The 125,373-nt window shown below is 35.8% G+C and overlaps 7 protein-coding genes across 13 annotated transcripts; 4 read left to right on the forward strand and 3 right to left on the reverse strand.

Annotated features, from left to right (window-relative positions):
* The first annotated feature begins 11,906 nt into the window (after positions 1–11,906).
* LOC122605326 (stomatin-like protein 2, mitochondrial) lies at positions 11,907–16,074 on the forward strand. The gene is made up of 8 exons (XM_043778253.1): positions 11,907–12,387; positions 12,514–12,907; positions 13,398–13,455; positions 13,555–13,647; positions 14,390–14,455; positions 14,830–14,921; positions 15,468–15,527; positions 15,610–16,074. Exons 1-8 carry the CDS (start codon positions 12,221–12,223, stop codon positions 15,835–15,837), a joined length of 1,158 nt encoding a protein of 385 aa, XP_043634188.1. The 5' UTR covers positions 11,907–12,220; the 3' UTR covers positions 15,838–16,074.
* Positions 16,075–17,711: 1,637 nt separating this feature from the next.
* On the forward strand, positions 17,712–46,581 carry LOC122602758 (endonuclease MutS2). 2 transcript variants are annotated; one of them, XM_043775353.1, is made up of 19 exons: positions 17,712–18,202; positions 18,292–18,459; positions 18,523–18,606; positions 18,798–18,848; positions 22,516–22,572; positions 22,644–22,726; positions 24,494–24,617; positions 24,688–24,747; positions 41,624–41,821; positions 41,930–42,016; positions 42,109–42,256; positions 42,706–42,833; positions 43,076–43,123; positions 44,634–44,764; positions 44,851–44,933; positions 45,014–45,117; positions 45,618–45,688; positions 45,795–46,066; positions 46,144–46,581. In XM_043775353.1, exons 1-19 carry the CDS (start codon positions 17,783–17,785, stop codon positions 46,299–46,301), a joined length of 2,475 nt encoding a protein of 824 aa, XP_043631288.1. In that variant the 5' UTR covers positions 17,712–17,782; the 3' UTR covers positions 46,302–46,581. The 2 variants fall into 2 exon arrangements, with proteins under 2 accessions (XP_043631288.1, XP_043631287.1); XM_043775352.1 differs by having other exon boundaries at positions 18,292–18,606.
* A 7,805-nt stretch (positions 46,582–54,386) lies between these two features.
* LOC122605829 (autophagy-related protein 13a) lies at positions 54,387–59,038 on the forward strand. The gene is made up of 3 exons (XM_043778786.1): positions 54,387–55,746; positions 55,827–56,008; positions 58,677–59,038. Exons 1-3 carry the CDS (start codon positions 54,433–54,435, stop codon positions 58,945–58,947), a joined length of 1,767 nt encoding a protein of 588 aa, XP_043634721.1. The 5' UTR covers positions 54,387–54,432; the 3' UTR covers positions 58,948–59,038.
* Positions 59,039–74,822: 15,784 nt separating this feature from the next.
* Positions 74,823–79,461, forward strand: LOC122603854 (zinc finger-containing ubiquitin peptidase 1). Of its 5 annotated transcripts, XM_043776684.1 has the most exons (7): positions 74,823–75,111; positions 75,236–75,275; positions 77,374–77,469; positions 77,590–78,137; positions 78,255–78,366; positions 79,021–79,116; positions 79,186–79,461. In XM_043776684.1, exons 1-7 carry the CDS (start codon positions 75,038–75,040, stop codon positions 79,267–79,269), a joined length of 1,050 nt encoding a protein of 349 aa, XP_043632619.1. In that variant the 5' UTR covers positions 74,823–75,037; the 3' UTR covers positions 79,270–79,461. The 5 variants fall into 5 exon arrangements, 3 of the variants coding, with proteins under 3 accessions (XP_043632619.1, XP_043632617.1, XP_043632618.1); XR_006324504.1 differs by having other exon boundaries at positions 77,374–78,137; positions 78,989–79,116; positions 79,186–79,196; XR_006324505.1 differs by having other exon boundaries at positions 77,374–78,137; positions 79,028–79,116; positions 79,186–79,196.
* Positions 79,462–80,035: 574 nt separating this feature from the next.
* Positions 80,036–83,152, reverse strand: LOC122603109 (aluminum-activated malate transporter 4-like). 2 transcript variants are annotated; one of them, XM_043775726.1, is made up of 6 exons: positions 82,673–83,152; positions 82,202–82,339; positions 81,776–82,039; positions 81,539–81,675; positions 81,284–81,430; positions 80,036–80,693 (listed from the first exon to the last, which is right to left on the reverse strand). In XM_043775726.1, exons 1-6 carry the CDS (start codon positions 83,025–83,027, stop codon positions 80,139–80,141), a joined length of 1,596 nt encoding a protein of 531 aa, XP_043631661.1. In that variant the 5' UTR covers positions 83,028–83,152; the 3' UTR covers positions 80,036–80,138. The 2 variants fall into 2 exon arrangements, with proteins under 2 accessions (XP_043631661.1, XP_043631660.1); XM_043775725.1 differs by having other exon boundaries at positions 80,036–80,735.
* Positions 83,153–86,018: 2,866 nt separating this feature from the next.
* On the reverse strand, positions 86,019–90,824 carry LOC122603108 (uncharacterized protein At1g51745-like). The gene is made up of 3 exons (XM_043775724.1): positions 90,347–90,824; positions 89,314–90,191; positions 86,019–87,235 (listed from the first exon to the last, which is right to left on the reverse strand). Exons 1-3 carry the CDS (start codon positions 90,544–90,546, stop codon positions 86,256–86,258), a joined length of 2,058 nt encoding a protein of 685 aa, XP_043631659.1. The 5' UTR covers positions 90,547–90,824; the 3' UTR covers positions 86,019–86,255.
* Positions 90,825–93,448: 2,624 nt separating this feature from the next.
* Positions 93,449–120,840, reverse strand: LOC122603286. Its single transcript, XM_043775954.1, has 18 exons — positions 120,479–120,840; positions 119,970–120,028; positions 119,753–119,884; positions 118,263–118,403; positions 118,057–118,113; positions 117,270–117,364; positions 107,791–107,923; positions 107,520–107,693; positions 106,835–107,025; positions 106,691–106,757; positions 102,677–102,810; positions 102,377–102,443; positions 101,120–101,182; positions 100,810–101,054; positions 100,621–100,747; positions 100,116–100,208; positions 94,159–94,362; positions 93,449–93,900 (listed from the first exon to the last, which is right to left on the reverse strand). The coding sequence occupies exons 1-18, from the start codon at positions 120,825–120,827 to the stop codon at positions 93,625–93,627; spliced, it is 2,607 nt and encodes an 868-aa protein (XP_043631889.1). The 5' UTR covers positions 120,828–120,840; the 3' UTR covers positions 93,449–93,624.
* Between the last annotated feature and the right edge of the window lie 4,533 nt (positions 120,841–125,373).

A 125,373-nucleotide genomic window follows, 5' to 3' on the forward strand; every position in this document is an offset into this window, starting at 1 on the left:
GATGTCCAACTGTTCAATAATCCAGTTTTGATGAACACTGACAGCCAAAAGAGTTCTTATTGTGACCATTTTGGCCACTGGGGCAAAAGTCTCAGTATAGTCAATACCAGCCTGTTGATGGTAACCTTTTGCCACAAGTCTGGCTTTAAATCTCTCAACTGAACCGTCAGACTTGTACTTGATCCTATAGACCCACTTACTGCCTATAGGGATTTTGCTATGTGGCAGTGACACAAGAATCCAAGTGTTGTTCTGTTCAAGAGCTTGGATCTCTTTTTCCATGGCCTCTATCCATTTTGGATCTTTTGAGGCTTGAACAAAAGAATGTGGTTCAACTGATTTATTTATATTACTCACAAGATGAAGTGAATTTGGTGACAGAGTAGAGTAGGTGACAGATTGTGCATGATGAGATTTGGGAAGTGTGCAAATAAAGTCTTTGAGTTTGACTGATGGTGTTTTCATTCTTGTGGAAGCTCTGGGAGGAGGTGGAGGTAGTGGATTTGGTGTAGGTGAAGAGTTAATTGTGGATGGTATGGAGGAGGTGGATTCAAAGTGTGTTGTGGTGGTATTGTCAGAGGTGGGTCTTGACAAAGGTGTGTGATTATCAGACTGGTTAGGATTAGGAGGGATGTATGTGGGTATAATGGAAGGTGTGAAAGTTATAGAGGTTGGAGTGGTAATGGTTGATGAGGTGGAAATTTTAAGTGGTGTTTTGAAAGGGAATAATGATTCATCAAAGGTGACATTCCTACTAGTGAAGGGTTTGTGAGTTTGTAAGTCATATAGAAGATATCCTTTTTGATTTTGAGGGTAGCCAAACAATACACAAGGTTTTGCCCTTGGGGCAAATTTATCATCAGTGTGTGTATATGCATAGGCCTGACATCTAAGAATACTGAGGTGGTCAAGTGAAGGTGATTTGTTGAATAAGAGTTCTTAAGGACTTTTGTTGTTTAAGACATATGAAGGCAAACGATTTATTAGATATGTGGATGCCAATATGCAGTAACCCTACAAGTGTTTTGGAAAATTGGCTTGAAATTGTATTGCCCTTGCCATTTCCAGGAGTTGTCTATGTTTCCTTTCAACCCTAGCATTTTGCTGTGGGGCATATGGACATGATGTTTGGTGGACAATACCAACAGAATCAAAGAATGTGGACAGAGATGAATTGAGGAATTCAAGACCATTATCACTTCTCACAGTCTTGATTGACTTATGGAAGTGATTTTGAATGTAAGTATGAAAGGTCTTAAATGTGGATGTTACATGAGTTTTAGATGGTAAAAGAAAAGTCCACATGGCTCTTGTGTGGTCATCAACAATTGTGAGAAAATAGGTGCATTTGTTGATAGTTGGGTGTCTGTATGGACCCCATACATCCATGTGAATAAGCTCAAATGAACATTTTGCACAAGATTTGCTTAAAGTGAAAGGAAGTACATGTTGTTTTGCTAATGGACAAACTGTACATTTATTCAATGAATTACAAGGAAAAGAAATAGAAATATTTTTGATAACAGGAAATGAAGAATGGCCCAATCTTTCATGCCATGTATGAGCATCACTGGTGGCAACTAGAATGGTGGAGCTAGTGAGTGGGAGAGAGGAAGTTGATTGGAGAGGCTTTGTGGGAAGGATATAGAGTCCACCACAGAGCTTCCCTTGAGTGGTTGATCCTTTATGGTCCTGAAATGTGCAGCTATTAGCAGTAAATATGACTGCAGAGTGAGTGGTGCTTAGAATCTTGCTAACAGAGATGAGATTATATGCAAAAGAGGGAATGAAGAACACATCATGTAAAGTGAGGTCTTCATTGATGAAGACAAAGCCAGTAGTGTAGACAGGGACATTGGTTCCATTTGGTAAGGTAACAAAGATAGGTTTTGGCAATTTTGTTAGATTGTGCATGAGTGTGAGTGTAATACAAATATGATCAGTTGCTCCACTATCAGTTATCCATACCCCAATAGTTCCAGAAATGAAAGTAGCAAAGATGAATCTCATACCTGCCATGTGAACTTGATGGATATCAGTGTTTGTCATAGCTCCATCCTTGTTCTGCAGCATCAATAAGACTTGGTTGAGCTGATTCTGAAGTTGATCCATTCTTGCACTTGTGTATGAGTCTGCTGTCTGAAGTGGTGTATCTTCTTCTGTCATTACTAGGTTCACTGCCTTGCCTCTGTTATAGCTTGATTGTTGTTGCTTGTATTGAGGGGATTTCTGCTGAAATTTGTTGTGTAAAGGATGACCAACAGGATATCCAACAATCCTGTAGCATTCACTCTTGTAATGTCCTTCCCTGTTGCAACTTGTGCATATAATTCCTGTTCTGAAAATGCCCTTTCTTTCATATCCTTGACTAGCTGATCTCAATTGAGTATTGTTGATCCTTTGCTGGTTGTGCAGAGGCTTATTTGTGACCATAGTGTTAAGTGCAGTTGGCATTGCAAGGTGTGGTGGTTTGTGTGCCAACCTTTGTTTCTCTTCTTGCCTTAACATAGAATATGCTTTTGCAGTTTGTGGCAGGGGTTGCATGAGTAATATTTGTCCCCTCACATTAGTGTAGCTCTCATCCAAACCCATTAAGAACTGTATGAGCCTTTTCCTTTGATCTCTTTCAATATTATTCTTGCCATTTTCACATATACATTTACAAGTACAAGCATGTGGTGTCTCTAATGCATCCAATTCATCCCACAATCCTTTTAATTTGTGATAATAGACCTCAATTGTTGAATTTCCTTGTTTCATTTCAACAATTTCATTACACAATTGATAAATTCTGTGTCCATCAAGTTGTTCATAGTGTTCTCTTAATTCCTTCCACAACTCAGTGACATTGTTCACAAAACTCACATTGTTTGCAATTTCTTCAGAGACAGTGTTTAGAATCCATGAAATGAGCATATCATTAGCCCTCTCCCAATGTGATTTTAGCACAGAATTCATTTCAGGTATTTTGTACTCTCCATTAACAAGTTTCAGTTTATTTTTAGCACTAAGAGCAATTGATAATGATCTTTTCCAAGAACTAAAGTTTTCAGATCCTAAAAGTTTCTTAGAAATCAATACCAGGCCTGGATGATCATTTGGATGGAAGTAGAGTGGATGAGTTGTTGAGCTGACGTCATCTTCATTGTTGTTGATCTGTCTTGCTCCATTGTTGTTGACCTCTTATGTAATCACTTCAGGCATCATGTTATTTCTTTGAATTGTTGATGAAATCGATTGTTTATTTGATTAATTTCTTAAATTCTTCTTGATTTTACAGAAATTGAATTGAAATAGTGATGAATTAGGGTTTTAATATGTTGAATTTGATTATGAGATGAAACTTGATCTGAATCGGTGGTGGATTAGGGTTTCAGTTGATTGATTTTGATCGGAAATCAGTGTTTCTTCTGATTTAATGGTGGAATTGGTGGTTGGTGGTGGTGGATTTGTGGCGGTTACTGTGAGATTTGACGGTGTGCTTTGATACCATAAAGATAATTGAGAGGGATTTGGGAGATAATTTCTTTATTAATTTTTGTGTATGAAAAAAGCTAATTACAAAATGAAGACTATTGTACTTAAATAGGCCTTTGACCTTTACATACAGAAATTGTATCTATCTCTAGTCTAACTAACTATCTAACAACTCTATAACTGAATCTGTTATATACTTCTGCACACATGTAAGGCCCTTAGATGTAGCATCCTTGTACTGCTCAATTTCGTTATCACTGAATTGGCAGAATGGGTTTGTTTTGTATTATTTGAATAATTTGAATTATGTATCTCATTAGACCCATTTGTTACCCAACCAACCAGACTCGTGTTAACAACTATAGTACATATATAGAGGGATCTACAACTAAAGCAGTAGTATACAAATTAAGGTGGTGTAAATACTTACTATACTAGGAAGGCAGTGGAAGGCCAACTATAGTACATAGAGTGATCACAACTGATGAACTAATTAAAGCAACAGTATATAAAAGGGCTAATTGTCTGGAAAGTGCTCCAACTTTAACACTTTTGTTTTTGCGAGACTCTAACAAAAAAAAATTCTATTGTGAGGATTAAAACCGGTAAATCCATCTATTATGAGTTCATGTTCAGGTTTCCGGTCATTTTTTAATTTTCATTTCATTTAATTTTTTTTGTTTTGAGAAAAATAATGATATATGTATGCCAAATAAGCACTTCACTTTTTTCCCCACCACATTCAACATCCCTATCCCTACATTGTTCCAGATTATGCAGATGATTACATCTCCAAATCACACCACCATACAAATTTATATTCATGTATATTTCATCATCAATAGTCATAATCATCTTATGGAAATATAACTTTTTTTTGTTGCTCATATATTTTTATTGCATCAATATTCGATTACAAATATCTACAAACAACACATGTGTGTAACTATTCTAATTGATTTTCTACCTTTACATATTCTCCACCCGTCCCCAAAATCCATACACATTTTTTTTTACTGTCGGCATTGTCGCCGTTATCACCCTTATTGCTATCTTCGCCATCATCGCCCCATTGCCATCATTTATGTGGAAGCCAAAATTAGATCTGGAATCACGGGGTATCGAAGCAACCGGTGGTGGCTGTAGGAGAGGCGGAACAAGGATAGTTTGGATGGCAAAGAAATTGAAGGTGCGTGGTGGTGGTTCTTGATAGTTGGTGTGTTTGAGAAATTGGTTGATGGGTTTTGCAGATCCAGTGATTTCGAATGAAGCTATTGATTAGATTTTGGTAGCTTCATTTCCGGTGAAGTTTCCGATGCCGGTAGCGGTGGTGGTGAAATGGAAGTGGCTAGATGATATGGTACAAAAAGTGGCTAAATTGAATCAATCATATATCTAATTGTAACATATTAATTGTATATTTATAATTTTAGCAGACTTGTATTTGACCTTTGTAATAGAATACATATTTGCAGACATTTTGCGACAAGGAGGTGCTATTTCAGAAAAATAAGAGATGGTAATTCTGGTGGCTGGGTGTTACATAAAAATTGATTTTGTTATATGAGAAAGGGAGGTGGGCAGATGAAGTACACATGAAAAGGGCGGTGGCTGATTATATATTAAAATAAGGATAAAACCGGCTACATACTTAACATGTCAACAAAAAGTGGTTGCGGTCCTACTATAGTGATTTTTAGCCGGTTTCAATCCTCACAGTAAAACTTTTTTTTTGTTGGAGCCTCACAAAAACAAAAGTGTCAAAGTTGAAGCATTTTCCAAGCAATTAGTGTAAATACCAGGAAGGAAGTGGAAGACTACTCATTCATGTTAGAATATGATCACGTAAAATGAACGTATGTCCGAAAAATATTTAAGCCTACGGGGTCACACCTCAACGTGAATGTAACTATAAATTAATTAATATATTAAATGTAATTTATTAATTAATTTGATCACGAAGAACTAACGGAGGTCCGTTAAAAGAGTTAAAAGTTAACGGTACTTAACTAACGGACTTAACGAAGAAGAGTTGGAATTAAGATACAATTAGGAAACCCCTCTAGAATGTTCTAGGGGGGGGGGGGACGGTCGAACTAGGGTTCCAAAACCCTTAACTTGGTCATTAAGTTTCTTAAGCCTATAAATATAAACCTATGTTTAGTTGTTTGATATACAATTCATTAGGTTTTCTAAAACCTTAAAAATCTCTTCTTCTCTCCTCTTCTCTCTTGGTTCGATCGACTACAACATCACAAAAGGGTTTCGGGGTTTTGTTTGGGTCGAATTAAGAAGCTAGTAACAAAGGGTTGTTCGTGATCAAGTACTAACATACATACGTTCCAACGTTGTGTGTGCAATCGTAGAGAGGTTTAATTCAAACCTTCTTATAAAGGTTTATTGATTTATTCTCTCTAATTTAAGGTACACGTTTTCTCTCTTGATTAGTTAATTAACTACATAGAATTAATATTCCGCTGCGTACTTTGTGATTTGATTTGATAATAGTTATATAACCCAACAATTTAGTCATTCCCATAAATCAACTTTTAGTGCAACGCAAACTGAAATTAAGGCTATAATAAGGATACTGAATGGAGGCCTCTTTTACATTTAAAGGTTCAGCCATAATTTTTTCTTTATGAACCTCTGATGATTGAAAGTCGATTGAAAAGGGTTTACATAGAATTGGTATTTTGTGTTTTGTTTATGGAAGTTATATTGTTATATATCTCCCATGATTATCATAACGATATTTTAAAAATTAAAAAAATTAAATTAAAAACAAAATATGTGCAAAATATAGATATGAAAAGATAAGCATCTCTATCCCAAATATTAAGTGGGTTAATGTTTAAAATCATTATATAAAATCATTTGCATAAGCGAAAGATTTGCCTAATTAATGGAAACTATAATACGATAAGAAACAAATAATTACCATTGAAATACCAAAGGATCAACCATAGATTGTGAATAGGCGGTGGTAGATGGTGGCTCAATTGGCAGTGACAACAACAACATCGAAACCAAAAATAAATAAATAAATAATAAATTAATCAAACCTTGAAATCGATATCAAAGAAGAATTAAACAATAATATAAATTATCCAAACCTTGAATGACAATTAAAGAACATGTTTCGATTTGTTAATGATTATCGGCGGTAAATAGCGGCGGTGACAACGGCATCAGAACAAAAAAAAAAGAAATAAAAATATATTAATCAAACCTTTAAATCGAAATCAAGGAACAATTAAAGAAGAATTTAAATTATCCAAAACGGCGATGGTGGTTAAGATAACTGGATCCGATTCAAAGTACCTATAATCGGGTAGCGGTATGACATGATGCAATTTCGATTTCGGGATTCAAAGTTCCTATAATCAGGCGGTGGTTGGGGGTACGACAAGATGCGATTTCAGTGGCGTTGGATGGTGGTTTTGGCGGTGGTGGATGGTGGATGGTGGTTTTTGGGGCGGTGGCGGTGTGTGTGGTTATGGGGGGATGATACCTATAATTAGGCGGTGGTTGCGGGTATGACATGATGCGATTTCGGCGGTGGTGGGTGGTTGTTTTGGCGGCGGTGGATGGTGGTTTGTGGGGCGGTGGCGATGTGTGTGGTTGGGGGGGGGGGGTTAATGGATGTGTGTGTTTTTTGGTAATGAGCGTCTTCAGGGATAACGTATATTGGGTAAGGAGACAAAATCGGGTATAAGGTATTTTTAAGGGTATTTTCGTTATTTCAGGGATAAAATGTTTGGTGGTAGTATAAATTAAAAGGGTATAATAGACAATTTAAAGGTAGAGTTTTAAATGGGAGAGGGGTAGTTTGTTTATATAGAGAGTATAGATATATATTAAGCTTAAAAAAAATGAGTTATTCAATTTATCAGTTTCCAATAATGGGTCGAATTGAATAAGTATATATGATGATTAGGCTTAAAAAAATGAGTTGGTATTATAATAAATAAATAATAAATAATATTAAAATAAAAGATAGTATAGAGAATTTTTGACAAATAAGCAAATATTTTATATGATTAATAGATAATGATGTTAACTAAGAGAAAAACTATCATCTTTTAGTTATATAAACGAGATTTTTAATTTAGTTTTATTGGATAAAGTAATTTTTATTACTTAAATGATACTTATTAAATTAACCTAGCAAGAGATTGTGGCACTGGCAAGTCATGTCAATTTACGTCTATTACATAATACATACACCGATACACGTCTAAATCTAATGGTATCTATCTTTTATAAAAATGATTAATTAATAGGCCTTAAGCATACGTTTAAAGATAGACTTAAAAGTTTGATTGAGTTATGTATTAAAATTAATTAAGCTCGATACGATGAAACAGAGAGTATGGATTTTATTTGTCAAAGTAAGGTTTTGCTAGTTAAAATGAATAAAATAATTTTACATTTAATATAAATTTAAGCGGTGATTTTTAATTCGATATCTCTAACGTTGGAAAGCAATGAGTGATTTATCTATGTATTTTCTCACACTCTTTATGCTATTTTACATTGAAATATAATTTCAATACTTTAAATTATATTAGTTCACATCTTGACAGCATGTGGAAATAAGGCTAAACACCATATATACAACAACTTAACAAGACTCCATAGAGCTTAAAGAGATCAAAAATGGAGAATAGCAAGCAGAAAATGCAGAAAAGAATGCCAAAACGTGAAGCCGATGTCTTAGTACTTAGGCATAACTTCTTTATACGAAGTCTATCTATGACCAGTGAGGTGGCCACGAAACAACGAAAGAAAGATTTACAACTTTCATGTTTGAAGTCGAGATGGAGTGCCACTCCCATTTACTTGGAGCATCACTTTTTCGTGGTTAGTAGCTCAAAACGACACTCCAGCTTTTGGGAGTGCCGCTTCGATAGGTGGTGGCAGACTAGGCTTTGTGTAAACCTATAGATACTTAGTCTAAACCCTCCTAAGTGAAAATGAAGACAAAAATTCACCTCCAAGTCAAAATTAGGACTCTTTTGGGGTGTTTCCAGTAGATCTAAAGGGTTCCATCATCCGCAAATCATCCATGTGATCAGAGGCGGTACCAGAAAAAAATTTCAAAGGGGGCAAACTTAGAAAACTTATGAAAAATAAATCTAAAAGGGGGCAAAATATTAAAAACCTATAGAAAATTTTAAAAATTTTATGAAAAATTTAAAAATACATGACAAAATTTAAATTTGGAGGGGGGCATTGGACCCCCTTGCCCCCCCCCCCCCCCTTTTAGTATCGCCCCTGCATGTGATCCAACATCATTAAGTTTAGGAAAATGATAAATCCTCCTAAAGATTAGCTTAAAAATCCTCCTAAAAGTATAAGAATGTGACATGTGTTATCTACTAATTATTTTTCCTAATCTTGCCCCCTAATTTTGTCACATGTCTTCATCCAATAGTTAAGAGGATTTTTAGGTCATTCTTTTAGGAAGATTAATCATTTCTCTTAAGTTTATCCTATCCTATCTTGTCTTTCTACTTCATTTACATATATACATTGAAGTATGAATTCTGTTTGAGCATAAAGTGACGGTACGGGTTTGACCTCGACAACCTTCGCATCTCCTAAATATACAGTGCAAACCTAACAAGCTCTTAGCGAGCCTAAGGTGGCAATGGTCGTTCTAGAGCGAGATAGATACGTTTCTCACGAGCTCTAGAAGGATGAAGATTGAGTGAGCCTGGCTCACTTGTTTTGTACGCATGCTTAAAGTGTAATGTTTATCATTTACTTGTATATGAAGTGAACGTGAATGTAGTTTACATTCATGTTTCTGATGTGTCGCATGTATGTATTATGTAGTATGAAGTGAATTATATTCACTTTTTTCGTTATCTCTGTTATATGAAAGAAGAGAGATTCTTTTAGTAATAAAACACGCTTTGTTGTGTTGGTAGGTGATAGGAATTCACCTTTGTAATCTATATTATTAGAGAGAGATATAGTCAGAGTAATTCTCTATTGTCGTTATCATGTCAAGTGAGAGTGATTCATTTATGAGGGGAATATTTATAGGCAAAAAGAGAAAGTAGACAATTAATTTATAACAACCGTCACCCACTCATTTGTAACAATATAATGTATACGTAAATAAGATGGGTCAAAGGGACTCTTGCTATGCCTTTAGGCCTTAATAACATGTATGTAATCATATACGTGATCAAATTCTCTTTACATTATCTGTACGTGTTCACTTGAACTATATGGAAAAAAAACGGTAGATTGATAGGAATCGTTTGATCCCATGTACCGAATTGGTACCCACATAACCCCCAGCAGGGATAGTGTCAAGATAATTCAACCACTTAAGGTTGCTTCTTGTAAGTGGCAACTGGTGGCCAACTCTTCTTGGTCAACTATTCCACTTGAATTATATGGGTAGCTAAACTATGCATCCATTTGGATGATGTGAGCATGTCGTGATATCTTTTGTTTGTAGTTGTTGAACCGTTTTTATATTTAATCATAGATCCGTAAATGTTTATAAAGTTGATCTTATATATTATTACTAGATTATTATCCCGTGTAATATGCGGGTGAACATATATAACTAATGACATTTTTATATTTAAATACTATACGTGCATAACTACAAATAAAGGATAATGATGAATCAATTCAAACTTTTTCAAAATCAACTATATATACAATAAGATAGATTGCATTTTAAAGACTAAGTAACATTGAGTTAATTCAAACCTACATCAATTTAATTTATAATTAAATATGAACCTAACAACAATAAGTCGTTTTTTCTAAGTATTTATAAATCAAAAACAAAAATAATACAATAAAAAAAATTCACAAAAATAAAATTATACAGGTGGCTTATATACATTGTTGTCACTGTTGAAAATTTTTTGTTCTTTCCTATATTTCATGATTTTTCTTCAAATTTTATTGTTTTAACTGTGCATAATCAAATCATAATAAGTTTATTTCCACATTATGAGTTTATTACTTGAAACACACATCCAAAATCCCTATATAACTCGCATGAATATATAAGCCAAAAGTCATTTTATCCAATTTTTCTTTTTTTACTATTCTGTGTTCTAACAAATGGAACAATAGGTTAAAGTTTAAAAATTATTTGCAGACTTTCTCAAAGTTTCAACATGTCGATCACAATAAGATCATATATGAGCGAGTGAATGAAATGGCTACAAGGAAAAGGTGTACCGCAACTCAACTAATAAATTCATATACATAAGATAAAAGATATTATTAATTAAGTCAATGTTAATGATCTATAAAGTATGTAAGTGTAAATGTAAACCTTGTTGAAAGGGCATGTGATTTAATATTTACTATTTTAGTTTTTAGTGTGATTTAGGAAATAAATATAAAAAAGTAAACAATGTAAGCAAGGTAATCTAAGGGATAAAATTTAAAAAAATAAAATTTATCCAATGATTGTGACTTTTTTAAAAATGAATTTAAAAGGTTGTTTTTTTTTTTTTTTTTAATTTTATTATTGGGAGATTGCTTGTATATAAACTTGATTAGTGTTCTACTCTAGCGAGCAAGTGTGAGAGATTCGGTCGTGCATGCATCTCTTATTTACTTATTGATTTATGAAACAATTTATTAGTCTCTAATTAATATAAATATCACACCATTCTAGTGAGCGAGTGTGAGAGAAACAATAGTTAAATTTAAATGAATATGTGCTTTAACAAATTGTTCTAGATGATTTTGATGAACTAGCGATAATCCTTATATCTAGGATAATTATAATTAGGTGAATCTAGCAAGAATCTTTGTTTACAAAAAAATATGGAAAATGATAATGATAGCCCTAAGGGTTGTCATTAACAGCTTATTACATGTATAAAAAGTAGTACTTTATATATCAATAACTGCCCCCTGAATTTTCGTAAGCCAAAGTACAAATTTTAATGCATCAAATTAAATAATACTGACAGCCCTAAGGGTTGTCATTAACAAAACATATTTACATGTTGTTTGATCAAATTGGCGAAGTAGGTTCAGTCGAGAGGATTTTGTCTATTGAGTATATTGGTCGGCGATTCCCTTGCTGGTTAGATGACTTTTCTCTACGGAGGATATTGGTCGGCCTTGTTGGTTAGATGATGGAGGCCGTTTTACACCTTTTAGGTTGGATTGTTGTTTGAGTGGAATCGTGGAAAAGTAGGTATGAGGATGATCGTTTTACACCTTTTAGGTTGGATTGTTGTTCATTATACACTTTTTAGTATAAAATTTCTAACATACTAATTTTTAATATTTATTATTTAATGAATAAATGATTAGGTGAATGGTTTTTATCAATTAAAATTTTCTTCCTGTTAATTAATTTAATTATAAATATAAAAAAAATAAATTACAATGAATCAGTTAGGGGGTTGGGTTGAGAATGCAAAAAGAATGAAGTGGAATGAGTAGATAGAAATATATATCAGTGAGGATTGAGGAAGGGGTTTCCGGATAAGAGCAAAAAAGCGACTGTTTATTACGAGTATTTACTTTACTCACTATTATTATTATTATTATTATAATATAATATATTATATTATTAGGGGTTATTATTAAGATTAGGGTTTAAGGGATTTTGTCTTGGAGAGCAAGATACAATTGAAATCGTGTGTGTGTGTGTGTGTTTATATTTGGTTGGTTGGGGGGTTTAGGGTTCCCCATTTTTCTTCAGTTGAATCCCAAATCCAAATTCAAGATAACAATGAGTAGCAAGATATTGATGATGAGATCTGCAATCAGATCCTTCAACAACAATACCAATAATATCATCAGACATTCATCGTCGCCGCCACTTATCAGGGCTGCTGCTGCTGCATCATCCCCTTTTACCGTTCGCCACTACCGTGCCTCTCACGATCCCTCCAACAAGTAACTCTTTTTTTTTTCTTTCTTTCTTTTTATATATAATAATGAATCTGTTATAGAGATTATAATGGAGTATTATACTTATGAATCTGATGATGACTTTAATTCGAAAAAAACTTGTTGTACTAGTTATGATACGGTACCCCCTGTGAATTGGGGTGTCCGTATCGTTCCGGAGAAGAAGGCTTTCGTGATAGAGAGATTTGGCAAGTACGCGAAAACATTGGAGCCCGGGATTCACATGTTGATCCCTGTTGTTGACAAGATTGCTTACGTCCACTCCCTTAAGGAAGAGGCCATTCCTGTCCCCAATCAATCTGCCATTACCAAAGACAATGTCTCTATTTTGATTGATGGCGTCCTCTATGTTAAGATCGTCGACCCTAAGCTCGCTTCTTATGGTGTTGAAAACCCGCTTTATGCCGTCATTCAGCTTGCTCAAACCACCATGCGTAGTGAGCTTGGCAAGATCACTCTTGACAAAACCTTTGAAGAAAGAGACACCCTCAATGAAAAGATTGTCGTAAGCACTCCCCCTCTTCCTTTTCACACTCATGCTTTACTATTGATTGATGTGATGGCACTTAATTACTGTTGGTGTTCAAGTAGTTAAAAGAAAGCTACTTTCTTTGTTTTGGTTATATATATAACAATACATTGATGCATCCATGAGTATATATATATATATGAACAATTTTCATAAGATAAAAACGTTGTGGTTTAGATGGCTTAAGGCGATTGGACATCCTTTAAAGTTCTGTAGGACAATGTTAACTGAGCAGATTTCTGAGCCAACAAAAGAGACCACATATACTAGGCGCATTCAGTGGCGATTCACTTTCAGTCTTATTTAATATGTTTGTGAATTGGTTAACAAAGGGACTCTGGTTTTCAACATTTCAAAGGACTGTTGCTGGTGTAATATATTTTTCTTTGCTATGGTAAAAGTATTGCGAGTTCAGACATTAATGTGGGTAGAGTTAATAACTGTAACGTCGATTGGTTTGTTGCAGATAGCAATCAATGAAGCTGCAAGAGATTGGGGATTGCAATGTCTTCGTTATGAAATAAGTAAATGAGTCAAAATAATTTAAGCTGATACTTAATGTTAAAACTTTGTTAATACATACTTTTGGCATTCAAGTAATTTAAGATGTCTTTTGTATATAGGGGATATATCTCCTCCCCGTGGTGTGAAAGCAGCTATGGAGATGCAGGCTGAAGCAGAACGTAAAAAGAGAGCCCAGATTTTGGAGTCGGAAGGTAATAGAACCCTCACATAATTCATTTTGTATGTTAAATGTTAAATTTTTCAATAATATGTCAATTAATAGTTAGGCCATCTCCGACCATATCCCTGTATCTATTTCTAAATATAGAGGAAAAAGAATATCTTTATAGTGTGTAATCCTCTAAAATAATTACATCTCCGACTATCACTCTAAAAACTTACTCGATGTTTACTTTATGCTTTACCACTTCATCTTTTTGCATTAAACAAATACTCTGTATATCATGACAAAGTGGTTTAGAGGATGGATAAATAGTGATCCTTTATATATAGAGGAAAGTTGGCTTCCTCTAAAAATTTCTCTAAGTATCTGCATTAAAATTTCTCGTTGGAGTGAGTTTTTTGTCCTCTATTTCTATATCTGGAGATAGAGGATGGTATAGAGTACCCCACTGGAGCTGGCCTTAGTCTGTTTCACACTTTCACTAGAGTAGCAAACTGTGCCATAACATGCATGTTCTGTACACTCACACCATATGTTCAAGATTTCATTTTCTGTAAATTCACTGGGTGTTGGAATGTCACAAAGCATTCCAGGAATCCAGGAACCATTGTTTTACCATAATAACCAATGTTCTTGCATGTCTTGTCACTAATATAGAGAGCTTAATGATTTACTTGTCAATCTGTATTAATGGAATATGGGATAAAAATTGGTTACATTTGCAAATGTGTAATGCTTCACTAAACTTGTGATTTTTTCTTAATTTGCAGGAGAAAGACAAGCACACATTAACCGTGCTGATGGAAAGAAGAGCTCAATGATGTTGGAAGCTCAGGGTAAGTAGGCATATAAATGAAGAAGCCTCTTATAGTTTCATTTGACAGATATCATCAACCGCATGCAAATTGTTCATCATACTGTCTTTTATATAGTATGGGATCTTATGCCTTATTGCCTTCATAGTTTCATACTCATTGTCATGCAACCTGCAATATATTATGGGTTATCAGGAACCCAGTGAATTTTAAAAGATGAACTTCATCATTCAATGCCTAATAAACCATACCAAGATATTTAATATGATCATCACATCATAGCAGTCTGTTACTGGGTTGATACCATCCTGCTTTTCTTGTGCATATTTGTGCTACGTATATTTTAGTTTCTGCAGTTTCTGGTTTGCAACCTTGTACTTTTCATGTTAATACAGGAGAAGCAGAGGCTATTTTGGCTAGAGCTCAAGCAACAAATAAAGGAATTGCTTTGGTTTCTCAAGCTCTTAAAGAAAATGGAGGAGTGGAGGTAAACACAAATGGTCTTATTATATCATGTACATATATGTGGGAAACTGTGTTCTGCAAATCAGTCTTCAGTGTATCTTCGCACCGCTTAAATTTCATATATGGTTTCTTTGGCCCTGCTAGTTGTATTTGGTATGTGCAAAGATAGCAAGTGGGGGATTGTTATACAGTGCCAGTCTGGCATTTCAATCTAAATTTGGGTAGTGGCTAAACTTACCATCAACTTCTTTCTTCACGTGAACCCGATAAATCAGTCTTTTGCATTCCTGTCCCCGAAGACCTGTATATTAAACTGATTTATATTAATTAGCTTGGGGTTTAGTCCCGCATGATTCTTGCACTCTAGTCTTGCAACCCCCATCTCTTTTATTTGGTTTTGGTTTAGTATATGGAGTTTTGATGATCCATCTAATTAAGGATCCACTTTTTCACTGATAACAGCACTAACCACAATTTCGAGTTTCTTGCTTGCTTGTTTTTGTCATCTGTGAAATGTAAAATTAACTCGGAATTTCTATACTGCACATGATTTGTGTTGGGTTTGCAGGCAGCAAGCTTGCGTATTGCAGAACAATACATCAATGCTTTTGGAAATGTAGCGAAGCAGGTGAGTGAGTGAGTGGGTTTAAGCTCTTGATTCAATCTATACTCATCAAACTGTCATTGCTTACTCTCTATCTTTCTTGTAGAGCACAACTCTGTTGCTCCCAATGGGTGCTTCAAATCCTGCCAGCATGATGGCACAGGCTCTCAACATATACAAAAGCTTAATCGGTCAGGATTCTGGAAATGCTGCCCTACCTGAGTCTACTGCAGATACCAAGACTGAATCACATGCTAGTGGAGTTGCTGGACATGAGAGCTATTCTAGCCTAGGATCACCAGTGTTTTCACTTCAAGACAAGAGTAAGAAATGAAGATGCATCTGCTGAGCAACATATTCACTGAGGAATTTTTTAGCTATTACTCATCTTCGATTAGGTTACATGTGTTGGTTAAAACGTGTCAAATCCTGTTTTTTGCATATAGTATGATTATTCGTGTTAGATAAATGAATGCAATTGTGATTTCGTTGGGTCTGAGAGAGTTTACAGTAGAAAGTGGACTACTACAGGCTGGAATTGGAAGATGAATGAACAAGTTTATTTGGGAAACGAGTTTTAGACCGACACTCACCGTGACTATACCCTGATGGCCTATTTTGATAAGATATAGTGATGACTGGATACATAGAACCCAACAATCTCAAAAAAAAAAAAAAAAAAAAAAAGAAAAATCAGTTAAATCTAAATGATTCGGGATGAAATTAATTTTGAACGAAAAAAATTATGTTTGATACCTATTTTTGAATAGATGATATAAATGATGAAAATTACCATATTAACCTTTAGTTATTAACCTAACACTGTATTGTTTAGTTTAATTAAGCGTGGAGAGGAGAGGAGAGGAGAGGGAAGGAAGGAAAAACTATAAAATTCATTCTTAAGATTTTTTTAAGTGTGGAAAGGAGAGGAGTGGAGAAGATAAAATCCATTCTTAAGATATTTATGTGTGGAAAGGAAAGGATTGGAGAGGAGAAGAGAGGAAAGTGTAGTTGTTTTTGCTTTCAAGACTTTTCCTCTCATTTTTGAGGTGATTAGGAAGGAAAACTTCCTCTCTCCTTTCCTCTCCACTCTTAAGTCAACTAAACAATACAGTGTAAGTGTCAGAAACGGAATTTCCATTACTTACTAATTATTCAAAATTAAAACGAAAAAAAAATCTTAAAGCAAATGGGTTTGCTTTACATGTGCACCAACATCGAGGTGAGCAAGTTTTTTTCCAAACATTCATTTGGAATACGACAATAGAAAAATCTCACTGTATAATAATGTTGACCATAAGCCGCTATAAGTATTCAGAGGGAAATGTCATCCCTAACGCTGCATTTTTGAGTTATTTTTTCAAAAGAAAAGAAAGAGAAGGATAAGAAATCTAACCTTTATGCATTCTTGAGTTTTTCATCCAAAAGAAAAGAAAGTGTAGGGAAGGAAAAGTTTGGGTTTTTTCATCAAAAAACTTTCTGGCCAAAAATGGCCTGATTTGGATGGAAAAGTGTGTGTATATGATTGTCTCCTCACTCTCTACTCATTCTTCGATCTAATCATCAAGTATTAGGTCTTGTTTCTTATCACCAGTTTTTTTCATCCAAAAAGTTAGGGTTTGTGTAAAAAAAAAAGAAATTGAAAGGGGTTTTATGATACTAGTGACTGTGTGTGTCGTGAGCATTGCTATATGAATATATATATATATATATATATATTGATTATGATCGACGGCAGGTGGTTGGAAGTGGTGGTTCATCAGCGGAGGTGGTGGAAGAGGTGCTGGACATGACAGGTTCATCATGTTTAACTAAATCTTTCTTTTAATTTCCTTTCAACTTGAGAATGACCTTTGTTAATCTAATTTTCTATCCTTTATTCCCCTATCCAATCTTCCTCTTTTTTTTCTTTAAAAAAAATCTCAAGAATGCAGTGTAAGGGTTTTTCGGGATCTACAACAAGAAGAAAAAAAAAAGAGTGACTTCGAAGCTTTATTCTTTTTAATAGAAGGAAAGAAAATGAAATAAATAAATTTTTTAGTTTAATTTTGTTTCCAAATTTTCATCCCAAAGATGATTTAAAATGTTATTTTCACCTGCATTTCTTTTATTATTTTCATTTATTTTAAAACAAAATTAAAGAACACAGCATAAGGGAGTATATATGAGATAATTAGAAAATCATTATTTATTTTATGAAAGGAAAAGAAAAAGGGTTATGTATGTATGAGATAATAAACTGATAAACCCTTCCCATCCATTCATCCATCCATCCATCCATGGCTATGTTTTCAACTCCAAGTGCAAATATGATTCTGGTTAGTAGTAGTAGTAGTAATAATAATAAGGGAACAATAAGACTAAAGAACATCATCTTCATCAAATTGAAAACGAAAAACAAGGCGACTAGTAGTAGGAAATCATCATCATTAAAAGCAGCAGCAGCAGCATCAGCATCGGGAGGAGGGGGAGTGTTTGAAAGTAGTAGGAGGGTGCTGGAGTGGGATAAGGTATGTGATGGCGTTGCTTCATTTGCGGGCACCTCTTTGGGAACCCAACAAACCAAGGCGCAGTTATTAGAATCGTCGTCGTCATTCCAAGAGAGTGTCAGGCTGTTGACGGAGACCGATGCGGCTGTTGCGATGCACACTCATCATTCTTCTCTCATCATGGATTTCACCTCTCTCCGTATCACTCTGGTTCCTCTTCCTTCCTTTTCTCACCTGTTTCTTTCTTTACTGTTCAATTCCTAGTAGGAGTAATATATATATATTATATATATATATAGGTCCAGTCTTGTATTCAAAATGCTCACAGGGGCTTTCCCCTCCTTGGATCCGAAGCTGTCGCCCTTGCTTCCATCATATCCTTGGCTGACTCCTTGCAGACCAATCTCATTTCTGCCATTAAACAAGATTCCGATTGCCTATCCCGTTTCATGCCCGTTTCACAAATGGTATCCCCTGTCCCTATTCATCTCTCTCTCCCCTGCATCTCACACACGATCACTCCTTTGCAGATCATGGACATCTCCGTCAATCGTCCCTTGGTCAAGTTCATACACAAGCTCGTTGATCAAGATGGTTCTGTTAAAGATTCCGCCGTGCGTTCTTTCTTTCTATCTGTCTATCTATCTATCTATCTATCTATCTATCTATCTATCTATCTATCTATCTATCTATCTATCTATCTATCTATCTATCTATCTATCTATCTATATAAGCTTACTTATTGATATACCCAGGAATACCCTTTGCCCAATTTATTTATCTATTTATTTTTATTTGTTTTCAGAGTCCTAGCTTGAAACGGTTTCGTGAACAAGTACGCCTACTTGAAAGAAAGGTTCTATCTATATCCTCCATTCTAATTGTTATACGGTATATAATCACTAGTATTTACATGAAACAATGATTCAACACTTTTTTTTTTTTTTTTAATTTATAAATTTCATCAATTAACAACACAAATGTAATGATAATCCTTGGTAACTCAAAATACTTTTTGCCAGCATCTGCATTCGTTCAGTCTACCCCTTGTTATTTGATTGCACTAGGAGTTCATCATACGGACCTTTTTGTGTGCTTTGGATGAGGTTTTAATGAGCTGTCATGTGTTTGTCACTGTTTCTTTGCTATATGTGAAATTTGCTTTTTGTAGAAACGCCTGTATCCCCAACACAAGAAGATACTTGTCACTAACTAGCTGTATTAGTTAGGTCAACCTGAAATAACAAGGAAGTGAATGATTAATAAAAGGATTATAGTTAAAAGGATTATAGTGCACACGAACAGCAACAAGGTATGCTGTGTTGGGCGTGAAGGCCTTCTTGGGCCTGTTTTATTAAATACGACTCTTTTAGGTTTCCTTGGGGACCAAGTTTAATACCCTAGCTGTTCTCTTATATATATATATCCCTCTCTATTGTAATTCTATTGTCATACGGAGTATTAATAAATTCCCTAAGTTGCAGCCGTGGATTAGTTCACACATATTGTGTGAGATACCACTTTAATTCTCGTGTTCTTTATTTATTTTTCTGTTTTGCTTCCGCTGTGCAACCTGTTCCTAACAAGTGGTATCAGAGCTAGGCTAGGGTTTCAGTGATCAGTTTTTCTTCAAAATCGATTGTGGCTGCTGCTGTTCGAATTATCTTAATTCGTTTGCTGCTGCTGCTGTTCGGTTTTGATCTGTTCTGATTCTGTTTCTTGCTGCTGCTGTTCACAACTGCTGCTGCTGCTGTTCTGTTGCGATTAGGGTTTTGCTCACCCTTGTTCGCCGCTGTGATCTTCTGTTTACTGCTGCTGTTAGCTACTGTATTGCTGTTTTTCTTCTTGTTCGATCTGAAACTGCTGTTGCAGCTACTGAAACATCTTGGCAGCCTCTACTAACCTCTTGTTCGCCGATTAGGTCTCAGAAATCTGTTCAAGATCCGATTGAGGTAATTCTGTTCGGTTGATTTGTTTGATTTTAGACCAGTTTTGGCGATTAGGGTTTCTGAATTTTGAGGGTTTTGGTGGTGATTGATTGATTGGAAGATATAAGGTTGCTGTTTGATTGGTTTTTTGTTTTGTTTGATTCTCATTGACGGGTGTTAATCAACTAAGTTGAAGCCGGGTAACTTTGGTTATTTATTATCGTTTGTCATTATGGCTGAACGGGAAGTTTGTGATTGAAAAATTTGACGGTTTGGATTATAGTTGGTGGAAAATGCAGATTGAAGCATTACTTGGTCAAAAGGATCTGGACATGGTTCTTGGTAAAAAACCGGAGAAGATGAATGAAGAACAGACAACTCTTTGGGATACGAAAGATAAGAAAGTGAGAGGGGTTATTACACTGAGTTTGACGAGAAACGTGGCTTACAACATCATGTCTGAAACTACTGCCAGTGGTATGATGTCGGCGTTGTCAAACATGTATGAGAAACCTTCTGCTGCTAATAAGGTATTCCTGATGAGAGAGTTGTTTAATATGAGAATGAAGGAGGGGAGCTCAGTTGCCGTGCACATAAACGATCTAAATTCTATTCCGACCAGATTGTTATCTGTGGGAACGAATTTCGATGAAGAGACCAAGGCTGTACTATTGCCATCTTCACTGCCTAATAGTTGGTCCGGGACTGTAACTGCTGTTACAAGCTCAGTGGGAGCTGACGGGATGACTTTTGAAAAGATTCACGACTTGGTACTGGGTGAAGACATTCGCCGAAGAAGTGCAAAGGGTGGGTCTTCTTCTGATTTGTTACATGTTGGCAGGGGAAGAAATAATCGCAGAGATAGTGGGAGCAGCAGGGGTCAGGGCAGGAGCTCGTCTAGGGCTCGTCCGAGTGTGCGATGTTGGGACTGCAACGAGACTGGACATTACAGTAGTCAATGTCCGAATAAGAATTCTCCGAAAAAGAATTCTGTTGGATTGAACACTGCAACAGTAAGCGACTCGATGTCTTGATGATATGTGTTGAAAGCAGTGTGGATTCATGGGTCATGGATTCCGGTGCATCATTCCATGCTACCCATAGCAATGATTGCATGCAGAATGTTAAAAACGGCGATTTTGGCAAGGTTAGGCTGGGAAACGGTGAAATTCTTGATGTGACTGGCATGGGGGATTTGGATCTTGTTACTACTTTGGGCACTACTTGGACTTTGTGTGACGTCAGGGTTATTCTGAGGCTTGAAACGAAGTTGATCTTCATTGGGCAGTTGGATAAACAAGGTTTAGACGTTAAGTTTGGTGGTGGAAAGTGGAAGGTCGTTAAGGGAAATCTTGTGGTTGCTAGGGGTTTCAAGAAGGGGTCGTTGTATATGGTGCCTGTTTCGTCCGGGGAAATGACCACCCCTGTTAAGACGAACGCCAAAGTCGGGCTCGTTGATTCGGTAGTTAAACGAGTTCAGTCGACGGTAAAGAACTCTGGGACTCCAGGTAATCCGCTTGCCGCTTGAGCGTATTCGGAAGTCTGAACGTGTACGGGAGTTTCGTGACAGTGGGAGTAGCTCGACACAGTCTGGAAATCTACGTTGGGTTCGGAAGACTACGGATCCGAATGAAGTCTCTCCTGAGATGTTACCATTAGCGGAGAGTGTTCCTCTGAGAGTCCCTGCATCTGATGGTTTGAGTCTATGGGAATCAGTTGGGATTGAGGATGAAAAGTCGGGGTCTGTTAAGACCGTGTTGGAGTCATTTGAGGCTCCAACGGGGCCCTCGGTTTGCTAACGAGTTGGGGGTCTGCTGCAACCAGGTGTGCTATGGTTTGAAGTTTGGTTTGTTCGTTGAGCTGGACCTGTTCTTCTATTCCATGTGTTTTGGGATTACTTGTTCTGACCGGCATATTGTTTGAAAGACGGGCTGAAGTTTTTTCGCAAGGCCTTCAAGTGGGAGATTGTTGTGCGTTTAGTCCTTCTTGGGCCTGTTTTATTAAATACGGCTCTTTTAGGTTTCCTTGGGGACCAAGTTTAATACCCTAGCTGTCTGCTTATATATATCCCTCTCTATTGTAATTCTATTATCATACTGAGTATTAATAAAATCCCTAAGTTCCAGCCATGGATTAGTTCACACATATTGTGTGAGATACCACGTTAATTCTCGTGTTGTTCTTTATTTATTTTTCTGTTTTGTTTCCGCTGTGCAACCTGTTCCTAACATGCTGTCCTGTCTAATAAGACTAAACCCTAGCTCTCTTCTAGTGCCTTTTTTTTTTACCACAAGTCTCCCTATAGCGAAATGTCTATGTCCGGCACATATTCTTGGTGGAGTATCTTTAACTTTTATATAAGTTATCTTCGAGGCTGTTATTGTCTCTTTACAAAGATTAGATCCGGGACCAATTGAGAATTCACAAAAAATTCATTTTCATCAAAAATTGAATAGCCTTGGGTATATCAACCAATAAATTTTAACAGAGAAAATAAATTTTTTTGTTTGTATACATTAGTTCCTGTTAGCTTTCAGATAAATCTTACGGTAGGAATCTGAATCTTACTTGTGTGGATTCATCTTTTTTATCCAGCTATACCGGTTGATGGAGAGTCTAATCAGTAGTGAGATGACACAAACATCATCATTGGTAAGATGTGCTATAATAACTGTATCGTTATCTTATGGTTTTACCTTGACCATTTCTCTCAACTGATATAGGAACTAAGCAACGTTGATGGAAGATGGTGTATAAAATCAGGAACTGATTTAAAAAGAGGCTTTGATGGTCTATTGCTATCAAGGTGAATCCCATGCCAGACTTCATTGTGCATTTCATATTTTTGTTTCCTTGTTTTTTTTACCACATCATTTATGACACCCGATAAGTCACATTTTAAGGTGATGTTGAGACTATATGTGGGAGTGGTTCGTGGTCAGCAATAATCTTCAATATCCGAACCATTATATATAGATTTGGGAATAAGTGAGAACATCTCGTTCATGGATTTTTTGAGTTTTATTTTTCTGCAATCGTTATAATTTTGAGTTAATTGCAAGAATCATCCCTATGGTTTGTTCCTTTTCGTGGTTTACATCCCTCTTTAAGAATTTTAGTGAAATTGGTCCAAAGTTCATAGTTTTGTTGCATGTTACCTCCTTTAAACTGATTCCGTTTGCTAACCTCCGTTAAATCAATCATGTGCCCCTCACATGAGGGCATTTTGGTCTTTTAACTCCACATATATCCTCTTTTCTTTTTCAAACATATCCCTTTCATACTTAATATGCTCATCAGAAAATATCCATTCAAATACCTTCATCAATTACTCCAAAAAAAAAAAAACCATTCGATTCCCATTCATTATTAATGAAACAAAAACAATAAAATTGATGAATTCAATTCTTTTAGGAACAATAGCAGCAAACCAATATGACCAAAGTTACATATCTATATAATAATAATAATAATAATAATAATAACAACAGCAGCAGCAATCCAACAACAGCAAACCCAGATGAGCCACCGTCTCTATCGTTGAATACGGCGGCGTAAGACGTCGGAAGAGCAGTACTATGGTGGTGGGGTTGGTCGGAGCAAGAAATAAACATGGATTCATGCTTAAAAGGTAAGAATTTGTAGATTCAAAAACTAGGGTTCTTTAGAAAAACTCCCAAATGTCACTCTAAGTGTTTTAAGAAAGAGAAGCAAACTTTTATGACAAAGAGCTGGGTATTGGTGTGTGTACTTTCACAAGGAAAGCTGTTTAGAAAGAAAGGAAAAGTTCAAAAAAGATACATAGAAAATGAAATAAACGCAGCAAAGAAAGGCAAAGTCCCAAATGCGCTCATGTGAGGGGCGCATGATTGATTTTAACGGAGGTTAGCAAACGGAATCGGTGTAAGGGATGCAACATGCAACAGAACTATGAACTTTGGACCAATTTCACTAAAATTTTTGAGGAGGGATGTAAACCACGAGAAGGGAGAAACCATAGGGATGATTCTTGCAGTTAACTCTATATTTTTTTAGAATATTGTATGTGGATTTAACGATAAAGTAAAATGCAGGGTCTATCACGTTTATATGAGAAAGTTGAGGGTTAAAGGTTATCTTTTTTCTAAAAAACTCTTTTGCTCGTGCTGCACTCCTCTTGCATGAATGATGTCCCCATATTTTCAATCTTTAAAATTTGTTTTTGAATACGTCTAATTTTTATCCGCAAAAAAAAAACTCACTAACTTACACAATGAAGATGTCCTTCTATACATGAGCTTAAACTCTCTGGTAACCAGTGATTTTTTCTGAGGTGGCAGCCATATAAGTTTGATACATACAATAGCAACATGTGACAAGTTTAATACATTTTGGTGCACTTATATTGTGTGTTTGAATTTGTATATTAAGTGAAACTATTCAACATTAATGTTCGCCTTGAGATGATCTAACTTTTTGATGTTACTTTCTGTCCAACCTGTGAAGTGTTTTATCTTTTTTGTTACTACCACACTCTTATACTCCACGCTAGTCTTGAAATCTGATGCTCAAGAGTTAAAGTGCCGTATTCTAGCGGTTCAGGTACTGGTAGCATTGTGGAGCCACTTTCTGCTGTTCCATTAAATGATGAGTTGCAACAAGCAAGAGCTTCAGTAGCCAAGGCTGAGGCAGATGTGCTGTTAGAAATCACACACAAGGTAACTAACTAAATCTATTTTTGCGCTTTTCTGTCACTTGTTGTGTCTTTATAATATTACCCCTATACAGATGCAGACGGATCTTGATGACATAGAAAATCTGTTCAGTGCGATAATACAATTAGACGTGGTGAGTATCCATACCCTTTTCTCTACAATTTGAATGTTTTTATACACATCCATAGAGCCTACGGCTTTTCCCGCCATAAGCAACTAACCGACTTAATATTTACACAAACACCCCCTGAGCTTATTAAGTTTATTCAGTAGTTGCCTAAACTATATTACTTTTATCAACTACCCCTCTCTTAACAATGTTTTTGTCGAAAACAAAAAATATGAAATCTGCACTACATGGAATTCCCAAGATGCCTCAGTAATGGGCAATCCTTCCCAATAAACCAGGAGGTTGATAACAGTCTTAGAATCCTTTTTGACCACTTGAGTATCCAACACAGCTTTGGGTTGTAGCACAAATCTTGAACCTTTGGGAATAGGCCCGAGCAATTCAGTAGAGTCCTTTGCTTGCTTCAACAGAGAGACATGGAATGTTGGGAGTTGTTGTCATCGGCCAAAATAGACTACCAAGTTCTAGCAACTTCTAAAGGCAGCAGGGCTTAGCAGGCCTTAATTAATTAGGCACACAGCAACCCAGTTCTGGTCGAGTCCAACTTGGGAGCAAGTTTGCTAAACCCTAATTCTGTAGCCTATATAATCTCTTATCTCTTGTACATGTAATTTCGGTTGAGGGAAAATCAATAAAGAAAAACCAGTTGCCACCCCCGTGGATTAGTTCACACAGTTTAGTGTGAGATACCACGTTAAATCATTGTGTTCTTTTGCTTCTTTCTGTTAATTTTGTATTGTGTAACCTAGTTCCTAACAAGTGGTATCAGAGCTGGTTGCATATAGATCATACAGCACCCCGATAATCACCACCACAACCATGCATACAGATCACACAGTACCCCCATAATCACCACCACAACCGTCACCCAGATTAGAGTTCTTGTTCAGACCAGCTGCCACAACAGCCGCCATTAGCCAGAACAACCTGATCAGTGACCACAGCCGCCGATTAGGGCTTGGGCTAAGCGGATTTAGGCAGATTTAGGTCTGAATTGGGCAGTTTAGGGTTCCGGAAAATTTGTTTTGGGAAGATTCGGGTCTGATTTTGGCAGATCAAAGTTCAGTTGGGCTGATTAGGGCTTAATTTGGCAGATTAGGGTTTTTTGGGGGTTCGTTATAGCATTAAAAGAACTATGTTCTGGACAACGGGGCTGTTTCACGGCTGTTTGGGACAACAATCCTTGCATGAAAAACAACAGTAGGTTGTTTGCGGGACTGCATGTGAAAGAAAGTGTCGATCACGTACTTTCAACTAAGTTTTTTCTTTGTTTTGTGCAAAGTATAACAACGGGGAAGCAAGACGGCTTGTTCTTGAGGCATAAGTTATTCCAACTAGAGGGCAGAAGAAGCAAACGGGAGCAGGAGGCTTTGGACCAGGTCATGCTTAGCTAAAAAAAAAGGATGTTAGAAGCAGGAGGCTCAGTTTTTGTTATTTTTTATTTGGTTGGTGGAGAAGGAATTATTGGATAATAAGATCAGATCAAAATTTTTGTTAGCAGGGTGCTGTTGATGTTGAGTTCTCTGCGGGCCTTATTGGCTTGTTCGTGATAAGAGGAGACCAGTGTGTTGCATCAAAAATGGGCAGTAAGGATCCGTCTCGTTTAGCAAGGTGAAAGAAAACACGTTAGAAATAGGTGGCTTGTTTCCACGTCGATGGAGATACTGGAAAATGTTTCGGGCGCTAATTGCAGAGTAGAGAGTAGTGTGGATTCCCGGGTCATAGATTTCGGTGCTTCATTTAACGCTACCCACCGCAATGCACTGCGGAGTCTGAAAGTTGGGGTTTTTGAAAAGGTAAGAATGGCGAACGATGAAGTTCTTGATATTAGGATCATAAATGGTTCGGTTAGCTAGAAATTAGCTAGAAATTTTGAACCGTTTTTTGGGTTCGGTTCGGCTAGCTAAAAATTTTGAACTGTTTTTTTCGGTTATCCGAAAAAATCGGTTAATCTCGGTTCGATTTCCGTTTAACCATTTATTAAAGTCATGCTAACATAAAGTTGAAGTTTTCAATTATAATAGTCAATTTACATTATAATTAATTAATTTTTCTATATATAATAGTAATTTAACTACATTAGTATTTTGTTTTATAAATAAAATATACATTTCATCTAATTTTGAAATACTTTCTTCTAATGTTTCTATCTAAGAGTATCATTACTTAAAATTTCCTCAATATGATATTACTAATATTTTTCATAAATATTTTAAACAAAGTTAACAACGTTTATTAAAAAGATGTATGTATAAGAAATTTACTTAGAATACCTAAAGCTAATCATAGATTGCGAAAGAAAGTTAGTAAAATTGTTAAAATTTTAGGTACCAAATATGAAAAGTTAGCTAAATAGTATGTGAATGATGTATCCATGTAATACTTGTTAAAAATACAACATCAAGTTATGTAGCAGTCCACATCAGAATTTGCATTTGAGTAGGGAACAAGTGGGTGAATTAGTGGTCCTATTCTTCATGTAGTCAGTAAGTGACTAAGTGGGGATGCCCACGTTTATTTAGTTTTCCTACTTAGTAGTTTTGCCTATATAAGGCACTTATGTATTTGAGTTTTATTTAAGCAGAATATTAGAGGAAAATACTTTGTGTGAGTGTGTGTTTGTAAATTCGGATTCATCAATACATATATATGTAAATATACATATATATTTTTATATATGGGCATATATCAAAATTCGGTTTGGTTCGGTTAAATGCGGGTAATTAATATTAAAAACAGTAACCAAATCGTTTTACATCGGGTTTATGGTCTTTTCGGGTTTCGGTTTTTTTCGGTTTCGGATCACGCGGTTCGAACCGGTTTTCCGGTTCATTTTTTACACCCCTACTTGATATGACGAGCACAGTGACATAGTTTAAAGACTCCAAACGGTTCATGAAGGATGTCCTGGTTATTCCATGTCTGAAAAAGCAGTTCGTTTTGTCGGGCAGTTGGATGAGCAGGGGCATGAGGTTAAGTTTGGGAACGGGCAGTGGAAGGTTGTCAAGACTCAAGGGAATTCTAGTCATGGCTCAAGGTAAGAAATGAGGTTTGCTTTATATGGTTAGTTTACTTTCAGAAGAAAAATAAAATCCGGTTCACAGAATCTCATGGGTAGGAGAAGGTTTGCAGATTGCAAACCCAGAGCTAGAGGTCAAATTCAGGTTGAACGTGCTAGATAAGGTTTAGAGAAACCGGTGATAGTGGGAGTATAGTGGGAGTATGGGATGTTCTCCTTCGGTCAGAGTTTCTAGACAGTGGATTAAGAGAACAAGTATTCCAATTGTTAAAGTTTCTCTAGTTTATTATCTGCTTTAAAGGAGTGTTTGTTCTCAGGATTAGTCGGGGCCGATATAGACAAAGGATAAGTCAGGGGTAGAGATTGCCGTGACGGATAGTTGAAACTCAATGGAGTTTCAACAGGCTTCAGGTGAACTAATGAGAAGGCTCTAGGGGCAACTAGGCGCATTGAATTAAAGATGTATAGAAGAGATCGAAGATCGTACAGTTTAAGGTCCGAAGACACCAAGTGAGAGATTGTTGGGAGTTAGCTGTCATTGGCCCATCTAGACTACTTCTAAAGGCACCATGCCTTAATTAATTAGAGTTCTCGTTAAGTCTAACTTGGGGAGCAAGTTTGCTAAACCCTAATTCTGTAGCCTATATAATCTCTTATTTCTTGTACATGTAATTTCGGTTGAGGGTAAATCAATTAAAAAAAAACAATTGCCACCCCTGTGGATTAGTTCACAGAGTTTAGTGTGAGATACCATGTTAAATCATTGTGTTCTTTTACTTCTTTCTACTAATTCTGTTTGTGTGTATTTAATATGCTTTGGGCATCACTAGGCAAGTCTAGCCACTGCCCCAATTTTTGTACACAATTAAAAATGGTCCAAAATACTTTGGATACAACTTCCTATTGTGATGTTTCTTTAATGATTACTGAGCAAATGGATGTTGGCGATCTGTTGTCTTCATCCCATGGTGGCCCATACAATTATAGACAACAAAGAATTAGAGAAATCCGAAAAGAGAGGAAAGAGTCTGGGCAACCCTAACCCTTATGAGCCCAGTTTGTTAGAGACTTGTCCATCATGTTTAGCAAACAGATTAACCCTAATTCTGGTCTATAAATTAATCTGTTGTACTAGTAAATTTTATCACTTATTAATACAAAACCTAGTTACCCCCGTGGATTAGTTCACACGCATAGTGTGAGATACCACGTAAACTCATTGTGTTCTTTGATTGTTGTTTTACGGTTTTGTGTTTGTATCCTGAATACTAAGAGTTGGTATGAGAGCTAGGTTCTGGATTGCAAAGAACACACCAACACAGCCGCCGCAAACCTTACGACCACTGTAGCCAGCTTCTCATCACAGCCACCACTGCCGCCTTGCAGAATTAAACTGAATTGCTATTGAGAATCCGTCTTGAATATTGTTGCTACAATTTTATGGTTTCTGCAATTCTTTTCTTTACGTAGAGATGAGGTCTGGGGAAGGAAAGATTAGGATCGAGAAGTGTTATAGGCAGGATTTTGGATGTTGAAAGAGGTGAATGCTGCCACAGCCTCAGATTCAGATGATGCCTTGATATGTTGTGTTGAAGACATAGTTGAGTCCTCGATTATGGACTGAGGAGCATCGCTTCATGCTATCTCAGACTCGAGAAAGTTGAAGAATCTAAGAAAAAGCAACTTCGGTACTGTAAGTCTTGCTAATAATAAAACTTTGGATATTACAGGGGTTGATGCCATTGATTTGAAAACCAACTTGGGAACAATTTGGACATTGAAAGATGTTATGTTGATTCTCAAGTTGAGGAAAAAGTTTTCCATTGGGCAATTAAATGACCACGGTTATGATGTTACGTTCGGGAGAGGACAATGGAAGGTCGTCAAGGGTAGCATGGTAATTGCCAGGGGAAGAAAAAAGGGTACTTTGTATATTGTTGAGGTTTCTGCAGGAGGTGCATATGCAGTAACTAAAGGACCAGGTCTATCAAAGTTGTGGCATCAACCGATCAACGGCTCGGTCACATGAGTGAAAAAGAAATGAAGATGGTTGCAAAAGAAAAACGTCCTGATCTTAAATAGGTTAAAACTGAATTCTAATTCTGTGAACCTTGTGTTTATTGTAAAGAAAAAACGGGTATCCTTGTGAAGACATGGAAAGCACCAAAAGACGACAAGCTAGAGCTTATTCATTCGGATGTGTTTGGTCCATCACGTGTTGAATCCTTAAGGGGTTCAACACGTGTTGGACCGAACACATCTATTTTCTTAAAAGCAAACTTGAAGTATTTGACGTTTTTAAGAAATGGAAAGTTGCTGCCGAACTTGAAACTAATTTGAAGGTGAAGTGTTTGAAGTTAGATAATGGAGGGGGATACGTTAGCTAAGAGTTCACTAGCTATTGTTCTAAACGCGGTATTTAGATATTAAAGACGGCAAAATGGAGTCACAGAAAGGATGAACAAGACCTTAAATGAGATAGCCAGAAGTATGAGAATAAATGCAGGGCTTTGAAAGATGTTCTGGGAAGATGCAATCAAAACCATTGCCTATCTTATTAAACGAGGTCTCTCATCTCCGTTGGGTTACAAGGTACCGCAAGAAGAATGGAAGGGTAAAGCTGAGGATTATAAGCACCTTTGGTTACGGATTAGACAAAATGGGCTTGAAGCGTTGGGATTTTGGAAGTAAAAAAATAGTTAAAAGTAAACATGCTACATTTAATGAGACTAAGTTGTAAAAAGATAGATGAGATCTAAACTCTCAGGTTTAGAAAAAGGTGGTTGAATTTGAGGTTGATCACGAGGAACCTAAATCGGTTGGTGAACCAGTTATGAACCTGTCCACACAGGTCTCGAGTTTGAAGAAGGTGAGTTTGAAGAGGGTGAAGGTAACGAGTTAGTGGGAGCTTATGACAGTGGGAGCAAGGTTGTAAATAACGCTCGGCGGTCACTCAACGGTCGACCACCTTTAAGGTTAGATTTCATTTCGCGGAATTATAATAGCGTTATAACGAAAACTATAAAATATAAAGGAATTTATATAAAAAATATATATAAGAAATATCCTAACAAAGTTAGTAAAAAAGGATGTTATTTGACCGTTAAGATCGGTTAAACTCTGTTAAATCCGTTATTTGACCGTTAAATCCCGTTATTTGACCGTTAAATCCCATTATAACATCCATCAAATCCGTGATTTGACATTTATTGTCCTAAAACCTTCAAATTTACCTTCCAACCCCCTTAATGTAACGTTGGACCTCCGTTACTGTTATAAGGCCGTTATTTACAACACTGAGTGGGAGTTCAGAATCTAGTTTGAGAATTTGTAGATAAGCATCATACCCCACAAGTGCAACCTGACAAGAATGCGCGTTGGGTCAGGAGATCCACCAGATCTACAAAACAGCCAAATTGGTACAGTCCTTCAGTAATTCAGTTGATTTAGCTACGTTTTGATGAAAGAAATTGGAGAACCACAATCAAAGACGGTTAAGATGAAAGATTTGCTCATGTGGGAGCATGCAATGAAGGATGAGATGAACTCCCTAAAAAAAAACTTGGGTTTCCAAACATTAACAGAGCATTGCAAAACAAGTGGGTCTTCAGGGTTAAGCAAGAAAGTGATGGATCTAAACGGTAAAAAGCCCGTTTAGTGGTCAAGGGCTTTCAACAGAAAAAAAAAAAAGGATAGACTATGATGAGATCCTCTCCCGTGGTGAAAATGACCACCATCATGTTAGTTATCTGTTTGGTTTTGGTTGTTGCAGAAAGCTTACATCTTGAGGAGCTTGATGTAAAAACCGTGTTTCTTCATGGTGATCTAAAGGAAGATATTTTTATGCAACCTTGTAGATAAAGATGATCGGGTTTGCGCGCCTAGACAATGGTATTTAAAGTTTGATAACTTTATGGGGAGGTCGGGGTTTAAGAGATGCCAGATGGATCATTGTTGCTATACGAAGAAATTCAGCGGCTCTTATATCATCTTATTGCTATATGTTGATGATATGTTAATTGCAGGACCTCATATGAAAGAAATTAGCTAGTTGAAGAAACAAATGTCCCGAGAATTTGAGAGGAAAGACTTGGGTCCAGTCAGACAGCTATTAGGGATGAGCATTGTCAGAAATAAAGATGGTTCTTTAACATTGTCCCAGGTGAAATACACAAGTGTTGAAGAGATTCAAGATAAAGGGAAGATTTCATATATGTCACTACTAAGTTTCTAAATATCATATTTATCCAATTAAATTTTGAAATATCAAAATTGCCATTATTAAGATATAAAAATATCATATTTACCCAAATAATTAAATTTAATCAATATATAACATTAAAATCATTAAAATCACTTAAATTATTCAAAATACATCCCCATTTTACACTTATAGCCTCTTTTATTAAATTTCTAGTTACATTATACAAAAGAGTTTACAGCAACACCATTATCAACAATTTTCATGGTGTAATATATCAAGTAGACGTTTAAAATAGATTAGATATCAAACTTATAACTGTAACTTAGTAAATTATACACTATACATACTAGAAAGACCAGGTTCCTTAAATCTTAGCTACAAGCAAAAAAAAAACAAATTCAAAATAAAATGAAATTAAAACAAGGAAGATCTATAAATACAAAACAAAACAAAAAAAAATAAAAATTTAATTGCCTAGAAAGGAAGAATGATCAAAAATAAACTAAATGAATATTATCTATTGTAGTATGATCTGAATTTGGGAATCATTTTAAATAACCATTTAAGAAAAAATATATAGAATTTATCTGATAAAAATGACTTTTTAGAGAATAAGAAAAGTAGTGATTATGATCAAGAGTGCATAAAATATAAATGTTCATCCAACTATGCGATTAATATTGCGGAAAGAAAAACACTAAAAAATTGAGACGTAAAGTAAAGATCTATGTTATGTAATTAGGGATTTTAGTTTCATGGACACTAAATAAAAGAAGGTATAATTGTAAATTAGAAATGTATTTTTAATAACTTAAATGATTTTAATGTTATATATTGATAAATTTTAGTTATTTGGGTAAATATGATATTTTTATATCTTAATAATGACATTTTTGATATTTCAAAAATTAATTGGATAATTATGATATTTAGAAGTTTATTAGTGGCATATATGAAATTTTCCCCAAGATAAATAATGAAAAGATGAAGCCTAGAAATACTCCATTGGGGAGTCATTTAATGCTTACCAAAGATCAGTCTAGTCTCCTAAATCTGAAGAAGAAAGATCAAAGATGACTAAAGTTCCATAGTCCATACACATCAGCGGTTCAGAGTCTCATGTATGTTGAGAGTCTCATGTATGCCATGGTTTGTACTCGACGAGATATTGCTCATGCTGGCCGTTGGAGTTGTTAGTCGATTTATGTAACATTAGGAAACTGTCTGTTGAATCGGAATTTATAAAGCGTTTACACTTAACAAAGTAATCTTACTAAATACTTTTGATTCAACAATTGGTATCAGAGCGGGTTAACAAATTGGGCCGTTTTGAGAGTTGTTTCAAGAAAAAGGGTGTAGCCCTTGGCTGTGGGGAGAAGGCAACAATAAGAAGAACCCGATTTTGGTTCGTGGGGCTGTGATAAATTGATCACATATTAAAAACAATAGGAGATGGTGACCCGAAGGTGCGTGTCAATCGTTGTAGCAACTAGAGTACCGATTGAGATGACAGGGAGACGGGTGAACATCAGTGTAAGTCTGACTTGTGAGTCTGACTCGTGGCTGTTAGTCGCAATGAAAGTAGAAGAGGAGAAAGTGCTAGCGGGTGTTGAAGATCAATCTAGATTACCAAAATTCCATCGCAGATGTGGGAGAATTCCGATCGAAGAATAAAAAAAAAGAAACATGGTTGGTTCCTGGTGGTGTCATGTGTTATGTTTCATACACAAGTGTGGTGTCAAAGAATGAGTTACAACCGAGACTAGCAAAAGTGGTAGACAGATCTTTCTCGTTAACCGTCAGATCGTCATGAAATTTGAGTTGTGGGTTCACGAAACTTGGTGCTAAGATCCGACCGTTGGGATTTCCGGTCTGAAGCATTTGTAGGAAGTTCTTGGCAGTTGAAGTGAGCTGCAGAAAACATTTTGCACATGTGTGCAAATGTAGAAAAACGAACATCTTGGGTTTGTTTACCGGTGGATCATTGTGTCTTTTGAATAGGGGGTTTGAGACACGTATATTAAGATTATCACCGTTAGGTTTTTTGATTTGGGCTTCCTACAAAAAGATAGAGATCTTCAAAGTTGCTCTTGTGGCAGCGTTGGTAACGAGAGAAGAACCATAGTACGGGTTGGTTACGGTTGCTAAAGGTGGGAAAGAAGATGAAAACTGTTAATGGTGGTTGTTTCACCGGAAATGATAAAGCATCACAACAACGGCTGGTAGTGTTGTGGAAGACATTAGGTTAAAGGGTTTAATTCTTTATGAAGAAAAGAAGAATGATGGAAACATGTTTGAAGATACGGAAACAGAATATTGTAAAAATTTCACGTGGAGCCATGGAGGTGTATGATATGAACTAGAAGTCCAAGGGGGTTAAGCGTCGGTTTATAATAATTGTTTTGTTATTTTTGGAAGTTACTTGTTCTCCGAGATTAGATCAAGTGTGTCTACAAATAGGGTTAGGGTGAAGTCTTTTAATTAATTGCTCTTAGGAACTTAGGGCCACTGGGGCATTAATCTAGACAACAGGCTACTGGAGCCTATCCAGACACTATCATTTGATTGTTACAGCCCTCTTCCGTTGGCTTTATTCGTGTTTTTCAATCGTGTTTTACTGTTTAGCTTGTTTGTTCGTATCAATTGGTATGAGAGAATGGATTCTGGCATTCTGCAACTTGTGGTTTGGTTTGAAGATGGGAATTGATCAGGATATGCAGGACCTCAAAGAGGAGATACGACTGGATCAGAGTCATGCTGAAATCTTGGAGATTTTGAGGAACCGGGTGAAGCCATTTTTGGATTCTATCCAACAGATGACATAGGTAGGTGTTACACCAACTGTTCTCACCACGAGTCCACCAAAAGCAACCCCTGTGACAGTGAAGGATAAGATGGGATCACAGCTCGTCGCTTTTGTGTATAGTCATTTGAGGCTTCAAAGGCTAGGATGGATCACATTCATGCTGAGATCATGGCGTTGAGGAATCGGTTTCCATTCTAAGGCACCAGGAGACACATCTAAACCTGAGAAGATATACAACAGCATGTGGTGGAAGAAAAGCATGTTGAATGCGAGTCCCATGGTGAGGAAATTAAACCCAATACCCTTGGACAACCAGAACTTAGTGGCCAAGGGATGAGGGATTGTGAGATGGAGTATAGAACTGAGAAGGTGTTGCAATCTGAGTCGCCTCCGAACAAGAAGATTGAAGCAGAAGGGTGTCTTATAGATATTCCTGTACAACCTGCCACAAGACTGGTTGAGTGACACAAAAACAAAAATCAGGGACTTGGATCAGAAACATGTTGTCATGGATATTGCTTTTGAGAGTCAAAAACATGCTGCCATGGATGTTGCTTTTCAAAAACAACAGACATCGGAGAAGAAATTTGGTTGCCAAGGTACTTGGTTGCCAAGGTACTGGACGGGGAGGTTTAAAACGGGTGGTGGAGGGGAATCGAGGAGAGAACACGAATAATGACGATCTGGTCATATAATTCACATGGTGGCCGAAGACTAACGATTGAAGATGACTAACCATGGGATCCTGGAATTACTCGAGGCAACGTTTCAAAGCAACACCTTGAGGACAAGGTGTTTTTAGGGGGCGAGAGTAATGATATGAACTAGAAGTCCAAGGGTGTTAAGTGTCGGTTTATAATAATTGTTTTGTTATTTTTGGAAGTTACTTGTTCTCCAAGATTAGGTCAAGTTTGTCTACAAATAAGGCTGCCAGCCATTAGGGTTAGGGCGGAGTCTTTTAATTAATTGTTCTTAGGAACTTAGGGCCACTGGGGCATTAATCCAGACAACAGGCTACTGGATTAATGCTACAACCGACTTCCGTTGGCTTTGTTCGTGTTATTCAATCGTGTTTTGCTGTTTAGCTTGTTTGTTCGTCAGTGTAACACAACATGTGAAAACTATTGGTAAAAGAAGCCATGGCCATGCGGTTGACCTCACATCCAATACTATTCGTCAGTGTAACACCACATGTGAAAACACGACACGACCTGTTTTTAACAGGTTTCGTGTTTAGCCTTAACAGGTTTCGTGTCTTAACAGGTCCAGACCTGTTAAGGCACGTTTATTATTAATAATAATAATATATGATATAGTGTATGCTAATTGTTAACAGGTTACCTTAACAGGTCTAACAGGTCCAGGGACCTGTTAGACCTGTTAACAATTAGCATACACTATATCATATATTATTATTATTATTATTATTAAAATATTAAAATACTAGGACTTAATATGGATATGCATCTAAGTATATGACCAAATTTCCTTTCCTTTATCCCAATTCCCACCCACTCTTTATCTCTCTCTCTTATCTTTTGACCATATCTCCTTTTCCTTACACAACCACCACAATAACAGATCACATATTCCTTAAGATCTCTAATCTCTCAATATCAATTTATATCTATATAACTAGGATAAACAAGACATTCTTGTGTTTGAAATTTGAACCAAACCATCATCCCCATCAATCATCAGCATTCAGAAGAGTAACTATCTCAGGTTCCGGTGGAAACGCTAGATGACGGAGAAATCGCCACTTATCAGCGTGGTGGTTCCGATTGGAAACGGCAACGGCCATCGCCGCCTTCTACACCACCAGATCGCTCTTCTTTCATTTTTTTTTCTCTATGGATCTAGTGCTTATTTCTTCTTCATGTTTATATATCTATAGATCTAGGGTTTATTACTTTAACTTGTATGAATCTGGAAATGTTTTGAACAGATGCGTTTGTATAGAATTTGGTTTTGGTATATATTATGTTTGTATATGAATCGGTTTTGGATATATGTGCCTATGTATACATTTCTAGATATAGCAATTTAATATAGATATAGAGAGATATGTGTACAATATGAATGTGTGTTTAAATCTCCAGAAAGAGAGAAAAAAGTTTAACAGGTTTTTTAACGGGTTTTTTAACGGGTCTTAATAGGTGCACCTTTTAATTTTCGTGTCGTGTTCGTGTTTGAGCTTAACAGGTTCGTGTCTTAACAAGTCGTGTCAAACCTGTTATGCCAGCCTTAGGGAGAACCTCATACTTAGATCTCTGACAAATTTGGCATTTGCTAACAAATATTTGCACATCTTTTGCGCAGGCTTTCCAATAGAACAATTCCTTAACCCTAAGTAAAGTTGGTATGACACGAGAAGGCCCTCCAATGACCGTTGAATGAAGGATTTCTATAATAGTCTTTCTTAACTCAATAACTTATGCAATAATAATCTTCCTTTTCTTTTTAATAAGTGTCCATCTCATGATCTATTCGGTACCATTTCCTCTTTCTATAACTGAGAAATGAGTTCCTTAGACACTGGATCATGTTGGCTAACCCTCTTGAATTTTTTTCAAAAGTCCATCTTGAATAGTGCTTACCCTAGAGAAGTGATGAGCCTGGTACCCTTGACAAAGCATTTGCTACAATGTTTTTTCAGTTCCATTCTTATAACATAATTTAATTCATAGTCATACGCTCTCAATTTGGCTAAAAATTCTTGTTGTAGAGGCGTCACAATTTTTTTGTTCCAATAGATGCTTTAAGCTCTGATCAACCGTCTTAATAATGATTTGTTTGGCAATTAGACAATGATGCCATTGTTTTATTGCCATGAGGATAGCCAACATTTCCTTCATAAACTGACGAACTCTGATGTCCGACTGAAATGGATTCTAATAAAAACTAATGAATGGTTATCTTGTATTAAGACTGCCTAACCCTTTAGATGATGCATCGATTTCAAGGCAAAAGGGTTTGGTGAAATCAGGTAGCTCATCATGTGGGATTTCAATTCAAATGCTTGTTGAGCTTCTTCTAACCAATGAAATCCTTCCTTCTTAAGCAAGTCAGTCAAAGGTTTGGAAATGATCCCACAACTTCTGACAATACTTCTGTAATATCCAGTGAGACCTAGAGTTCCCCTTAGCCACTTTTTAGTGACTGGAGTTGGCCATCATAAATAGCCTAAATCTGAGTAGGGTCAATAGAAACCGCAACTTCTGTGATGATATGCACCAAGTACTCAACCTTTTCTCCCTAAATAAACATCTTGATTTTTAAGCTTTACGAGAATGTAGTCTCATTATATCCAAAACTCTGAGTAGGTCCACCAAACGTTCCTACCAATTCCCACTATATATTAAGATATCATCAAAGGAAACCAAAGCACTCTTCTTCAATATGTCCTTGAATGTGGCATTTATTAGTGACTGGAATGTTGCAGGAGCATTGATCAATCCAAATGGTAAAACCAGAAACTCATAATGACCTTGATGAGTCTTAAAAGCAGTTTTGTAAATATCAGGCTCATGCGTACTCGCTTGGTAGTATCCAGACCTGAGATCTAACTTAGATTAAATAGTAGCACCATGTAATTCATCTAGAAGGTCTTCCACCAATGGAATAGGGAAGGGAACACATCCTTGGTTGTTGCCTCATTTTGCCTTTGTAATCAATGCACATTCTTCAACTACCTTCCTTCTTTTCTTTTTGACTAGGATGTCCCTTTCCATTAATTTATTAGTCATCTGCTGAATCACATCTTTTTAGGCTTTAGTAGCAACTGTTTCATCTTTTAAAGAAACTCTATGATCGCAAGGTCCTTTTGTAGGCAAACCCTTTGGTACTTCAAATACATGGCCTGCTTATCTTGTAAAGCAAATAACTAAGCTTAGGCCACATCCCCTGAATGCTTGACTAATGTGTTCATTTTCTCTGCTGAACATAAACCAACACCATGCCGTGTCACCCTTTTTAACTGAAACTCTTGATTGCCAATGTGGAATGTCATTGTTAATGTCTCCAACCACTGAACCCCTAACACAATATCAAAGTTGGTCAATTCTATGATAAGCATGTCAGCAAGAAATTCATTGTCCTGCATAAACCATGTAAATTGCCTACGCAGGGTCACATATTCTATTTTATTTCCATATGCCGTAGTAACCTTTACATGTGGAATTTGTGTTAATTGACCTTTCATCTTATCAACAACTAAAGTGCCTTAAAATTATGAGTAAAACCACTGTCAATTAGAATGTGTTGACTCTGAGTCGCAATTGCGCCAACCACTTGCATAGTAGAATAGGAAGGAATTCCTAATATTGCATTCAAAGAAATAATGAGGTTCTTCCTGCACCAAGTTCCCCGAAGGAGCTACTTTTCCTATGCTTAAGTCAATTCCATCATTCTCTCCAATTCATCATCCACACAATTATCCACTCCCCCCCAATAGTTGTCAAAAGCGATCGCCTGTTGCGCCTAGGCGCAAGGCGCAGGCGAGGCGTAGCTCCGGTGCCTGAAAATCCAGGCCCGGTCGTTCAAGAAAGACGGAGGTCAACGGCAGTCAGCGGCGGCCACAAAAGGTCTAATCGGTCAAGATTTAGCTAGATCCATCAAGATCCGGCCAAATCATTTCTGAATCTGATTATTCCGGTCATGATTTTAAGAAAACAAATCTGAAAAATTGATGAAGATAAAGAGAAGAGAAAGAGAATAAAAGAGAGGGAGAAACAGTGGATATGACAAAAAACTAAAAAAGTAGGGTAGATGTAAGGAGAAAGTAAAGGACAAAAATACAAAAGCATCTTTTATCCTTTTTCCTGTTCTCTTCATTCCCTTTTTTTATTTTAAAATTTATATTAATATTATTTTTATTCACTAATAAGATAAAAATAATTTATTAAAAAATGTTTTTATTGGTATGTTTTATATTTTATAGTTTATTTTAGTCATACAATTTCAAAAATATTAATATTACAAAATCCTAATTCGGTTTGAACAATTTGGTTATGAACAACTTGGTAAAAAGTTTTTGGTTGAATGATTTATGGTTTTTTTTTAATGATATTTGGTTTTATAATTGATATCTGATTTCTTTTACTATTATTTTTTACTATATATAAATATTTTATATTTATTTACTTGAATGCTCTTTTTTTTTCTGGGCGATCGCGCCTCTTGCCTCTCGCCTCTCGCCTTCGCCTCATTAGGGGTCTTTGCGCTTTGAGATCGCCTTCGCTTTTAACAACTATGCTACCACCAATCATCCACTCCCACCAGAAACAATTGTTTGTGTCTCTTGCATACTTTACTGTGACCAAAGAAAAACTTCTCAGTACAATAAAAGCACTCTCCTTTGGCTCCCTTGTCAGCTAAGAACTTAGTGGTCACAGTTTTTGGCACTAATGCATTTGATGGAACAGAATTGATTGGGGTAGCTAATAGTGGTTGTTTGGCGACATTGGTCAAGGCATTAGTTTTTGAGTAATTAGATGCCACTGCTTGTCCCGATCCAAGTCTTTCCACCTAAGGTCTTATTTGCTTCATTTTGCAGCCCTAGTTAATGAATGAGCCTCTTTCAAATTCTTAGGTTCGAACATCCTTATAGGACACTTAAATTCTGGTTTCAAGCCTTCCAAAAACAAACTTAAAGTATAGTCTTCTACTATAGTCACCTTAGTCAAAAGAAGATAAAACTCACCAGTCATCACAATAAGTATCCAATTCTCCAGTTTGAATTAGGGCCTTTAGTGCTCCCATAACATCTTCAACTAAATTCTGACAAATCTAGCTGATAAAGCACGCATATACTCATCCCACTGAAATACTGAATGTCTTTAATGTCTTTTCCACTGGACATACGCCAGATGTCAGGACATAGCCCTACCATCCAAGTGTAAAGCAGCATATCTGACCTTGTAATTGGCAGGTGTTCCATCCAATGCGAGCGATATCTTCTGCAAGATTTTCAACATCTTTATTCCTTGACGACATTTTTGTTTGTGGAGATTTGATCGGCGATGGAATTAATGGAAGAAAGTGATTGGAATAGTGATTGGAATTACGAGCGAAGATCGGCAGATCAATGGCCCTGATACCAATTTGATAGTTGAGAATCTGAGAGAGAGAAATGAGAAAGTACCACACAAATCATATCCTTCTCATTACAATTCAAATGTATTTATACACATCCAGAGCCTAACGGCTTTTCCCGCCATAAGCAACTAACTTTACAGAAACACTCCCTGAGCTTATTATGTTTATTCAATACTTGCCTAAACTATATTACACGTATCAGATTCAATGTCTATCTAGCGTTTTTCTTTATTTAATGCTTAAACACTGTAGGTGAAATATTGAAGGCAATAGCCTGAAACATGACACCTTCAAACCTGTTATATCTATCAATCCAAATAGATTTTTTTAGGGATTCTGTAGATATTGTGCAGAATAACTTTATATGCGTGTGAATAATTATAGGGTTTAGTATCTGGAGGTGTAAGTAACTTTTACATTTTTTCTATTGTGTGAATGTAATTTTCATTTGGTTCATGTAACTAACTCGCTAAATTGAACGATTAATGTAAAAGTGTATACGTGGCACACCATATGAGCTGCCACGTAGAAGTTTTTGATTGGTCAACATAAAAATTTTACATTAATTGTTCAAATTTAGCGGGTTAGTTACATACAATGAACCAAATGAAAGTTACATTCACACAATAGAAAAAAAGTAAAAGTTAATTACACTTAGTTACATACTTAACCTTGGTTAGTTACATACTTAACCCATAATTATACTTAGCCCTACTTTAACCTTGGTTTACTTCTACTGCAACAATTGCAGATCAATGCTAGGGCAACATATAGCATTTCTTTTGGTGGAACTTCTCCAGAATTATTTTCTTTTGAGGACCCGGTTGCATCACAACCTACACATGAGAAATGGAAATTGTATCTGCCTAGAGCTTATCATCCTCTTTTACTTCAGCAACATCGAAAAAATATGTACAAGGCTATGAAAGATGTCAGTGATGCTACTGCTGTAAGTTACACTGCTAAAAGGTTTTTATTTGCTGTTTCCTATGCGGCAACATTAAACCCACTTAATTTTAAATTCAGCGCAGTCATGCTTATTGTTGTATTCCACTAGGTAATTAGAAGGAGAAGACAGCAGGCTGGGATTGCCAGTCAGAAAGAAGAAGGAACATATACAAGGCTTTCATATTTAGAAGCTAAGGTTACTGACACAGACTAGTGATTGTACTAAACATACTTTACAGTTTCTGATCTCTTTGTAGTGAACGTTATCTCTATGTTATAAGTTTTCAGGTTGCAAAGTTAAAACAGTCGTCCCCTGTTCCTGTTGATATATTTGTTGCACAGAAAACTAGAGTTCTAGTTGTAACAGGCCCAAACACTGGGGGCAAGACCATTTTCTTGAAGACAGTAGGTTTGGCCGCCTTGATGGCAAAATCAGGCATGTTCTAAATAACTGCATACACACACACACACATGCTCATACTATTATTACTGAATTATCACTATGAGAATCAATATCTTCTCTACTGTCAAATTTGTTTTGCTGTTTCTTATCGTAATTCGTCATTATATTTAGGAAATTGCCAAGTATTATGTTTTCACAGCTTGATAAGAGCATGCACTGACATGCCTGAGGTCCTTGTCATTACTAGAACATGAACTGATAAAAAATTGTGGATGACTTTATATTAGTGTGTTAATTTGTTAAAAAACTTGTTATTTATCAGACCTGCCTACACTGGTCTACTCCATAAGGACACTCGCATTTTTGCTTATTTGTAGGATTAGGGTGACAGGAGTGGAGATCCCTTACTGTTTTTAGTAGTTGTTAATTCACACAATTGGTGCTTCTATCACTTGATTTGCATAGTGCTATTGGTTTTCCAGGTCTTTATGTGTTGTCATCTGAACCTGTAAAGATGCCATGGTTTGATTCTGTATTTGCTGATATTGGTGACGAGCAATCCTTGTCACAGTCGTTGTCTACCTTCTCCGGCCATTTGAAACAAACTAGTGTAAGTTATAGAAATTAAAACAACATAGTATGACATGTCAGAATGAAACTTATTCTATGTCTCTTGTTTTACTGTTTAATACATTAAACTTGCTTTTCATTGTTGCTATGATCGTGTCCAAGTGTGCATTTACTTGCCTTCTCTAATTAACATATTGCGGCTATTGCTGTTGATTGATCTTGAATAACTTGCCAACTTCTTGGGTAGAAGTAATTTATAAGTTCTTTCTGTGTATATTTCAGGACATACGAGCACATTCAACAAGTCAGTCATTAGTCCTCTTAGATGAGGTATGTCTCTATCAGTTGAAATCTTTATCACTTTAGCTATGCTAATACGTACCGTGTGTACCAGATTCAGTTGAGATGTTGACAATGCACTCATATTTTATGAAATCAATTTGCAAATTGGAATCTGTAAAGCGTACTCCTCAATCACTAGATGGAGAGGAAACAATAATATCTGTGATCTGATACTGGGCTTTCATCTTATTGATTTATTTTCATAGTACCTTTCATTAACTAGAACTTTTCTTAGTACCTTTCATTAACTAGAACGTGAACCTTCGTTGGCAATAAGATTCTAAGTCTACATCTTAAAGATGAAGATGATTGGTAGTCCAATGGTGTTAAAGCACGATTGCGCAACGGAAGTAATAAACAAGCAAAATAAAGAACACTAGAATTTACGCGGTATCTCACACAATGTGTGTGAACTAATCTACGACTACAACTATGGATTTTTATTAAGCTCAGTACAAAAAGTACAATGCATAGGCTTTGATATATCTACATAAGTCTAGGATTTCTTTGCTTGTTGAACTAGTAAACCGAATGGGCTTCCTATTCAGCATCCACAAGAAAAACCAATAACAACAACCTTATATCTTCCAATCAACACCAAAACCCCAAAAAACAGAAACCCTTATGGCAATAAATTGATCAAAAACCAATCAAAATAACTGAACAAAAATACCTTAAACAGTTAAGCGGATATTTGAACAAATTTTTCACGACAGAAAATTTCAGCACAACGGCGGCTGACAGCAGTAGCACCACTGGTGGCAGCAAGAACAGGTGGAACATCCGTGTTAGCGAACACAGCTGCAAACCAAACCTAAACCACTTATCGAGCAAGTAGAAATAAAATAGCAACAACTCCAGCAGCTAACAGCAGTGAACAAGGGTAGGCAGAACCCTAATCGTGGCGGCCAGTGGTGGTTTTGATCTGCTGTGGTAAACCTCGGTGAAAAGGGAAGCAATACTGGGACCCCTAATCACGAAAACAACAGCCACAAAACAAGAACAAAACCAGATCACACGAGCCTTACCTTTGATACCACTTGTTAAGAACAATTGCACAACGAAATAATAAACAAGAAAAATAAAGAACACGAGAATTTACGTGTTATCTCACACAATGTGTGTGAAGTAATCCACTTTTGCAACTAAGGTTTTTTTATTAAGCTGAGTACAAAAGTTAGAATGCATAGACTTTGATATATATAGATAAGAGTCTGGCCCTTGGGGTTTATTTGCTTGTTGAACAAGTAAACCGAATGGGCTTCCTAATCAGACACAAAAAACGGCTCTAAGCTAATTAGGCCCAAGGCCTTCACAAAACCCATGATGAGCCTAATCCATAAGTACACTAAAGTCAATGGTGACATATGATGGCTGTAAAGATATTATGATCCCTCTTGTTTGACATATAAAATGGCTGCACATAGTTAATTGAGGCTTTATGTATAGTCTTTCTAAGACATGTGCTTAAATAAGAGCCACTGGCTACATGTTTTAGGTTGGTGCTGGTACGAATCCTCTAGAAGGAGCTGCTCTGGGGATGTCACTACTAGAATGCTTTGCTGAAGCTGGAGCTTTGTTGACAATGGCTACCACCCATCACGGTGAATTAAAAACCCTCAAGTACAGGTTGTTGCATATGAACTCTAAATAGGCAACAAAGACTCTCCTTTTCTGCACTCAAACGTTCACAGTTTCATATGTTTGCCTCACAGCAACGATGCTTTTGAAAATGCATGCATGGAGTTTGATGAAGTGAACTTGAAACCGACATATAGGATTCTTTGGGGAATTCCAGGTGGTGTCCATTGCTAGCTTTTCATTTTGACCTAATATGTGATGTGAGTGTCCATCTGATAGTTTAACATATGAATGCAGGACGCTCAAATGCAATAAGCATAGCTGAAAGGCTAGGACTTCCTAACGTGGTCGTAGAAAATGCTCGTGAACTCCATGGAACAGCTAGTGCAGAGATTAATGAGGTGACTTGCATAATCTGCTACTTTTAAGAATATGTTGCATTTGTAAGTATCAAGCCTAAGAACCACTTATATGTTCCATACATTGCAGGTTGAGTAGCAAACTCATTCCAACTAGTTATTTGCTTATTAGATGTCCAGGATTATACTATGTCAATTACTTGCAAGTGCGGTACTTTTCTGCATATATGAAACAAAATAGATACTAATCGTGGACTCCATTGCTACGAAATTCTTGATTTTGTGCCAAAATCACGAACATAAGCTCCTTAAATTATCCCAAAGTGATATTTGTGATACCCAAGCATATAAGGGTCGAATAATTATATTTTGAAATTGACTACATGACTCACAAGAGAACAAGTCAATCATTTCTATATCCGAATAATTTTTCTATCTTGTTCTTTGATAGGTGGAATCCGTCAATGTTAATGTTGTTGCATCAATGATATGTGGTTATAGTATATCCCCACTCGTTGGCGTACTTACCTCTTTATATGTAGGTAATAGAAGATATGGAGAAGTTGAAGCAGAAACTTCATGAGGATATTCATGAAGCACGGCGTCATCTTAAGTAAGGATACTTTATGTGATTATATGGGTAGTCGAGTAACTTTGAACACACTTATAACAAGTGTGGTATTTTTTTTTCTAAAGTTATAATTACTACTGCTTTTCAGGCTTGCTAGGGAGCTGAATAGGAATCTAATGGTGAGTGAGCATAAGATTAGGGACCACATCACCACCAAAAGATACAGGAAAATCCAAGAAATATCAGATGCTGGAGGAGTAGCGCGCTCTATACTTAACAAGAAAGTGCGACAGCATCGCGTATCTCCAAATTTAGCTTCCAAGGTAGATTCTATGGTTGCCTCTTCTAGCAGTCAGTCTACGCATAAAGAAGATACAATAATGTTAAGCACCAGCGATGTCGAGCAACAGCCACAGGGAGGTACTCACATATCCATCACAATTTAATAACCCAAATATGACTTTGATATATAATCGCCAAAAGCATTCAAATTGCAGAAAAGAAGAGCAAAGTTGTCAAAGCAGGTGATGTGGTGCATGTTTCTAAATTTAACAAAAAAGCCTCTGTGTTAAAAGTAGATCCTTCTAAAGGGGAGATACTGGTTCAAATTGGCAACATGAAATTGAAGTTAAGAGTAGCGGATGTTGTGATTTGACAGGATTGTATGCCTGTTTAAACCTGAAAGATGATAATACCGGAGCAGTGGAAGCAGCTGTACATATCCATATTTGTACATATTTTTTTTCGAAATTCCGAGAGCATACACCAAAATATCACACTTACGTACCTTAAGCCCATAATGTAATGCAGTTTTAGTTTTACCAAGCCTGTTAATCAGATACTTCATGTATGTTTTAGTTGACTTTTGGGATCTTCTATGAAAAATTAACTCAGGTGGTCCGAGCCGCCAAATGGGCGTACCGGTTTTTGAAACATGTGTATTTGTTGCGGTTAGCCGTTTCTTTTTTTAAAGGCAATATCATTACCGTACCATCATATTTATGGTTACCCAAAAATCGATGTAGGAAATAAAATTTAACAAAGAAATCTCAAAGTCAAAAGAAAAAGTACAATCAACAAAAAGTAAAAAGAAACAAATTTACAAAGTGTTAAAAAAATAACTGAAAATAAAATTTTATCAGAAGTTAAAGAAAATATAAATATATCTAACTATATTATTAAAAAAAATAGCACTTTATTTTCGAAAGTGTTATAAAGTATATAATATTTTCGCTTAGCACCTTTTAAAATATTTTTACTTACATTACCCCTTAACCTTAAATGATTAAATTATAACATCAATCATTTATCTTTTAAAATGTCTCCATTAACCTTTACATCAATTAATTTTACATCAATTATCTACACTACTTGAAACCTCATCTACCACTAACAGTTGCCCCCACCACCACATCGCCGCTACCACGACCACCGCTGTTTTACGCGGGTAATGTGCTAGTTATATAAAAAAAAGATGCCAAAAAATCAATAATTACAAAAAAAATGTATGTCTCTCTATAACTAAGAGAAGATGCGTTTTTTCCTGACATTTTTAGTTTTTTGCCACATTAAATTTTTCAATGAGTTGTTATTTTTTCCATTTAGTTACAAAAAAAATGTATGTCATTTTTTTAATGAGTTGTTATCAAATCTAATCCTAATCATCAATCATAATCCTAATTATTAATATTTTTTTTTTTATTCTTATATGAGTATAAAAATGAATATATACATTATACTAGCTAATCACCCGAGTTCAACCCATTTTAAAACCAAAAACAATAGTAAAGAATGTATGTAACTTTTGAAGTTAATATATTATAACTTGATAGTGAATCAACTAACACAATGATATATAAACTAAGAGTACCCATTACGTTAATAAAGTATAAAAAGAAAATTCATAATATTATATAGAAAACTTTAAAAACTTCTTTATTTCAAATAAAAGTTTAGGAATTTTAAATAAGCATTAAATGAGTTTTTTTTAATATGACATCATAAATGAAATAAAGCCTTTTTTAAAAAAATATATAATCTTGACACATCATGTTTCTAAAAGTACTTTAAGAAAAACAATCATTCTTTATTATTTATAAAGATTATGTTTTTTTTATTAGTTCAATGATAATTATTTTTTCAAATGAGATTGTTTATTATATTATGTTTATATATTGTTTTTTGAACCAATGGTAAGTTGGTGTAGTGGTTTGGAGTTCTCCTGATAACCTATAGGTCTTATGTTCGAATCTCCATTCTACCAACTTTGAGATATAAGGTAGTCCTTCTATGAGGGCTTAGCTTGGGTATACCCAGGTTCAAGTCCAAGGGGGCAGAGTTTACCCATATTAATCGTCGTGCTTTCGGGCGGATTAGTAAGGGGTTTTCCCCCCATTGGCTATTTGAAATAGGCCTTTGAGATATAAGGTAGTCATTCTATGAGGGCTTAACTTGGGTATACCCAGGTTCAAGTCCGAGGGGGCAGAGTTTACCCATATTAATCGTCGTGCTTTCGGCGGATTAGTAGGGGGTTTTCTACTTCGAGAGAGCCTCTAGCGCGGACCCGGTTAAGACAATATGCTAAATCTCTCGCTGTCGAATCGCGACACGAAGTTTGAAGCGAAATCCACCTTTCAAAAAAAAGTATTAACAATATTATCTTTAATTATTAAACATATATCATAAAAAAGATTTTTATAATTTATAAATATTTATGTTTCATTAGTCATGCTTTAACAGATTTGACATATATCATATATTCACAAAATATAATTTGATTGTTTCCATCTGCCGTAACCTAGCAGTTTTCTATATTATCAAAAATTATGAATAATCATAAACATCATTTTTTTTTCCATTTAATTTGCTATATTCATATTGCCATGTATGATTTTAATCATCAATTTTAATCTTAATCATCAATCATAATCCTAATCATTAATATTTATTTTTTTATTTTATGTATGAGTATAAAGATGTTTATATACATTATATTATGTCTTTTTATTATTTCAATGATAATTTTCTTTTTTTTTTCCAAATGAGATTGTTTATTATATTATATTTAATTTTTTGAAAAGTATTTATTATATTCTATTTATCAAATATTTATCATGAAAAAGATATATATGATTTATAAATATTTATGTTTTTTTAGTCATGTTTTAACATATTTGACGTATATCATATATTTACAAACTATAATTTTATTGTTTGCATTAGTCATACAATAGTTTTTTTTATTATCATAAATTATGAAGAACTAATTGCATTTTTGGTCCATGTGATATCACAATTTTAGCAGGTTTGGTCTAAACTTTTCAAAGCTCGCATTTTTGGTCCCATAAGTGTGATTTCTTCTCAAAAATGCTCCATTCTTTAACGGCCATCCAATTTAATCCGTTAACATACCCATGTGCGTGTTACGTGAGGGGTAGTTTTGGCATTTAATTCCTACCCAACCCTTTATTAGCAGCTTTTAGCCCCCCTTTTCACATCCAAACACATTTTCATTTGCATTTCAGATCCCTATGGTATCCAATCAACAAAATAACTAAAAAAACTGAATATTACTTCCATAATATACTGAATATATGTAATCGTGATCGAAGGTTTATATTCTAGAATCGTAATCTAAGTATAATATATACTTATAATGGTTCAGTCATCGTGGTTTTTCGGAAAACACAAGGATCGGGAAGACTACATTGATGCATTATATGGTGAGTTCATATTTTTTAAAAAATTTTATATGGTTTTTTTAGTTGATTGATACTTGTTTATGTTGTAACATATGTAAATCAGTTTGTTTAGGTTTGCTATATGAAACTTTTTTTTTTCCAAAAAAAAACCCTAGTTTGTTTTCATTGGAATTACATCATGGGGGTGTGTTTATCGATACTCCAAAATGGCAGTACGTGGATGATAAGGTAAATTATGTTGATTGTGTAGATGGGGATCAATTATCTATTATTGAAATCAATGTCATTCTTCAAGCATTAGGGTACACAAAAGGGATTTCAAAGTGGTACAATTTCAAAAAGACTGATAGTGATTTACTGGACTACATGCTTTACATAGCGAAGATGATGTTAGGTTTTTACTGACGTATGTAAGTATAAAGTTTTAGAAGTCTATGTAGAAACAAACCAATCAAAGGTTTATACTTTTAAGAAAAAAAAAAGTTTCCCTAGTATACCAATACCCCCTCCAAGAAAGAAATTTAAAAGAAAAGCACCAACAAAGAACTTGTTTACACCAAACCCAATTGAAACCCCATCTGGGCAGGGTATTGGGCAAGATGATGTACCAATGGTTGTGGAGACAAAAGTTGGACAGGAAAGTAGGCAAAATAATGTATATGTGCCAATTTTTCTTGATACAGAAGGTGGATAGGGAAGTAGGCAAGATAATGTACCAAAGAATTTTCAAACAGAAGGTGTAGAGCCACATGTTTTTAATGATGAATTTTTCAATGAAGTTTTTTTCAATGATATTAGCATACCATCTAGAGTTCAAACAGAGGTTGGGAAAGAACAAGTGAATGTGAATGAACAAGTGGATGTGAATAAACAAATGAATGTGCAGGAACAAGTCAATGTGCAAGAAGAAGTGAATGTGAATGAATCTGGTGCAGAGGAAAATGCAGAGGTAGAGGATGGAGAGGATAGTCATGAGAGTGGGTAGGTCGGTGATTTCATTATGGATGATGAACACATGATTACTGATGTTGAGGTGGATATGACAGATTTCAGAGACAATATAGATGATAATGTAGAATGGTTACCAAATTGGGATAAAGTTCATTAAGAAAGGGACAAAGAAGCATGGGTCAAAGGAATCTGGTCAGACAACTTGCCTATGGCAATTACATATGTCTAAAGTTAGAGACACTGAAACATGGATGGTAAAAATATATAAAGAAAGACATAATTGTCTCCAATCTAGAGATATAAAAAGGTGTACTTCAGAATTTTTGGCTAAACTGTAACGCTCCTCAAATTAAGGTATTTTAAATATTATATAATAACATGATTTTATAAATCAACAGCTAAAGTCATCTAAATAAGTATAAGTAGGAATATTTATATATAGTTGTTTAAAGCAGAAACCAAGAATGCTTTCATTAAAGTTGTAAATACCTCATAATAATATATGTAATATTATCCTAATTATTAAAAATTAACCCATATAATATAAATATATATATATACACATATATTTACTACTAGAAAAAGAAAGAAAAATAGAGAGAGATCGAGAGAGAGAGAGATCAGGAGGGAAAGAATGAAAAGAGAGGGAGAGAAGATCTAGAGGATAAAGAAAAAAGCAGCCAAAAGAAGATTAACCTAGCTAATTAATGTGATCATACAAATTAAGGTAAGAATTCTTATGAAGAATTCTTGCTAACAAATCTAAAATCTAATTGGTAATCATACAAAGAATCAAAGTGAAGGGTTGGGTGATAGAAATTAGATGATGGAGATATGGGTTTTGTTCTTATGATGATAATATATCCATGGAAACCATTAATTCCACTTTTCAAAGAATTATTATAAAAGATTGAACTTATATGATGATTATAATTAGGGCCTATATGAATATTGTTAACTCATAAATATAGTAGGTTAAATATGTCCAATTAAATGTAGTAAAGTAGATTAAAGTTTGAGTTTGAAAGAAATTAACTACTTTAGATTATGGTGATGATTATTGTTTAAATAAGAAGTTTGACTTTTAAAAGTCCAACAGATTTTGTAGAAGTTGGGAATAAATGGGATGATTAAGAATAGTTCTTATGTTGATATTAATAATTTCATGTTAATTATATAGGTGCTAAAGAGGAATGCTTTATTGTGATCGAAATTGCTAATAAGTGGCTAAGGTGAGTAATACGGGGATTAAATGGGTTAGATGATTATGTGGTACCGGATTACATCTGTGTAAGAGGTGTCATATAATTAAGTGATGGGTTATGTTAACATGTGTTGTTACTAGCCATTAGTTGATATGCATCATGGGGTCATTCTAGCATTATGCTAGACTTGAGTTGTTATGTGTAAGTTGTTAATTGTTGTATGTATGCGGATCTCTTGCATCAAAAGTTGTATTACCCCTATGATTGCTAGTTGTTGTGTTGCTTGTTTAATCAATCGTATTGCTCACTAAGCTTTGTGCTTAATCCCTTAGTTGTTCATGTTGATAGGTGCAAGTGGGTCAAGTGATATCAAAGGTTAAAGGGGAAGAAAGAACATTGTTGAAGCGTAGCGTGGATTACATGTGCTAATAGGTATATGAAAGTCTCTTTTGAATTGCCGAGTTGATGCTCAACTTGAAGTAAATCGCCCATATTTTGAAAGTTATGTAAAAGAATGGGTAGTTTATGTGTTGATGAACTTAGTTGGTCAAGTAACAAGTATTTGAGTCATAATCTTGTGTATGATATTAATTACATCAACTAGGCAAGTTGTTTGTGTAATGCTAGAATATATGTTTGATATGGTTATGTATGTAGTAGTCCTTATTACCCATTTTGTCAAAATTGGCCCGTTTGACCCGTTGGAGTCAAAAGTCTTGAAAGAAAGGTTTCAATGTGTCCTAGATGATGTTGTATAATATTTGATATGAGTTAGTTGTCTAAATTGGAGTTTTGGACTAAATTTATAGTTTGGTCTTGTTTTTGACAAAATTGTCAAAATGTGTTTTTCATGCCTACTTTGAGGGCCCGTAAGTTTCATATGGCCGAGTTTCATTACAAGTGAGTTATGGAATTGGAAAGTGGACTTCTAGAGCTTCAAAATGGTATAAGATATATCTATATAAAGTGGTTTAACGTCATTGGCAAAACTGCATATGGAGTAATGTGTTGTTGTGCAGATCAGACCTGCAGGTACGCCGCACAAGTGTAAAGGTGCGCCGCACCACCTGCACTCCAGCATCCTGACTTCATTTTGAGGTCCAGGTGCGTCGCACCATCCACTAGGTGTGCCGCACTTGCTGTGTATTTTTAGTTGAGTCCTTTAATGACGTTTTGAACTATGTTTTGGTTACTGTTGTATATATCATAACAGAAAAGATAAAAGGGGTTTGTAAGACATGATTTTGAGTGTCTCATTATTATATATCTAAGTGTCGGGTGAAGGTAAGTTTATACTTTGTGCGTTAGTCGTTTTTTTTAGTACAAGTAATTGATTTCTCTAATGCTTACATGTATTAAAAAAAGAGGGTGTTTCATAAACGGATCCAAGAAAAGTTAAAACCAAATTCAAAATAAATGTCGGCCAACTTAGAAATGACCTGCAACAGAAATTTGAAATAGGAGTGTCAAAGCACAAGATTTACATGGCCAAGGAAAAGGCAAAGGAAAGACTCATGGGTGATATTAATCACCGGTATGCCATTAAGAGATTACCTTCTAGAGTTGCAAGAAGCCAACCCAGATACAACTATCAGGCTGGTTTTTGAACCTGAAAGGAACCCTGACATTGACTTTAGGGTGTTTAGAAGGATATATATATGTGTGTGTGTGTGTGTGTGTGTGTGTGTGTTTGGGTTCACTGAAACAAGGTTTTAAAGCTTCTGGCAGAGATCTATTGGGATTAAAAGGATGTTTTATGAAAGGTATGGCTACTGGTAAGTGCTTCATTGCTGTTGGGATAGATCCAAACAATGGTATTGTAAGTGCACGTCTATGTCAATAGCAGTCTAGATTGTTCGGTCTTATATTGTAATAGAGTTAACTTCAAAAATCGTCCTTGTGGTTTTACCAAAAAATCACGTTTCATTCTTTAAATATCAAAATGACACGGGTAGTCCTTTATACGCGGATAATGGTCACATTTCATCCTTTAGTCGACCGTATAACGGACGAAACGTGACTATCATCTGTCAGATTAAAGGACGAAACGTGACCATCATCCGTTAGATTAAAGGACAAAATGTGACCATTATCCGCGTATAAAGAACTACCAGTGTCATTTTGAAGTTTAAAGAATGAAACGTGATTTTTTGGTAAAACCACAAGGACGATTTGTGAAATTATGTATTTGTGATGTGATTGTCATTAATGAAATTTGTATTATGCATAAAATACTAGATTAAGTTAAAGTATTGAATGTGTAATAACTTATATATGGATCTGGTGTGATGGTGCAAGTCACATGACCTAATTTTTAACGTTCGTTAGTGGTGCGGATCAAAAGCGTTGACAAAGTTGTGAACATGGGGATGGAAAACGTCATTTCGTGAACCTAACGATAGTACGTTAAATTTGGTGCAAACCACAGGGACGGAAATTGTAATTTTGTAATTGAAAAGTAAGAAAAGGTAAAGTCAGAAAATACTAAGGTAGGCCAGTCTGCCTTGTACGCAATCTGTTGAATCTCCCTTCCTTTCTTCTCCTTCCTGACTGACTGCTGCTGGTACATGAATAAGCAATCTCCTCCATAACTTTTTTTTTTTTTAATCTTCAATCAATCTCGTCCTTCCTTAAATTTTTTAACTGTAATTTCCCTTCACCTTTTATTAGTTTTTATTTGTATCCTTTAAATATTTATCTACTTAGGTTGACCGCCCAATTGTTTATATGATTCATTCGTTATTTTCTACTTCTCATTTTCAGGTTGTTAATATTGCTTAATCTTATTAATGGTTTTACTTCTATTATTATTATTATTATTATTATTATTATTATTATTATTATTATTATTATTATTATTATTATTATTATTATTATGATTATGATAAGTGTAAATAAAATAAAAGTAAATATTTGATTGTCTTTAAAAATGGACTTTCTGCAGTATAATAGTAATAATAATAATGGTAATGAACATGGACGAAATGAGCAAATAGTTTGTCAGTTTCTGTTGAAAACTTTGCATATTGTATTGGAGTCTAGGGTTCCTTCCATTGTTATTCCTAATAGTCAACTCAAGAAGAAGACCGACAAATGGTTTAATCTAGCATTAGGCTGTGACCGTCCCCCTCCCGCTGCTTTAGATTCTTTTAACTTTTGGAATAGGAACTTAATGGAACCAATGGTTATCGACATTATGCTAGTACTCCCCCCGCAATCATCATCTGCATCGCTCGAGACTGTTATCGAGAGGTGGGTTGTTCAATATCAACCTTCCTCCTCCTCCTCCCCCGTCTCTAATTATAAGAAAACATATAAAAAGTCTATCATCCTTTTACGCTCTCTATATGCTATGATGAGACTCCTTCCAGCTTCCAGGGCTTATCGAAAGCTGTCCCTATCCACCAACACTTGTGATTTTCATATCGATTACAAGCTCTCTTCCTTTTGTGCTCCCTTTACAAGGCTAGAGGAACACCTCATGAAACAATATACTTTCTTTCCCGTTGAAGCCCAACATGGACGTCTTTCTATATCTGTCAAATATCGTGATTCCCTCTCTGATTTTAACCTACATACTTCACCATCATTTCCACCCGAGATCATTACAGATTATGTTGGTAGCCCTGCCACTGATCCTTTTAGGGCCTTCCCCACCAGAACCAATACGAGGCCTACTGTGTGGCAATCCCCTACGCCCCCCCACCGCCCTCATAGCTGGACTAGTGGCCTAACCAAGGGACCTCCGTTCACACATAACCAATCCTCTTATGGATCCCCACCACCTGCACATCGCTCTTCCAGTGGCCGTTATGATTTTTCTTCTTCCCCTACTGATGTTTATGGACAAAGGACTCCTAGTTATAGACCGCCAACTCACCATAGACGGACCAGCTTTGATGATTATCACCTGTCACCGCCATTCTCTCCTTCTCCTTCACCATCTCCGCCAACATACCTTTCAGCTGGGAATTACATGCAATCTCGGCTGCGCTCAGAGACTGCCCCCGTCAGTATTCCTAACCCCCTGATGACCAGAAGTCCTAGATACCTTTCTCCTAATCTGTCTGATCCAAATCGACACTCTCTTCCACCTCCATCACCTAGAAGCACACGCTATGAACACTCATCACACGAGTCTCCTTCTGGGATCAGGTCCCTTAGAAAGTCAGAGATGTCAAGGGTTGGGGACCTCAGTTCTGGTTCTGGCTCTGGATCAGCAAATCAGTATTCTAGCCACAAGGTAACTAAATCTTACCCCGTGTTTGTTTTTGTAATACCTAACCAATTACATCTGAGGTTCCATTCTGGTTTTTTCTCTAGGTATCAAGGGATAATAAAGATGATTCAGGGAGGTTTTCTGGTTTGCTCTCCTCTAGTGGTTCTCCTCGTATTGGATTCTCTAGAAGCTCCAGTAGATTGTCTCTCCAGGATGAGTTGGATGATATCGACTTCTCATGCCCATTTATCGTTGATGATGTTGATTCGTGTGATTCCCCTATCAGGTAATGATGCACAAATGATTTATAAATGCAATAGCGATCTTTGCATATAATTAGTGATGTCATCCATCAGTTTCATAGAATTGTCTACACCTTTTATTCTCCCACTTTGTTTCAGATTTCTTAACATCAATTGAACGCAATTGTGACATTATCACATTAACAAAATGTAGAAAATAGCCATTCTCATGTTTCAAACTCTTATAAATCTTTCAACTTGAAGCATCATTCATCAGGCTTTTTACTTCATAAGACACACACCCCTAAACCTCTTGGTCACGATGGGTGTCCTGCTGTAACGATTATTTCGTTGGGGATGCAAGCTCATTGTATTTGGTATTTTGAACTTGAACTCAAAGTTTCTGAGGCGTACTATGATTTTCTCTATGCATGCGTTAGACATTAGTGAATATTCTCAACTGTTTTATCCCTAATACTGTACTTTTTAAAGCCATAATCGAGTTGAAATTAAAATAGTAAAACATATGTTAGAGAATGAGAATCTGACTTGTACTGACTTGGCTTATCTTGACTTCCGATCAGACTTGGTTAGAGAATGTAATACGCAGTGTTTGTAATTTGATGTCTAGAAGATATAACAAGTATTACACATAGTTGTCAAAAGCGAAGGCGATGTCAAAGTGCAAAGACCTCAAATAGGGCGAAGGCGAGAGGCGCAAAAAAAGCGTACACCCGGGAAAAAAAAAAGCGCACTAAGTAAATAATTATAAAATATTTATATATAGTGAAAACTAATAGTAAAAGAAAAATCAAATGTCATTTATAAAACCAAATATCATTCAAAAAATACAAACTTTTCAACCAAAAACTTCAAATTATTAGACTATGGTCACTACTCTGTGTCTTCTTCCCCCATTTTATATTTTCTATCTCTTCTTTATCTTCTTGAACAACTATGGTGACTCATGATCTAGCCACGATTTGGCCGGATATTGAATGATTTAGTCGAATGTTGACCCATTTAACCAATTTGATCGCCCTTGACTACCAGAGTTGACCGTTGTTGATCGCCTTTTTCATGGTCGACTTGGGCCTAGGGTTTCAGGGCGCTGGAGGTGCGCCTCGCCCGCCTTTTGCGCCTAGGCGCAAGAGGCGCTCGCCTTTGACAACACTGGTATTACATTTTGTATTCTTCACTTTGTGATTGAAAAGTTTTTAAACTAAACCAGTGAACTGACTTAAACTAGTAGGCCTCTTCCAAGGGGGAATGCCCATGAGTGTTCCTTTTTGTGCTCAAAATTATAACTGCTAATCCAAGAGACAGCTAATTAGGAGAACTTAGAAATTGCATGCTGCACTTTGTGTGGAGACTGGAGAAGAAAAAAACTAATTAGGAGATGGGTAGTTTTCAGCTGCGGCATTTTTTGGAACGAATGTTGTTTCCGTTTATATTTGTTTTAGAAAGACAAAGATTAACAAATACCACATAATACTTCAGACATTTGTCTCTTATGGGACTGGAACACCCTTGGTTGATGCCTTGGTGAGCCAACTCACATGCCAATCATGACTGTTGGCGCTGTGTTGTCATCAGCCCACTAAGGCTACAGAAAGCAGAAATTTAAAGGGAGCAGGCCTTATTTGTTTAGGCTGGTGGCAGGCCCTTTTGAATCAATTAGGCCCGGTTTGTTAGGTAACTTGGAGACTAAGTTTAGTAACCCTAATTGTAGCCTATATATATATATATATATATCTTATCTCTTGTACAACAGAATACCTCTTTGCCCCCCATGGATTAGTTCACATAGTTTAGTGTGAGTTACCACGTTAAATCTCCAGTGTTCTTCATTCTTGTTATTTTCTCCTTATTGTGTGTGTGCAGTTTTAATTCCTAACAATAACTTCGTATTTGCCATTATCTATTTGGTCTTCAACATCTTGTTTGCATTTGAAATGAGATCATAATAAACTCTACCTCCCACCTAGAATCCCAATGTGTAAGTAGTGTTGTGTAAAACTCGGATTATATGGCTAGGTAACCGTTACATGTTAAGTGATAGTGAATTAGTGATGACATTTGCCGAATCGGTGGGGTCAATTGGTCAAAGGTCAGCCAAAATTCACTTTGTATTATTTGAACAATTGTGTTAAAGTTTTTAAACATATTTCTAGGGTCCTACGAACAATTTGTTTATGGTTGAACTTCGAAGTATTTAATTGATGGTCCTAGGAACATGTCATGCAAATAATTTTGAAATTTATAAAGAAATGATTCCAATTTGAGTACTCCCTGCCTAGGCTGGTCACTCGCTGTAGCCCTACCCAGTTGACCACTTGATTACCGTCTAGCGAGTATAACAACATGATACATAAGTGGATTATCTTGACTGGAACGAGTTGAGATAAACCTACCCTTAATAATACTACCTTTAGACTTAATATACCAAGTTGGTTATGACCTATGAGCGTGAAGGCGACCAATCTATACTCAATTAACTTGTGGTGAGGGTGGTCACGTTTCTTGAAATGATTGTGTTTGTGGTTAATCACCCATGGAATAATAATAGAAGATTGTACCATGTCACACTGAAACTTTTTTTGTGTTCCAAGACTACTTTAGACATATACAGAGATATTAATAGTAGTATGTATGTATGTATGTATGTATGTATGTATGTACTAATCTAGTGTTGTGGCATTTAACTGACAGTCAAGGATTTGAGTTGTCATCGCATGCTAAAAAATCACAAGATGCTGCAGTAGGTGCCCTTGTACGTATGTTGAGAACAGCACCACCCCTTAGACAGGATTGTAGTTGTTATTCTTTGAGTGATGGTGTTGAGCCGGAATTAAGCGCTGGTTCTGGTTCTAGGTTGTTTATGCCTCGAAAGACGTCAGATGCTTTGGAGGAGCTAAAGGGTTATAGAGACATAAAGCACCTCATTCTGTCTAAAAGTGGACCCCCTTTGCGAGACGTGTAACAGTTTTATGTTGGCTTGGACGTTGTAAATGAAATAAATACAGTAGCTGATTGTAATTGTAACCTTGTATTTGTACACTATAGTTGGACCATTCCCAATGTGGCAGCAAATCATGGAAGGGCGGGGCGGGGCCTTCGCAATGCGTCGGTGAGATGGTGGGGTGATAGTGGTGTTAACTAATTATATAAAACGAGCAGTACCTTCGCAATGCGTCGGTGAGATGGTGGGGTGATAGGTCATAGGAGGTGATAAGTCATAGAGGATGATAGCCAAATGCCTTAGCCGTACGGACTCCGTACTCGGATTTAAAAATTCGTCGAAAGTATATCGAATGATATCTCTAATGAAATAGCATGAAATTTTAAGAATAACCATATAATTTTTATAATTTAGCGATATACAGTTTTTAAGATAAAAGATTTTGAATAAATTATAGAAATAAAATGATTTATGGAGGAGAGAGAAAAATATGAGTGGTTGAGATTTTAGTAGAGAAAAAAAATGAGTGGTTGAGATTTAAGAGTATTATAGGTATATTAGATAGAGATGCTCAAATTAGTGAATCAAGAATGAGGATAATTTAGTTAGTTCAAATCATCTTTTGATATTTTTAAAAATGGCAAAATGCTTTATAAGATAATATATATATAGAAGTATAGATATAGAAGTATAGATATAGATATAGGTATAGATAAAAATATTTCTTTTTGTTTTTATTAAAACATTAATGTGCTATTATTTCATAAATTTTAAACACTTTTTTTTATCCCACTTCTTTTATATATGACTATAAACTTAATATATATATATATATATATATATATATATAAGTTATTTTTAGTACAAGGGTTTGAAAAAATACAAAAAGTACAAGGTATTTCTTCATTCTTCTTCCTTCTATCTCTGACCACCACCATGATCATCTCCGACCATCACCATGATCCTCCGGCGACCATCTCTGGCGAGACTTACACATGTGTAAGTACAACTTTTTTTAGCATTTTAGGGTTTAAAGTTTTAGGTTTTTTCCTTCGCGAGACAACCACCACCAGCCACCATCATCTCCGACCACCCCAACCACGGCGTCGGCGCCGGCATCAAGGGCTTCGACCGTACCGTAGCAAACCGTCACCATCTCTTGGATCGCCGCCCATAAAATCCATACGATTCCCATATGCGTCCCTTGACAGTCAGCTTAGAACGGATGAGGGCCTCTGGCCCGTACCGTAGCCACCCGAAAACGAACCTGATTCTCGTCGGAAAGTTAACTTACACATGTGTAAGCTGTAATTACACATGTGTAAGTCTCGCCGGAGATGGTAACCGTCGTCGGAGGATCACGGTGGTGGTCGGAGATGATCATGGTGGTGGTGATGGTGGTCGAAGATGGAAGGAACAAACTCGTGTAAGTTAACTTACACATGTACTTTTTGTACTTTTTTAAATGTTAATACCATAAATAACACACCCCTATATATAGGGACAATCAAATAAGAACAGTCTTAAAATAAGAACGGTGAGAATACTTAAAAACATCATTTTGATACATTAAAAGTCCATAAAATTAACATAGTGCTCAACTAATTATCATTATTTAAGTGTATAACAACACATTGGCCTATCAAAATCAAGAAAATCATGTTTTTTGTTTTGTGTATCCATCTTGGATGTATATTCTTCAAAATGATGCATCCACAAAAAAACGTGATTTTTTCGATTTTGACGGATCAATGTGTTGTTAAACACTTAAATAATGATAATTAGTTATGTATTATGTTAGTTATATGGACTTTTAATGCATCAAAATGATGTTTTTTAAGTGTTCTCACCGTTCTTATTTTAAGACTATTCTCACTGGATTGTTACCCTATATATATATATGTGTGTGTGTGTGAAAAAGTGAATATAAGTTTGTCCAACACTTAACCTTTAACATACAAATTTTTTAATATTTATTGATTAATGAATAAATGTTTGGGATCATGAATTTCTTAGATTAAAAAAAGAATATGTGAGTGTTCCGCACCTAAGCTTAAGTACCTAACAACTTTATATTCTTATTATCCATTATAAATATATATATATATATATAGGGTAACACTCCGGTAAGAACACTCTTAAAATAAGAACGGTGAAAACACCTTAAAAACATTATTTTGATGCATTAAAAGTCCATAAAACTAACATAGTGCATAACTAATTATCATTATTTAAGTGTTTAACAATACATTCATCTGTCAAAATCGAAATAAGCATGTTTTTTGTTTTGTGCATCCATCTTGGATGCATATTCATCAAAATGATGCATCCAACAAAAAACATGATTTTTTCGATTTTGATGAATCAATGTGTTGTTAAACACTTAAATAATGATAACTAGTTATGCATTATGTCAGTTTTATGGACTTTTAATGCATCAAAATGATGATTTTAAGGTGTTCTCGCCGTTCTTATTTTAAATCTGTTCTTATTTGATTGTCTCCCTATATATATATACTCCCTACATATATATATATATATATATATATATATATATAGGGAAAAGGGAATATAAGGTTGTCCGACACCTAAGCTTAGATATGGAACCCCTCACATACTAATATTTTATTGTTTATTGTTTAATGAATAAATGTCTGGGCCCCATGATTTTTATGATTTAAAAAAATAATATGTGAGTGTCCGACATCTAAGCTTAGATACCTAACAGCCTTATATTCTCATCCCCCATATATATAAGGGTTGGAAGTATGTGGTTATGTACCTAGTTTGGGTATAAAATCTCTCACATTTTTGTTTTTTTAATCCATAAAATACATTGGAGCCTATCATTTATTTAAAATATTTAAAAACTAGTATGTGAGTAGTTCTATACCCAACTTAGGTACATGACAACCATACACTCACTTTTCCCTATATATATATATATATTAACTAATAACTTTATAATTGTTTGTTTGATTACAAGTTTTTAAAGTTCATTCACACGTGAGTTCGCAATAGCCAATTTGAAGATTTTGAATTGTTTTTTTCTTTCATGACATACTTTTATGGGAAAATTACACTTTTGGTCCCTGAACTTGACATGTTTTTCACTTTTAGTCACTAAACTTCAAAATTTGCAAATTATACACGTAACTTGTCACTTTTTTTCACTTTTGGTCACTGCGCCCAGTTTCGTTAGTTTTGCTCTGTTAGTTTGCCCAGATTCGTTAGTTTTTTTTCCACTTTTCGTCCTTCCCATTATTCCATAACTAAAATCGATAATCGACAAACTTCAGTGATGAAAAGATTAATTTACCTAATTTTTTTTTACATATACTTCATTCGGCCAATTTTAAATGTTATTATTTTGATTTTTTCATAGTATTTTTTACTTTTAACTTTGACTCTAAACATTTTTATCTGTAATATATAGTAGTTGGTGTAAATTAAATCAATCAAAAGTATATTTAAAAAGTAGTTCATTATTATATGTTTTATAACAAATTTATATAACATGGAAAAAAATTACGGTTAAATCATAAGGCGTTATAGATTATCAAAAAAACCTACAACACGTTACTTCAGATAAATGTCACAATATCTTATTTTTATTTTCATTTATAAATAGTTAATAAAATGAATTAACAAAAACTATATAAGTTTATATAACACAAAAATAAAAATTACGGTTAAAGTAGACATAAGAAGACTCAAAATTCAAACATAGTCACTAAATAAATCTATCTTTATAAATAAAAATTTCAATAACAATTATTTCATCGTCGTTGAAAAAAATAATAATTATTTCATCTAATCAAACTAGAGTATAACCAATAGAGTAGTAAACTGTAAACATAAAAAATTTGTTTCAAAACATAATAAATGAATATGTATTTTCACTAATCGGTCAAAACAATATATAAAACCTGAAGTTGGACCGATTATCGATTTTAGTTATGGAATAATGGGAAGGACGAAAAGTGAAAAAAAATTAACGAATCTGGGCAAGTTAACGGAGAAAAAACTAACAAAGTTGACGCAGTGACCAAAAGTGAAAAAATGTGACAAGTTCAGTGCATAATTTGCAAATTTTGAAGTTTAGTGACTAAAAGTGAAAAACGTGTCAATTTCAGGGACCAAAAGTGTAACTCCTATTTTTATATATAACGTATCACATATGAATGAACTTTAAAAACATGTAATTTTATAAATAATTTTAAAGTTCTCACCAATCTTATGGGAAAAAATATTCTTGAAATAAGAAAAGTCAAGATGTATATTGTATGAAAAATACTCTTAATGAAGTTATTTGAATATCTTTACATAATATATGTTAAATACCCTTAATAAAATTATTTACAGCATACTTCATTCAAAATGTATGTAATAGTACATGCATCTTAGTTATAAGGGATTTTCAACCACACATGTTTTTTCTATCGACACTCCATTACTAGTATTTAAGCCGTGTATTAGTGTTTCGCCCATTTCATACTTTAAAACACTTCACATAATAACCTATAACTATGGTAGAGATTCAGAGAGAAAGGAGAGAAGATTCGTTTTTTTAGCTTTTTTTTTTTTTTTTTTTTTTGATTTTTTGATTTTTTTTTCATTCTTTTTTTAATTAACTTAATCTATTTAAAAAAAAAAAGCAAAAAGAAAAAACTTGTAACCCGATTTAGTGAGTTATATATGTAAGGGTATAATACGGACTTCGCCCTTAGGGATATTAATAAGGGGTAGATGGTGGGAGTGATAGATTATAGGGTGATAAGTCATATGGGGTGATTGGTGATGAGGTGATCTACTTAACGGGTTTCGCCCTTAGCTATCATGGCTCCGCCATAGACTGAAAGGCTTCGCCTATAGCTTACGGGCTTTGAAAAAAAAATATTTTTAAAATTTCTATAATTTTTATATGAAATTAGTTCATTAAAAAGAGTATGAAAAAGGTGAAAAAAAGAAAAAAAGTTCAAAAAAAACAAGCTAAAAAAAATCAAAAATAAATCTTTTCTCCCTTCTCTTCTTAAGGTACCTTTTCATTTACTCTCTATTATATATATATATATATATATAGAGAGAGAGAGAGAGGAGTCATCCAATAAGAACAAGTTATAAAAAAGAACAAGTAAGAACCAATAAAAAAAATTCCAAATCATCATCCATTAAAAACGGTAATATAGACAATTAGAAAATACAATTAATACATATTCAATTACAATTTCCATACATAATTGCACATATCGTTAATCATTTTCATATTGATATTTAATTATAAATTTATCAAAACCAATAACACACGTTTATCATATCACGTTTATCAATTTATCATCCAAAATTAGTCCGACATTATTTTTCTTTGTTAATTTAAAATTCTCCTTTTGTTTATTTCGTACTTTTGTTTTAATGCGTCCAAATCATGTTAATTTTGTATGCATCCAAATAATATTAATTATGCATCCAAATCATGTTAATCTTTTATGCATTCAAAGTTATTTGTATGCACCCAAATAATATTAATTATGCATCCAAGTCATGTTAAATTTTTATGCATCCAAATTACATTTTATGCTAGTTTTTATATATCCAAGTCACTTTTATGGATTCAAGCCTTCCGTTTTTTATATTATGGCTTCTGAAAATTTATATATAGAGAATCATTCTATTAATATTAAAATACTTAAATAAAATATGACATTAATTATTAACTTTAATTTTACAAAAACTCGTACAAATTACTCCATGCAGAGGTTATTCAAGATGTTTGGTATGTGTGTAGTTTTGAAACCAATCCTGGTAACTATTTCTTTTTATAACTCCCATAACATATAGCCATTTTTAATCTATTTTTTCATTATTTTATATAATTACCCTTTTAACCTTTAATATACATATAAAATAACATTTTTGCCATTAATTAATTTAGTTAATACAAATTCACCCTTAATCATCTTAGCCTTTGATTTATATCATCCAAAGGACATAAACTTTTCTTACTGTTCTTATTTTATATCTGTTTTCACCGGAAAGCTATCCTAAAATAAATTTCACCTATATATAGGTGAAATTTATTTTAGGACCATTCCTTATTTTAGGACCAATTAGGACATGTGTTTTTTGTAACTTACACACCACCATGATCATCTTTGACCACCACCATGATCATTTCTGACCACCCCCATGATTTTTCGGCGACAGAAACCAAAGGAAAATCATTTTTAAGTTAACTTACACATGTGTAAGTTATATACAACTTACACATGTGTAAGTTAACTGAAACATGGTTTTCCGGCGACGGCGGTGGTCGCCGTAGCCGGAGGACCATGTTTTTTGTCGGAGATAATCATGGTGGTAGTGGTGGTGGTCGGTGATGATGATTATGAGGTGGTTCCAATTGGTCCTAAAATAAGGGGTGATCCTAAAATAACCCACCCCTATATATATATATATATATATATATATATATATATATATTGGAAAAGTGAATATAAGGTTGCCCGGCACCTAAGCTTAGGTGTGAAACCCCTCACATACTAATTTTTTAATATTTGTTGAATTTTAATTAAAACACATGGCCCCCCTGATTTTTATGGATTAAAAAAACAATATGTGAGTGTTCCACACCTAAGCTTAGCTACCTAACAGCCTTATATTCACATTCCCATATATATATATATATATATAGCGGAAATAGGATCACTTAAAAACTGCCCCAACCGAAACGGTTGGTACTTTCAATAAATGGTGTTACTAAGTGCATCATCAAACGATATAATTGAAATCCAAGTTATGGCACCAACATAAATGCCATCATTATTACATGTTCATAAATCATAAATGAAATAGCCAAAACATAAGGCTAAGGGAAGTCTAAGCATTCAACGAACTATGCTAGTCTTCTTTATTACATCTACCCATCTCACGCGCTAATCCTTTCTCTAGCTCAAACCTGCTTATCCTGAAGGACACAACATTTTCATAAAAACAAGTGTTAGCTAATAAACTAGCTAAGTAAGATACACACATTATAAAACGTTCTTCATTTTACTTTCATAAAACTTGTTCATGTTACTCTTATAAAACATGACCATATCACATATCATCATAAGATCATAAGATCATCCCATCTTTACCTTTTTCCCACATCTCATCTCATCACATATCATATCGTATCAACATATACTTGCAAAGCAAACATAACAACATATAGTTGCATCTTAATCAACATCTCACATCAAATCATAGCACACATAAACATATCTCACATATACATATTAGCACATGTAGAGTAGATACTCCTAATTGTGCCTATCAACAATTATATCACACATAACAACATATCCTGCGTCTCACGTCACATAACCTTATAATCAACTTAATCCACTTTATTCCACTTCATGCATTCCGTTATGCTTTTAACATTGGTGGTTAGTCACTCCACCCGGAAATACAAGATCAACATAACTATGTCACATGGAGCAACCCAAGTAACCACGTATAGTATCCCGTCATGCTTCTAACATTGGTGGTTAGTCACTCCACCCGGAAATACAAGATCAACATAACTATGCCGCAAGGAGCCACCCAAACGACCACGTACGCACTAGCTTTACAACTAGCACGGGTTAAGCTTAACACAACATATGCTCGAGACTTATTTATTATATTAGTTTAGGCTACACCTTCACCTAGACTAATCACTTTTATCCTTCTTTATTTTATCTTAGATTAGGCTACACTTTCACCTAAGCTAAGCACATATTACATCTTTACTTTATATCAACTTAGGCTACTCTTTCACCTAAGTTAATCACATAACATCAATTTATTAGGGCCCTTAACGTGCACGTGAATATGACAATCCTAATCAAAGAACTAGTGACTAGATGATCAAGTCACACATGTAATCATATCATAAACATATCACCATTTTGTGTTCACATATCAGTAGCATAACATCAAATCATGATAGCATAAACGTATCATAGCATCAACTCATAATCACATAACTTTAACATAACAACATATCATGATCGCATAACTTTATCATAACGTCATATCATAATCACAAGTAATAAGCATATCATCATATCATTTCATGGGTACTTACCTCAAGCCTTTGCAACCTGCATTTACATGTCATTCATCATAGAAAGGTAAGCATCATATCCCATATCAACCTCCCGTAATCACCCTTTAACTTTACTTTAAGCATACATTCCCATATAACCCCCCGCATAACCCGGAATACCCAACACACATAAGATAATCCGATTAAGAGGTTAATTAAAGAAACTACATTTTGTTGTGCCTCCAGCGTGAGAAAAGTCATGTATCTTACCTCAATGGAGTACTCAACAGTCACAAATTTGTTTACCGTGCTTCACAAGTGTCCTCGACAACCTATGATACAAGAAGTATGGATATATATAAGTCAACTAGACACTTAAACGCGCTTAGGAACTTTCTGCAAGCTGATCTCGTCGAGCCCAGAGGTGGTCTCCTCGAGTTCAGTTTCCAGGATCAGACCCTTCACTTGCAGGCGATTGTTCGACCTCTAGACGACCAAATTAGTCAAAACTTAGTTCTTATGAAATGTAGGGAATTCAAAGACCTTTCCAGAAATATAAAGTTTGACTCTTGAAGTTCTATAATGAATGATTTATGACGTTTACAAGATAGGTCTGCAGAAATCATCCGTAATTAGACCAGTTTTGTAAATCGACACTTTTCGTCTATCTATGGGCAAAATCACCAGAAACTTTGTTCTTAACGATTCAAAACGACACATAGACCTTTTCAAAAATATAAAATTCATCTTCTAACTCTTTGAATTAAAGAAGATATGATTTTTGCAAGATGACTGAAAATTTAGACCTATGAAACCCTTTGTTTTCAATATCCCTTTAGCCATCGAACGACCTTAGCAATACCCCACGACCTAAAGAACTCATATACATACAATATATGACTCATATGATGATTTTACACGATCACTTGTTCCAGGGACAAGAGGATACAATAAAAATACATTAGATTACCTGAAAACCCAAGAAATCGATGACGAAACGTAATCAAATCAACCCTAACCCTCAAGGTCGAATTTACAGAGACAAAACCTACTTTAAAACTTAATCAACAATCAAATGATGATATACTACCTGTAGGGTTGATCAACGGATCGAAAACCAAGCAAAAACCCATCCGAAATCCCCGAAATCGACTATAACTTGAAGATTTGACCTAGGGTTTTGTGTGTTAGACTTTTTTAGGGTTTTGGATCTGTTTTTCCAGCATCATGCACGAATTTTGGCCCTATTTATATTGAGGATACTTTCACAACTTTACATCTAGGCCCTCGCACTTCGTTTTAACTCGTTTCGGCCCTTAACGACTCGTTCAACGCCACTGTGGACACTTATCGACACTTATATCTTATCGATCACATTAATTGACTTTATTAATCATTTTCAACTTTAATTTCATTAATTTAAATCACTTTAACACATCTCTCACGTAAATCATTTAAATCACACAATTACATATAAATCACATAGTAACTAACGGTCACCAACGACAAGTTAACAGCCAACATCAAAAGTCAAACTTGAAAAGTTTGGGATGTTACATTTTTCTTGTTGATGGTGTTTCTGTTAAGTAGTTCCAGTTGCAAATGCATGTAATCAGTTGGTTAGTTTGCTTGTATTTTGTTATTTTTGTAACAATTGTAATGAATTATGACTATGTAATGTAATATATTCTGTTTTTATTGAATGTGTTATTATGACTTTAGAATACAAAACACACTGCAGTTTTGAAGTGCAATATTTCTACAAGTTTCTTTAAACTGTAGGATTTATACACAAATTTTGAATGTATATAATGCAATACAAAACACATTGGCAGTTTTGAATGTACATAACTACAGGATATCTAAATTTCAATCAAATCAATTAGCATAATAAGCAACGGAAGTTCAAATTACGATTCATTACATACCATAAGTTAAGGTCATAACAAATTTAAAAGAGGATACATAAGACAACATAATTTAGAGTCTTAACAAGCTTAAAGCTTTAACACACACAATCCTAGTTAACAAGTTACTCAAGCACTAAAGCATCATCTTTGTGCAATCCTGGTCCAGGCACAACTTTGGCAAGCTTTTGCCTTGCAATTCTTTGACTTTTGCCTCTGACCTTCTTAACACCTTGATTGCTACCTACTTGACTGCCACCTCCTTTACTTTTTCTTGCTTGACTGCTACTTGCTTGACTTTTTCTTGCTTGACTGCCATCTGGTTGACTTCCAACAGCTTGAATGCTAATTGCTTGACTTCCCATATTTTGACTTCCACCTGCTTGACTTCCCACATGCTGATTGGAACCTGCTTGACTTCCCACATGTTGACTACCACCTACTTGACTTCCCACAGCTTCATTTCCATCTGCCTCATTCGCACTTGCTTCATTCCTAACTGGTTGACTGTTGTTGTTCACACCTACACTGGTTTCTCCTGGTTGACCTTTACATGTTCTAGCATTGTGACCTTTGTTGCCACATTTGGTGCATCTGCCAAAATGAATCTTCCTTTACAACTTATCATCTTTTGAATTTGGCTCATCTTTATATAAGCCTCTCTTCCTCTTCCTTTTTGGTCTGCCTACTAGAGTGTGATGAATTGGAGGAGTTAATCCTATTGGGCATGTTGATTTTGGCCAAGTGGTTGTACCACCCACTGGGTTGACTTTGAAATTGTATGATTCCTTCCATGTGTCTAACCAGTAACACCTATGAGCCCAACTTTCTGGTTTACCCACTTTCCTTCCAAATTTTCCCATGTCAAAATTGACTGCAACAACATGCTTACAAGGATGCCCACTCAATTCCCATTTTCTACAACTGCAAGTCATTTTTTCAGTGTCTATAATGTCTTAGTCACCCCATGGTGCATTGACCTAGTATTTGACACCACCATTCCAAATGACCTTACAATCATTTGCTTCATTTTCTATGACCTTCATTAGGTCCATTGCAGCTGGGGTCAACGGACCTTTAGACTTTTCAATTACCTTTTGGACTAGTACAATTCTTTTCATTAGATACTCTCTAATGAAATCAAGACATCCTATGATGGGCTTTTCCCTAGCTTCAACTATTTGACCATTTAAAAATTCACACAAATTATTCAGAAGCATGTCAGACTTACACGTACCTGAAAAATGTGACCTTGACCAGTGTTGTGGATCAATTTTTCTTAACCAGTTATATGCATCCACATTTAGCCTTTTCATCTGTGCCATGGTTGCTTCAAAAACTGGTATTGTGGTTGTCGTTGCACACCTCCAGAAAATATCCTTGTACAACTTCCCTCTCCAATGTTGTTTCATGTTTTCATGTATGTGCTTCACACAATACCTGTGTTCAGCAGAAGGGAAAACATTGCTAATAGCTTGGATAAGGCCCTGCATTTAAACAGATATTGATATTATCTACATTATACATAAATTATCATGGAAAGTATAGTATGTGTTATAAAATTTACCTTTTGTCTGTCTGATATGAAAGTAAAGTTATAATGGGACTCTAACTCCAAATCTGGACCAAGACATTCAAGAAACCATGTCCAAGAGTCTCTGGTTTCAGCTTCAACCACTGCATATGCCACTAGATAGATGCCATTGTTTGAGTCAACTCCTACAGCAGTCAAAACTTGACCGGGGAAAGGCCCTTTCATGAATGCACTATCAAATCCAATCAAATCCCTCATACATGCCATCCATCCCTCCTTAAGTGCACCAATACAAACATATATTCTCTTGAACTGTCTAGTTGTGGCATCTGGATTACATGATCTTTCAACCTCTATTTTAACAGTTGTACCTGGGTTTTGAAGCTTCAACTCCTCACAGTAATCCCTAAGCAAAGAAAACTATGTCCTAAAATCCCCTTTCTTATCGGTGCATGCATGTGTTTTTGCTATAAATGCCTTCATCTAGGAAACATAAATCTGCAACTTTTGTTCTAATTCTTGTTGCAAAGCCTTGGTAGGGATTCTTGGATTTCTATTGATTTGCTCTCTAATCTGTTTTGCCATATAAGTGGATGTACATGTGTAACACCCCAAATTTTGCAGTACTATTATATTACTAAAAGTAATATATATCAAATGAATAAGTGCCAAGTTATTTAAAAAGCCGCGTAAATCAATGTCGGGTTTAGTGCCTTAAGTAACTTATATCTAAATGGTTGAAACTAGAGGGACTAAAAATGAGATAAAATTATAAAGGGGGGGGGTTGGTGAAAAATGGAAATAAATTACAAGTATATAAAATGATTTTTAATGATCTACATGATCATTTTAAGACCAACAGAAGAAAGAAAGTCGGCAGAATGAAACGAAGGTGGAAGTGAAGTCGGTTGCGAGGGAAAGGAAAAAGGGAAAAAGCGGGTTTCGGGTCAAACCAAATATGTCAAATCACTCATAATCAATTATAGGTATTGATTATCATTCTTTTAAGGTATTATTTCTTAGTTTTCTAGTTTGATTAATAGTTGTATAAAAATACCCTAGGTCAAGAAAAGGTGGTTGTTTGGGTCCATATTAATTTCTTAGTATCTAGACTCAACTATGAAGCATATATTTAAATTTGTTAAGATTTGGAGATAGTTTTTGTGTCATGTTATGTGAAATAAAAAGTTTAAGAAAAGATATGATTTTGTAAGGTAACGATGAAATAATGATAAGGAAGTGAAAATAATTGGCTTGAGAAATATTGGGCAAAGAAAAATTAGAAAAGACGATATGTCTCAATATTGATGATTTATATGGATTTGGTTAATAGGTAACCAAGAATTTTGAGGAATACACATCTATGTTGTAGCAGGACCACAAGTGAGTATATAGGATTTAAACTAGCATTTTGATTATATTATGGCAGATTACTTGTGCGTAAGAGATCTCATATGATCATATAGTTATATAATGCCGTATTTGTTTAGTTGATCTACTTGTTGGAAATATATGTTGAAATTGCTGTTATTAATTAAAGTATGCAGGATTGAGCTGTAACATTGAATTATATGGAACTCGGTTATATATGTGTGATCGATTTCATGTAATAATGCAGTTGACACTAATATAATAGTAGTTGTGCAGTCTTGTTTAGTTATGTGATATGGTTTTATTAAAATTATGAAGATAAATAAGTCATAGCAATGAGAGTTCTCATTTGATAAGATTATGGTAATTAGCAGGTTAATAGAGAAGTTAGTGGTAAAATTGGTTGTTATTGATAATATTAAGCTTATAATGTAATAAGCAGAAGCCTTATTGTAGTTGTAAGTTTTAGGCAATAATTAAGCAGTCTGAAGATTAATAGCCAACATTTGCGGTTAAACATTGTTATTGGCCTTAGACAATGATCATGCCAAAGGCAGAATCTAGGTCGTTGATATTGTATATTGAGGTATGATTATAGCGCTGAATCGACTTACATGTGAGCTAGAACACTAAAGAGGCTAGATTGGTGATAGCCATGTTGTTTGTTGGATTAACAATGTGTTACCTAGATGTTTTGTTGTGTAAGTGTGTATGTCACACGTGCTATAACTGTTATCTGATCGTAGAATTGTGTTAGTCAAGTTGTTATGTGTATCTAGATGTTTTGTTGTGTAAGTGTGTATATTATGTAATCACACATGCTTTAAGTGTTATGTGATTGTGTATTGTTAATTTGGATACATAAGGCTAATGTGCAGATTTTGTGGATATATGCGATTTGACGATGTAGAAGCAGTTAATCCTTTGATGCAAAGAGCTGTATTATTTACTTTCTTATAATTTGTTACAATGAATCTATTTTAACAGGCAGAGTCAGAGTTGATTATATGGAAGTTGGCTATATACGTGTAGTATGGTCCATATAACTGAATAGCTGGCAGATTATAGTTGCAGATTATCATGCAGTTTATCTTACGTAGTACGATATACACGCAGTTTATATAATGCACAAGGTTAATATAGATATACACGCAGTTTATATAATGCAGAATATTAATATGTTTACTTTCTATATATTCACTAAGCGATGTGCTTATTCCTTTAGTTATAATGTTGTAGGTGCTTATGGATTTAACGTTTAATGATGAGCAGCTGAATAGGACGAGCACGAGGAAAGTCATAGCCGTGGATGATCACTTGCCGAAGGTTTATGCAAGTGGTATATTTAAATTACAGTTGAGTACATAATGCTTGTTACATTACTAGCCCATATTTTGGATGTAAATATGTAATTTTTTGTAAGTTGACAATGTGGTCGTTAAACTGAGTCATGTCAAGTATTTTTGTTTTTTTTTATAAACAGGTTGTTTTGATTGAAAACTAGCAGGTATTAATTGTTGACATTATGATGAGGTCATGCCGAAATTTATAATTTTTATATGGTCGTTTTAAAATAAACTGCCATTCGGTGTGGTTAAATAGATATGTATAAACTGAATACATATTTATCTATAAAAGTTTAAATGAAATTTTCTTTATAAAAATAAAAAATAAAAGATAAATCGGGCGTAACAACATGCTTTTATTTCTCTGGATTGTAAGCATGTGTGTTGATTCTTGAAAGTCTTGACCATCCATGTTTTTTGGTCTGGTAGTTTACTACAATGCAATACCCAAGGACACACTTGTTTATCATTTAATATCTCAGTGGATTTGTTGTAAGTGGATGCCTTAGGGTTTTGCTTCTCACATGGATCAACAGGCCTTTTCCCTTTATCATTGGGCCCAACTTGTTCTAAATTAAGCCCAACTTCATTAGGCCCAAAAGTTGCAGATGGTACAACTCCTTCACAGATTGCCCTTACCCTCATTTGATCATTAAATATCAACTTAACCTTTCTTCTACTCTCAACTGCATATTTTTTTAATAATTGTTTCATCTCTGAAGATTCCCAAAATGTTTGAGTTAAATAGAAAGGAGCATTGTCTGCATCACTTGTTTGTTGTTGCTTTCTAAACTTCCTCAACCTCCTAGCCTCCATTCTCTCTTTCTCATCAGCACCAGAATCAATTCCACTATTAAAGTAATCATTGTCTATCAATTCTAACTCATCATCATCACCATTATTGATCTGATTATTCAACATGTTCAAAGCATTGTTCATTTGGTTATCAAAATTTAGTGAATAATCTCCCATGTCAACTTGATAATCATTCACAACATAAGTAGTCTTACCAGCATAGATGGTTTGTCCATCTTCAACTTTCATTCCACCCCCATGATGAAACTTTCAATGTTAGCATTGTAGGTTTCCCATCTACGAATTTAACATGAAAAAATAATGAAAAATATTATTAATTAATTTTTTTTGTAGGGTTTTTATACCCAGAAATACATTTTAGGGTTTACAACAAAACAAATTAAAAAAAATAATCTGGGTTTCTTACCATATAATGCAGCAAGATCGTAATCATCGGCATCCTTTGGCCGAATTATCCAACCGGAGCCCGACATCGGAAATGGAAAAGAAAAAGGAGAGAACTTTTAATTTAAGGGTTTGGTTTAGTTTTGGGTATGAAAATGAGATATTATCTCATTTTTGGGTATAAAAAGGGATAAAAAACAATGAAAAGAGGACAGATGGGTGGTCAATTACCATTATACCCTAGCACGTGAGTAGCACATGTTGAAAAGTTAACGATTCGTTTGTGTCCGTTAGGCGGAGGTTTGGTGGGCGTGCATTTTTACCAACTCTGGGTATTACTCACGTAATTAAATTTTTTAAGGTACGAAAAGTGCAATTTCGATACCAACTCAGTTACCATCCGTATAATTTACCCAGTTAACATGCTTACCCTAATTCCCACCATTAATTTTACCATTTGTGGTACTGGTACTAACTAAATTTTAGATCATCGGTTCCAAATAAAAACGTCATACCGTTTCCATTTGATTAACTCTCTTGAGTGTCAGCACTCAGTGTATATGGTATAAGGAGTCGGAGTGGTGGTGGTATGTATATAATTGGGATGGGGATTTAGTTTGATTAAATTGGGTAAAACAAGAAGTTGGTGTCGTATTGAATTGAATATAAAGAAGAAATGAGCAGCAGCAGCAATATGTGGTCAACCTGCCCATTTTGCTTGCAACAAGTTGTTACCGTAGACCTAGAAAGGTATGTTTGTATTTACTCTATTATTTACTCGCAATATGGTTAAGGGAATTTTTAAATATGTGTGTATATATATATATATATATATATGATATTTATATGTATCAAATCGAGTTATGATATGCAGGCACGCCAACAATCACTTTGAGGATCATGATCATCAGGAGGTTGGTTATCTTCACCTCCTCCTTCCATTTCTCTCTTTGATCTCTTTTACAATCTATTATTGTTATTATTACTATCTTCACCTCCTCTACTTCCATAGTTCCATCTATTGCTCACTTTCTTCATCATAGATTTTATTTATATGTATATATAGATATTGATATAGATACATATATATGTAAATAAAAAGATTTTGTTATTATGATTTGATGAGTATAAGTATGACTTTAGTTTATTGGATGTGAATGATTTTAAAATGGGTTTCATTCAGATTTCATTATATTTATATATATAGATATGGGGTTAACTAGTATGCTTCTAGCAGCATGCTTCCACCATGATTTCCAGGGGGAGAGATTTTATATTCAAACATGCGATTTTCATGGGGGGAGTTTGTGAGGGGGAAACATGCTTCTTCCATGTTTCTAGCAGCATATTGCTTTTATCCTATAGATATTGATATAAATATATAAATTAAGATTATGTGTGGTGGTGGTGGTTGATTTGAAGACCTGGAATTATTTTCTTCGTGGGGTGGAATTTTTTCATGAGGATGATAGATAGATAGATATACATAGACATATACATATCCTCTATACATATGATTGGTTATTTAAGGTCAGTTTGAAATTTGAACCAAGAAAATTTTGGACTAAAAGTGTAATTTATGAAACTTAGGGATGAAATCTGCAAGTGAGGGTTGACGACAGGGATGATTTCTGTAATTAACTCTTATTATTATTAATCCAATATTGTTATATCTTGGGATTTAAACAAGAAATTCAAACCAAGTTAGCCGTGTCACGACCCACCACCCTCCATCAAGCATATGGGTTGTCTAAGTTAATTGAAGAGAAACTTGGCTTTTACTCTCTTTCTCCATCATATTCCACGTCCTTGAATTCTGTTGTCACTTTTACATCTCAAATGCCACTCAACCTTCCCTCACTACCTACTCCGGTGTCGTCAACTACTGCCCTGCCTACGACCCGCTTGTCGCCTGAACAAATCCAACAGTGTCGTGCTTTGGGCCGTTGCTTTCATTGCCCTGTCAAATACCACCCTGGTCACAAATGTGATCCACCTCAGTTCTTTCCCATAGCAGATAATGAAATCGATACTCACAAAATTCATGATATCGGATCTTGAGGACAATTTAAATTCTCATGGGCGGGTTATTGATACGATCCAAGAAGTTAAAGAGAGAAGACCCGCATTCATCCGCTTAAAGTGCTAGACTAATTCTAATTTAGTAGTTTTGTTAATTAGTTTTGTTTGCACGTGCATTCATTATTTCCTTAGTTTTAGTAGCCCATGTACGTATTGGTTTTAGCAGTTGCAAGTTTCCATTTCCTATTTATATGTAACTTCACATTTAGCTTTGTATGAAGAGAAAAGTTAAAGAATTTAGGTTCTTGTTTCTAGTCTTATCTCTTGGGAGAGTGACCATCTCAAATGGCCCTTCTATCAGTTTGTGATTGTTTATTTTTTCCTTTTAAAAAAAAAAAAGCAATCCCAAACACCTCCTTACATATGCATCTAGTAAGTAAGAAAGTACACCCAATGCCGTCTTCCATGGGTTTTGCAATACCTCGATGGTGTATGGGGGAGGTTGAGATGTAGACAACCTTAACTCTATCAAGGTAGATAGGCTTATTCCAGGTTCTATCTAAATGATAGAAAAGGACCTCCGACCTTTGCAATGAGGATCGAGCTCATGCCCTCTTTATCCAGAGGCAAAGGTGTTAACCACCCAACCCCCTTACATATGCATCTATACCAGAATATTACTCACTTTTGCATCCAAATCTATCTCGATAACTATGTGAGAAGATGAGATTACATGTATACATATGAAGCCCTCCAAGTCATCTACCATCCTACATGTCATTAGAAAATGCTTATGTCTCATTATTTAAGCATTTAACTAATCTATTTTTTATTTAATTTGCTAATTTACTAATTTTTATGAATTAGCTAACAACTATTATCTTCCTTTCATATATATATATATATAATATTATTTCGACGTCTTCAATTTCTGTTACCATCTTAAAAAGATTTTTATGTGAGATTTCAGTCCCTTTCTCTCCATGGTAGCAGGTTGACAGTTCTACTATAACTTACGGTGGAGGAGGCACCGCCACCACTGCCGCTGCTGCCGATAGTAATATCCATTTCTTAATCAGCTCACAGGTGAGGGATGCTAACTTTAAGGTCAAACAGCATGGTTTCATGACCTTGTTGTACAACTGTTTGGAGTGTGAATCTGGTCAATCCACCAGTATATTGTCAGGATATGTTGATCATTTCCAGAGCATAGAGTTTGAAGATGTTGGATGGGGCTGTGGCTGGCGTAATATCCAAATGCTTACCTCCCATTTGCTTGTTGAAAGGAAAGAAGCAAAGGATGTCCTCTTTGGTGGAGTTGGCTTTGTCCCTGATATCTCTTCACTCCAAAAATGGCTTGAAGTTGCATGGCACCAGGGTTTTGATACACCAGGATCATATGATTTTCATCAAAATATACATGGCAAACGTACTTGGATTGGTACCACCGAGTGTGCTGCACTTTTCCGTTCTTTTGGGCTTCGTGCTCGCATTGTAGATTTCTCTAATCTTGATTATGGATCAAATATTGGAAAGAGAAACAAGTCAACCCAAGTTATTGGACCAATGGACAGATATTTGAATAAATCACCACAATATATCGTTGCAGGTTCCAGTAATGACACCAACACATATTTCGGAATTCACCCTGAAAAGCGTCATCAGCTTCTGGTCAATTGGGTATGGTCTTACTTTTCTGACAATAATATGCTCACCAGATCAGCCTGCAACAAAGTTGTTATCACGGACAAATCGTAAGTGTTTTTTTGGTGTTAAAAGTATCTGGTTTTCGTATCTAGTGGTTCTGATGTGTCATCTTTTAACAAATTCATGTTTCATTGTATTTTATCTTCTGGAAACTTATTGAGCAGGCCCTTGTATTTCCAGCATGATGGACACTCAAGAACTATAGTTGGAATTCAAATGAAAAATCTTCCAAATGGGGTGAAGCAACAAAACCTACTAATTTTAGATCCTGCTCATGTGAGTACATAATCACACACACATTGTTGTAAGTACGTTGCTAAATGCCGGTGACTTTGCCCCGCACTGAATGTGTAATGTAGGTGTTTTGATAGGCTGTTTGATTGGTGTTAGAGATCTGAAAGTGATTATATAGTAGGGTCTGGGGATTGGATGTGTGTAAGCTTTGGCCCAATCTAATGTTTTAAATGGGAAAATATATTCTAGCTTTTTTTTTACCTTATCACATTGGGGTTAGGATGGGTTGCTGAAGTTAAAAGTAAAGTAAAGTAACTCCCAATGCCATCTTCCACGGGTTTTGGGTCCCAATACCGTCTTCGACGGTGTATGGGGGAGGTTGAGATGTAGACAGTCTTTCCCCTATTAAAGGTAGAGAGGCTGCTTCCAGGTTCTACCAAAGGTAGATTAGGACCTCCAGCCTTGCTGAGCATGAGGATCAAACCCATGACCTCCGTCTCCAGAGGCAAGGGCTCCAACCACTGATCCAACCCGGATGGTTTTGATAGGTTGCTGAAGTTATTGTGTGATTTCGTTTGTGTGTTTTTTTATTCCCCGATAATACATGTTAAACTTTTTTTTTTAAAGTGTTTAGAATAATTGAGTGTACTGGTTTGATCATCAGTTAACAGGATGTATTCTTCTATATGCTTCTAGAAAACAGAAGTTCTAGAAAGTTGCCTGAGCAAGAACGTTGGATGGCAAAGGTTTATTAAAAGAGGTGTACACACTCTGCAGAAAATGGAGTACCAGGTTATATGCATTATATTTCTTTCAGTGTGGTAACCCAACAAATAAGCTAACAACATAGTTCTGTTTCAGTTGTGTTATGTGGATCCTGGAATTGCCACTGGAATGGAGTTGGAGAAGCTTAAGACCTTGGATAGTACCCGATTTGGATTTTAACGCGAATGCATAGCCTTAGAACAATCTTGCTTGGTGTTCTCTTTTAGAACCCATTGGTGTCTGTTATCATGAAACTTATTTCTTATATTTTATTCTGATTTTATTTGTTTTGAACTCGCAAACATATGAATGTAGGGGATCCACGATTTTGAAAGTGCATATGTGAAGTCAGTCGTACGCTTTTTGTTTTCATATTTTAGAACCGGAAAAGATTTTTAACCTCATTCATAAGACAGTGTACAATTCTAAATAGCATGGTTTGGCTAGACATACAAGTCGATGAACATTTTAAATATTTAAAATAAAATGCCTTTAAACCATGACCAATAATGGAAATCATGCAGCGTGGAATTTGAGGTACAAGCGATAATGTCTTACCTTTTGAGAATAAAGGTTAAGGGTCTTCTGAAGTAGTCTATTTAATGGTAAAATTGTTTACATTTCATATCTCTCGTACCTTGTGAGTAATGGTAAAATTGTTTACATTTCACATCCCTCGTACCTTGTGAAAGAGGGGATTTGATACATGTATTGTGTGTACAAGTGCTATTAACTTTAATCATTTATGTTATTGTGTGTATCCTTTTTTTTAAGGTAGATGCATATATGACTCATTACATCAATCGTGAAAAATTAAGAATCGAGTACATAGCAGTAATTTGGATACACACGGTAGCAAAACGAATAAAGTTTATTAATTACATTTAAATGCACTAAGCTCTAAGATAATAATCTAAGATATACTATGATAATAATATTGCAGTAATCTTCTAAATGATATAATATGATAATAATATGCTTTTTTTTAGTCAACAAGAGAAACAAAAAAGAGGAGCGTACAAAGTTATGGTTCAAGAAGTCCTATTTACTTACTTTGTTGGTTCTGAGAATTTTGCCTTATCACTAAGCTCTTGGTATGAGGTTATCAGATTCTGAAGCCTTGCAACATACTCGATCAAGGAAGATGTAAAATTGGTCAAAGACAAAGCACTTGCACTCTCGTAAGTCCTTACCTCGCGTTCGTTAAGAACGGCATCCCCTAAGATGGATAGACGCGAAGGCCAGTGTAACTGCTCTTCTTCTGAGTTTCCAAAACAAGAAGGATTGATGGACATATTTGTGACATGACGATTCAAAGTTGTATGTGATTGTTTTAAATGAGCTTCACTTGTAGAATCGATCCTAATTTCTTCATCTTTTAACTCCTGAAGGTGATCAGGATCTTCGAATTCTTTGGGTCGTCTTGAAGCTGCCCATTTCTCAGAGTTGACAAGATGGTAAGATTTTTCATCTATCAACATTTGGAGCTCTTCTGCGGCCTCATGTACCTTCTCGAGCAGGTCAAAACGAGGGCTTAGTTTTTCCAGCTTTTCCAACTTGTTTCCCAGCTCTCGGAGTACTTTTGCACCTTCGATCCCCACCCTCTGAATCTCGTTTCTAAACATTAGTCTCAATTCAGGGGCTGCCTATGTTGAAAAAAGAAAAAAGAAAAGAAAAGAAACAAAGCTAGAATGCATGCAGCGCCTTAAAAGCTGAGTAAAACGTACATTAGTGAATTGCAATAATACCAACCACAACCGAGGCCTCATAAGCATATTTTCATGATGAGTTATCTAGTTGTTAATAATAATAATAATAATAATAATAATAATAATAATAATAATAATAATAATAATAATAATAATAATAATAATAATAATAATAATAATAATAATAGTAATAGTAATAGTAATAATAATAATAATAATAATAATAATAATAATAATAGTAATAGTAATAATAATAATAATAATAATAATAATAATAATAATAATAATAATAATAATAATAATAATAATAATAATAATAATAATAATAATAATAATAATAATTGAATGGCCCGCATTAATTCCTCTTCGACTTGGCCACAAAAAACACGCATTTGTTTGTATAATATTAATTAATAATAGTAATAATAATAATTAGAGAATAAGTTATCGTAAATTAGTTACTCGTATATATATATGTTAATCACCTGTATTTCAGAAAGAATGCATCCATGCAATGACATAACCATAAAGGCACAATGTCTCAATGCACCGCTAACTTTCACAAAGTGACCCCATGGATATCTCAACATTTTATAACGCCCATGGGGTGGTTCCCAAATTGCAAACCCCAACTGAAAATCAAAGGAAAAAAATTCAACTCAAGAATTGAATTATTCAATCCAACGGGGCCGGGCCTGCTTAATTTTATACGAGTAGCTAGCTATATGAAGTTGATATACCAAAGCATCTTCTTGACTTGTAGACTGTACTGCTGCTCTATACCCAGTATATAGAGGGTCATCAGTCGCCTGATATACAAGGATTTTTGAAGGTATCCTTTCATATTCCACGTTTTGTAAGTAACTCGAAACACATTCTGTTCAAAATGGAGCCGATCGAGTAGTAATGCATGTATACACACATTCATACATACAGTATATTAATCCATTGTATACATACGAGTATATTATTAGTACCTTCCAAGGAAGTAGCAACACCCCTAAAATTCTTGACCACCAATTTGTGCAAATCTTCTCCAGACCAAATTGGATAGATACATATATTTACTATCAAACATATGCTTGCCCCGACTCCAACTAATAACAGTCGAGAAACAGCTGTCCTAAAAAAATGTGAAGTCCCTGATACTAGTACTATTGAAAATGTCAACATGAAAACCCTGAACCCGTATTCATATGGCTTCATTGATGGATATAATTTCACATAGCTCGAAGCAGAACCTACAAATTACAATTGATAACACATATATGAAAACAAACTGTACTTCACACAAAAATACACTATATATACATATATATATATATATATATCTGTTAACGTTACTACGTTAGTATATATATATATATATAGTTGAAGCTCATATATATGATGACCAGACCGACCTGCTATAAAGATGCTGACTACAACCACAAATTCTTGCCATTCCCCAGCCCACACAGATATTTGAGCAATCCCCAATGACAGTAATGCCGCAGAAAATGTCCCCAAAGCACGATTAAATCCTTTGCTAAGTGTTGCTCCTATATATATGTATATATATATATGTACCAATTAATTAAATAGCCAAAATATTCATATTTATAAATATATTTTTTTCATTCTAAAATCTAAACAATTGGAGTTAAGGATAAGAATAATAAATCTCCTCCATTAATTGTGCTACAAAATGAAAGAAGGATCATAAACTTTCTACTATAATTAGCTAGGAGAATTTCATAAAACAAACATAATGTTGGTAATAATTACAACTTTTAATTAAGTGCGCTTGCACTTATACAAGTTATAAATTGGTTAAAAGAAGATCGAAAGAAAGCCAATTAATTGATTGATGAAGGAAGGGAAAAGCAGGCTACCGATGCTAAATTCGAATACAACGATGACAGTGAGGATTGCCCAGATGGAATGTTGACTGATATAACTAAGGGGTTCCTTAAAAAATATTAGGATGGAAACAAAAGCAAGGGCCAACCCAGATTTGACAGCAAAAATAATCTGTCTAGGGTCAGACCGACCCATTTCGTAAACCTTGACAAGGAACACCTGAAGATCTTCCCATAGTTTGGTGATTCTATCCAGCACAGAAGCCGCTGCCGCTTCTTCTTCCAATTCTTTGTTGTTGATTTTGTTATCATCGTACTCTCCAAAGAATGCTGAGCAACCCTTGCGAGATAACAACCTTTCTTTGCTTATTCTGTCGTAGGCTGCCATTTCCAAAATGCATGTACCCTTTTCAAGACCGATCAATAATAATGTTTATGCATTTTCCATCTGGCCAGTCATTGATTAATTATATTCGTACGTACGTGAAGGAGGGTGACCTAGCTGATGATCAATTAAAGATTGGGAGTGAAATGAGGTAATTATTCACTCCACATGTCATAGCTGGGTCCGTGAAATGGTTTGATCCGGGCCATTTGGCAAGTCAATTATAAAGAGTGAAGGACATAAAAGTAGGAAATGTTAGACCTATTAAGGGTTTGATGATATATATATATAATATATGATAATTAGAGTAAATTGGATTTTTGTTCCCTGTACTATTACCCAATTTGCATATGCAGTCCAAATTTACTTATCATTGCAACCGCGGTCCAACTTTCAGCTTTTGGTTGCATTCTCAGTCCAAAAAGTGATCATCTTCTATTTTTCACCATTAACTAGATCATGTGAGGGGGCAATATCATCCTTTCATTAACACCTTATATATTATGTTAATTAATTAATATAAATACTAATAATACATTGTTAATTTTATCTTATCCCCTCCATCTAAATTCTGAACTTATGAATATCATTATAGCTAATAATCTAATATATCCATCTTCTCCATCTAAACATTTCTACACACAGTGAATTTGTGTCCGCCGGCCACCAAGTCACCAACTAACTACCAGCTAATATCTATTATAAAGGGGAAGAGGGAAAAAAATCACAAAGCTTACTTGTTGATATGATTTGATGAGTTGAAAGTTAGCCCACTATGCCCAAATACTTTACATACAATTTTATAAGCAACCATCACAACTTGATTCTTTGCTTCAAACATGATCGACACCATCTATTATGTGATATTTTGGTTCAATCTTCACAAATACTATATATTCTTTTTTTAAAGAACCCTAAACATATGAAATTAGGGGTTTTTGATTTTGAGTTTTTGGGAATATTTCCATCTATATGATTTCAGCAATTAAAGTAGAATGGTTGCTTCAACTATATATAAATGCAATCAGCCATATTTGTATCTCGCGCAGTGGTAGTGGCCAAATTTAAGTGGAATAGATGAAGTGGGTCTTCAAATAGAGTGTTTGTGTGTTTGTTTTGAGGGAAAAGGAGAGATATATATTGCAGGACCCGCAACCGAAAACAACCACCGCCACCTTCCTCAGCCGGAATCAACCACCGGTTTTTTGTTTCTTCTTTTTCTTGAATTTCAATTTATAAGGTTTTGCTTTATTTTCATTTTTCTCTTCTTCTTATTTCTGAAAACTATTTGTTGTTAATCGATGGACCGTGGAGTGAGAGCATAGCCATTATGTGGACATGAAAATAGTTTAGAGTAGATATATAGAAATATAGATATAGATTTCGAGGATAGATACATCATATATGTGTAATTTTGATAAATATATATGTACTTTATATGTATATATGTATGTGTTTGAACACAGATATAGATTTGAAGAAGATAAATAAAGAGGTAAAAAGAAGAAAAGAAGAGTTAATGGCAAAATGACATATTTATCCATCACATGTTTCTCACATGATCCAACTAACATTGGAAAATAGACGAACATCACTTTTTGGACTGAAAGTGCAACCAAAAGCTAAAAGTTGGATCATGGTTGCAAGGATAAATGAATTTGGACTGTATCTGCAAATTGGGTGATAACACAAGGACAAAAAATGCAATTCACTCCGATAATTATAAGGGTTTTGTTAAACGAAGACCTAAGAACTTTCTTTAAGGTGTATTAAACTTACCATTAAATTCAGAGGGTGAATTTTTGATATGAAAACGTATAATTTTTTTATGCACGTTAAGTGAAACCTTAAAGACTTCGTTTAACCCTAAAGACCTAAGAACTTTCTTTAAGGTGCATTAAACTTAAATTTTTTTATGCACGTTAAGTAAGGCTGTCATAACAGGTCACACGAAACCTGTTAAGACACGGACCTGTTAAGACACGAACCTGTTAAGGTCAAACACAAACACGACCTACTAATTGTGTCATTTTTTTCAAACACGAACACGACACGAAAATTAACAGGTGCACCTGTTAAGACCTGTTAAGGAACCTGTTAACATGTATATTATAGAATTCTTGACTAATATTGAAAAAAAAAACCTTAAGGATACAAAAACTCTTACAAATTTCAACTATTTTATAGCGACAATAATCCTTACATTAAAAAAGTTCATAAACGTCTTACCATATAAAAATCATATATCAAATCATAATATCAATTTTTGGGATTTTATATATATGTATAATCTTAACATGTCTTAACAGGTCCTAACAGGTCCGGATCTGTTAAGACACGAATCTTAACAGGTCTTAACATGTCCGGACCTATTAAGACACGAAACCTGTTAAGGTCAAACACGAAACCTGTTAAAAACAGGTCGTGTCGTGTTAACAGGTTCCATGTCAAAATTGTCAGCCTTAACGTTAAGGGAAGGAATGGAATCTGTCAAATGAATTAGAATCTAAAGGAATGAAATTTGACGGAATGTTTTTGATTTTTTGAAGATTTAAGTGAGAGACGGAATGAAATTATTTCCCCCATCCCCAAGGAATGGAGATTCCATCAAATGAGGGAATATTCCTCCATCTTTAACCAACCAAACACGCTAAAAAATCGAATTCAATTTCAATTCCATCAAATTTTGTGAACCAAATGTGACTTAAATCTTAACTAGATTATGTCATGTCATAACTAGATCTTATTTCATTGTCCCATATATGGATTACCAAAGGGACATTTTCATTTTGAACGTTACATAGTTTCATAAAACATTTTAGAGTATAAACATTTTGACCTTTTCAACATACCAAGTGTCAAGCCATGAAATTCGGTATTGTCACATTACAAATAGGATAAAACGATATTGGTCACACGTCTTATATAATAAAACAAAAACAAAATGCAACTACAAAATAAGTTTAAGTTGGGAGGAAGGTTCACTCACAGCAATTCACAAAGGCAAGATCAAAATACAATGTGTTGAATTATAATCATCTACTCTACAGTCTACACTGCATATGATGAACATTATCCATTGTCTTTACAATTTTACCCTTTCCAAGCCCTCCCAAAAACATGAAAACCCACTACACTACAAAAATGAAAAAGAAATAAAAACAAATGGAAGCATATAATCAATTATTTTGACATACAATTTACATGTAGCTACTGCGTAATGAGATGTGTTTATTGATGGCGCGCAACCAACTCCTCATGTAACCTACTAAACACTAATTTAACTGGGATACAAGCAACTGCTGGGGGCAATGACTCTGGTTTCATGACCCCTTTACCTACAAAACACTCTGCTTTCAAATCCTTACCCCGTTGCTGCTGGCTCCCACCTATCGAAGATAGTGTTCTAATTTTTTGATTGTAAGATAAACTGGCCTTCCGTTGCGCCTTTTTCAGGGGTTTTCTTGACATGCTTCCCTTGCGATTCACACTCCCTGTACTTTCATCTACATACTCAAAGGCTTCTTCCACTTCATCCAGTGTAGATAAATGAGGTGGTCGTGGAACTCTACACTTAGCGGTCCTTCTAGCAGTCCTCCATGGTTGTAGTGTTGCTGATTCCATTTGGAACTCAACAGCTGCAGAAAGGATGATATCAGATATACCGTCTTCTAGAATTTCTACTGGGATAGGGTGACCTACTATTGCCTTGTCATTCAACTTGCTCATGAGGGAAATCATGGGGACATGTTCTCTCTGGTAACTTGATTGAACTTGTAAGTCAACATCAATCAACGTCGAGTTCATCCTGCCACCAAATTGATGACTGAAATATACAGGATCATGGTACTCAATTGACTGCTCCCAGTATCCTTGCAAAGGTGTCGTGTCCTCCCAACTGATGCTTTCTAAGCCTCTGGGCCTATATCCCATCATTTGGCTTCCTAAATTCTTGTCAGAAGAATTGGCATCATAAGTCTCTTCTTCTTTGAAACTCATCCAATGGTTAGCGCTCATGGAGACCTTTCTCTCAGGGTACCTGCGACTATTCCTTTTTCCTTTCAGTTGCCACTTTGAGACTGTCACACTTGTTGGCAAGGAATCACCACTGTCATCAGGAAGTCCCGAGTCATCGCTCATGCTCTCATGCTCACCTTGCACTTCGGATCTTCGAAATACCTTCGGTATGAATTCAATATGCTCACCTTCATCTAACCACAAATCAAATAAAAAGGAGGGTCAGGCTTCTAAGGTGGTGCTTGACTGACTTAAGGGAATTGATGGAAGATGTCTTGATCCAGCAAGTCACAAGGGGTTGGTTTGTTTTTTAGCTTGATCATTAAAGCATGACTTAACCATAAAAGTCATAGGTGTGCTACTTTCCCCATTAAGTAAATGATTATTCGATATTTGGTATTTTACAAGCATCTTTTTATAATGATTTTAAACCTTTACTAAACAATTACATCAAAGTGGTAATAATTTATAATATAAAAGAGGTAAAATGGTCATTCTATCATTCAAATCATATCATTGACACAAAGCAGGCAACAGTACTACATAATCTGTACAGACTTAAGTTATGGAAACAATAACTTGATTCGAACAGCACTTAGATAGAAATAAAAACGTGTTTCTTGGTATTAACAAAACCTACAAATCAGATAGACATGTAGACATTATATATAACTGGCTGTACTAAAAGGCAAGAGCGACTCATTTACATGTAATGGAAAGGAAAAAGAAAACCACTAAATTTGAAGGTTTATTAAATCTCTTTTGCATGTGAATAACACATAACTCGGTGAATCTCACATTTTTTATGGTTCTCTTCTGAACCTGCGCACACACACGACACACCTTTAAAGTGAAATGGTAGTAACACTCAAATGGTATAAATTCGTGCTATTAAAACCTTCAATAGGGCTATTAAATTAGATGTATCAATTCAAACTGAAAAGTTTAATTCTTCAGAACTTTCCCGACCTCCCTATCCTATGCTCAATCCTACAACTTCGAGGACCTAGTTGCAATGAGAATTCATTGGCTTTTTTTAACGAATCCATGGTAGCCTTCCTAGACAAACTGAAGCTGACTAGCTGAGGATCAATTTCAAATACTACAAAAGGATGATGTCATTATGTTTTCATAGGTCCTCTTGGTTTAAAAAAAAATCATGTTTTCATAAAGATCAACCGAAGCTGACTAGCCTCAAATCCATTATAGTTTTTCTATCTTAGGTCCTCTTGGTTTAAAAAAATCATGTTTTCATAAAATAAAAGCTTCTATTGCTAGCATCCTCTTAAGGAAAGACATCATTACATTATTTATCTTTTGTCACATCATCACTAAATTTATGTTTTCGCAATATAGACATCAATCGAGTTGTTTGGTGTTAGATGTGAGACACGTAAAACAGCATGCTTCAGTGCCCTAGTTGAAACCATTACAGAAAAGGAAAAAATTATCCTTAGAGCTATGACAATAAAGCTCGTGTGTGTATTGTTTGCAAATTATACAAGGGGAATCTGATATCAAAAGACCTAATATAATTGAAGCCCTAATGATGGGGAAAAGAGTTGATCAAAGTGTTAATTATCCAAAAATCTACCCAGATTAAAGAGCCATTCTTCTATGAGGAAGTATAACTGATCAAAGTATATATTATCCAAGAATCTACAAAAGTTCGGCAGGAGATGGGTTATTGGAAGCTACAGAGTGCTTCAACACAATTATATGTGCTAGTGAACGGGGAGGGGCATTCGGAATTAGGGACATAACATTGCCTATTAATGGAGCCGCATGACACAAATATTGGAAAAGATCAAGATGAGTAAGCATGTCTACAAGTTTACTGCCAGTATTAAAGATTCGCTTCAGGCTTTGATTGGATCACTACCATGGATTACAATTTTTGAAATGAAAACTGAAATCCCAAATGTCATTAGTCATCTGAGCCTTCATTGATATCCAGCAGATTTGTAGCGTAATAGCTCACTAACAAAGATCAAACTTTTATGACTTATTGATAGCACTATCTCGTCTAAGTCAATGGTGACAAAATTACTAAAGGAGTTGCATACTATCTGAAAAGGTCACAGATGCAAAATAAAAGGCTCAGTCAAAGCATGATCCAACATTTACAAAAACAAAGGAATTGTTTTTTTCAGCAGCGGCCCAATCCTATTGAACATAGTTGGGCCGGTAATGAAATAAACTTCAAACCCTAATAACATTATAACCTGACAGAAAAAGCTAACGAAAAATATGAGAATAAAAAAAAAAGAACCTGAAAGTGCAGCCATGTACGTGTCTGATAACAGAGACTCGGTTCCTGAAGAATCGGTTTCAGTGTCTTCATTAGATCCAGTAGTGTTGTCTTCACTTGAGCCAGCATGGAAGGAGTCAATAACTCTTTTTTCAAACTTGGGTGTTGAAATTTGCAGCTGGTCGGGGAAAGATTGGGCATAATCAAAGCTGTCAGCTGAAGTTACCCCTCCGATGAGTGGATCATTGGCAACTTGCGTCTGCCCCTCCCATACAGAGTCATCAACACCCTGTAACCGCAAAGTGGATAATTGAGGACTACTGTTGAGTAGCTGAACAAGAGGGAGGCGCCTATCACGCCTCTTATTAATCATCAAATTCTCGTCGTCGTCCTCCTCCTCCTCCTCAAGTGACCTTTTCCTTTTATGTAAGGAGTTAGTAGTAACTGGGATAGGAATGGTAGATTGTGGTGTTGAAGAAGAAGGATTAGTGGGGAAAGGAATAGGAGAAGGAAGATGTGTGAATGTGGTAGGGGGGGTTGTAACATCATCATCATCATCATCATTGTCATCGCAGTCGTCATCATCATCATGATCATCATCATCATCATTATCATCATCATGTATATTATTGTTGTTGTTAATCTGAAGTTGATGAGGATGATGACTAGAAGCAGTTGAAGGAGGAGGAATGTTGTTGTCAGTCGGGGAAGGATTAATGTTGTTATGGAGTTGTTTCTCTAGGTGAAGGGCATGAAGAATAGCATCTTCGCGACGTGCATACTTTTCTCTTTTCTTAGGAGGCATGCCCTGGGAAGCTTCGGCCCTCTCGATGCAGTCATCAAACTCACCACAGCGAAAGGGTTTAACACGCTTGGACTTCTCCAAGTTGTACCAATCACTAAAGAGGGAGGGATGAATCATTTTACTTGTTTACTTATACATAGATACATATATATATGTATATATTCTTCTAGTAAATTAATAAATAAATTATTATAGGTAATGAAAACAAAAATCATACGAGTAATAATGACAGGGGGGGAGGGGACTTACACGCTTGCATCTTCCCTTCCAAGAAGCTTGACAGGAGTACCAGATCTGGGAGACATGAGATGAGAAGAAGAGAGGTGTTGGGGCCCGAGTATCTTACCCGGCCACCATGACCCGTTCCGCCTTCTTACCCACACTATTGTTCCAACACCGCAATCAACCATCCCCCCTCCTCCTCCTTCTGCATCTGAGCTCTCCCCCATTCCCTTTCTTTTCTTCTCTTTTTCCTTTTTTTCTCAAATTACAATTGGGGGATTTTTCATATCTAGGTTTATTAGGGTTTCTTCTTTTCTTTTCTCTTCTCTATTATTATTATTTTTGTTGTTTAATTGGTCGAAACCCACATACACACACTCACACACACAAGTCTTATTATTAAACACTCAGCTCGCCCGCCGCTGCTGTTTCGTTCAACCCCTTACCTTCACGCGGACACTATTACGTCACAGGTTTACACCATCACTATCTATATCTATATCTATTTTCTATATAAAATCTCAATTCATGACTTATAAAATATCGTGATTTTATAGGTTCAAACCGCATTTTCACTATACGGATAAAACATTTGGCGTCTATCTCTTATGACCTCTCACCTCTACCATCTCATCGCCGCAATACGAAGACACTTTCTCTCGTTTTTATAAAATACCCCACACTACTTATTTTTATTTTTACCCAATTTATTTTTGGGAAAAAGTGTAAAAGAAAAAAAACAAAAAATATATGCAATTTTGTGAAATCCAAATATTGCTTGGGAGTGAGAAAAAAAAGTTGGATTAAAAGTTTCTGATATATTAGTTGAAAATCCAAAATGAAAAAAATGTGAAAACTAAGTGCTTACAAAGCAAATTGTTAAAACGAGTTTACATTTTCGAACCTCTAACTATCTAAATCTAAATCTAAACATCTAAACAACCTTATAAAGCATTTACCCTTCTCATTTTCTTAAAAAAGAACTTATCTACCAAAGTTACCCCTCTCTTTTATCTATTATTTTGAATATTATTACTTAATATACCTATAATACATTTAAATCTCAATCACTTATTTTTTACTTTCTTATCAAATCTCAAGCACTTATTTTTTTTTATTTCTCCTCCATAAATTATTTTATTCATCTAATTTATTCAAAATCTTTTATCTCAAAACCGTACATTGATAAATTATAAATATATATATATATATATATATATAGGTGTTTTTAAAGTTTCATGCTATTTCATTAGAGATGTCATTCGATATAATTTCGAAGAATTTTTTAAATCTGAGGGCAAAGCCCATCCAAATAGATTACCCACATCACCGATCACCCATATGACCTATCACCCCTTATAATCGATCTCCTCCTATGACTTATCACACTCTATCACCTATCACCCCACTATCTCATCACCACACCGTGTGAACATTTGGCTAGTATTAAATATGCATATATATAATCCTTCATTTGCATTTTGAAGCACTTACATTTATATGCTTATAGAAACATATTAGTTATTCTTTTTGTTTTTACTTCGATTTTTCGACCAAAAGTGTTTTTTATTTACCAAAATTGTTGAGTTTTTGACCTAAATTGTTTATTTTGGACCAAAAGTGTGAACGAAGATCATAAGTCAGGGATGGAAAGGTGTAATTTCGTGAAGTCTGAGATGAAACCTGAAATTTTAGATGGAACACAAGGACAAAATTTGTAATTATCTTATTGAAAATAATTTACATATTATCGGATTTTTTATAACGTACTAAATATAGACTACTGTCAAATATTAGATTAAGATTCGTGTCTAGATACATATAGGTTATATTACAGGAATTGAGAGTTGAACTTAATTAATAATTAATTACATCAGTTGTATAAGGTAAAGAAAAAATAATTTAAGTGCTTTTAAAAGTAAAAAAGGGATTATATGCGTGTATTTAGGTAAAGAAAAAATAATTTAAATGCTTTTAAAAGTAAAAAAGGGATTATATGCGTGTATTTAACTAAGAACCATAAGTATAAATTTGTTCTAATTTTGCATGAATTAATTCTTACTATAAACATATAGGTTATTACCTTAATATTGGTAAATGTGTTTGTAAATTTAGGTTTCCGTAAGTGGAATAACTATATCTCTAAGTTAAATTAATATTACAATAAATTAGTTATTTCTAAACGTTTTGCTTTACTTCATGACTAATAATAAACAACACATTGAATTTTCCAAAGAGTTAAGAACGGTGTTCTGAACTGATATTAATTTTTGTCACATATTTTTTCTGTTATATCTCTATCTAGTGACGTACTGACGTATTCACATGCTTTTCATCTCTACTGATATTATTTTTTGGTTCAACTCGATGGCATTATGATAAATTATGTGTGTTGTTAGACATATAAATAATGGTAAGCCCATAAACTTCATCATGTTTACAAAATGACCACTTTCCGATTTCATTTTTGGTTTCCGGCTCGATTTGTGTATATTAAATTTGGTTTGGGTTTAGTTTTCGCATTGCACGTCATACATTGAACAACCGAAAGACCAATACGATAAACACCTCTAGATACGGTATGATGTCGAGTTCGTCCAAAATTATGTCTAACATCGCTTAAACACAATGTGTCGCCAAGCCCTAAAGCCATTTGTTATGGTAATTCTATTTAAGAGATCCAAATAGTCCATATAACATCAACATTAGTTCGATCACAAACCTTCTTCTTTCGGGTCAATTCTTTAATAAAATCCATATTTTCGAAAGTTACAAAACTCAAAACCACAACAGATTGAGCTTCTGGCAATTTGGCAAAAAAAAAAATAAAAAAATTAGACTAGTCGAATAAAAGGCAGAATTAAGACGTATCAAACTAAAAAGTATTAAGCATAACAAACTTTTTTTCATCAAAATAACTGCATTCAGAAACTAAAGCAAAAATCTTAAATCATTAAAGCCGGTTTGTTAGTAGTGATTTGGGTACAATGACATAATGCTAATGTAGCATTTTAAATCATCTAGGCTGCTAGGGTCATTTTAACTACCCTAAACCCAAACCTGATGCCATGTACATCAAGTGGTAAAAGACCGGTGTTAAAGTATATGCAGAACTTAAAAAGTGAAATATGAAATGAAATTTGCTTCAATGGCAGCAAAATTGTTTCATGATTATGTACACGTATAAGGTTAACAATGACCAACTAATTACGAAATTAAACATGGCAGGCCAGACTAGATCTTAGGATTAAGATACACAGCAATTTACAAAATATATACATGTATTTCCAATATAGAATACAAATTTATCGAACTCTGACTTGAATAACATCGCCGTCTTTAAGCTGTGTACTAGGCAGCACAATCTGACCATTTACAGAAACTAACTTGCCTTCAAGTCCAACCCTGGTAGCAGCATCTGCAGCTGTGCTACCACTTCTCAACCTTACGATCTCACCATCTGGCCAGCATACAACTGCTATTTCCCCAAACTGATTCGCATTAACAAGATTCGATTGCTGGAAACCTGCCTCAGACCGCAACTGTTCCTCCCATTGAAGCATTGTCCTCAACAGCAGCACCTAAAATATGAATACATCATGTCGTCATCTACTTAAGTTTATTGGAAAAGACACCACACCTTATATACACCCTTGTCCCTAATGGGACTCGAACCAATGTTAGGTCACCTTGACTGCTTGACATCACTGGGCTAAAGGTTTGTTGGTTGTATCATCTACTTATTAGCACCAGACCCAATCATACTTGTTTAAGACTGCATGGAGAACCCAGCTGGATTTATGTAATGTAATATAATGCATGGATGAAGTCCAACATACCTTGTTGTTGATGCCAGCTTCCATGGGGGTAGACCATCCAGAAATTGAAGCTGAACTCTCGGAAGAACTTGAGTTCATTGACACAGAGTCAAGCTGTTTCCCCTCTGATATAGCAGACACAACATTCCAGTATTCATTTTCTTCTGCTCCAGATAAATCAATAACTTGAATGAACGTTGGCAACAAGCGCTGAAATTGATCTTGCTGCACACCAAGGGCTGCAATTAGTATAGATATGTGCATGGTTCAAAGTTCAAAGTTCATACAACATATGGATGAAGAGGGAAAAGGGATCACCCGAGATAGAAAAAAAAGACAAAAAAATCTCCTAGCTATGGCCTTATAGTTACAAAAAATAAGTTTACTAGCCGATTCTGGTCACACAATGTCATAAATTTTCTTTTTGCTCTTGTTGCTGACATAACAGAAAACTACGGCTACCTCTAATCGATATTATATAAAGCATTTATTTTATGTCGTAGAACTCAAAGAAAAGATGTAAGACCCTGGATCCTCCCATGGTTTGATCACAACCCTTGATCACCTAACCCCACAACCAGACACTCCTCTTCGTACTAAATAAACAAACACAATTCTACACAATTCCACACTACTGCATTACATAAATACATGGCTCGTCTTCTTTATTGCTCTCACTTACCTTTGGCACATATAATAAGTTCACTGGATAACAGAAATTGATACTTGGTGATCTGGAATGTTGTTCCCAACAAACAATAGAAGCTCTCTGACAGTCCATGTTAAGTCGGTTCCAAGATAAGCTAAAGTAATACTTGAGACATTCTTAATTGACTTAGAAAGATAGCAGTATCGACCATAATGTGGAAAAAGCTCAGATAGGGGAATTTAAATGGATATTTAGCATAACATGTAAAATGAAGTGGGACACGAACTTGATGAAACACACGCCTGGTTATACAAAGAATGCTATAAAAGAAAAAATGGAAGCGAGACTTTGGGAACATTTATGTAATATATTACTAAAACTCAAAACTTACATATATAGTGGAAGTATAAGAACTAGCCACTACTCTGCCAACTAGAAATAAAGAAAAACGTTCTAACAAAAAATTAGCTACTAAATGGATCACGTAGACCACTTCTTGTTTAATAAGTAAAATAACTGAAACAACTCAAACTAAGTCCAAGACTACCATCCAACTCAGCTGCCACACAACTTGCCACCTAAGCTCATGATATTTATATTCTCTAAATATCATATTCCTTCATTCCCATAGCCTTGTCTAGTTTAAGCAACCGAGTTCGAGCCAAGCTTTTTGCTAACCCGTCTGCAACCTGTTCTTGAGACTCAACATACTTCAGATTCACTTCACCCGTTAATACCTTCTCTCTAATGAAGTGATAATGCATCTCTATGTGTTTCGTTCGAGCATGAAACACAGAATTCTGCACTAGCTTGATTGCAGAGATATTGTCACACAACTCAACGGGATAGTCAACCTTCTGGTTCGAACTCCTTAGCAGATCAACCAAACACACTCTTGGGCTGCCATTGCTGCTGTCCGACACTCAGCTTCCCGTTGTCGATAATGACATGGTTCCAACAAGAAGATATAGCACCAAGCATGGAAGCATACCCGGTTGTAGACCTGCTGCTGTCCAAATGCCCACCATAATCGCAGTGACCCATTAGCTTGGGCTCTGCATTGGTTTCATAATGAATGCCACTTCCAACCGTTGCCTTTAAATATTTGAGCACTCCTTTCATGGCTGCCATATGCGGCTTTCTTGATCCTGCATGAAATGGCTGAGTACATCAACTACAAAATCAAGGTCGGGCCTTGTCAAGGTGAGATATATCCAGCTCCTCACCATCTTACAATAAATCGAAGGATCACCTAACTTTTTGCCTTCACCAGCATATAACTTGACATTTGTGTCGAATGGGGCTGCTGCAAGCTTAAAGCCTGCCCAAATTTGTGCAACAGATCGCACGATCGCACGCATATTTATGCTGGTGCAACACCATTCCACCACCTGTATAGCTTAATCTCATACCCAGGAAATGTTTAAGCGCCCCCAAATCCTTCATTTTGAAGTGAACAAACAAGTTTTCCTTTAACAATCTAACCTCCTCATCACTATCCCCTGAAATTATGAGATCATCTATGTATACAAGTATAAACACTACCTGCTGCTCATCCAACTTTTTCACAAACTTGAGTCAGAAGAGGTTAATAGGTACCCACTCTGCTGAAAGAACCCCGCAATCTTCCCAAACCACTTCCATGGAGATTGCTTTAAACCATAAATAGCTTTTCTTAACTTGCATACCATAAAACTTGTAGTTTTTATTGTATTAATGTATGCATAATGAATACTTTTACAATTAACACCCTCTAATATAAAACCTAGTCTAATATCCCTCCGCAAGCGAAGGCCGGGAGCGACCTTTAGATTGGATCTTATGTCGAGGAATCGAGCAGCGGAAAGTAGCTTCGTGAAGACGTATGCAATCTGGTCATATGTGGATATGAACTGTATAGATAATTTTCTTTCTCCCACCTATTTTCAAACAAAGTGAAAATCTACTTCAACATGCTTTTTTCGAGCATGAAAAACTTGATTTCCTGAAAGACATGTCGCACCTATAAAGCTTGTAGTTATTGTATATCTTAAAAGGGATTATATAGGATGTATATATAATGAATACTTTTACAATTAACACCCTCTAATATAAAACCTAGTCTTATACATACATATTCAGGGAGATCTTGACTTTCAAATCCCATGGGTTGAGTTATGTAAATAGTGTGATCAAGTTCACCATAAAGAAAGGCGTTATGACTATCCATATGCCATAAGTTCCAACCCTTAGAAGTTGCTTAAGAGATTAGTGCACGTACCGTTGTGATCTTCGCTACGGGGCTAAAAGTGTCTTCGTAATCAAGACCATGTTGCTGCGAAAAAATCTCTAGCCACTATTCGAGCTTTATATCTTTCAACCGATCTATCAGCTCGTTGTTTGGCTTTATATACCCACTTGACCAAACAGGACTAACATCAGCAGGTTTAGAGACCTAATCCCAGGTCTGACTTTGAACCAATGCATCCATGTCTAACTTCATGGTCGCAACCCATTTGTTGATCTTTCAAGTTATGCTGTGGTGTGTTCGGGCAACTGAGTTGCCGCCTTATTCGTTGATCTTTCAAGTATTAGTCAAACGCGTAAGACATGTACTCCCCACCATTGTCACATCGAAGACACTTTATCTTGTGACCTGTTTCCCTTTTTACTTTAGCTTCAAACTCCTTCAATTTTGCAAGGACAACAGACTTTTCCTTCATGAAATATACCTATGCAAACCTTGAAAAACATCAATGAAAGTCACCACATACGTGATCCCATTTATAGATGCCTTGCTTGCAGGCCCCAAAACATCAGAGTGTACTAATGCGAGCGATTCTTTTTCTCAGTCACTTGATGATTGGAAGCTATCTTGGTGTGTTTTACCATATTCACACCTGACACATACAATCTCTTTGTTGACCTCGGGCAACCCGGTCACTAAGCCTTTCTCCATCATGATCTTTAATTTGTCGAAACCAACTGTCCCAGACGACAATGCCACCAATCTATATTCTGAATCTCCTTTGTCTTCTCTATATAGGCGTGCTCAGCTGATAATAGATACATTGTTTCTTTATTGTGTCCTTTCAATATGGGTATCAAACTGGTTACGAATTCCTTAAACACAACACCTTCTCTGACCCAAACAATACATAGTTTCCTTCCTCGGTTAATTGGGAAACGAGAGCAAACTTTTCTTTATCCCAGACACGTGATAAACATTTGTCAACTGCATTTCACGTTTCCTGTCACCAAAAGGAAAAAAAAACCTTACTGATGTGAGCAATTTTGTGCCTAGAGTTGCGGCGATCACCACTAAGCGACAATTTTTTGTCGCAGTTAGGTGGTTTGAACAACCGGAGTCACTATCCAATCATCGAGCCTGTTGGGACAGTCTTCCATGGAGACCACCCTTCTCGAACACGGCATCTAGGGCATCTATCTGTTATCTTTCTATTTTTAATCAATCAAATCAACTTAGGGTTCTAACATTTGGTTCTGTTGCCGGGAAATCAAATTGGCTCCTCCAACCCGAAATAACCCAGACCCAAACAATTCCAAACCCAACATCCCTGAGTCCAATTGGCAGCTATGAAAGCCTCTATGGAACCTCTGCAAACTGAAGTTGCTTCTCTCAAAGCACGTGACAAGAAAAAGAAAAGTTTGGAGGGAGGTTAGCAAATTTGATGATGAAGATTCATCAGGGAGAAATCAACGCCATAACCCTCCTTATAACAAGATTGATTTTCCTTCCTTCAGCATCGAGGACCCGAGAGGGTAGGTGTTAAAAGCCGAAAAGTACTTTCGGTATTACAATATCCCTGAGAAGAGAAATTTGATGTCGCTACCATCCATCTGGAGGGTGATGCTTTAGATTTCTATTCCTGGGTTGCTGCAGATCAAGATATCGAGTTCTGGAATCAGTTGGTTCGAGTCCTTCAAAAGAATTTTAGACCTGCTGAATTCCAAAACCCCGATGAACATTTGTGAAGCATCAGTATGAAGTTTGAATCCAAGATTGCTCATAAAAGAACACCGACAAGAGTTTGCAAAACGGTTACTAATTGGCCCGAACACTACCTATTGGGAGTATTCCTCAATGGTCTCAAAGATGATCTCAAAGCTGATGTCAGAATCCACAAACCGAGAACTGTTTACAAGGCTATGAGTATCAGTATGAAGTTTGAATCCAAGATTGCTCATATTCTTCAGCCAAAACAGAACCAGTACCTTCAAAACCATCAGAAACTTCCAACCTATTACCCTCGATTTCTACGGCCCAGAAACCAACTGAAGCCCATCTTTCTGATGCTGGCCGGTTCATACTAGCGGAGTCGGAGTGTTTTCGATGTGGGGATAAATATGACCCCGGATATCGTTGTATAACAGGGACGTTCAAACTCCTTGAGGTTTCTGATGAGGGAGAAGAAGCAGCGGACAATGGGATGGTAAGGACGTTCAAACCCCTTTTAAGTATTTTCAGTTTTTTGTTTTGAAGGCAGTGAATGATCTTATTATCAGTTTAAGGTAGTATACCTTGTACTTGGAGACCACCCTTCTCGAATAGGGCATCTATGTGTTATCTTTTAATTTTTAATCAATCAAATCAACTTAGGGTTCTATCAGAAATTCTAGGATATATTACTCAAATTCAAAATTTACATATATAATGGAAATACAAGAACTACCCACTACTCCAAAAACTAGAAATAAGGAAAAACGTTCAACATAAAATAAGCTATTAAATGGATCACATAGACCACTTCTTGTTCACTAAGTAAAATAGCTAAAACAGCTCAAACTAAGTCAAAGACTACCATCCAACTCAGTGCCACACAACTTGCCACCTAAGCTCATGATAATTATCTTCAATATAACATTTTACTAAAGTAAAAAGTTATTGGTTATCAGGATCCTAAGATGTTTTTCAACTATTTAGAGGGACTTATAACACGTGTACAACAGAAAAATGATGTCAAATACTTATTCCCGATATATTTATAACATGCTGGCGGATTAGCTACATGTGACCAAACTCGTACAGCATAGATAGTCTGTGGTACTCCTTGTATAACTCTTTTGGTTGAGTCTTGCACCTTTTATCTTTTTTATTATGGATTAAACCACATCCTTATCCTTACTGGGTTTTTATTGATAACACCACCTAGTATGTGCTAGATAGCGAGGGTGAGCTATCTGCATGTTAAGCAGACTTTTTCTTATGAATGTAACAAACTAAATAAGAGCCGTAACAAAAAAGAAAACCTTGACGATAGCATTTGTACACTACCTTATTGTTCCAAGGGTGAACTCCAAAAGAAGAAATCAAGAACATTACACATACCTTATGGTAAATACCATCTCGACAGAGGGTGTACTTCTCCAAGCAGGTACACCAATCCCCGTGCCCTGGTTCAAACCACCATTCATCTGATACCTGGGAATAGTTCGGTATATTCAGTAAACTTGCATCGATTCCCGTGCACTAGATATAGAGAAGGCATCAATCGGGATAAAGTATCTAATGAAGTTTATACACAATAACTAAGTCCCTTGTTCGTTAGATATTCTATAGCAACTAAAATAATTCCACGTGAATTTTAAATCATAAGTGCATAAAGAGAGTTAAGAAACCACCATAAACCATATAAGAACAAAAAAACCCCAAATGCGGATCAGAAGATAAGCCACATATACAGTAATTTATCTGAAGTGGCAAAAATACTCTATATAACAGCAAACGAACAAAATATTAAATTATATATTGTATATGTATAATGCATTGGATATACACATATACATCTGTGTGTACGCATGAGTGAGTGTGTTGTGAGTAAGGCATATATAACCTTTTTGTACAATCTTGCATAAGCTTCCCACCGCTTTCTTTGAGAAGATCTTCTATCTGCAACTGCTTCAGAAGCGGCGAGTACAAAGCTGACAGCCACGAGCAGGTTTTTTCCATCCTCATCCACTCTGAATTGAAAGTGTTACAAAAAATTCTATTGAGCAGTAAACATAAACCAGAGATAAAATACCTGATGACAACTGCTGCAAGCAAATGACTTCCTTCTATTCTAAGGGCTGGATGTCCTGCTTTTAGGGAGCTGTACTTTTGAAACACATGATCATCAAGCAAACTCTTCTCTTCCATGTCATTTGAAAGATATGAGGACAAAGTTATCTCAGAATCAATTACACTGCTCTTGCTAGGCAACTTATTTCCGGCTTCTTTATAAAGCCAATGTGCAGCAACTCCATGCTCAGCATACTCATGCATGCTCTGCAAACATGTTACAGTCAGCTAATCGAACTACTTGTCCACTAGCTATGCAATACTGTACCTACCTGGGTTCTTATTTGGAATTCCATTGGAGAGTTTTCTGGACCATACACTGCAGTGTGCAGAGACTGGGATTACGAGTCGAAGAGTCAGAATGTGTGGCCATTGAGAAGAGGAATACATAAGTGTAAACATTATTCACACACTCACACAATATCTAATACCAACAGCATAACAAAAAGAAATTCAAATATACAAAATCTAATATAGTAAATCAAAACATAAAAATTAACTCATGAGAATTACCAAATAAAATAAATTAGCTTTCAAAAATAGTGCAGGATATCATTCCTTGCCCAATGTACCGATTTTTGTTAAGCTTGGGGTTCAGGTCTCATCACTGATAGGCAAGGCTGTGTGACCAATTTAGTAATTTCATGATCAATTGTTGAAATCTTTAATAAAACACACTAAAGCAACAACTCCCTCATACTTGTCCAAATGATACTTGTCATCCCTTGATCACCGAACAAAAGATGCCTACTGATAAGATCCTAGAAGGTCAAAAGACCCAATTAATGTTGTTAAGCAGAAAAATAAATGGGAAAGAACAGTTAATGGGCAAGAAACCAGAAGGTCAGGCTGACTTTTAGCATCGATAGTTGTTAGTATTTAAATAGCAAGTTAAGTTTACATATGGAGGAAGTTCATGTTTATCTATTTTATCTAGGTTCTTTGATTGGGAGACATAGCCCCTTTCGAATCGGGCGACTTAACTATCCCATTGCTACTTTGAATTTCGGATTCTATCACCTACCGACTTCACTGACCAGTTAAAGCATTATTCATATTGACAATTGACTCGTCTTTTAGTTGTTAGTATTTAAATAGCAAGTTAAGTTTACATTTGGAGGAAGTTCATGTTTATCTATTTTATCTAGGTTCTTTGATTGGGAGACATAGCCCCTTTCGAATCGGGCGGACTTAACTATCCCATTGCTACTTTGAATTTCGGATTCTATCACCTACCGACTTCACTGACCAGTTAAAGCATTATTCATATTGACAATTGACTCGTCTTTTAGTGTTGGCAAGAACAAGTAACATATAACATGTATGTAAAGAAAAACTTTTGGTTCTCCATATAGTATAACTTCCATCAACTTTCAATGAAACACGTGTTCAAATAAACTATGAAACATGTTGCATAAATTAAAATCACAAAACTTTGTTTGCGTGATCTTTACATAATGCAAAGATAACAGCGTGTGACATTTCGAGAAGTTAACAAACATAACTAATATACGAGAAGACATCCTAACCTGATATCCACTTGGTTTTGGATTGACAATGTAATCATCAAATTCTCCATCAATTGGCGTCCAAAGCCTGCAGAAAGCAAAAGGAACGGCGAACCCAATTTTAGACAATTTCATTTATGTTATATTACAGATCTTACATGTATTTATAGACTGAATGAACATTATTTTTGTAGGAATCATTGTCTAGACATACTTTGAATATCACAATAAGTTCTACATGAATACAACATCCAGACTAGTAAGATATTTAATCTAATATCAATAGCTAATATATAGTTAGGCATGCTAATGATTATAAACCTGTGTATGATATCTAGAAGACTGTAGCAGCACCGAACAGCTTGTCCATGTAAAGTTCCACTTTTATCTCCAACGATCACTCTCAGAGCACGGGCATCATATACTTTATCAATACCAACATCTTTACGCTTCATCTGGGGGAAAAACGATGTTAGCATACAAGCCAACACTAGGTCAACAATGGACATTAGACAACAAAACCTTAACGGTGCCACTCCAATTGATTATGGGCCATGCCCCTGTAAAATTTACAATGCTTACAGTAAGAAAATCATTTGAAGGGAAGCTACTTGAAAAACATTCTACTTAATCAGTTTCGCTGGGCTGAAATTGCATGAAAGGATGTTGAGATATGTATAGGTCGTCAGTGTAGATTCAAAGGAGAGAGGGTATGCCACTCAAAATTCGTACATGATAGGATTTTCAGGTACCAGGTAATAAATAATTCACAACGACACACAACTCTACCCACACGTTTTAGCAATTTTTGTACTTAACCCTTGATTGAATGATTGACAATCACTCGTACTTGATGCTATTTCCTATGAGTCATGAGCCAAAGAAAGCAGTGTATAACGAACAGGGATGGTCGTAGATCAGCTACCACAGCCGCCGCCAGTCATAACTGCAGCCACTACATCAGCCACCGCCAGCCAGAATCGCCGCCGTCGCCTGTCAGTTTCTGAAAGGTTCCGGGCAAAATAGTTTTGGGCAGATCCAAATCGGATTTGACAGATAAGGTTCAATTGGCCAAATTAGAGCTCGATTTGACAAATTAATTTTTTTTTTGGGTTTGTGAATAAGTAGTCGACTTTGGGGAGTCCCGTCGTGTTCTCTTTGTGATCAGATTGTTCGTTTAGTCATTGTAATGACAGAAGACGAATAGATTAAGATTGAAAAATTCAATGGGAAAGATTCTAGTTAGAGGATTTTCTAGTTTAAATGGAATTGGACGTGGTATTGTCGGGTGAAAGACTGGAGAATATAAAACCAGACCAATGGAAAATTTTGGATAAGAAAGCTAAGGCAGTTCTTCCGTTGACATTATCAAAGGATGTTGCATCCAACATTTTGAAAGAAAAGACCGGGAAGGAAATCATAGATGCTTTGTCTATTATGTGCAAGAAGCCTTCGGCAGCAAATAAAGTTTTCGACCAACCAACTCATTTCACCCACCAACCTGACAACCCATGACCCATTTGACTTGAAATCAACCCACCAATCTGCCAACCCACGACCCATTATGACCTGTTTGATCTGAAGTCCACCCGCCAACCCACAAGCCATATGACCTGCACCAACCCATTTGACCTACCAACCCGAAACTCAACCCACTCACACATTAACCCGATTTATATCAGGTTGGTAGGTTGGGTTCGGGTTGACAGGTTGTGGGTCAGGGTTAAAAATCCTGTTCTGAAACTTTTAGTGGGTGAGGTTCAGAGATTTTTGACCCATCAACTAAAACTCATTGACAGCGCTATCCTAAATAATGGTTTTTTTTCATAAATAATGATGTACATATGATAGCGAAAGTATATCATCATTTTCAATTTTAAAATAATATTTATAATGGAACAACATTTTTTAAAATATTCATTCAAAACAAAAAAGTAATTAAAAAAAAAAGGCATCGGGAATATGGGTCTATGTCTTTATGATATATATTCTCATTTTTTCTTGAAGTTCAAAAAATAAACTAATTTTAGTACGCTATAAGTCTATTCATAAGTTGAAACGAGCATGGTACCATCGCAATGCGGCGGCATAGTGATGTGGTGGCATCGACGGATGGTGACGGCGGCGGCAACCGTTGGTGGCGGCAGATAATTGATATGAAAATTTTTGATTTAAAAGGGTAGTGAATATCTTTTAGAAGATAATGGAATGATTGTGCAAGTTAATTTATTAAGGGTAAAATGGTAATTTCACATCTCCCAAAATTCTTAACTTTTCAACATGGGAGTATAATTTTTATATAGTAGTATAGATATATTTTTTTAGAAGAACATCTTCTTTCCAAAATACAAAACATGCATCTATGATGGAGTAATGTTACTCTAAATAAATAGCTAAACCCATTTTTTGGTAAAAACCGTGAGAACTCCTAAATTATGTATTGGACCACATTTTTTGGTAAAAACCATGAGAACTCCTAAACCCATTTCAAAACCTTATGTATAGCCGTTTGTTCACATGTGAACAAAAACGTGAACAAATTCATTCACAAGTTCACAAAACGCTACTTTAAAGGTTTCTTAAGAAAGTTTCTTCTACAACATACATTTTTATATCATTTCACAAGTGAATGAACAAAACAAACATGTGATCCAATTCATAATTTAAGAATTCTCATGGTTCTTGCAAAAAATAAAAGTTCTCAAAATAAAAAAAGTCTAAATATATATAATATAATAGGGTAGGGTTAATGTGAGAACAACAAATATGGAGAGAACTGTAAGAACTACTAGTTTCCTTCCCTCTTTCTCCTTTTTTGTATGGTTTTTTAATTTTTGATTTTTTCTTTTGTTTTTCATTCTCTTTTAACAAAAATCCATTCCAAAAAAAATAATAATAATAGAATTTTTTTTTATTTTTGGTAAAAATTCATATAGGTTACGTGTTAGAAAACGTATGGAAACAGTACGGACGTTTTCTAATCAGTTCTAAAGGGGTTGTCATCGGACGCATATGGGAATGGTATGGATTTGATGGGCGGCGATCCAAGAGATGGTGGCGGTTGGATACGGTACGGGCGTAACCCTTAACTCTAAGGGCAAAGCCCTTAGAGATGGTTTTTTAATAGTTCTCATGGTTCTCACCATATATGTTGGTTCTCACTTGATTTCTTCACTAATAATATATATATATATATATATATATATATATTATAATACAAAAGGAAAGAAATGATGAACATTAGAATTTAAACCTTAATTTATAAAAGAAAATATAAACACAATAACGTGATGATAAAAACATGGTTAGTTTCTTTGATGGATAAACTAGAAATCCATATAAGTCGGCCAACGTCTTATTAAAAAGACCTAAAAAGAATAGAAACTGATTTTCACAAAACAGGTTTCCATATCCTTAAAATGGGTTTCTACATCCCTTATATGCACCGTTTTTACATTATCAACTTGTCTGCGTATCCAAACGACCTTGTTGGGCCTCGCAAGTGCTTTGTGCCTAGGCGCAAGAAAATCTTGCTTTTGACAACTATGGTTCCTTAGCAGGTTCCTTAACAATTTCGTTGTTTAAATTTATGATTTTTGTTAACAGGTCTCTGGTTTCTAATGGTGTAACCTGTCAGTATTGTGTCGTGTTTGTGTTTTAAAAAATTGACTCCATTAGTTATCATGTCGTGCTAGTATTTAGCCTTAACAGGTTCATGTCTTATCGTGTTCGTGTTGTGACGTGTTAGACACGATATGCCAACTCTACTGGGGGCAACTAGGCGCATTGAAGGACAGGATGATTTCTTAATACAAATGTACAGAAGAGATTGAAGATGGTGCAATTTGAGGTCCGAAGACACCGAATGGGAGATTGTTGGCGTATTGTTGTCTACGGCCCACTAAAAGGCTACATACTAATAGTAGATTCTAAAGGCATGAGGCCATATTTGTTTAGGTTGAGCAGCCAACCTCATTACTTAGGCCCGGTTCTGTTATACTTAAACTTGGAGAGCAAGTTTTGGTACACCTTAGTTGTAGCATTCTATCATCTCTTGTACATGTATTGTGTGGATCACTCAATAATAAAAACCTATTTACACCACTCCCCTTGTAAATTAGATCACACAGATTGTGTGTGAGATACCACGCTAAATCTTTTGTGTTCTTCATTCTTGTTGATTAATTCGGTATTGTATGTGTATATTCAATCAGAACCTGCTCAAATTTCCTAACAACATCCCAGGCCTATGATATGTATCTGAATCTGGTGCATATCAGCCTCACAGTAACCTAATTCTTGTATTCAGCAGATAGAATAGGATACTAATTATACCTTACTGTAGATGCTGTACAAACTTTTTAGGCGGCTAGATAAGATCACTTCCATTCCAGGAACATACCTGCAAATTAAGAATGACAAAAAGTTAAGGTGGAGAATACAAGACTGAAGGCTAAAGATCTATTGACACAATCTTACGAGGTGGATATAAACAACTCGCACTCCAGTTCTTCCTCACAAACAACCAGAGATGCTAGCGCAATTCCAGCATCTCTCACAACTTTTGGCTTTGTTTGGACCTCCGAGCATGACACAAGATCCTGGATATATTTAATTCGCTTTCTTCGATCCAGTAGGAGATCAAAAGGAAGAACAGCCTGCAAAAGATCCTGCGGGTTGAAAAAGAAGTTACCAATGCCATATCCTAAATAATCATATTGGATGTCAAGCAGCCTTTGTACCACTGTAGGAAATACTCGCAAGTTCAATGCATTTACAAATTTAAAAAAGAAACAAAAATACAAAAGAACAAATGAAATTGGTATGCATAGGATAGACGATCTGTATAACGATTTCAATCTAGTTGGAGCTTTCAGATAGGTCCCTGCTCTTCTATCTTATAAACTTTGGTGCTTCCACCGTAACCATTGAGTGAAATGTTAAAATACAGATAACATTTTATTTACTATAGCGGACTAGAGTATGTTGCTACAGAGATCAAAAAAACCAGTTGGACTCTATCATTGCATATTTGCATGTGTTCTAACAATAATAATATTGCAGATATGTACTCTTTAATTTCATTATTTTATCCTTTGCTTATTGAAGATTTAGGGTTTATGCCTGTTTAGGTACATCCGCTGCAATTGTTGTGAAGAATTACCTGCATACTAACTACTCCCTCATAAATTGATGCTTCACAATCAGGAGTTAAACACCTTCCATTTGATTCCATGTTTGAGATGCTTTTAGAAGAGAGTCTTCTCAAGTAGCCTCCCTTGCCGTTGGGCGTCCACATGGAGGCCAGGTCAGATCGCATCTGCCGAAAGATCTGAGGCTGCACACAGTTACTAGATCGCCTCAGAATATGAAACAAATGATAACAACTCAAGTACCATCATCAAAGTTAATTGTACAATGTAAATACTACTGACCTGAAGAACTGCAAAACAGAGGTCTTCAAGTTCTGCTTTTAAAGCCCACAAGCCCAATCTGGAAGCCAGAGAACACCAAATAACCAAAGTCTCCTGTGCTACAGCTTTAGCCTTCTCAGAGGGCAGAGCGTAACTGCAAGCAAGGGAGTGTGTGTTTAAAATTAAGGACTTGCAATCAATAACCTTATCATCTAGTGTTGAAACATGCCTAGCAAACACAAAAATGAAGTTTCAAATGTGTAACAGCCCAAAGGCCCAAAGCCATGATGAGGCCCAATACTTTCTATTCAATCAAAAATTTATAAGGACCTTTCTTTTATTGGACAAAATGGGTATATATCTACTTCTATTGTGATATGGATCAAGGTCAATATGAGTGGGCCAAAGTTGGGGCAGCAGCAATAATTAGTTTATTAGAATTATTAGCTATTACTTGGAAACCAAGTTAGGTTAATGTCTTTAAATAAGACATATGAGCCATACGTGAGCTGGTCTTGAACATTGTCCTCTTCTACAGGAGTTACTGGAGCTCCGATTCCAGCTGTTTGATTATAACAGCGACTTCACTTGGCTTTGTTCATATTATGAGTCTGTTCTTTCTCTCATATAGACTTGTAATTGGGTTAAGGTTAATACCTATCAATGTGTATCAGAGCCCTTGATCTTGCACCCTGTGGGTACTGCAACAGTGGCAAGAAAATTGACTAATATTGATTCCGCCTTTCAGAAGCTCTGGACTGAGACTGAAGACCGGGCTGTTAGTGTCGATGTCCGTTTGGCTGCTATAGAAACTGTGCTACAGACTTTGACATTCGGTCACGAGGCAATAAAGCAAGGACAGGATGCGGGAAAACAAGGTCAGAAAATTTCCGTTCAACAGGTTGTGAAATCATGGCATGGTTAAGGAATTAGAAGGGAATTTCACACTATGTGTGAACTAAACCACGACTGTAGCTACTGAGTTTATTAAGCTCAGTACAACTCAAAATTTACAATTACATAAAAATTTACAATTACATAGACCAGAATATATGGGCTTTCCAAACAAACAAAAATATACGGGCAAGGGCCTAAACGTAATCTTGGTGATCCTTACTTTTCTTGCAGAATTCAGAATTGTGTGTTAATAATCAGTCTGAGTTCCTTACAAATGCTGAGTTGACAAAATTACGTGATCGGGTATTGGTTAGTAATGGGATTCTTCGGTATAACGGGTTATTACTTTTAGGGGGCAAAACGGTTGTTCCGCGACATTCATGGGGGTGGGGGGCATGAAGGTACATAAAAGACTGAGCAGAAAATTTTATTGGTATGTGACGTGTCAAAGAAACAAATCAACAAGTATTCTAATCTATGACAACGGGATTGTTACAGCTATTATCATTACTAAAACGGATTTGGGAAGAGTTGACCATGGATTTTATTGACGGGCTTCCAAAATCAGGTGGGTATAGTGTGATTTTAGCGGTTGTTGATTGGCGGAGCAAAGGAGCACATTTTATTCCTTTGGAACACCTGTATACAACATCTGTAGTTATAGTATTCATTAAATAAATGGTACGGTTGCATGGTATTCCCAAATCAATCATTTTTGATGGCGACAAAGTCTTTGTTAGTCACTTCCGGAAAGAATTGTTCAAGTAGCTATGGTATTCAATAAAGTAGTGTGGTTGCATGGGATTCCTAAATCAATCATTTCTGATCACGACAAATTCTTTGTTAGTCACTTTTGGAAAGAAATGTTCAATTATATGGGGACTCCATTCAAAAGAAATACCCGATGGTCAAACAAAAGTGGTGCATCGTAGCTTGGAAACATATTTGAGGAGCTTTACTTTTGGAAAACCAAAAGAGTGGGTTCGATGACGTGTCGTGGGCTGAATATTGGTATAATACGTCCTATTAACCAACTATTGGCTTGAGTCCGTTTAAGGTGATGTATGGTCGTGATTCTCCTACACTTTTACATTATGATTTTGGAAATATTTTTTCTTTTGATGTGGAAATATTATGAAGGCCCATGCTGAGAAGAAGAGAAGGTATGTTGAGTTTCTTACCAGTGAAATGGCTTGCCTTAAGTTAAGTCTTTCCAGCATGGGCCTTCATAATATTTCCACATAAGGAACGGCGTGGTCGCATTGTTGTCTCTTCTTCCTTGGGTAACCCAGGACCCCATAAAGTTCCGTTTGAAGGAGGGTGTCCTCTTTGACATCCGCCATGATTCGTGTTTTCATCTCATCTTGAGTGGGACGGGGTCGGTGAACATTTGTCTTTGATGATGATGAAGCCATTTGGAATGGTGAGTGAGTTAAGCAGATGAAACAAGTTTGTAGAATATTTTGAGTGGAATGGTGATGAAACTGGTTAAGGCTCTGGGTAGCTATTTATAGATTGATAATGTAGGTAGCCGTTAAGGACGGTAAATGTAAATATTTTGAAATTTTTGGCCGTTTTAGGGACTGTAATTGTAAATTTTTTGAAGTGAACGTTGGAGGGACTGTAATTGTAAATATTTCGAATTTTGAACGTTGGAGGAGCGTCTTTGACTTCAGGCTATAAATATTGCCTCTTTACCAGATCTTTCATTTCAAAACTCAAAATTCTATACATCTGCAATGGCTTCTTCATCAAATGCCCCTAACCTAAAACCACTAATGACTGTCGATCAAGGTGATGACAGTATAATGGCTGATATCCTGGACCACCAAAAGTTAAAAGAAGACCTTGTTGAAATTGGTGAAAAACTTCAAGCGAAAAAGAAATGGTGTGAAGAACAAATAAAGTATATACAGACGGGCCATTGTACTGAGCTTGAGTGTCAATACTTTACTTATTTGCAGAGGAAGTTTGACAAGTGTAAAGAATCTGTGGTAGAAATTGCTTGTGCGATCATGATCTTGAATGAGTTCATCAGCTTTGCCAAAGTAGTTTATGCCCAGAAAAAATAAGTAGGCTCTTTTAATGTTATGCTGTATGTTTTTATTTAAGTAGTTTGTAATGTTTTTAAAATTATGAATAAACTTATGTTCTTAAAGTAGACTTATTTTATTAAAATACTTAAAAACATTACAATGAAAGTAGAAACAAAACACATAATTCAAACTAAAACACACTTAATAAAAGTACAAAGTCTACTTCATAATCCAGAACAATCTAAAACGCAACAAAGAGAAGCTGCCTGAAGACATGCTCATATCTGAAACTCTTCCCATGCTTCTCCCGATACATCCGATTCGCCGTTGCATAATATTCCTCATCATCTTCGTTCCTGGGATGTGCAATCAACTGCATCCAAATTGCCTCAAACTCTTTGCATTCCCTCCTCATCTTGCTCCAGTGACCATCCAAATTTTTTATGCTTCGTTGCATAAAAAATTGTTTTTTTTAATTTCGGACCCACCTCTCTCCTTCCCTTCGCGTCTGATTTCGGAAGCAACCTCCTAGACGCAACCGGTGCTACTAGCGTCTGAGGAGAAACCCGCGTCGGACGGCAAATGGACGCACGCCTCTGGAAGCTTATAAGGTGCGGCCTAACAAGAACAAGAACCCATCTTGTTCTTAAATACGTACTAGTTGCCCTCCGGCCTTCTTATTAGTTAACCTAAAGGCCCGTTAAAGCTCCAATTGAGCTTCGATGCATCAGTCACAAACATTGACTTATTCTCTGTCCCTGCCGGCTCCCACCGACTCGAAATAAACATATAATCAACTAGTGAGACTTTAACACCTGGAATACTGGAATACTGGTTTCTCTGAACTTTTCTACCTGAATGTGACCTTTAGCTCCGGGTTTGCCATCTGCAAAACAAACCTTCTGCCTACGAGATCCTGTGACCCGGATTTTGTTTTTCTTTTGAAATGGGATGAAGAATCCTTGAGACGGTAAACTAACCATATAAAGTGAACCTATTCTTAACTCGAGCCACGACTAGATTTCCCTTGATAACCTTACACTGCCGATTTGTGAACTTAACTCGGACATACTTCAAAGTCCAAGAACCCACCGGAGTCTTCAAGTCTATGTCACCCATGCCCTTCACATCAAGAACTTCATTGTTCGCCAGTCTACCTTTCCAAAATCCCTAATTTTCAGATTTCGCATTGCATCATTGTTGTGGGTAGCATTCAATGAATCCACAACCCAGGAATCTACACTACTACTCAGCGCCTCGTCTTAGTTGTAGTCTTTTGTAGTGTTAAGTTCTTTGTTATTTTTCGGACATTGATTCCTAAAATTTCCCACCTCTTCTAATCATGCTTGTTGAAAGATGCATCTCTACCGACTAAGAAAACAAGGCACCTGCTTCTAATGTTTTCTTTCACTTTCTTAAACGAGACGAATCTAAAGCCGCCTGCTTTGATGGATCCTTACTGCCTACTTTCATGCAACATGTCGGTTCCTTCTTATTACTAACAAGTCAATCAAGACCCGCAAAGAACTCAACATAAGGTGTGCTGAAATTTTTATCTGACCTAAATTTTTATATGACCTTCGGTACCCAATTAATTCTTTCTCAACAACCACCCACCAAATAAAAAGGACAATAACTAAGCCTCCTGCTTCGACGTCCTTTTTTTCACCCGCTAGGCTTGTGAGGCATGTTACCTAATTCAAAGCCTCATGCTTGACGAATCTTTCCCATTCGCTTCTGCTCTTCTGGTTGGAATGACTTCTGCCTCAAGAACAAGTTGTGTTACTTTTCTGTTCTTATACTAGGCGCAAAAGAAAGAATAAAACTTCGTTAAAAGATACCTCCTCAAAACAGTCCCGCAAAAAGAGCCACAAACAGACTTGAACACCCTCAAAGTCTCCGTTTTTCTGCTGTAAACAGGCACGAAACAGCCCCTGCTGCCCGGAACCTAGTTCTTCCTTCTGTTAATTCAAAAACCTCGAAAAAACCCCAATCTGCCAAATCAAGCCCTAATCGGCCCAACTAAATCTGCCAAAATCAGACCCGAAACTGCCCAAAACAATTTCGTCGGAACCCTAAACTGCCCAATTCAGACCTAATTCTGCCCAAATCAGCTTCACTGGAACCCTAATTGTAAATCCGGGCAGCGATGACGGAACCAATCAGAAAATTAATAGGCGGTTGTTGTTCTGGCTGGCGACGGCGGCTGTGGTGGCTTGTATTCACTGGAACCCTAATCTGGGTGAAGTTTGTGGTGGCCGGTCGGAACCCTAATCTGGGTGACGGCTTAGGTGGTGACTATGGAATTCATGCAACATGCTCTTGATACCACTTGTTAGGAATAAAACTGTACACAGACACAAGAACCAGAATATAACACTAAAGAAGGACACGAGAGGTTTAACGTGGTATCTCACACTAAACCGTGTAAACAAATCTACAGAGAGCAAAGAGGTTTTCTATTGATTTTCCACCAAAAAAATACATGTACAAGAGATATATATTTAGGGGGCGGAAAGAGTACCCTCAGCTTCAACTCGGGTTTCGGGTATAGTTTGATTCGTGAAACCGAGTATTGGGTTGGAAAAGTTTATCTTTGAGCGTGTTGGCCCCCTCCCCACCCCCACAACGGCTACATGCTTTTACTTTAATTTAAAGAAAAACCCTTTTTCAACTATAAAACCTCACTACAATATTCACTTCTACCCAATCTTTTACCATATTCTTCCATACAACTTCAATTTTTTACACCACAACTTCCACACATTTTTGAAACAATCATTACCGTTTGGGATGCTAAAATGATGATGCAAAACCACATGCTCAACGACGCCAGACACAGATCTCAAGTAAATAATGTGAATCAAGGCGTAACTAACAACAAGGCGGCTTACATAGCCGAAATCGACCAAATTGAAGTTGTAGGTCGGATTGCCGAAAATGAGTATGTTGTATATCTTCGAGGGAAGATCAATTGGCTGGATCAAATTATTTTCCAGCTTACCGCCGCCTCTTCTACGTTAAGAGCCACACTAGACCACGGCAAGTAAAATTAAATGACGTTGGGAGAGGACCCTGGCAAGTAAAATTAAATGACGCTGGTCGGCGTGTAGATTACCATACTCACCCGGGGGAAGAGTATGCATCTCCTCAACCAGGCGACGCTGCCGGATCTCCTGAACCCTATCGATACATTTATCGCAACGACAGTGACAGTACTGTGGACTCGGACTATTCCAAGTGTTAGTATTATGTATTTTAGTATTATATCATGTTTTTATTATGTGTTTTTAGTATTTTTTATTTTAAGTTTTAATGGAATTATGTTTTATGTTTATATGGTTTTAGTTATATGTATTCAAATTAAATGAACAAAAAAAAAAAGAAATTGGGTAAGTTTAATGAATTGGGTATGTTATGCCTAGGATTTGGGTAAGAATTGGGTATATTTGGTAGTTGTGAGTTGTAGGGTTTTAATTGGAGGATGATTTGGGTAAGTTTAATTGATTGGGTACCATTCCCTCTGTTAGTCGTATGTTGTCTTAGGCCCAGTTAGGCTGCCAAGTCCAGAAGCTTCTAATAGGCGGTAGGCCTTGACAGCCAGCCTTAATTAAATTAGGCCTAGTGTTGTTAGGTTATTTCATGAACAAGTTTAGCAAAGGGAACCCTAATTTGTGTAGCCTATAAATATATCTCTTGTACATGTATTTTTCTGGGGGATTCAATAAAGAAAAACCAGTTGCCCCCTGTGGATTAGTTCACACAGTTTAGTGTCGATACCAAGTTTAATCTTGTGTCCTTGTTATTCATCTAGTTATTGTGTTTGCGTGTGTGCAGTTTATTCCTAAAAAGTGGTATCAGAGCAAGGTTTCACATAGATCACACAGCCGTCACCCAGATTAGGGTTCCGACCAAAACCTGCCACCACAGTCGTCGCCGTCAAATCAGGTCTGATCAGGGCTGATTGGCAGATTAGGGTTAAATTGGTCAAATCAGGGTTCAGTTGAGTAAATAAGGGCTTGATTTGGCTGATTGGGGTTTTTTGGGGATTCTTGAATTATCAGAAGGGAGAACTAGTTTTCAGGACAGCAGGGGGTGTGTTTGACAGCAGAAAAAGAGACAGTTTACAGCAGGATCTGTTTCAGGTCTCTTTAGGACTGGCAGGGGCTGACTCAGAGCTATTTTTTGCGGGACTGTTTTGATCAGGTATCTTCAAACCAAGTTTTATTCTTTTGTTTGTGCCTAGTATAAGAACGGAAAAGCAGGACAACTTGTTCTTGAGGCATAAGTTATTCCAACTAGAGTAGAAGAAGCGGACTGAAAAAAATCATCAACTTTGAACTAAACAGGAGGCTGAGTTGCTGTTTTTTTATTATTTGGTTGGTGGTTGTTGAGAAAAATTTCTGGGTAGTGAAGATCTGATCAAAATTTCAACACACATCGATTGGCTTGTTCATGATAAGAAGAGACTGTCGTGTTGCATGAAAAACAGGCAGTAAGGATCCATCGAAGCAGGTGGCTTTGTATTCGTCTCGTTTTGCAAGGTGAAAGGAAACTTTAGAAGCATGTGGCTTTGTTTTCTTGATCGGTAGAGATAAATCTGTAAACAAGTATGATCAGAAGAGGCGGGGCAAATTACAAATCAATGTCCGAAAAATAACAAAGAACTGAACACTACAGAAGTGAGTAAAGAGTAGTGTGGATTCCTGGGTCATGAATTTCGATGCTTCATTTCATGCTACCCACAGCAGAATCTGAAAATTCAGGATTTTGAAAAGGTAAGACCGGCGAACAATAAAGTGCTTGATATGAGATGAGCAGGGGTGAAAGGTTTCAAAACTCCAGCCGGTTCATGGACTTTGAAAGTCCTGGTTATTCCAAGTCTGGCTGTTGATTTTGTCGGGCAGTTGGATGAACATGGCATCAGGTAAGTTCGGGAACGGGCAGTAGAGAGTTATCAAGGGAATTCTAGTCGTAGCTCGAGCTAAGACATGGGGTTCGCGTTATATGGTCAATTTATTGTCTGAGGGAGTGACCATCCCGGTTCAGAAGAAAATCAAAATCCAGTTCATGGAATCTCGTGGGCAGAAGAAGGTTTGCTTTACAGATGGCAAACCCAGAGCTACAGGTAAGATTCATGTTTGAACGTGCTAGGAAAGGTTGAGAGAAACCAGTCAAGGATTTTTGTGAGAGTGGGAGCATCTGTGTTGTGCTTCCGTCAGAGTTTCCAGATAGTGGGTTAAGTGAACCAGTTTTCCAAGTCTCTCCATTTATTATCTGCTTTAAAGGAGAGTATTTGTTCTCAGGATTTCTCAGGATCTGAGTTTGTTTCAGTCGGAGCCGATAGAGACCGAGAACGAGTCAGGGGCAAAAATAGCCGTGACTAATGGGTTGAAGCTTAGTGGGAGCTTTAACAGGCCTTTAGCTTATCTGATGAGAAGGTCAGGGGAAACTAGGGCGCATTGAAAAACTTGAGGAGTTCTTATTACAGAAGTATAGAAGAGATCGAACATGGTGCAGTTTGAGGTTCGGAGACACCAAGTGGGAGCTTGTTGGTCGTATGTTGTCTTAGGCTCAGTTACGCTGCCAAGTCCAGAAGCTTCTAATAGGCGGTAGGCCTTGCCAGCCTTAATTAAATTAGGCCCAGTGTTGTTAGGTTACTTGGTGAAAAGGTTTAGCAAAGGGAACCCTAATTTATGTAGCCTATAAATATGTCCCTTGTACATGTATTTTTCTGGAGGATTCAATAAAGAAAAACCAGTTGCCCCCTGTGGGATACCACGTTGAATCTCGTGTCCTTCTTGTTATTTTTCTGGTTCTTGTGTTTGTGTGTATGCAGTTTATTCCTAACACCCTCCCCCCTTATAGGCTACACAATTAGGGTTTAATTCTTGTTCCTAATTTTATAAAACAGTTTTCTTGGCTCAATAGAAAGAGGCCTGGTTCCATCTTTGGAACTTAGTAGCCTCAATGGTTGTAAACACATTACTCCAACATCATTATCATGGGTTGGGTTACCGGTCGAAGAAGCTACTTGAGAAAGGATGGATTAGATGATAGCTCTACCTTGAAGACAAGGTGGTTCTTTGGGGCAGGGTAGTGATACAAATCAAGGTCAATATGGACTAAGTTGGCCGAAGTTGGGGTAGTGGTGGGGACAAGTCTACAACCATAAGAAGAAGAAACATAAGAAAAGAATAAGTTTGTATAATTAGTTTATTATTATTATTATTAGCAATTACTTGGTAACCAAGTTAGGTTATTGTCTTTGTTTAAACAAGGCCTATGAGCCTATTGTTTTGTTCTATAGAACTTGGGAGTTACTGGAGCTCTAATTACAGTTGTTTACTTATAACAACTGACTTCATTCGTCTTTGTTCGTGTTATCGATCTGTTCTTTCTCTCTTATTTACTTGTAATCGGGTTAATACCTATCAGATTGGTTATTACAATACACAGAGGGGAACTTTCTTTATTTCATTACCAATGAACCAGGGAATTAATGATGTAACAGAATAAAATCACTCAAGTGTGATGATTATCATATGGTAAAGAAACAAGTCATACATAGTTCTCATGTTGTGTAGACGATCTGCAAGCTTGATGAGCACCACACGTGGATCATCAACCATGCCTAAGAGCATCACTCGTATATTATTTGCCTACAATGAGGAATTCAAACTATAAAATATATATACATATTATACATCTCAGCTAAACGGCAGATCAAGATTCTTGAGAAGCACGTTAAATTAAAAGCATACTTGAACCACCATGTGAATATTTACGGTTTTCTTTTTGTCATACACCTGCTTAAACTTTTGTTAGTTCGCATGCATTTTATTCTCGTAATTCATGTTCTTACTCTAAATGTCAGAGATAATAACTTGGTTGATCTGAGTTCCCAGTTTTATCTAGTTGATATAGTTTCCCTTATGTAGTTTTCTAGTTTCCTTTTCCCAATCCTGTAATCTAGAAATTGAGATGTCAACCTCTCTATGAAAGACGTTAATACTTTGCCGAACAAGTGTGCATAGCAACCCTTAAACAACTTACCTCCAAAAACGAGTAATAAAAACCTCAAGTTCATCACACATAAAAGTGTTCAGGTCAAATAGCTTTGTTGTAGTAAAATATATAAGTAAATAGGAAGAGTTCAAATACCTCTACATCAATAGCTTTTAGTTGCCAGTTCTTATAGAGTTTTCATATCACTCTATCTACACAGGCATTATACTTAATTCCTATATCACATGTTTTTGGCAGCACACAGGTTCAGAGTTTATTACCACAATTTTATGTTTTGATGCAGCCTTAGCAATATCAGTACATTCTAGGCTCCAAATCCACATACCTCTTCATAACCAAGGGTGGCCTGATTCACATTTATCCTACGGTGTCTTCGTAGCAACTGCAAGGCATATGGCCATTAATATCATAATCAACGTGAATTTCACCAGTTATGCAGGAAGACCAATCAATTGACCGCAGTGGATATAAAGATGCACTGACACATGCTTCGTTGTAGAAAATACATAAACTATTTTTACTTGATCGTACCTGATTAATATAACTCAACCTGGACACACCAGATACCAGTTTTGCTATATCTTCACCAAACTCTGTCTCTATGTTGTACAAGCTTTCACCTGTATCATCAACTACATCATGTAGTATGCCAGAAATGACTGTATCAATAGCCTGTGGTAAAATTGGGAGTTAAACACTTTGATTAGTTTTACAGTTAACCATTTGAGTAAGATAACTTCTACAACGAAACCAAAAAGATATATCAGTTGTTTACATGTGTTAAGGGCACTGATACATGCTTCATAGTAGAAAATACATAAACCGAAAAACATATCAGTTGTTTACCAACAAGGATTTGGCCTTGGTGATCTTAAGGTCCCAAGTTCGATCCCCGCTTGGCACAAAAAACTTCTTTAAGGTAACCGTTACCAATGAAGCCTAGGACCACATGTGAAGTTCTAAAGACTCGGGTTTGATCCTTCGGGTTGCCCAGATCATGTGGGGATTAGGATGGAGGTATTGTACCGGCATCATATGGCTCAAATGGGGTGAGTAAATGGGTATCCAACTGTGGTACCGGGGCTAAAGTTCCCTCATTACTCTTTTTTATTGTTTATATGTGGTTTTATAAGACCTCCAGAAACAGTGGTCAGCTAGCAGCACGATGCCGAGTACTACTACATCAAAATAAACATATATTATTCTCTTCGTGATACAATAAGTGTTGTAAAATCGGCCTACTTGGCTGGGTACTCAACGGTTACTTGCTACTTGGTCAACGACCGAGGCGAGTTGGGCCCACTCAGCCTCAAAAATCAGTTTGTTCTAAAACTCAAGCAAACCATGGAGTACCCGAGCAAAACCTGGATTATTTGGCCAAAACCTGGATTACATGGCCCAATAGTCGGGCAAAGATCAGTATTCCTGAAAAAATAACAGGATAAGTCATCGAAGGCTTTTTGTGAATAATGTATTAGTCAGCAGTACTTCTTTTCATGAATAGGCGATGCCGCTAACCCAAATTTGCCGCTAAAAAAAAAGAGATCTGTTTGACATACTAGAACAATTATGGTCCTATGAACATATTTATAACGTTTGAATTTATTTAAAAGATTCCAATTCCCAAGTACTCACGGCCTAGGCCAATTCGCTAAAAGGTTTCCAACCACTTGAGTACTGCTTAGCGAGTTTTACAACCTTCACATTAAGAATTGATGGGACATCCATACTCATCAACGGAAGCGATAAGAGCTATCAAAGGATGAAAGAAAAAAAAAACAACCAGACCACATTTAAAATTTGTGAAAGATACTGTTGTACTTTCTAAGATAAAAGTGCAAGCCCAACATGTTTTCCTAGTAGTAGATTGATATTACGGTTTGTTCGTTACCTACAAAATTCTAATTTGCAAGCATCTCCCATGGCAAGCTTAGCTATTTTTCTCAGTAATATAAGCAACTGAAATGAACTTACAATTTAAAATCTGTTTTACAGATTGTGGGAAGAGAATAATTGGTTACCTTTTTGCCGGATGCGGGAACTAGCACAGCTAAAATTTTTGCAGTATTGATACAGTGGGTTAGATATGGGTCTCCTGTTTTGCGAAGCTGGCCATGATGAGCTTTCCTTGCAAATGCAATTGCCTTGTGCACCTGGGTTGAGAGACTTAGGCATTACGAGAGCACATAATTATGAATGATGATAGAGTGTAAAAGCCACTCAGGAGATGATAATTACCTTTGGGTCATTAAATACAGGGTATCCAGTAACATCCACTCCATCCAGTATTGAAGAAGCTGCATGCAGATGGAATTAGTACCCATGTGAAGCATATACTAGATCTTCTGATGACAAAAATAGTTGGCCCCAAATCTCTTACATATAAGGAAAGGATTCCCAGTGATGGATGATCCTTGTTAACTAACTGTACACTAGGAATCTCATCTTACTATACTGTTTTTTATATAAAGAACTGTAAACTACACATTTATTGACAAAGCAGCATGATGATGATGATGATGATTTGTCATTCTCCTCCAATTAGTTATTTTTTACTCTTTGTCTAAACCAAAAGAGCTTCATTTCATTTCACTAACAAATAGAGTGATATAGGATACAAGTCCCAGCTATCAGTTATTGATCCTAAAATTAATAATAGCTAGACGATAATCATATCCAACAGAGACCCCATTTTCAAACTTCACCTAATGAAGAAATACTAAAATTTAAAGAATTGATAAATATACCATTATCATCCGTAGCAGCAGCAGGTGGCTGTTGGTGGACGAATTTAGGGTAAAAAAAATCAAGCTTGGTAGAAAGACAAGCTCCTGATGCAATTGCGACCGCAGTAACAGCGACTTGAGTAATTGCAGAGGAAACTGCGCCTGCCCCCGCCCCACCATGAACACCACCAGCTACACCACCAATTACATTCGGGAGGTCCATCATACACACATATTTCTTCTTCTTCCTCTTTCGAGCAACAGCAGCAGTTATATTATTATAATTATAGTTATAATTGTTTCTCACGCGACCAAACAACATTGTCATCATCTTACTACTGCTACCACTAGTCTCCCATGAATATAACATCCTCCCTTTATGACTTTATCCCTTTATATCATAGAATATAATAGTAAAATGATTTATTACGATGGATGGATTGACGGTTTTTGTCATAAAAATTTTTGAATGAATTGGAAGAATAAATGATTTATAGAGAAGAAAAAAAAATAATTAGATGAGATTTGATGAGAGACCGAGTATTATAGTTATTTTAGGTAAATATAGAATAGATACGAGAGACATTTTGAAGAAGTACTTAAAATCAATATTGAAAATTTAAGTTTAATATTGAAATTCTAGAGATTTTTTATTTTATAATATAGTATAGATACATGGGCATATGTGTATATTTTATATTTTACATTAAAGTTAGATATTTTATTTACCTAATTTTTAATTCTATTAGTATAAAAGTAAACAGCGCATTTCATGTGTAGTATTAAGTTATTTAGTTGGTTTTATCGTGCATTAAGAAATCTCTTCGAGTGACTTTTGATCCATTTCATATATGGGATAACTTAGATGATGTTAACATCATTTTTGTTAGATAATGTTGCTCTCACAAACCATAAAATTCATGGGGGGCTTTTAATATGTGTAAAAATTAATGTTAGTAAGTATGTGATGGAACATCATTTAACAAAGATGATGTTAACATCATATATCATTTTCCCTTCATATATTTACCTTAAAACTAAAATTATAATTTTATCCGCCTATTACCGATAACAAAAGAAAGAAAGAAACTGCTCACTATGGGAGATGTTTAGATGTAGGCATACCTTACCCATGACCTATGTTTCTAGAGGCTAAGATGTTTACAAACTATGTTGTTTTATTAGCGATAACGCACAAACTAAATAAAACAGTTTTAAGTAAATGGGTTAAAATGTCCACCTCTACTCATTACTAATGATCATGTTAATTGTCATTGATAGTTCCATCTTTCCTTTCGTAGATTGGTGGTGTGACTATTTTTTGTGCAGGTCAATCCGATTATATATGATGCCGGTACAATACCTCCATCCTAATCCCCACATGATCTGGGCAACCCGAAGGATCAAACCCGAGTCTTTAGAACTTCACATGTGGTCTTAGGCTTCATTGGTAACGGGTACCTTAAAGAAGTTTTTTGTGCCAAGCGGGGATCGAACTTGGGACCTTAAGATCACCAAGGCCAAATCCTTGTTGGTAAACAACTGATATGTTTTTCGGTTTATGTATTTTCTACTATGAAGCATGTATCAGTGCCCTTAACACATGTAAACAACTGATATATCTTTTTGGTTTCTTTGTAGAAGTTATCTTACTCAAATGGTTAACTGTAAAACTAATCAAAGTGTTTAACTCCCAATTTTACCACAGGCTATTGATACAGTCATTTCTGGCATACTACATGATGTAGTTGATGATACAGGTGAAAGCTTGTACAACATAGAGACAGAGTTTGGTGAAGATATAGCAAAACTGGTATCTGGTGTGTCTAGGTTGAGTTATATATGTTAGAATATGAACACCTAAACAAACATAATCACGAGTACGCGCAACGGAAGAAATCGAAACATATATGCAATCAAATTAATTAACAAAGACTAGAATTGAGTCGTGTACCTTATGCAAGCTCCAATAAAGATAATAATAATATTATTATTAATGCTTAGGGTTTAAAGCAAAACCCCTATACGATCGCACACTAGACACCCCGAATAACGTATGCTAGTACCCCGATCACAATTCAAACAAACCTTTGCTTGAACCTTAAACTTCAAAGTTGAAACCCCTTAAGGAGAAGAAATTTTCGGCCACTTCAAAGAGAAAGGAAGAAAAGGATTTAGGAAAACTTATGTGAAAAAAGTGTATGAAAAACTTAGAATTAAACCTCTATTTATAGGACTTAATTAGGTTAATCTTAGCTTGGAAAATAAGCAACATAAAGGCTTAAGCAAGCCTCCGTTTGGCCGACCCCCATTATGGACATTAGGTCCAAGTCCATTTTTCGATTTTCATATTTTAATCCTCCTCTTTAATCAATTAAATATAACCAACCCTTTAATTATGTTTAATTAATCATTTCGTGATCAAACTAATCAATATATTACTTTAATATATCAATTAATATTATCAAGTTACCGTGTCATTTCGTGTGACCCCGTAGGCTTAAATTATTCCCGGACATGCGATTTATAATAAAATGATCACACTCCAACAGCTCCCACTTGAGCATGTTATTATAAAGGCAATAACATTGGTTGGCGTCTAGTAACACTCCAATGCTCCCGGAAATATTTAAGAATAGATTCTTAAATTGCCAAGTTGAAATGATTTAGTCTTTAATATCCCTTTGTTCAGATACCCTTGTTAAATATGAATATGGATCAATGTCATTTCATAATTTAACGATTATGTTTCTCATTTCTACAATTAATTAAGATTACCAAATTAGTCAAGACAACTTCTTGAGTTCATTTGGGTGTGACCACACAAACATCTTCAATTAATTAATGAGGGCGCCAAATGGTATCATACTTCAGTTGCAAATTGAATGAACAAATCCTGTATTGACTACAAGTGTCTGGCCATGTCGTTTCTTAACATTTCTGAAAATAGCTCTTTATTACTGCCTTGTTCAGGACATTTAGGAACTATATCAAGAAATGCAATCCACACATGCATAACTCACTTGTATCTCAAGTCAAAGGATATATAAGGTAACCATTTCACGAATGTCATTTAATGACGCCGATCCATAAAATGATAATTCGTTCTGCGGGGTAAGTCCAATATTCACCTTTTGAATATCATGTGAGTTTGGTACGATTCACCATCTTCAAAATATTCCCTTAAATATTTTCACCAATCTCTCACAATTGTCTTATTTTAGTTATATTCCCATATAATTAATCGACAATAGACATTTAGAATATTCAACTAATATTCATGGATTTAAACATGCAAATATAGGACACAATTATTATAAAAATGAAACCACTTATACTGCATATAAAAATTCATTTATTGAAAAATAACAATTGTTTAACATCCCATTATCCAAATACCAATCACAGATTTACATGATATAACTTAGCAATATCTAAGACCTAAGCCTTCTGCATACTTGTTGAGCTTTCCCTTTGACAATGCCTTTGTAAAAGGATCTGCCAAGTTATAATCTGTGTGAACTTTGAGTAAATTGATTTCACGTGATTCGATTTTCTCTCGAACATAGTGATATCTCCTTTGGTAATGTCTGGCACCCTTTTGAACCCCAGGTTCATTGGCAATGACAATTGCTCCAGAATTGTCACAGTACAGATCCATAGGTATGTTATTTGATGGCATCACATCAAGCCCAGAAATAAACTTTCTGTTCCAGACAGCTTCCATTGCTGCATCCGAAGCAGCTATATACTCAGACTCTGTAGCAGATATAGCAACGGTAGATTGCTTCTTGCTCTTCCAATCTACTGCTCCTCCATTCAAAATGAAGACATACCCTGACTGAGACTTGGTATCATCTTTATAAGTCTGAAATCCAGCTTCACAGTATCTAGTGACTTTAAGCTCTTGATCTGGATTTCCTCCATACACCAAAAACAATTCTTTAGTAGCACGCATGTACTTAAGAATGTTTTTCACAGCAGTCCAATGATCCTCTCTGGGATTTTGCTGATATCAGCTTACTATATTTTGCGCAAACGCAACATCAGGTCTAGTGCATCTAACCGCATACATGATAGATCCTACTGCCGAAGCATAAGGAACTCTCTTCATACGCTCCACCTCTTCAGGTGTAGAAGCACTATACTTGTTGGATAAATTAAGTCCTTCTTGCATAGGCAAGTTCCCGCGCTTAGAATTTTCCATCTTGAATCTCTTCAAGATCTTGTCTATATACGCACTTTGACTTAATCTGATCAACCGTTTACTTCTATCTCTATAGATTTTGATTCCAAGTATGAATGTTGCTTCACCCAAGTCTTTCATAGCGAAACACTTTCCAAGATAAGATTTAACGTCTTTCAACATTGGAATGTGATTTCCTATTATCAATATGTCATCGACATACAAGACAAGGAAAATAACATTATTCCCACTAGCTTTGCGATATACATATGGCTCAACAGGATTTTGAACAAAATCAAACTTTTTGATCTCTTCATCAAACCTTTTATTCCAACTCCTTGATGCTTGCTTTAGTCCATAAATGTTGGAGTTTGGGGTTTGGGGTCTGGGGTCTGGGGTCTGGGGTCTGGGTCTCGGGTCTCGGGTCTCGGGTTTAGGGTTTAGGGCTTGGGGCTTGGGGCTTGGGGCTTGGGGCTTGGTTTAGGGTTTAGGGTTTAGGGTTTAGGGCTTGGGGCTTGGGGCTTGGGGCTTGGGGCTTGGTTTAGGGTTTAGGGTTTAGGGTTTAGGGTTTGGGGTTTTGGGGTGTGGGGTTTTGGGGTCTGGGGTCTGGGGTCTGGGGTCTGGGGTCTGGGGTCTGGGGTCTGGGGTCTGGGGTCTGGGGTCTGGGGTCTGGGGTCTGGGGTCTGGGGTCTGGGGTCTGGGGTCTGGGGTCTGGGGTCTGGGGTCTGGG

The sequence above is a fragment of the Erigeron canadensis genome, chromosome 6, assembly GCF_010389155.1.
Source record: "Erigeron canadensis isolate Cc75 chromosome 6, C_canadensis_v1, whole genome shotgun sequence".
NCBI classification, from domain to species: Eukaryota; Viridiplantae; Streptophyta; class Magnoliopsida; order Asterales; family Asteraceae; genus Erigeron; species Erigeron canadensis.

Coding starts and splice junctions, on each gene's coding strand:
- LOC122605326 (XM_043778253.1), top strand. CDS start 12,221: ATGAGTAGCAAGATATTGATGATGAGATCTGCAATCAGATCCTTCAAC. Junction 12,908..13,397: donor CCCTCAATGAAAAGATTGTC/GTAAGCACTCCC, acceptor GGTTTGTTGCAG/ATAGCAATCAATGAAGCTGC. Junction 14,922..15,467: donor AAGAAAATGGAGGAGTGGAG/GTAAACACAAAT, acceptor TTGGGTTTGCAG/GCAGCAAGCTTGCGTATTGC.
- LOC122602758 (XM_043775352.1), top strand. CDS start 17,783: ATGGCTATGTTTTCAACTCCAAGTGCAAATATGATTCTGGTTAGTAGT. Junction 18,849..22,515: donor TACGCCTACTTGAAAGAAAG/GTTCTATCTATA, acceptor TTTTTTATCCAG/CTATACCGGTTGATGGAGAG. Junction 45,118..45,617: donor CTAGTGCAGAGATTAATGAG/GTGACTTGCATA, acceptor CTTTATATGTAG/GTAATAGAAGATATGGAGAA.
- LOC122605829 (XM_043778786.1), top strand. CDS start 54,433: ATGGACTTTCTGCAGTATAATAGTAATAATAATAATGGTAATGAACAT. Junction 55,747..55,826: donor ATCAGTATTCTAGCCACAAG/GTAACTAAATCT, acceptor TTTTTTCTCTAG/GTATCAAGGGATAATAAAGA. Junction 56,009..58,676: donor TCGTGTGATTCCCCTATCAG/GTAATGATGCAC, acceptor TTTAACTGACAG/TCAAGGATTTGAGTTGTCAT.
- LOC122603854 (XM_043776682.1), top strand. CDS start 75,038: ATGAGCAGCAGCAGCAATATGTGGTCAACCTGCCCATTTTGCTTGCAA. Junction 75,112..75,235: donor GTTACCGTAGACCTAGAAAG/GTATGTTTGTAT, acceptor TATGATATGCAG/GCACGCCAACAATCACTTTG. Junction 78,367..79,020: donor TAATTTTAGATCCTGCTCAT/GTGAGTACATAA, acceptor ATATGCTTCTAG/AAAACAGAAGTTCTAGAAAG.
- LOC122603109 (XM_043775725.1), bottom strand. CDS start 83,027: ATGGCAGCCTACGACAGAATAAGCAAAGAAAGGTTGTTATCTCGCAAG. Junction 82,040..82,201: donor AGTCAGCATCTTTATAGCAG/GTCGGTCTGGTC, acceptor TGTAATTTGTAG/GTTCTGCTTCGAGCTATGTG. Junction 80,736..81,283: donor GCATTCTTTCTGAAATACAG/GTGATTAACATA, acceptor TTTTCAACATAG/GCAGCCCCTGAATTGAGACT.
- LOC122603108 (XM_043775724.1), bottom strand. CDS start 90,546: ATGGGGGAGAGCTCAGATGCAGAAGGAGGAGGAGGGGGGATGGTTGAT. Junction 90,192..90,346: donor GGAAGGGAAGATGCAAGCGT/GTAAGTCCCCTC, acceptor CTCCCTCTTTAG/TGATTGGTACAACTTGGAGA. Junction 87,236..89,313: donor GTACATGGCTGCACTTTCAG/GTTCTTTTTTTT, acceptor ATTTGTGGTTAG/ATGAAGGTGAGCATATTGAA.
- LOC122603286 (XM_043775954.1), bottom strand. CDS start 120,827: ATGTTATATTCATGGGAGACTAGTGGTAGCAGTAGTAAGATGATGACA. Junction 107,694..107,790: donor TCTGTTTTGCAGTTCTTCAG/GTCAGTAGTATT, acceptor AACTGTGTGCAG/CCTCAGATCTTTCGGCAGAT. Junction 94,363..100,115: donor GAGATGGTATTTACCATAAG/GTATGTGTAATG, acceptor CTTGGTGTGCAG/CAAGATCAATTTCAGCGCTT.